The sequence below is a fragment of the Zootoca vivipara genome, chromosome 2 (genome assembly GCF_963506605.1).
Source record: "Zootoca vivipara chromosome 2, rZooViv1.1, whole genome shotgun sequence".
Lineage (NCBI taxonomy): Eukaryota > Metazoa > Chordata > Lepidosauria > Squamata > Lacertidae > Zootoca > Zootoca vivipara.
In genome coordinates this window covers 93133925-93248167 of record NC_083277.1, presented here as the reverse complement: position 1 = coordinate 93248167, position 114243 = coordinate 93133925, and the positions used below count along the sequence as shown (strand labels likewise).

Below are 114243 nucleotides of genomic sequence, written 5' to 3'. Positions count from 1 at the left end.
GATAAAAGGTAGAATCAAGGGGTGAAAATCACATACAAAAGATATAATTGCAGATTAAAATTACCTCAGCTTCCTAGAGGTTGTTGGGACTCCCAACTCCCATCAGCTCAGGAAGCATGGCCCATGGAGAACACAACAAAGGCAGGCCACAGAATTCTCCATCCCTGGGATAGAAGGTTGTTGGAAAGCAGTGGAAACAGGCGGACCGAATAAGGGCACTGGTTTTCCAGGGAGATACCAGGAAATAAGACATCGATTCAGTGTTTTGGTCACTCAGGGGTTTTCAGTTTCATCCAAAGGTTGGGGTTGGTTGGGCCTACTACTGGATGGGCTTCCTGATATATGTACAAGGGTGATAGTCTGATATAGCCATTTCCATGTGGTATGAAAATGGTGTGCTGCTTATGGAAAGGACCAGTGGGGTGTTGATATGTTTTTCCAGCCCAGAGAGATACTGCAGGCAGGAGTGGGGTCCCTCTTCAGTTGCCCATTTCCATGTTGCAAAAGTGCAAAGTGTGTTTGTCAGCCCTCTTCCAGCAGTTTTATTTCCTGTTGGTTAGATTGATACACACACAATTTAATCATTTCCAGTCTCAAATGGTGTTTGTTGGAAGGTTACCTCCACATCCCTCCTTTCTGCTCATTTCCTCCCTTGGCATTTTATTCAGCTTATAGTTTGGGGCCACGATCCAACAGTTAGGGTGCACTTCACTTCATTAAGATCTATGGGTTGGTGAAGTCAGAATAGACCCATTAAAATCACCTCATAGAAATAAGTTTTCTACGTCTGCTTCAGATTGCAGCCTTCATGTAAACAATTAGCATTCTACTGTCGTCTTGATTCTTTGCTGCCTTGGGGGGCGGCAAGTCCTGATTTGTTACTGGGTCAAGTTCAAGATTCTCCTTTTGTTATACAGTATAAAGACTTTTAGGCCTTGGGACCAGTTAACCTAACACCAGTACTTCAGTTGTGAATGAAAACCAGGTTCTGATAAAACAGAGACCGCCAATGCACGATGTTGTTGACTTCCCTTCAGCCCCCTCCAGCATTTTCAACAGTCAGGGGTGATGGAAGTGGTTGTCCAACAATTTCTGGAGGACACCACATTGGCTGCCCCTGTGATACCAAGTAAAGGCATGGTAGGAAAGAAGGGACTTCTAGATTCCTAGGTCTTAAGACATCTGGCCATGGACTGTACTGGCTGGAGCTGATGGGAAATGTTGTGTTGCCCCACAACACCTAGAGGGCACCATGTTGACTATCCCTGGGCTACAGGATCTCTAAAGCTCTCTTGTTTTATGTCCCTGGGCTACAGGATCCCTGGGCTACAGGATCTCTAAGGCTCTCTTGTTTTATGTCCCTGGCACTTCCTCTTTTCCTGTGAACAATTTTACTGTGTTTATCCTTGAGCTTATTTAAATAATCCTTGCTGAGGCAGAATTGCCCCGTCCTTGATCAAGGAGAGTTATATCTGGAAGTCTCTCTGAACCTTTTTATCCCTCACCCATTTTTCCTGAGGATAAATCCAAAAGTATATCTGTACCTGAAGCAGGCTGAACTGGATTCCTTCTTGGTTTCTAAATTGTTGTGATAGCACAATAGTTGCTGAACAGGCCTCATAAGTTACCTTATGTTTGAGCTGCAGTAAGGAATCCTGATATACGTTGGGCAACTGAAGTTGAATGAATTCTCAGTGAGGCTGTAAAATTATATCTGGACCGTTAGGCTTCAGCCAAGGGCTCACATGATTTAAGACTCACAATACAAAATAATGATAATAAAGATACCCTGCACCTCTCTCTGCTTATCAGTGGGTTCGGTTGATTCAAAAATGTATATTATTCCCCTTTAAGATTCATCCCACACATGACACAGTAATAGGTTTTATTTTATTCTATGTTTAAAAGTATACTCAGCCTTCTATTTTTATTGTGCCTGTCGGGTGTGTATTTTTGTTGAGGATGATGTTAGCCCAATGACGCATTTTCTTTAAGTCACTTTCCTTGCATAATAATAATAATAATAATAATAATAATAATAAACATACACACACACATACACACACACACACACACAGTATATATATATATTCTGCATAAAGAAAGCCAGGGAGAAGACTAAGCTAGAAATGTTTCCCCCAACATAGTTTTCTATGAGAAGAGTTGTGGGTTATTTTGTCTGGAGGAACATTCTGTCACGTGAAGCCTTGCTTTGCAGTCTGTACAGACACAGGGTTACAACCTCACTGAAAAATGAAGCCAAGAATCTCAAACATATTTTGATCGTGCTGCAGGTATGGCACAGCTTGGATCATAAAGTAGGAGGCCAGCTCTGAGGAGTGGGTGTTCCTTTTTTTTTGTAGACAGAAGACAAAGAACCACATCTCGAACTGTACTTGTTCGATCAAACAGTGGATACTGGGAGAGCTCCCTACAAATGACACATTATGAATTGAGAAGTCAAAAATTAATTGATTACACATTATGAATTAATGAACTGTGAATTATGAATTAAGTAAATTATTCAGTGTCAGTCACAGTTCATTGAAGTTTTCAGAGGCTATGATTTGGAGCCTTCCAAAGAGCTCTCAAAGGAAATGAATGCTCAGATCTGACCGACAGATTAAAAATGCTGTGTTGGCTTCTGTGTTTTTATGGCACTTCAGGCCATGAGCCTGGGCTTGCTATTGTGTTGGTTCTGTTTGCCAAGGCTCTACACAGCTTAACCAAAATCTTCAAATCATAGGCTAGTGTACAGAAGATACCCAGGTATGGTAAGACAGTGAGACATCTACGGCAATGAGCTCCAAATGAACTAAACCAGACTACAGTCGTACCTCGGTTTATGAACTTAATCCGTTCTGGAAGTCCATTCTTAATCCGAAACTGTTCTTAAACCGAGGCGCGCTTTCCCTAATGAACCCTCCTGCCGCTGGTGCCCTTCCACCATTCGGATTCTGTTCTTAGACTGAGGTAAAGTTCGCAAACCAGGACACTACTTCCAGTTTTGCGGAGTTCGTAAACCAAATTGTTCGTAAAGAGGACTGTTCTTAAACCAAGGTACCACTGTTCAGAGAGCTGGTGTAGCATTGGGGCTAAGGCTGCAGCCCTATACCCATACCTGGGACTAAACCCCATTAAGCATGTCTTACTTCTGAGAAGATGCAGTGAGGATTGTGGCCTAAGACACAGGCTGACTTCGATATCAGAGATCTACTCTGCATGGAACTCAGTGCAATCCTATGCATTTCTGCTCAGGTGTAAGTTGCACTGAGTTCAGCAGGGATTCCTCTCAGGTATATTATGATTGCAGCATAAACTGCTTTAATGCACGGTGCCTCAGTCTCCCATCTGCAATATGGGAATAAAAACACAGAATCTACTTTACAAGGTTGCAAGATAATATATGTGAAGTGTTTGAGCACTCTCCAAAGCACAATGCAAATGCAAAACGTCATTACTGTATCGTTATCGTTTATGTCATTTTAGCCTGCAAGGAAAAAACAGGCAGAACTCTTTGAGCAAGGCCCGCATCCTTTGGCTGCTATATCTTTAGAAGCCAACTTTTCCGCATTCCTTACAGAGGCAGACTTTTGACCATTATTTCTTTGTCAAGTGCTGACCTAGCACCCTGCCCCAGCATCAGATGCACATGAACAGTGGGTGGCAAGGCTATTATTAGATGTAATGTACTAAAGAGGGTCAGCAGTCAGGCTGGAGGAGATGGACAGATATTGGGGGGGGTATTGCCAGGGAGTTGAAGGGGTCATGAAAGAGGAATTGCAGCTGGAGGTGTAAGAAATATTTATGTATACTCCTTAGGAAGCAATTCTTCTTTCATACCACTCTCTTAAAATCTACAGTCTGTCTTCAGACTAAGTGCTTTATATAATGATGAATCACTGGTTGCAAGTACTTTTGTTTGCCTGAAGCTTTGTGTTAAAACAGCCTTTCAGCAACACTGGTTTTGCACAGTGTTGTTTTCATTTTTAATCTCTTCTTGAGTTGGAAGAGGTCTTGTAGGTCATCTATTCCAAGCCCCCTGCTGGAAACCCAGGTCTGGAGCACTCCCATGAGATAGTACTGTACAGTATAGCCCTGCCTTTGCAAAAGGCCTCTTGCAAGGAAGAGCACACAACAACCTATCTCGGTAATTGGTTCCATTGTCAAATTGCCCTTTGCATTATGAGGTTTCTCTTAAGGCCCAACCAAAATCTACCCCCTCTAACTAAAACCCATTAGACCTAGGGCCCCTCCAAACAACCTATGTATTATGCATTCCTGATGATTTGCACTTATCTGTGCTATCAAGGTGATTCTACTTCCAGTACTATTTGCACCTTCAGAAGCTTTGAGCCTGTCATACGGATTCGTTTCCAATTGATGCATATCCCATAACTTCCTGCTGAAAACCCACAACTCTTTTAGATACCACAAATGTTCTGGTTTTGTTTTTGTTAAATAAGAGCAAGGGGAAGCATTGCGGAACAAACAAGAGCAGCAAAAAATCCACTTCTAACACTTCTGACGTGGGTTGCGCTGTTAAACCACAGAGCCTAGGGCTTGCTGATCAGAAGGTCGGCGGTTCGAATCCCCGCGACGGGGTAAGCTCCCGTTGCTTGGTCCCAGCTCCTGCCAACCTAGCAGTTTGAAAGCACATCAAAGTGCAATTAGATAAATAGGTAACACTACAGCGGGAAGGTAAATGGCGTTTCCGTGTGCTGCTATGGTTCGCCGGAAGCGGCTTTGTCATACTGGTCACATGACCTGGGAGCTGTACGCCAGCTCCCTCGGCCAATAATGCGAGATGAGTGCCACAACCCCAGAGTCGGTCACGACTGGACCTAATGGTCAGGGGTCCCTTTACCTTTACCTAACACACTGTTGCGTCAAGAGAAAGTTGCAGAGTCTACCCACAATAAAACACCAGTCTGGAGGCGCCCCTAGTTTTTCCCATTGGGGCAGCAGAGGACAACTCTTGGTTCTCTAACATGTAAGGTCGCTTCAGGTATTTGAAGAGTGCTATCATGTCTCCATTCATGAGGCTGTCAGGACTCACAAGGAGTACCAAACTCCGTGTGACACTGGCAGCACAGCATGGCTCTAATGCTCGGGTCCCTCGGCGCCCAATGCTATCAGATTCTGCCAGGCAGCTTGTCTCCATAGGCAATTAATGGTTAGAGATGGTTTGTGAGGATGGAATTAACACCAGCCCACCAACCTTGGCTGCAGGCCAGCAGGTAAAGCAGGTCTGGAAGACAGTAGGACATGGAACTTCCATATACTTACTGGCAGGTCAGGTATGGAGACTCTCTGAATTCCTACCCTGGTCTAGGGTCACAATATCCACCATCCTTTCCGCTGCCTCTCTGACTTTAACCCTAGATTAGAAGTTGTTCTTAGGATTGCTCTGCCCAGCCCCACCATGTAGACACCTATACATTATGTCCAGCTTTTCTTGTGTCTGATCATACTGCAGGGATGCCAGCTGGCTCCGAGCAGTGTGATATCTCACAGTGTCAAAGCTGAATATGCCACTTTGGCTTCCTCTACCACACTCACTCACTCAACTAGTCACAAAAGGAGGCACTGTAGCTCAGTGTTAGAGCCCCTGCATTGCATGAAAAATGTCCTGGTTTCAACCTCCAGCTCCGTGTAGGGATAGGGCTGCCCCGTCTCTGAAAGTCTGGAGAGCCACTGCCAGTCAGTGAAGAAGATACTGAGCTGGATAGATCACTTGGTCTAAGGCAGCTTCTTACATTAAGCAGAATATCCTCCAGAGGTTTAATGTACAAAAAAATTATATAGGTTTTCAGGTTTGTTTACACCGGGTTTCCATTCTGTTATAATCAAGATTACATAAAGCAACAAGGCCTCTGGCATTGTTCCCTTTGCAGTTTAATGGCCTGTAAACAGCAAAACAGGAGTATATATATATAGATTCAAGATACAGTTTTGTTTGCAGAACTCCCTTGTTGGAATTAATATGAACAAATTCCTCTTTGGGTTCACCTGAACGTTCAAGAGTCCCATGCAGTGAATCAAATAAAACCAGGGCCAGGTGCTCAGGGGGAAATGTCTAACAAGGTACCAATTGCTATAATGCGTTGCAAGATTGCAATGGTTTTTCTGTTTGTTGCAGACAAAAAATGGCTGCTGCTCAACACTTTTGTGGCATTCCATGAGGCTGGGCTGGATGACCTGAGTGGCGGACGCCAAAGAACCCTTGCAATGTGACAGAGGATGTTGGATGTTATTAACTCTTGCCACACGATTCTTGCACATTCTTCTGGAACCAGAAAACCACACAGTTGAAGGTGGCCTGGTAAGGATCTAGTTCAGCTAGAGCTACAGCATTCCCAATAAATGGCCTTCTTGTTTTCCCCATCAATTAAATAAAACCCTTCATAAAGTTTAAGAATGAATATAGTTATTCGTTCTTCTAATAACAGCTAGAGCTATTAGCTTTTCTACCTGCTCATTCTGGTATTTTGCTAGTTCTATAGAAACTTTCTGCCCCCACCCACCCTCATGTCCAATCAGAGTTTTATTTTACCTTGCTCGTGTACTGCTATTTATTTTTTAATAACTCACTCCAGGACCCTTCCCTGTACTTTCTGCCACACACTTTATGTTTCAAAAGCAACTTGGGGATTCTGTTCCGGCATAAATAAATCTAATATGACATTACTGTTTTCAGAACTCCAAATAACAACCTCCAACCAAACCACTGTAGCACATACAAAATGGCTCTGAAAGATTCGGTGTCCCAGTTCCTTAAATCACTTACACTAGTATCATGGTTCTTGCTGGGATTTCACTGGGATGGCTCGTACGTTAATTTATCATTCACTTATTAGAAATATGTATATCCCCTCTTTAGCTTCACCAGCTTCTGAAGCAGTATGCAGAATGGTTCAGACGTGAGGGACAAGGCTGGATAATTCCAGCAGTGGTGCCTAAGCAATAGTGGTTGCCCTTGTGAGAGGCCAGGGGGAGAGGTCTGGACACGGCCATTCTGCTGAGGCAGCAGTGATAACCAGAAAAGCAAGGCAGGTTGAAGGAAGGCAAGGCAAAGGAGGACTTTGGGTAGCTTCCAGTGGGCCTTAAGGGCTAATGAATATGTTGTCTCAGGAAAGGACTAGAGCTCCTGAAGACATGAGAAGGCTGGCAGGGCTTTCCCTTCCAATGACACCATCCCAATGGTTTCATGAAGATGTTAAACAAGATGAGGGACAAGATGAAACTCTGTGGAACTCACCAAGCCAAAGGCCATGGTGTCAAACAGTAAGCCGCCATCACCAACTGAAACCTACTCTCTGAGGTGGATTGGAACCACTATAAAACAATGCCTTCAAATCCTGTCTCTGCAGGTTCATAGCATGCAGTGGCCAATGGTATTGAAAGTTGGTAAGAGAGTCAGCAGAAGCAACAGTGATGCTCCTACTCCTGTCCAGCTTCTGGGATACCCTCCAACATTTTTCCAATGGAAATAGGGACATCCTATTCAACAACAACAATTTTATTATTTATACACCACCCATCTGACTGGGTTGCTCCAGCCACTCTGGGTGGCTTCCAACATATATATAAAAAATACAACAAAACATTAAATATCAATGTTTAATGTCTTCTAAAGGTTGTATAGTTACTTATCTCTTTGGCTCGGGCATCACATAACTCCATACCCGCCAACATTTCTCCCATGAAAATAGGGACGTCCTGAGGAAAAGCGGGATATTCCAGGATCAAATCTGAAATTGATATGGCTTCTGTAAATCCAGGACTGTCCTTGGAAAATAGGGACACTTGGAGGGTCTGGGGTAGACTATCCATAAGGACAGTCTTAGATCCCCAAACCAGTCAGAAACCATATTGAAACAGATCGAGATGATCAGTATCAGGCTGAAGAAATACCTGGAATTGAATCACTCTCACTTCTGAGGTATGCTTTGGGGTATGTAAAACAAAGGCCTAATCATAGTAGTGGTTTATGACATCACTCACTCCGAGCTCAGGAACAATGAGTCCTCATGGACCACCAGGTGTTGGCTGAAATATCTGTCTTCCATCAATTTCTGAAGTGATCAAAGCCAGGCTTGCAGTAAAAAGGCACAAAAATGGGTGGGACAAAAATGCTCCCAGAGAACACTTGCGGCATCAAAGTGCCTCGAAAGTTATCATGGAGCTCCATGATTGAGATAATACAGGACAACGGTGAGTTAGAACTTCAGGAAATAATGTGATGTTGATGATATCCTTTATTATTGTGTGAACTGGTAGCTGCTAGACCCAGGCTTCAGGACAGATTCTTCCCTTCAAGTGTGGGTCCCTTTCCTCCTCGCCAGCACTCCAGGGCTGGATTTAGATGAAGAGAGGCCCTAGGCTACTCCACTTGTGAGGCCCCTCCCCACCCACACCCACCCTCACGACTAGAAGAAAATGGAAGAGTGTTATAAACAAAATTGAGTGAAGCCAAGGATGATGACGGGGATTTAAAATTTTGCAATTCAATATTTCTCCTCTAAAGGACATATGTTATTGTTAAATACCATGGTGATTCTAAAAAATGCATAAAATTAACACTGAAAAACTTTTGCAATAGCTGAACTTTGTAAACCTTTTGTGGAACAAGCATTATTTTTTTAGGAAAATGAAGTTGTGATGTTATTCTTAAAAAAAAACACTTTGAGTTTACAAATTATATGGCCTGGGAAGTGTAAATACAGTGGTACCTCTAGTTACGAACTTAATTCGTTCCAGAGGTCCGTTCTTAACCTGAAACTGTTCTTAACTAGAAGTGTCCCTTCGCTAATGGAGCCTCCTGCTGCCGCTGTGCCGCTGGCACATGCATTCTGTTCTCATCCTGGGGCAAAGTTCTCAACTCGAGGTAACTCTTCCAGGTTAGCGGAGTTTGCAACCTGGGGCGTTTGTAGCTCGAGGTGCCACTGTAGTTCAGTAAGGCTCATTTTTGCCCACAACTCATACCAAGCAACAGTTATCCACAAACTTTTCAGATTTGTAAAGTTCCTGAATGGAATCGACATGGGCTTGAAAGTTTTGTTACCCCCCCAGCCCCATGGAATTTTCTCTCACCCTCTGTACAAGTTTCTCTCCCACTCTTGCCCTTATAGCAGAACTGGCAAAAACATGTTTCATAAGCACATGATTCAAGTTTGGCCCTAAGTGGACATAGGATTTCTGCCTTAGCCAGAAGGGTGTTTATTGTAGGATATCTGCTTCTCTAGGTACATTGTTTTTGCAGAGCCCACACAACAGTGCATGTCCTGTAACTTTTAACACCATTTAATGTTCATTTTGTTTTGCTTTGTCCTGTAACATGTTAAACAGATAAAAAGTTGGTGTTAAACAGATAAAAAGTTGACTACCAACAAAATAGCATCCTTCTCTGCCTAGTGACGGGCTTTCCTCTGCTTTCCTCCTTTTAGGAACTGGGAAGCCTGTCCGGTCCACGGTGCCAAGAAGCTCCGTCCACCAGGTCATAGCTGGAGCCCAATGATCCTTATAAGTAAAAGCCATTTTGTTATATCCTTTCCAACCCTTGGCATGAAGTGGCTCCAAGGGTGGAGCTATGCTGATGAAGGGGTGGGGCTATGTAAATAAGACAGACAGCCCCCCCTTCTGTTCTCAGTGGCTCTTGTGTTCTGCGCTGAACAAAGTAGACAGGCTGAAAATCTTACCCTCAGCCTAGACACCAGGGATTTTGACTGCTTTGGAACAATCACAGCAGCTTTTTACTTCCCTCCATGAAAGCAGATGGCTATCAATTTCTCCTGGGGAGGGAGGCGGGGAATAAAGCATTGCACTTGGAAGCAACCTGGTTCCAATCCTGGTTCTGAATACCCTACCTTCCTATGTGCATGTATGGAATACATAGTAATTCTAGCTGTGCCTGCAATCATGTCCAAGAATTATTTTCCTGCGATAGGCACACGCTTGCTAACCCATCTACTGCCTCCCCGCTTGCATCAAGCCTTGCCTGTTTTAAGAAACCAGAGGACTGGTTGGTATTCTGTACCGTTTCCAGCCTGCTTTGTTTTAAGCTTCTTTGGCTTCTACCAGCTTGATTTGTATTTATATCCAGGCATGGTAGTCACCGCATGAATGCGTATTAATTATACACAAATGACAAATGCTCTTTATACATTGTCCCTCTTTTCTGCTGCTGCACCTTGTCCCATCCCAGAACCTTGAAGGAACTCTGGGCGCTGCTGTTCTTCAGAAATCATGTGCCACATAGGAAGACATACTCACCGGCAATATTTACAGTTTTCCTCCACACATACCCTCCCCATCCAAATAATGAATGCCGCTTTCTAAAAAAAAATAAACAGAAGTGAGTTCTGCAACATGCGGCAAAACATCGCACAAGGATAGCAGAGGCATATTTTCATTTTTTAAGTATGGCTGGCTCTACTGAATGACTCGGGTCTCAGTGAAGAATTTGTGTGTTGCTGTTGAAGAATGCCCAGTTTGGAGCTTACGGAACCACAGATTCAAGCAGGGCGAGTAAGGAAAAGCTTACCATTCTGAAATATTTACAGCGCTGGAGTTAGGGCCATGCAGGCAGTTCCCTTGAACAGAGTGCCAAACCAAGGGACCACAAAAAATAATAGTAATAAAAGCCTATATTTATACGGGTACCTACTCAAAGTTAGGGGGGCACCAAATTTTGTCTTTTCTCAGGGCGCCATATTACCAAAGTCCGCCCTTGTATATTTGTTAGAAGGGGGGAAATGCCAATGAGTGGTCTTGTACTTTGGTATAAGGATTCTGAGGCGTGTGGCCATAGCAAAGGCTAAGGCTGTGTACACACTATAACTTTAAAGCACATTAAAGAACACCTTCTTTCCCTCAAAGAATTCTGGGCACTGTAGTTTGCCCTTCAAAGAGTTAAACTCAGCAACCCTTAACAGACCAGAGACCCCAGAATTCTTTGAGGGAAAGAAGGCGCTTCCAATGTGGTTGTGTGTGGGGAACACGATCTGCTTGTGCGATGGGACTGAAGCCATCCACACCCCCTCGATCTTCTCTGAAAGGATGGGGGAACCTCCAGAACAGAAGGGGGGACGGAAGTCTCAATGTGTGCATGCATACACCACTTAGGGCTACACTGAATTCTTCCCATAAGTGTGTTTCCCAGACATGTGTCTAATTAAGGGAAATCTGTTTCTGACAATAAAATCGCTTTGCTTCTTTCCTGTGGTAGTCTTAAGTGTTTTAATATTTTTCGTCCCCAGATTCCTCGTGTAACTTACCCGTGTTCTCCTTCAGAGTGGAGAACGTTCATGCCTGTGGTCACCTTTGTCCAGCCCAGAATAGTTGAGCAGCCTGATGCACCTAGCTTGAAGAAGCAATGCCCGTATCGGAAGAAGCTGGAAAAGCAGAAGAAAAAGGCCTTGAAGAAAAGGTAAAATATAGGACACTGAGTTTCTAAGTAATAAATGAATACTCCTTTAAGCTAAATCTCCAAGCTTTGCTGATTGGAGCGCAAAGGATTCAGGCTATTCTATGCTGGTGCTAACACTGGTGTTAAACTGCCTGCTGGCTTGCAAGGACTATATAGGGTTGCCTGGTCCAAACGAACACAAAGCAGATCAAACAATACTGCAAATTCAAGCAAGAGCGCAAATGCGGAAACAATGCAAAATACACAATATAAAGTACCACCACCACATTTTCTGGCCCTTTTGTAGTCTTCAGGAAAGATACTTGAGTAAAGATATCCAGTAAATATATTTGCAATATATTGGCAAAACAAAATGGAAGTTCTCTCTTAGACCAACTTGTTTGTCTTATAAATATAAGTTAATAGAATAATGAAAGGAACAAGCCCACAAAAGAAAATAATCTTAACTTCTTTGGACAGGGAGTTTCACATACACCCGTGTTTGTCTGCTTCCTCCAGTATCCAGTAGGTGGTAATAGCATATCACAGATTGTTCATCTTTGGATCTACCGAGTCAATCAGAGACTTTTTAGGTGCTTATATTGCCCTTTAGCGGAGCAAATTGAACTGTCTGTGTGGGACTCACCTCACTGATTTCATCTGTCTTTTGGATTCAGCTGGCCTCTCAGACATGAATAGCAATGGAACAAAATTTTATTATTTAATGCACCAAAAATTTATTATTTAATGCACCAAAATTTTATTATTTAATGCACCAAAATTTTATTATTTAATGCACCAAAAATTTATTATTTAATGCACCAAAAATTTATTATTTAATGCACCAAAATTTTATTATTTAATGCACCAAATACACCGGTGTGTGTGTGTGTGATTCACATACAACTATATTGTATGTGTTTTTCAGAGTTAAATTTCCTATGTTCAGTATTGCCCAGGTGTTTGCAAGCCACTTGTGTTTTTGTTTTTGTTTGTTTTTACAATCTCTCATGTCTCATCAGCTTGGGAAATCAACAGCTACATACCAGACCTTCCAAGTGTCCCTATTTTCCAGGGACGTCCCTGATTTAGAGAAGCCATCCCCGTTTCTGATTTCATCCTGGAATGTCCCACTTTTACTTAGGATGTCCCTATTTTCATTGGTGAAATGGAAAATAGGGACACTTGGAGGGTCTGCAGTTATTACAGCACCTACTTGCCTTTAGGGCTAATTGGCGTGGTGGTTTGCATGTGCTGGCATGCAGTGGTTGCCACCAAATGCAACAGGGCTTGCTTAGTTGTTAATTTATTCACTACATTTTGAAATAATAATAATAATTTTTATTATTTATACCCCGCCCATCTGGTTGGGTTTCCCTAGCCACTCTGGGTGGCTTCCAGCACATATAAAAACACAGTGCTTTTTTTAAAAAAGAAATGTTTAGGTGTACTCTCTTTTTCTTACTCATATTGAAATACTGCCCCTCAATGAGGCCAAACTTAGAGTCACAACATGTTTAGGGGTATATGTGTAACACTGCATACCCCCCAGAAAAAGCACTGTAAAAACATAATAAAATGTTGAACATTGAAAACACCCCAACACAGGGCTGCCTTCAGATGTTTTCTAAAAGTTGTGCAGATCTTTATCTCCTTGACATCTCATGGGAGGGTGTTCCACATGGAGGGTGCCACTGCCAAGAAGGCCCTCTGGCTGGTTAATACAGCCTCTTTCCTCTTCCAGGGATATATGTCTTTCCCATGTACAGTTTGCATGACAAGAACATCAGAGTTATCCCACATTTTGAGAATCTTCTGCCTTCGTAGTACAATCGAAGTAATGAAAAAACTGCATCTCCCCAGCTTAATTAAAGGACTTTCTTGTACAGTGTGGATTTGTATTGCACTAGATTCCTTTGCTTGTTTTTATGCCTGCAGTGCTAACGCTCTCAGCAATTGCATTAACCAAAATTTAAACAGTGGTGTCTTTTCTCTTGCTCAGGTCTGACTTTTCCCTCTCGAAGTATATCAAGTTTGCGAGGATTAAAGAGAAAGAGAGCTTCACTGAGAAGGAAAATTTGAATCCAGAAAGGCTCAAGGTCAGAAGCCAAAGGTTATGATTTGCAACATGGCATCTGCCATGAACAGATTTAAGAATTATTTTAGATTAATTGTTGCATGCAGAGCCGTCTTTCCCACAGGGCTTAGTGGTGTGTTGCGTCAGGGTGCCGGCCTCTCAGGGGCACCCCAGCTGAGCTCACTACTGTCAGTGGGACTTTACTACCTATCACTAAGACAGCCCTTTTATTTATTTTCTACCATCGCAACAATCCTATGCATTATGAATTGTCACTATTATTTCCATTTTACAGGTGCGGGACTGAGGCAAAGAGGCAATGGTTAATGTCACACAATCCATGACAGAGGTGTACTCACTCACTCTTTATCTCCCTAATTGGCACTAGAAGATAATAAATTTAAACTCACTGCCCTTAGTGGGACTTAACAGTGTGGCTAGCCAGGCAAAGCAAGCTGGCAAAAGCTTTTCAGCACCATTTACAAGAGAGCTGTAATACATCATAGGAATTTTAACGCTTTTAATACAGCTGTGTGTGTTTGTGTATTATTTTTATTTTGTGTGCTTGCAGGCTCTCATAAACTATTTAGATTCTCCTTTGGAACTTCAGCAACTCTATGCAGCTCAGGTAAAGTTAAGACTTCTTATCTGTTTCTTTTGAACTCGGCAAAGCCTTTCAAAAGGCTTGTGGTTGTTGTTGTTCTCCCCTTCCAGATTTCCTTTAATATATGAGATATATCTGCTTTTAAAAGAAGCACAACAAAAAGGAAAAAGCTATGATTATCAGAATTTTAAAAGCATGCCAAGATTCCAGGTCAGAGACTATATTGCAGATTAAGTCCTTTTACTGGTTAAACTCACTGATGATGGCCACCAGCTTGGATGACTTTAAAAGAGAATTAGATAAATTTGTGCAGGATAAGGCAACCAAGGGCTGCTAGCTATCATGGCTGTGCTTTGTCTCCCCAGTCAGACACAGTATGCTTCTGAGTATCAGTTGCTGGGAGATTGCTCATGTGCTCAATCATGAGGATGTGTATGGCCTCTTTGAGAACAGGATGCTGGACAAGATGGGTTATTGGCCTGATCCAGCAGACTCTTCCTTTTTACATTAGAGGTAAGGAATTACAGTGGTACCTCGGTTCTCGAACGTAATCCATTCCGGAAGACCGTTCGACTTCCGAAACGTTCGAAAACCGAGGTGCAAAGGGCTGGTTGTAAGTTCAGTTGGAAAAAATTGGAAAACACACAGCGGAAGCTATTCGACTTCCGAGGCTCGTTTGGAAACGGAAGCAATTACTTCTGGGTTTTCGGCATTCGAAAACCGAAACGTTCGGCTTCTGAGACGCTCGAAAACCAAGGTACCACTGTATTTCCCATGGAAAGACGCTACGGTCCCATATAAGGATTCAGATCCATGTGCCTATCAAATGCATAGACCTTCTAGGGAAGGGCCATTGCTCATTGACAACGAATCTGCAGAAGCTCCCAAGTTCAGTCCTTCTCATCTCCAGGAAAGACTCAGAATGTCTCCTCTTTGCATAGCTGCCAAGTTTTCCCTTTTCTCGCGAGGAAGCCTATTCAGCATAAGGGAAAATCCCTTTAAAAAAGGGATAACTTGGCAGCTATGCCTCTTTGAAACCCCAGAAAACTGCTACTGATCAGTATAGAAAATACTGAGCTAGATGGACCAATGGTCCAACTTAGTATAACGCAGATTCCTATTAACCTTTTTCCTGCTATATAGAGGTTTGCGTACCTTAGGGATGCTTATTTATTTTTTAAATTCTGGGCCATGTTCGGAAAACCGATTTGGAGGAATACAGAAGTGGCAAAGACCATTATTGGGGAAGCAAGGACCTTCATCTATTGGCCATGTTTTGCGTGTTACACTCAACCGTCGATGTGGGCGTGGTAACATCTGGTAAAGCCACTGTTAATTGTGTGTTTGCTTCTTTAAACTCTGTTAAGTTATAGAAGTGAGGCAGCAGAAACAGAGAAAAGGTTTTGCTGGCCTCTCAACTCGCTGCCCATGTTGTGCTTCCCCAGAAGTCCTTTCAGCTAAAGCAGGAAACGTCGAAGTGGCAACTTGTCTTACCTTGTACTTGTTCCAGGTGGATGGGAACAGCTCAACTTGTTCAAAGATGTGGTGGACCAAAGAAAGCAATTGAGTGCGGGTCAGCTGTGTGCCTTTTCAAAGCCTCTTCAGAAAGCAGTCTTGTAGTTTGTAGTGCATTTATATTTTTCAAGACAGAAACAAATCTCTCTGCAGTTTCCGGCAGAAATTGGGAGAGGCCGCCCTAGTGATTATTCTGATTTCTCTGCCTGTCTTTCTAGGCCCTTGGACACCTTGGGATTGCTGAGGAATCTGTCAAATCTGCACTTTTTAATACTGTAAGTAGAATCCCCATGGACTGTTGCCATCTTGTGATGGGCATTTGCAGATTTTTCAGTTTCTAACTGCTGTATATTCCGGCGTATAAGACGACTGGGCGTATAAGATGACCCCCAACTTTTCCAGTTAAAATATAGAGTTTGGGATATACTCGCCGTATAAGAAATGCGACCCGGCATATAAGACGACCCCCGACTTTTGAGAAGATTTTCCTGGGTTAAAAAGTAGTCTTATACACAGGAATATACATACATAGATACTAAATGGGGCATTTGGCTAGTGCTGGTGTGAATCTCCCTCATACTCAGTAGCATCTGGGAGGGAGAGGTGTGATGGGAATGTAATTGTGTGACACACACACACACCATGCCAGTTCACAAACTGCTACATGTAGGTAGGAGCAGGGAACTCTTGAATGTGGGCATCTGTTTCTGGGGATACACATGGGGAGATGTGGGTCAGTGGCAGCCCTACATCTCCTGTTACACCCTAACATCTAGTTAGGCCCTGCTAATTCATCATATCTAACCATTGGCAATGACATAGCCCACAAAGGAAATGGGTATGTGTGTGACTCTTCTGAGGTTAAATATAGAGCCCCTTGTAACTGTAGACTGGAGCAAGACTCACCATAGTTATTACTAGGGAAAATTTTCCTACCATATTAAGAACTTGTTGGAGCTGGAGGGAATTTGCAGCATATGACTTTTCACAATTAATTTATAGGTATTTGCTTTTCACGTGCCTCCTCTGTGCTTATGGTATATATACAATCTTGGATTGAGCGGTGGCCTGGTGAGTCGACAGGCAGGGTGCTTGGCTTTGGTCTTTCGAACCTTTCCAAGGTTCTGTGCACCTGTGATATGGTTAGATGTCCATGCATGTATAAGTGGTTTCCAGCTGGCCTGCCATTAGTACTTATTCTCTCAGTTGCAGGAATGCAACAGCCTGCCTATGCAGTATGAAGCAGCACGGTCGCTGGCTTTGCTAGGTGAGTGACATTTCGCCTCTGATCATTATCTACACAACACAAGATCGTTCAGCACAGCTTGAAGCCAACTTGTTTGGACAGCCATGGTTAGCGTTGACCGTGCCCCGGTTTGGACAGAAAAACAAACCAGAGTGAGCTCTTTTCTTCCTTCTTCCTTCTGGTGTGGCTAATCTTCTGTTATTACTCACAGAGGAATGTTCTTTGGTGCATTTATAGCAATCCTCGTGTATCACGCTTGTGGCAGAATTGTAAAAGGTGACTTCCGGTCCACTCTGTTACAGGGGTATAGCCATTTGAGATTCCTGTGTGAGCTGATGTTTCAGATGACTTTCTGTTGAATTTGAATGTTTTGATAGCTTAGAATGCCAGGCCAATTTTTTAGACACACGTGGACTTTGATTGAATTGGAGACTTCTATTTCCTGATGGACTTCAGAGTGAAATTACGGAAAGAATCTTTGGACTGGAAGCAAGTCCAACTGAAATTAGTAGAATTTGTTTTCAGATAAACACACAGGCTGCAAATTGCCCAGTGATCTTTTTTAGAATGCCTTTGAAGACTGAAATCACATCTGTAAGCAAGATTTGAGCCAAGGCTCAGCCTTACAAACTTCTTTTGGATACCGCAGCTCAGCCTGGAATATCTGAAGTATTAATAACCAATAATAATAATACTGTAATAATAATAAGCAGCTTACTTTCACTTTTTGTTTGCTAAAGAGATCAACATCCATCCTCTCAAGCTGGCAAGCAGGTGTCGGTTTGGTATTTCTGCTTTTAAAGGGGGGGGGATATTCTGTCTATAATATATCCTCAGAATTGTTTTGCCTTGTAATGTGCTTACCCTCCATTGTCACTGAACTCTTGTGCTTGAATTTATTTGTTTATCTTTGCTCTAATTGTATTTTTATTGCTTTGCATTTTATTTTGAATATGTTTATGTATGCCCGCAGAGAACTTCAGTTAAGGGGTGGCAAATACTGCCGGTAATTAAATAAAAATTCCTAGGAGTTTTGCTTTCCCCTTTGATCACTGCCTCTTGATTCTCTGGAGCAGGTTGCCTAGATACCTCTGTAGTGAAAATGCTAATTAGACACCTAAAGGATGCGAGTCTGAATCGGAGAGAAGATACACTGAGTGCGTTGAAGGTAGCCCTGCAGGCTTGGTCAATGACACCTGAACTTGAGGTAATATGGGGGGGGGGCTGTATTACTGATAGACATGTGCTCTACCAGTTTCTTCTCTTTCTGGGCCTATTTAAACAGCTTTCAGGTCACTGTTGCACCTAATGTAGCTGCTCTCTTTCCCTAGTGGTATTGGATAGGTGCCCGGTCCAGTTTAATCCGAAATCTGCGACGGTTGGTGAACCTACAAGATCCCTTGGACAGCGTATCATTTGATGCAGCCCTTTGCTTAGGGTACCTGGACAAGTACAATCAAATCGCACAAGAGGCTATGTTTATGTGCTTGTCCCAGGACGACTGTAAGAGAAAAATTCAGGTGGGGCTGTTACATAAATGGACCGAGAGATCTGAGTTGTGCTTTGTGGTCCGAATATCTCTGTGAAGTGAGTCCCCGAGAAATATTTGCCCCAGGTCTCACAGGGGAAAGGAGAAACAAAACTTGTTATGCTTTCTGCCTTCTCACAGGGCAAAGGGCAAAGTTGCAGTTGTTGCTCATTCCCCCTATTTAAGAGAATATAAAAATGCACATTTATCAGCCACCTTCCCCAGTTTGCTTCCCTTTTCCTTAGCTAGTCATGGCCCTAAGATGGGAGGAATCTGCCATGCACAGGAATAGCCATAATCAAGAACATTTAGCTCAGGTCTGTACTGTGGCTGCACCCAATAGTGGACGAAGACCTTTGCGTAAACTGAACGAGTCAAGGCATTGGGAGACGCGGGGCTCGATCTTCCTTAAACTACAACAACAGAGATAAAAGCAGCTGTGGCACAGGAGTCAGTGCGAGAGGAGGGAATCAGATTTAGGCTGTAGAGCAGTGTTTCCTAGACTTGGGTCTCCAATTGTTTGTGGACTACCATCCACCATCCCTACCAAGCAAGACCAGTGGTCAGGGATGATGGGAATTGTAGACTGAAAACAGCTGGAGACCCAAGTTTGGAAAACACTGCTATAGAGCTATGGCGATGGGGTGCTTAGCTTTTTCTAATACCTCATTGACCATTTATCATTTTTTGTACATTTGCATATTCTCCATGGAGGCTAGAAGCTCATTTTTTAAAAACCTGGTTTGTTTGTTTTCTAAAGAAAAGGCAAGAAGAAAAAGACACAACTTTAGGATTCAGTTGAAACTGAAGAAGATCAGATTCCTAATACGCTGTTGGGAGATGAGTTGGGCAATTGCATAAAGTCGTTTTGGGATCTCCTTTCCTACAGTTTGTCAGGAGTGGTTCAGGAACTGTTGTATTATTTCAATGCTACCTTTAATATTATCTAGTTAAACGAGACTTCTTGGCATGAAGCCCAAATTGTCTTCGTCTCCCCACACCTTACCCCACTTTGAACACATGCACTCTCTCCATCCATGTCTTCCTCTTCTAGGCTTTGGTCATGCTGGTAAAGCAAATGGCCATAGTGGACCCTGTAGTTATCAAAACTGTTATTGACCAGCTTCAGCGTTCTCCTTTGTACAAGGTGAGCAAATTTTGTTCTTTAGAACCCTTTCTGTGGTGTATTGAGCCAGTATCTCAATTTTGGCTGAATTTCTCTCCCACTATCTTGCTCGTCCATGGATCCAAAAGTTTGCTTACTATTTTCTCTCTACATGCTTTTTCATGGATGAATTTGGCTGAATAGGTCCTTTGCTAGGATATAGTTTTGTCTGAGCTTCTCTCTCTCTCTGTTTAGCTATTTTACAGAATGATTTTATTTATCTATATCTACTCAGAAATAAGTTCCTGTGGGTTCAATGGCACCCCTTCCCAAGGGTCTGTGCTTCAGGGATTGTTTTTCCTGCTCAGTTCTGGATCATTTGAAATAATAATCTCAATGGAATGGCCTCAGAAATGTGTGTGTTATCTCTACTGAAATGTCAGGAGATAGGGGCAATGCTGCTGCTATCACAAAAGCAACAAGGAGACTTGTAGCCCCTCAAAGCTAACAAATATATCATGGCACAAGCTTTTCTGGGCTAGAGTCTACTTCATCCATAACACATGTGTTAGTTTTTAAGTTAAGTTACAAGACCTTATGGTTTTTGCTACAACATACTAACATCGCTAGTGGCAATGCTGTTAGAATGTCAGTCTGAGGCAGATTTAAACCAGGGATGGGAAACGGTTGGCCCTCCAGATGTTCAGCTCGCATCAACCTCAACAGCATGGCCAATGGTCAAGGATTATGGCAGCTGTAGTCTAACAACATCTGGAGGGACCCCACAGATTTCTCAACCCTGCTTTAGGCTGAAACGCCATGCTTCTATTTTTCCAGAAACTGCTCAGTTCAGTTCTACATCTAGAAGTCTTGGTGCTGGTGTTATAATTGGATCTGTGCAACTTCACTTGCTGTTAGTACATGAGGATTTTTCCAGGGCACCAAGCATCTTTGCATTCTCCAGATCTTTAGGCTAGTGCTTCTCCAAGAACTCCTTGAACATGATTTCCTTTTTAAACAACAACAACGGGGCATATTTAGTCTAATAGAATCCCTGCTGAACTTGAAATCACCTTCTTAGAATGTTGTGGGAAGAGCCCAAGATACATTACTGAATCAAGGGTTTGCATTTGATTCCGCAAGAATTGTGATCTATGCAAAGTGCAGAAAGAGCTAAGACCACCATCTTTATGCACCCTCAATTAGAGATTTGTTTCTGAGAACAATCAGGTTTGTTTCTTAGAACAATATGCATGGGATTGAGATACAAGTATTGTATTATTATTTTTTCAAGGACTTCCTGCCACTGGATTTCCCGTCTTCCATTGTTCCATTCGTTCATGTTCTCAGCAGTTTAAAAGTTTTGTCCGTGTTGTGGATGCAGCTTGAGAAGATGAGATGGTGTGGGGAAACTGTCTTTGGAGTTGGAAGGAAAAAATAAATAAGAAAGCAGATTTTTATTTCTTATATGAGCACAAAATAACATGGATCTTGCCTGCCTTTGACGATGCGTGCCTTTGGAGCAGTATTCTGGACAAAAGCTTTTAGCTTTTCCTGTATCCTATGAAGTTTCTTTTGTTTACCTCTTTAAGTTTCTGCTTCTTTGTGTTGTAACAGCTTTTGTAAGCTTTGAAAATCAGTAAAACATAATTAGAAAAGAAGTGATGGGGAGTGGTGAATAGTGGAAGAAAGAGTGGCAGTCCTACTGGGGCAGGATGAAGAGCAGGTTGAAGGGACAGCTTGTTGAAATACCACAAGCACATGATGTTTGTTAAATGGATAGCTCATGTTCTCTTTTTTGCCTCTTTACCCTCAGCATCGCGTTGATGCTGCAAATCTGCTGGCCACCATAGGGCTCGAAATCATCCAAGAGGAAGGCTTGGAGGAGGAGGTGTTCAATGTGCTTCTGGAGAAGTTGTCCGAGGAACCTTTTCTGGTGATGTTGAACTTTTCAAAGCTGTTCCTTTGGTTTTTCAGTTTTGCGAACTAGGCTTTATAATACAGTTCTGCCTTGCCTTTTAAAATGCCCAAATTCTCTAGTTCTCCATCATGTCCTATTCAGCTCAGATGCCATCTGCGCCTAAGCAACGGATGTCAAAAATGTACACACCTCAGCTTAGCCGCAGCTTATGTTTTTTAATCATATGGAAGCTAGTTTGAGGGCAAGTGCATCACGCACAAGTATTTCTCAAGAAACTACAGGATACATATGGATCTTGGCTAATACAATGTGCACTCTGCTTCAAATGCCAGTGGTGGGAGCAGGAGCACACTGGGGTAGAAGTAAACAGCAATGTGTACACAGCCTGAGTTATCCACAGAATTCAAACTGAGAAACTATGGTTAATGGTGTTGGTTCAAGGAAACAATAGGTATAAAAGCAGAATTCCTAGATGCCAATATCAGGTTTGTGTCTCATCCTTCACCCAGGTTGTGAGGCAGGCTGTTGCCACAACTGTTGAAGAACTGAACATAAAGAAGCGAGTCTGGGAAATAGTGGAGAAGTAAGCTGCAAGATAAGGCAACAATTCAATGTATATTCCATTTTTTCCTTCAAAGGTGCAAATTTCATACTTCTCAACTGCAGGGGTCAAACCACAGAAAGTGCCACCTGGTGTGAGGCTGTGTACACCCTGTAGAAGCACATTTCCCCCCTCCCCAAAAACCTGGGAACTGGATTTTTGTTAAGGGTTCTGGAAATTGTAGCTCTCCGTGTGCTAATCTACAGTCCCAGGATTCTGGAAGTGGATGCTTTAATTGCATAATGTGTATGCAGTCTGGGTGCAAAAGGAGCTATGGGGCTTCACCTGCCCACACATGTTACAGAACCCAGCATTTGAACCGTAATTTCATGGACTAGAATCCACATTCTTAAGGGTCATGAAATCTCAAATTGTCTTAAGCTGCATACAGATAATTATTAGAGAGTTTTTAAAAAAATATTATAAGAAAGTTACTGCAGGACTTATACACCTTTAAAGGCAATTCCTAGTGGGAAGGAGCAGCAGTGGAGCAAGCCGAACGGGTGCGTGGGGTGCCCAGGGGCCAGCTGTGGGGCCAGCCGAGCCGGGGCAGGACAGTCTGCAGGGCCTCTGAGGAGTCTGCCTGCCTCCTCCCACTCAGCCGCCCTACTACTGAGGGGGAGGCGGTGAGCGGACTGTTTGGGGCAGCGTGGAGCCTGCGGGCACCTAAGCCACCGCGTTACTCCCAGGAGAGAAGTGTGGCTCGGGCGCGCTGCAGGCCCCGCGGTGAGTGCCGCCTGGCATTTTGTCACCCCCCTCAGTGGTGACACCCGGGGTGGACCGCCCCCCCACCCCCTCCTTCCTCCGCCCTTGGGAAGGAAAGGTAGACGCTGAGTCTCATTCAGAGTCAGAGGAGGAATCTCCCTGGAGGAGGAGAGGCATGGGTTGTGAGGACCACTGGGCTTTTCTGGAAAACAAAAATCCTTGGCTGGAATAGCTGCTGGAATAGGCCACAAAGTGGCTTAAACAGGGGTCCCAAACTAAGGCCCGGGGGCCGGATGCAGCCCAATCACCTCCTTAATCCGTCCTGCGGACGTTCCGGCAATCAGCATGTTTTTACATGAGTAGAATGTGTCCTTTTATTTAAAATGCATCTCTAGTCCGGCCCCCTACAAGGTCTGAGGGACAGTGGACCGGCCCCCTGCTGAAAAGGTTTGCTGACCCCTGTTGTAGAGCTATCGTTTCTTCAGTACACACACACACACACACACACACACACACACACACACACACACACTTATTTATTTATTTATTTTAAAAATAATCTTGACTCACTGTGGTCTCTGCTCAAACTAGTTTAGCAGCTTTTTGTAGTGCTTTAATCTAGGGGGGGGAGCCAAAGCTACCCTACTGAAGCATGATCTGAATATTGGTGGTGGTAATAATAAAAATTCTGTAATAATAATAATAATAATAATAATAATAATAATAATAATAATAATACCATGCCCATCCAGCTGGGTTTCCCCAGCCACTCTGGGCAGCTCCCAACAGAATATTAAAAACAGAATAAAACTTCAAACATTAAAAACTTCCCTAAACAGGGCTGCCTTCAGATGCCTTCTAAATGTCAGGTAGTTGTTTATTCTCTTGACATCTGATGGGAGAGCGTATCACAGGGCAGGTGCCACTACTGAGAAGGCCACCTGCCTGGTTCCATGTAACTTCGCTTCTTGCAGTAAGGGAACCACCATAAGGTACCTCAGTGTCTGGGCTGAACAAGGGGGGTGGAGACGCTCCTTCAGGTATACATCTTTTCATATGACTGAAAACCTCTTGTGTTAACCATGCGCCACAGCAGACTCCTAGAGCACATTTATTAAACAGAAAACAAGTAGGACTGGTCCTGAGGCTTGCTTGCACAGAACTGAAGTGATGGAGGGGAACCTGACGGCTACATTCAACTTCCTTTCAACCCATGACACATGAAATTTGGCAAGACATTGGTGTGAACCCGCACTCTAGTTATATTCCGGATTGGAGTCCCATGGCCGCTTTATCAGCTCAAACATGCTTTAAAGAAAATATGTTTATTGCAATGGGTGATTTTGCCATATAGTCAAGCTATGTGAAAGGATGGGTGGTTTGCCACATATGTGCTCCTGAAGCAAAATAAAAATAGAGGAGGGGAAGTACCAATTTTTCTGTAAGGGGTTGAAATATACTAGGCCAGAGGAATTAGGGGGAAAAACAAAACAGATCAAACAGGACTCTTTAGGCCAGCAACAAGGCTCTGCCCCCATCCATTATATTTGGAGAGTTACTGGGGTTCCAGTCTTAACCCCACATATTTAGGACTAAGCCACATTGAATTCAATAGGATTTACATCTGAGAAGGCACGTGGGTTATCCACACTGCCTCTTGTGTCTCAGCTGCTCCTCCCCCAGGGGAAGCTGCTTTTTAGCACTCAACTGGAGCAGGCAGCAATTTGGGTTTCCCCCAGATTCCCATTTGTTCCCACCTACTGCTAAAGAGTGGGGTTTTCCTGGGAAAGGAGCAGGGCAAGGGGGAAACTGCTTGGAACCCATGCTTTCTAGGCATGACACAAGCAGAAGTGTGAACAAGCCCTTGGCGAGCATTGCACTGTAAACTACTGCTGTTCACAAGATCAGAATCATAGAGCTGGAAGGGACCATGAGGGTCATCTAGTCCAACACCCTACAATGCGGGAATCTTTTTGCCCAACATGGGACTTGAACCCAAGACCCTGAGATTAAGTTGATTCAAGGCTAGTGCAAAGGAAACCATGAAATAGGACACTTGTTGCTGTTGTCCCCCCCCAACCCCCCAAAAAACATCCATCTGTACACAGCCTTGTAACCTGATCCTATGCATGTTTACTGAGAACTAAACCTCACTAATTCATTCCCAAATAAGTCTTATTCTCTGGCATCTCTCATTCAGGTATGGGCAGTTTGTAAATATGCATCAGGGGGATATCACTTTGGTTGAACTGAGAAGGGCATATTTGAAAAGGGTTCTTTCAGATTGTTGAGAAATAATATCACAGTGGAACCAATATCTCTTTTTAGGGGGAGGGGGGAATCTCATGGATATGAACATTTTTCTTCTCCTCCTCTGAAATGTCAGTAAATGCTTCCTTTTTGTCCATAGGCAGCTAAGGGATGACAAAGATGAGATCCGAAAGAAGGCTGTGATTGCATTAGTAAGTCGCACTTCATGTTTAATCACATAGCCTTGGAGCTGTCAGCTTGCAATCACCAAATGGACATGATGATGATGATGATGATGATGATGCAAGCAGTGCTTTTTTCAGGGGGCACTCAAGGGTACGCAATACTGGCGCCTCTTTTTGTTGTTAAAAAGTGTGTCACTTATTGTAACAACTTCATGGTGAGCACTGGCACCTATTTTTCTAGGGGGGAAAGCACTGTATGCAAGGATACACAGATTGGTGCTCAACTGGAGAAACTCGGCTGATGGAAGATATCCATCAGCTGAATAAGAAGGAAGGCTGTTTCCAGCAATTTCTCCTCTCCCCCATTGCATCCCCCATGTGCAGCAGAGGATTTGGAACCTTCCAGGGGAATTGCCAAAAATCACCTCCCCCTCCCCACTCTGCTGACGTCCTTCAGCAAAGAGACACAAATCAGATATTGCCCATAGTAAGTTGCATGCTTACTAGTGATGTATGGAAGTGAGAGCTGGACCATAAAGAAGGCTGATTGTCAAAGAATTGATGCTTTTGAATTATGGTGCTGGAGGAGACTCTTGAGAGTCCCATGGACTGCAAGAAGATCAAACCTATCCATTCTTAAGGAAATCAGCCCTGAGTACTCACTGGAAGGACAGATCCTGAAGCTGAGGCTCCAATACTTTGGCCACCTCATGAGAAGAGAAGACTCCCTGGAAAAGACCCTGATGTTGGGAAAGATGGAGGACACAAGGAGAAGGGGACGACAGAGGACGAGATGGTTGGATAGTGTTCTCGAAGCTACCAACATGAGACTGACCAAACTGCAGGAGGCAGTGGAAGACGGGAGAGCCTGGCGTGCTCTGGTCCATAGGGTCACAAAGAGTCGGACACGACTAAACCACTAAACAAGCTGCATGCTTGCCCTTGGGATTAAACTGTTATGATAATCCCAGAGCCCCAGAATGTCTTCACCTGAAGGTCAAGGGAAAAGAAACTGGCTGGACTTCCCAAGGGAGGGAAGCCTATAACCATCACATTCCTAAGCCCCACATGCCCCAGACAGCCAAGTCTCTGGATCACCTTTCGCCAACCTGGTGCCATCCAACTGGTTTGCACTGCAATTCTCACCACTCCTGACTATTGGCTGGAGCTGATGGGAGTCGTATGTAGCCCAGAAACCTGGAAGGTGCCAGGCTGGGGAAGGCTGCTCCGAAGGCAAAGGGGCGCAGAACATGGTCTCCAGTGGCGAACATGTGCAAACTCAGAGATTCCTGGTCCCAAGCTATTTGGGGCTTTGTTGTTAATAACCAGAACTTCGAATGAGAAGCTGGAGCAACTCACATAACACCAGAGTGTGATATACTCCGCAAAACTGATGCCAGCCAACCTTCTTGACAGCTACATTTTGCACCAGCTGAGGTTTCCGAACACTTTTCATGGGCAGGAACTCAGAGCATTTTGAAGTTGTCTAATTTGGAAGTGAGCTGTATGACCAAGGCATGAGTGGATGTGGCTGGTTCTGCCTTTCCCAATAAATTATTGGGCCTAAAGCTCTGGAGAACCTTCAGAAATACTTACAAGGCACATAGGCACTTCCAGACTGTCACTCTTTTTGGTATTCAGTCACATAGCAACAAATTCAGGCTGCACAATTAGAATCAGCCAGTCTGACTGTACTAGGAATGAGCATCACTGGAGCACCGGCTGAAGGTGGACAAAACACTATTGGGCCAAAGTATCTTATAATAGGGCCTGGTCCAGGAATACTCCCAAGCTTTTAGGTCGACATCCTATCCAATGGAATGGTAGGCTTCCTGACCAATAGCAGTTCTGTCTTGTCCATATTTAATTCTGTTTGTTTACCCTTAACACTTCCTGTACCCTTAACACTACACTACATTTGTGTGTAGATTCGCTTAGGGAAACGAAGCTCCTCAGATACATGTGGCACTGAGACCTCTGGGTATGGGGCAGTACAGTGGTACCTCGGGTTACAGATGCTTCAGGTTACAGACGCATCAGGTTACAGACGCTTCAGGTTACAGACTCTGCTAACCCAGAAATAGTACCTCGGGTTAAGAACTTTGCTTCAGGATGAGAACAGAAACCGTGTGGCGGCGGGAGGCCCCATTAGCTAAAGTGGTACCTCAGGTTAAGAACAGTTTCAGGTTAAGAGCGGACCTCCAGAACGAATTAAGTTCTTAACCTGAGGTACCACTGTATATAATTTTTTTTTAAAAAAAAATACATGTCCATCTATTATTGTGAGAAGAAAAGTGCTCTCTGATCATGAAATGATGGCCAGATTAAATATTGTGGCACACCATTAAGAATAAAATATATATTTAAAGAAGATAAATAAATGAGTAAGTTAAGTTAATTTGGATATGCAGAACATATTAAAAATAAATTAAAGGAACCGCAGAAAGAGGGGGAAGGAAGTCAAGTTTTAAAATGTCAAGATGATTGTAAAATCAGTGAAATGTATATATGTGAAAAGTATAAATATTTTTTTAAAAAAGAATAAAATGCCAATTTGAAAATGGGAACCTTTCTGCATCTTGTTTTGCTTTATATAAGTGACACTTCGCTCCTCTGCCTCTTACTAGGGTGCCCTTGGCATTCGCAATAAGAATTTGTTCTTTGCCCTGTTGGAAATGCTGGAGCTAGACACCTGTGAGGATGTCCGCATCCAGGTTGGTACCAGAGCACTTCAGTGTAGGATGGAACCTTCTGTGCTGCTTGCCTGTGTCTCTTTCGCTGATCAGTAAATTGGGTGTCTCCCCACAACCTCCTCGCAGGTTGTCAGGACATTTTCCACTCTGGGGATGGACAACGCGTATGTACGGAAGAGCCTTCTGAAGAAAGCACAGACAAAAGGGATTCTCGCCAGGTACGATGCGCATTAAGGGATGCACAATAAGGTAAAGCCATGTCTGATGAATCTCCCTGGGAGCAGAAGGTCTGTTGGAAGGCTGTATCAGAGCAGCAATCTCCTAAGAGGCAGGGACAAGGGAATAAGTGGTGAGGGGTAAAAATCCCAGAAGCAGCCCTGTAAAGCTGAAGTTGAAGCAGAGGCAGTCTGTGACCAGCTAGAGTAGGTTTCTTAGTTGCTCAGAACCTTCGGCAAGCTTGATCAGGGAGCTTCTTATAAGCCAGGAAGCATCCTTAGCTGTCTGTACATCTCGCTGAACGGAGATTTCCTTGTCTGGTCCTTCCTGCAGTTTCCTCCTTTGGCTTGAGCTGACTGGTGGTAGACCTCAGGCTGCCAGTTCAATGCCCATTGCAAGCTGGAGTCACAGCTGGTTTGAAAGCGACTTAGCTTATAGAGAATTTGTATGTGTGGATGTGGCGGACATAACAAGGAGTCACAGGTGCAAATGGAGTGTGCTGAAAATATGTCTCTTGGGGTCCTGGAACTGGGCACTTGAATTTCTGACATGGGGATTCCTAGTTCAGCATCAGGTTTCCCATGCAAAATGCTACAACGGCAAGTGAACATTGCAGGGGGGGGGAGTGTTCTCTGGGGGTAGGTAATTTACCAACTGGCAGGATAATCCTATTAACGGATTCAAAAATATGTGTCCCCCCCCAAAAGAGAGTCTTGGTTCACCTTCCTTTTCTTTTGCTTTCTCCCTGGCTCTCCCTCCTCCTCCGCAGAGAATGTTCCAGAGCCTTGGAGTCATTTGATAAGGTCTCTAGTACCCAGAAAGAGTATATGCTCCACTCCTTCAAAATCTACTGAGATGACTTCTTTCTTTTCGGATTGCGGGAGCAGAATCAAGGCGAGGCAGATGGAATAAAACATCGCCTTTGGTTTTCCAGTGGCAAAGTGTGTGAGAATATATCTGAGCAGGCCTATTCACAAGAGCGCAGTTCTTCAGCAGTCGCGGGCATCTCACAAGTTAAGTTGATGGCAGATTTTCAGACCATCTGGTTACCTATCACCCAACTGGACTTCCTATAATATTTTCCTTTTGACTACCAGAACTCCTGCCCAGGGTCCTTTGTTGATTTCCAAGCTTCTCCGTATCAGACTTTGCTGTGTAGCCACAAGAAGCAGAAATGCGTTTCTTTTTAAATGGGAGAGCCTATAATTAATGCTGCAGATTCAAGTTCTAGGATACAGATTATAATTGTTTTATTCTCAGTTTTCTGAACAGCTGATCTATCCATGTCCTCTGGGTGGCGTACAGAAAGCAATCAAATACACAAACACATTTGGGTCAGTTAAATGACTCAGAAACTGACATAAAACTACCAAAAACAGTATAGAATAAATATAAACACTAGCTGGAAAACAACACCACACCCAGCAAAGAGTAATCAAATTGGGGCCAGATCTAAATACACTACTAAAGCATATAATTGAAATTAAAAGGCCTGGGATAAAAGGCACCTGGTGCCCAAATTGCTGCAGCAGGCAAATCTTTCTGGGGAAGGTATTCTACAAATAAAAAGCAGATAGCCATGCATTAAGGTACATTAAAACATCCCTCCGTGCTCAAATTATATTTACCTCTCTGGGATATGCTTTTTCACTGTATGTGGGTTGCAGCTAATGCAGATCCATCATTTTCCTTTTACTGTAGAAGTAGGATCGGCTGTCACTTTGCAGTTCCCCAGCAGCTGGTTTTGTTGAAGCAGAGCAGTGATATATATATACAGTATATATATATTTAATGGTCAGGCTTCACCTCTGTATAAAAGACCTCCTGAGCAGGTGTCTCTGGGTGGGCTGGCCTGGAGAGATTTATGTTGTCGTAGATGTGATGATGATGATGATGATCTGAAATATCCAGTCTGGCATAAGACACCTCATCTTGCTCCTCTGAAGTCTGAAAGAGAATTAGATTTGAAATGCTAACAAGCATAGAACAAGCCTCAGGCAGCCTGTAGGTAAGATGGCATAAGTGCCCTGCTGAATGAGACCGAAGACCCATACTGGCGCAAACAGATGGCAGTGGCTAATAAGGATGCTGGTTACAGCATTCATTTTCTTCCTACCTTTTCCTGGGAGTGAATCTCTTCATAGTCATTTTCAGGAAGGACCTTAACAATCCTGTAGAGTCCTGCTCCATTATGATCTGGGGACTGGTCAGAAATAGTGTTCTCATGAGTATCTTCAGTATTGTGGGTAGGCGTCTGTGAGAGGGCAAGTAAATGCAGTTTTGAAAACAAGTCACAGAAAGGGAGCTTTGTACTCATCTGAAATGGCCCTAACTTGGTACTCAATAAGATTTCTGCCGGCCAGCCAGATTGCAAACATGCCACAAAGAACAAACTTTTAAAGACTGAGGCCTAATGTATGCTGAAATCTTGGCTGTATTAGCAGATGCACTGTTGCTGGTGGTCAAGGAAAAAGAGGTATATAACGGAGAATTCCTGAGTGCCAGCAGAGAGTTTATATCACAAAATGTGCAGCATGGAAATATAAATGGTTAGACCTTTAAAATATGCCCTTGTGCGTTCCCTCTTCCCCCAGCATAGGAAAAGACCACATGTTTGGTAAGTTAAAACATTTGCTTACTTACAAACTGTTCAAAGATCTGATTCATGTGCTTACCCATACAGCGTTCAGAAAAAGTTGTGCCGGCTACATTTAGTTTAGTTCCAAAGTGGTGAAAGTTATCAGGAATGGCTGGTGAGAGCCATGCGGTTGGAGCTGGAGCAACCAGCTTAGAACCTCTTCACATATTGAGGTTCTCAGGTAGACCGGGGAGGGAACAAAGACTTCCAGTTCCTCCCAAGGTGAGGGGGACTTGGCTAAGGCTGGCAGGACAGCTTTCTTGTTCTATAACAGAGCTTTCAAAACTTTTCATGTGGGTGACACACTTTTTAGACATGCATCATTTTGCAACACAGTAATTCAGTTTCACTAGCAAACCGGAGGTTAGACTCACCCCTTTCCAGCCCTGGGAGGAGCATGGGGAGTATTCACATGATACACTGCTGCCTACGCGACACACAGGTTGGAAAGCTCTGCTCTATGCTATTAACCCCTTCATGCATTAAGTAGACTTAAGCATGTTTGGTATATGAGGCTGGTTAACCCACAGCTGTGATATCACATTGTGGTATTTTAAGACTGACTTTCACCACATCTGAAGATCTTCCTCATTGCTCCTCAGTACTACTATTCCACTTCTCAGAAATGATCATTTTAGACTGTTCTGGTGCTACTTATTGTGATTGCACTAATGTGCCTTGTATTTTGCGGCAAACCACTTTCATGTATTTCCCCATTACATAGTGGTATATAAATATTTATTTTATAAATAATATTAATAAAAATCTTATCATGGAGTGATGTGAGATTTTGCCTTACCCTTTCTGGTAGATTTAGCTCCTCATTTCTCTGAAAATGTGATTCTGAAATGGATGCATCAATTGGAAATCAGGTAGGTCAAACTAAGCAACTCCAACAACAGGTTAGGTGGTAAGAAAGATCTGCTTGACTGAAATTCCACACTGGAATTACTCCTACTGGAGATAATACTGAATATTTATTCTGTGCTTTTATCTTGTGTTTTTTTATTTTATGAACCTCCCTGAGATATTTGGATGAAGGGTGGTATATAAATAATAAACAAACAAACAAATAACCCTAGGCCTATTTACTCAGAAGCAATTCCCATTGAGTTCAGTGGGCTTATTCCAAGGTAAGTGTGCATAGATTTGCAGCCCTAAGACCACAGAGCCTGATATATTGCTAATCAATACTGCCAGCCTTGCGGCTTCTCAGGCCCCTCTTAAGATTCCAATAAGCTTGGGGCTTAATATTTGTTTTAGTCTCTCCTTTCTCCATATTGCACCCTCTCAATGGGTTGTATCTAAGCTAGCTATAAGGAGAATGCTCCGTCAGTAAAAGTATTTATCTTTGTGCAACAGAACATTCTCTCCCTGCACATGTCCTAAATCTGCTCTGGGGCTTCCCCCTATTCTTCCAGAACAGATTTTGGGGCAGCTTGGGCACGTGCAAGGGGACCAGCGGTGGAAGAGGAGTCCCATGTCCCCAGCATGAAAATTAGTTGAATACCTCCCTCTGCCATGTGTTGTTTTTTCCCCAGTTGGAGGCTTTGCATGTTTACTTGGAAGCAAGTTCTCCTATGCCAATGAAGCTTACTCCTAAGTACCATATTTTTCCATGTATAAGACGCTTCCATGTATAAGACGCCCCCTATTTTGGGGGACTCCGATTTAAGAAAATGGGGGGATCTATCCGTGTATAAGACACCCCCAAATTTTGGACATTGTTTTTTAGGGAAAAAACCCACAGAAAACTACAGTATGTGTGCAGAGGATTGTTGCCTCTTAGTTTTGCAAACAGGTGATATTCAGAGATGAATTGTTTAACAGAGCTCGTGTGTTAGGTTTATGCGGAATAAAATTCAGGTAGGAAGGAAGCGTGCTCAGCAACACACAAAGAATACAGCAGCGCTCTGACCTGTTTTCTTCTTCCTTGACGCCACAAGCAGCACCACAGTTGCAAGTAAGACAAGAATAAATAGTGGAATGATACTATATATCAAGATGTAGAGCTTTGATTCTGACGGGGTCCTGGCAAAAGAAAAAAGAATAGAATATCAAATTCCACATATTTCCATTAGCCATTTCAACAATGGCCATTTCATTTAAACAATACAGTACATCCTTCTTACATAATATGCAACTTTGTTCCACTTGTTTATTTTATTGATTCTTCAAGATATCTACTTGGGAGTCAGTCTCACTGAACTCAATCCAACCTCCGGTCAGACATGCACAGGATTGCGCTGTTAATTTCTGATTCTTCCTCCCTCCCCAAAAATGATACATAGGGAAGGGTTTGGGTTTGTTTTTTTTGCAAGAATCCAAGCAAATATTTTGATGTGATTGAAACCCCTTCAAAACTACCATCATCATCCGGGCTGGCCCAGATTGTCGTGTTGACCCAGCCCAATTTTCTGGTGATGAAAACAGAAGATGATATGGATAATGTGCACAGAGGTCCGCACTGCTCTTTTTCAAAGATGTTAAAATGGGAGCAACCCCCCCAAAAGTCAATCAGATTGGAGAGTCTAACATTATATACATGATTCCCCAACATATACAGCTTGTTTAAGTCATGTACCTTATGATGTAATTTGTTACTGATCATCATTATCATTAACAGTAATACTGTAATTAATTTATGAATTGCTTTGGTTGTAATTAATGGCCCTGGAAAGGAGTTTGTGGCGGGTGGTTCCCACCCCTTTGACATCACAGCAATTGATGATAAGACGGAAAGTTTTGGAAACAAATTTCTAGCTAACCAAACCTTTTGCATTTTCATGATTTACGTTTTTTACGTGGGCTCTTGGGTTATAGACATACACATATTTGTGCCTTTTGTTGTTGCTCAGTCATAATTATTGCAAACATAACCCTGCAAGAGCAGATTCTGAAGGGACTGTCAAGAGACACCAGATCATTCAGATTAAGCATTGCCCGTCCCAGTTTCTAAGTTTCACGGGGCTGCAAAAATGCTCTATTCCATCCGTCTGCAAGTCATAGAAGTGTTCCCAACCCTGCAAGCATGGAATAGTAAAAACCATAGCCAAATTATGTTCAAACACAGGGCATCAACATGAAAATCAAAGAGTTGTAGCAGTTTCCTCAGCCCTGGTATTCTCAAAAGTGTCCAGTACCACAGCTCCTTCTATGGAAAGCACCTGCTGTCCATTACATCAGTATAAATACCATATTTCAGACAGATATTCACAGGCATCTATTCCCCAGTTAACCTGGGAGAGATTAGCTGCAGGGATCGTAGATTTCTGTGGGCAGCGAAAAAAGGGGGAGATTGAAAGTCCCTCACATGGTTATAGAAAAGGAACCCAAATACTCACTCTGTAGGATCTGGGCTGTGGCTGGAATGTACTACGGAGGTGATAAATTCTGATATTTCTGTAGGTGATAATCTTTCTTCTGGATTGGGGAGGCGGGGGAGGACAAAAAACAAAAAGGAATAAACACAAATTGTGGTCATAGTTCCTCTGCTATATCAACAACATTCTGTATTTTAGCGCATGAAGAGAATGATTTCATCTATTCCTTCATGCTCTGGAGATTTTTTTCTTTCTCCAATTCCTCATTCCTGCATTTCTATCATTGCAAACAAGGAGAGGAGGAGAAGCATTTACCTGGAGAAACTGTCACATTCACCCTGTGTTTGATATTGAGAAAGATTAAACGATCTATAACACAGTAATAAACACCGGAATCATCCAAATTCAAATTGTCCATCGTCACTTGAAAGTAGTGCTCTTCCTTATTCTCTCTGAGGGAGACTCTGCCCACGTTCGCCTTTCCGTCTGATGTTATTAAACTTTCGCATGAAAATGAAAAGAAGCCTTTTTTAATTTTGCACCAAATCTTAGTGTTATCTTCAAAGGTTTGTTGATAATGGCAGCAAAAAGAGAGAGATTTTCCTTCATATCCATGCACTTCAACTGGACCAGTCAGTTGCCATGCCTCTGGGGGAAAGAAAGAGATCATTCATTGGAGTCAATAGGGTTAACACCATGCTGCTGGTGCTGTCCAGCTTCAGGAAATCCGATCCCCCTCCCTCACGTCTGGCAGCCAGAAATGGGAAAAACAAGAAATTCTTACCAAGGTAATATATTTAATATTCACAGAGAGAGAGAGAGATGCATACTGCTGCCTCTTGGATAATGGCATTGCTCCGAGTAAAGTCCCAACCCCTCTGTCTCTCCTATTAAATGTCATCCCTACGTTGGCTTTCTGCCTCTGAGCTTTCTGTTCTCCTACTCTCAGTGCCTGCCTGGACCTGGGGGAGGGGGGGTCTGGCATGCTTTCCAAAGACATTGAGTCTGTCAGCTGTCTCTCCCCTGGTGCTTCTTCCTCCTCCTGCTCCTCTCCCAATATTTCCCAGCTTCTCCCCTCTGTAGCCTCTCAACTGTGACCTTCTGCAAACTACTGTTCAGGGAGGCTTTTAATGTTTAATAGATTATTATGTTTTATTTTTCTGTGGGAAGCCGCCCAGAGTGTCTGGGGAAACCCAGCCAGATGGGCGGGGTATAAATAATAAATAATAAATGATTATTATTATTACTAAATCTATACTGTCTCCCTTTTATCTGGGAAGTGCAGGAGGAGGGGAGGGGACGGTCTCCACTATTCCTCCTCAGTCCAGTCCTTGACAGGTGTGCAGCATTGCAGTCAAGCCAGGCCATTCATTACAAGACAAGTCTTTCCACGTCTCTGCAACAAGCATTCACAAAATTGTTCTCCCCATACACACACACTTTGCATCCATGGATATTTACCGGTATATTTTCCCAAGGTGTGGAAACTTCAGAATTGTCATAGTGTAATGTTTGTTTTGAAGTTGGGCAATGTTTGTCTTGCAATGCGCAACTGTATTCTGAGGTGAGCTTCTTTGTCCCTAAGCATGTCACCAAACAGTTTTTCAAATTCACCAGGAAAAACAAGGAATTTGAACATGGGCATGCCAACCAATTCAGCAACTTGTGCCAGCAGCCAACCCCAAATCAGGGCATCATGTCATATGGTCATATGCTTACATACACACAGTAAGATTCCAAAGCAGTTATTTGGGTATATGCACGTGCAAAAGATTGCTTTGCCAGTTTGCGACAGAAATAGCATGTTTGCGACAGAAATAGCATGTTTACCTTTCGCTTTCTGCTGTTTGTCTCCCAAGTCTTCTATCTCTGGACTTTCAGTAGTGCCATCCCATGCATTTTGGCAGACTTCCTCCTTATGCTTCAAGATCTGTGGCCTTGACGGAGCATTTTTCTCTTCCTTACCTGAAATTAGCACCCAGCCTAGGAGAGACAACATCCTCAACGGTCTCATGATTCTGCTTCTCTTCTCTGCTGAAGTTGGAGGGAGGTAAAGGGTAGCCAATCTCTCCCAGAGACTTCAAGATACTCTCACAAGTTTTTGGCAGGGAAGAGAAACTTCAAACCTCACTGGCGATAACCCCCGCCCCTGAAAGCAGAAGTGCTCAGCCTTCTTTAGAAATAGAGGACAGATTCTCTTCTGCAATCCTTAGTATGCATGTGGCTGTGGTTAGTGTATTTTCCCCCCTTTATATTAAGAAACACACATGCTAGATGAGGAGAATAATGTAAATGAATTTCAGTGGACTTCGGGATGACATTAACCAATACTATGACCTAGTATCACAACTGGGTTGTGATAAGCAAGGCAAGATGCACAGTATTTTCCCATAAGGACATTAAAATAGCCCTGCTGAATCAGGATTCCAGTGGCCCATCTGGTCATAGAATTGTAGAGTTGGAAGGGACCCTGAGGATCATCTAGTCCAGCTCCCTGCAGTGCAGGAATATGGGGATCGAACCTGCATCCTTGGCAGTACCAGCACCACACTCTAACCAACTGAACTATTCAGGTCCAGCGTCCTGTCCTCACAGTGGACAGTTTGATGCAGTAGCTGAAGTTCTCTTATGATGGTATCACCTCATTAGAGAGCTTTCTACTCCCGGTCCCCCACCATCATACGGTTTACTTCCCTGCGACACACAAAGAGACCGGGTGGCTACAACTGAGTTGTGCGGCAGCAGGAAGTGTGGGAGCTGAAGCTCCCTTCTGGTTGTGTCTCCTATGCATCCAGATAACTGCAAAAACCAGAAACAGGAAGCTGGGCGTTTTCAAGCTGATTGGAAGCAGGAAGGACCTATAAATAAGATATCTGCAGCACAGCAACAGAAGAGGAGATAGAAGGAAACAAAGCTATTCCCCACCATTCACTAATGAAAAAGTCTCGCATACGCAATGACCGTTTCCCCAACATAAAAGGGGAGGCGCATTTTGCGCAGTCGCGTGCAGCCCCCCCCCCCGGGATCCCTGAGGCAGTTCTGGAAGTTTGGAAGCTGGCACTGCCTACCTGAGGCTGGAGTCGCCGCCCACTCAGTTAGCCGACCAATCCAGCCAAGGGGAGGCGTGCCAGGGGGATTGGCCAGGTAGGATCAGGTAGGCTTACCTGCACACAAAGAAGAGGATGCAGGCCTTGGGCAGAATCCTTTAGTCATTTACATAAAGGGGAGGGGCGTGGGGGCGGTGACCCCCCCCACCCTATTGCGGCGGCGATAACAGGGTTCCCGTAAACGGGGCACCAGTGGGGGCATTTGGCAATGCCAATTGGCTATTATTGCCCTCCCCTTCCAGCGGCGGCGATCGAGGGGGGGCGGGCTATCTGCTTGAACATATGTTCTCCAGAGTTAGCCCAACCCCCACACATGCTGGACAACCCTGAAGATCACCCCAGCTGGGGGCTGGGAGGGATATACGCCCAATGCCTGCGCCAAGGTCTTCCTACATCTGAATTTTAATAAAGTTGTGGCCAATTTTAATCCCATAAAACGTGGTCTTGTGTCATTATTCCGCTTGGGGCTGCCCTGGGGACTGGGGGGGGACTCCGCCTGACTGCGCAAAGATTATGTGGCGGCGGCTTGGCTGCAGTTTTAAAGCAATGATAAAGCACCCAGGTAAAAAATATGTAGGATGCGTTTCAGATGTGTGAGAGAGAAATCACTTCTGGGACCCCAATGAATTTAATATATAACTGAAGGGAGGCCAGACTTGACGATATTGAGCAGCAAAAAAATTATTATCCCTTTAATGAAGAACGGAAGATCATGAAAAAGATATTGGAAATTGCAGCTTATTTAAGAAAGCTTGTGTGGAGAAGGCTCAGTGTGCATGACCTATGTAGGGAGAGACATGGAGATGAGGACTGTGCTAGAATGTGCAGGATATTGGCCAACAAAAGCCCCATTAAGCACCCTCTTTTCTCAGCAACTGGACTCTTTTCTCAGCAACTGGACTACTACTACTATAGTACTACTACTACTGTTACTATACCCTGCCCATCTGACTGGGTTTCCTCACTTTGGCTTCAGCCATGAGGACTAGGAGCTTTACTTCTCTAAAATAGAAACAATGTGTTTTCAAGCGCAATCAGACACATCAATTTTCTACATTCCCCAAAATGGTATAATTGGAAATGACTCCGACTGTCAGCACACAGCAAGGTGCTCATGTAGTTACAAACAGGGAGTCGCAATGCTCACTTGTGCTTTGCCAGTCATATTTATAGAGGGAGCAAGGTCTGGTTGTTCAGTTGTTGCTAATTCTTTTTCTATATCTAAAGGGGGGGGGGCTAAAAATAATAGATGAATAGTGTCAGCTGTTGCAGGTGAGCTGGTTGCACTTTCCAAAATGGCAGACGTATTTAGCACAAGAACTGAGGTAATTGATGGTGATGAGCTCTTGAGCAATAAGATGAGATTTCTCCTCGCACAGTGCTTTGTCATCCTGTGGAAACTCATGGCCATGAGGAGGTCAAGTCATTGAGAAACTGGAAATGGAGAATAAGTGTTCCATAGTTCATACCCCCAAATGCAGTGCCCTTTCAGGGCATAAAACTGTGATCTACTTTCAAGAAGTATCCTCAGGCCTGCCCATCCATGCCTTGAGGCTGGGGGGCAAAGACAGGAGCCCTGCTTGAAAGCTGGCCTGCCTAACCTCTCAACAACACCTTAAGGCTGGAGGAGGAGGCCAGAAGTCCCTCAGTGGCTGGTGAGGAAGGGCTAAGAGTAGGGGGTTAACTTCTCTGAGGCCCAGAGACAAGGAAAATTGTTCAGGTTATGGAGCCATGTGGTTTGGGTTTATAGGAGCCTGCACTGGTTTTTGACCCTGCTCTATTAGCAGTATTGTTTAGATATAGTTATTGTTGCCACAACAATACAAAAATTCCCTGCAGGACCTAAAGGTCTTTTGCATTGTTTCAGGGAATAGTACAACCCTGTAAAAGGTTCAGAGCCATCTTGAGCGCAACATGTAAATGATTTTTAAAATTAACCCCCCATAGGGACATTAGTCCTTGCGATTGAGAACTGTGAGTATTCTGAAATAAAGCGCAGAAGAAGAAAAATGTAGTTTACTGAAGTACTGGTGTCAGTTTGCAGCTTTGTTATTGTTCCATTTGAAGGAAAGAGACACTGAATAGGAAATTCGTTGGCCAAGAGATGACAATATGACGTCCATGAATATGAAATCCAACTCTTTTGTTCTTGTTTTTTAAAAAGGAACTTTGTTGACATTTGCCTTCCCTGCAAACGATGATAAATGTTGGGTTCAAAATAAACAAACCAAGACCAAATTCCCATGGAGATTGCAACATCCTTTAGGGACTCGGTGCTAATCTGAAACTTGTGAATGCGTTTTAAAGGGTTAGATGCAGAGGATCTTGCTTTGCATCAGTTTGCAGAGGTCAATGAATTGTCATTTGTTGTATTGGTCACAGGTAATTTGCCAGAAAACATCCCCCACCCCTCCCCCAGTTTCCAATAAACATTACAAAAAGTGGCACCTGCCCATGAAAATTAGCTCTCGTTGTAATTTGCTGCAGAAGGGTTGTCCAAGTTACAGATAAATGATTGAGATTGCAAATCTAGTAGATTGGCCACATCTTTTAAAACACACTTAAAAGGAAAGCATCTAAATAACCTGTGGCATACCTTTTACTGTTCTTTTTTTGTTAGGGTAGATCAAGCCTATTAAGACACAAATAGTTTAAATACTGGAGTTATAACAGCATTAGCTAAAACACAATACAATGGTACCCTCTGGTTAAGAACTTAATTCATTCTGGAGGTCCGTTCTTAACCTGAAACTGTTCTTAACCTGAGGTACCACTTCAGCTAATGGGGCCTCGTGCCGCCACCGCGCGATTTCTGTCCTCATCCTGAGGTAAAGTTCTTAACCCGAGGTACTACTTCCGGGTTAGCAGAGTCTGTAACCTGAAGCGTTTGTAACCTGAAGCATTTGTAATGCGAAGCACCACTGTATATAATGTAAAGAAGCATAATAGCAGTTACATTGGTCACTATGAGATTACTGTGCAGCATTTTCTTGCTGTGTGGGAGCTGACGGTCTCTTCTGATTGTATCTTCTATGCATCCAGATAATTGCAATGCCCAGACACAGTAAGATAAGGGTTTTCAAGGCGTAAGGCACATAAATCAGGTATCTGTATAAATGAAACAGAATCATAATCATAATAATACGCCACCCATTCGACTGGGTTGCCCCAGCCACTCTGAGCAGATGTCATATAATTGCTGATAGAAGAAAACAGGACTATTTCCCACCATTCTCTAATATAGAAGCTTTGTGGATTAACACACCACAGCCGGTGTTCCCATGAGCCTTTCTGAGGGGATCATCTCAAATGGCACTCAAGGGTGACATCTGAGTGCTTCAACCGCCTCCCTGCCTCCTGCCCCTGCCCCAGGGACACTGACTTCAGGAGTACAGGAAAACTAGGAGGAATGGCAGCTAAAAATGATGGAATATGCAGGCCTAACCAGTAGGGTAAAAGAACAAGGAGATCAAGTTTATAAAGAGGAATGGAAAAATTTTGTGGAGCATTTGGATATCATTGTGAGAAAGTGAAAACGCTTGCAGGATTAATGTACATTCAACAGTCTAATTTTGATTGCGGTAATATGAAAAGGGGGACCCCGGTGGCACTGTGGGTTAAACCACAGAGCCTAGGGCTTGCTGATCAGAAGGTTGGCGGTTCGAATCCCTGCAATGGGGTGAGCTCCCGTTGCTCGGTCCCAACTCCTGCCCACCTAGCAGTTCGAAAGCACGCCAAAATGCAAGTAGATAAATAGGAACCGCTACAGCGGGAAGGTAAACGGCGTTTCCATGTGCTGCTCTGGTTTGCCAGAAGCGGCTTTGTCATGCTGGCCACATGACCTGGAAGCTGTACGCCGGCTCCCTCGGCCAATAATGCGAGATGAGCGCGCAACCCCAGAGTCGGTCACGACTGGACCTAATGGTCAGGGGTCCCTTTACCTTTAATATGAAAAGGAGGAGAAATTGGTTGGTTGGAATACAATAGGCAGCAAGAATGGGAAACCCAAAAGACCCATGGAAGGAGAAGAAGGGAAGTTGATGTATTATGTTATGGGTGGATGTTTATTTGTGGAAACTGTATAATTGAAAACTTTATTTAAAAAAATTAATTACAATTAAAGGAATACAGAAAAACAGGCCTTGCTAGCCACCAGGAGGTGGCAGCATGAAAACCTTTTAGAAGTTGCTGAGCCAAAATATCAGTGATCTGACATGTTTACACAAAGGAAATCTCAATACTTACTCTGTTGGAGTAGGACTGAAGCCTGATTGTTCAGTTGTTTGTTCTTGTTTGCTAGTTATTAGAAGGCGATCAGGTTCTGTCTGCCTGCTAATTGCTGTTGTTTCTTCTGAATCTTAGGAGGAAGCTGAACAAAGATGAAGAAGTGGACAGTTTCAGCAGCAGTTGCAGAAGAGACACTGAAGCATAGCTGCCAAGTTTTCCCTTTTCTTGCGAGGAAGCCTATTCAGCATAAGGGAAAATCCCTTAAAATAAGGGATAACTTGGCAGCTATGCACTGAAGAGACCAAGAACTTCAGAAAATGTGAAGAGGGACTGGCAAATAAGGGAGAGTTCCAGTGAAACAAAACAAGTGCCATGGTCAGATCACTCCCTGGTGATCACTCCCTGGCTTCTCCACAACCTTTCCCATCTGCAGGGAGGTGAGACCAATTTGAATGGTCTGCCTCCGCCACTTAATGGATCCAAATGGCTTCCAAAGAGTGGTAGGGGCAGTGCTTTTTTTCTTAAAAAATGTTTAGGGGTACTCTCATTTTGACTGAAGAAAATCACCATTTTGTAGTTAAAATCAGGGGAAATAAATACAGTCGCTAAATGGACAAAAGTGCAAAGATTCACAACATGTTTAGGAGTATGTGTACCCCTGCGTCCCCCCAGAAAAAAACCACTGGGTAGGGGATACGTTATCCCATGTAGATGACCTCTCAGCTGATCCTCTGGTGGCCCACTGGAATGTGTAGTTAACCAGGGTTATAGACTGTTAGCTCTGAAGTGCCCTCTCCAATTGCATGGAGCTAGAATGACTATATGGTTTTCCCCAGGGCTGGAGGTGATGAAACGATCACTGAGAGGACTAGGGCGCTGGTGGGGGGCGGAAATGTCCTAAATTGGACTGAACATAGGTTAGAGCTCAATGTAGAGCCTACCAAGTCGCAATAGCGATGGCAAAGAAGACCTTTTTCACCGCCTCTATGGCATCTGTGGAAAGCAGTTCCAGGAGACTCTTAGGTGGTTTGTAGTCTAACCTTTGCAATTGGGGTCCAAGGAGGACTCCAAAATGTCCAGCAATGATTTTGCAAAGCTTTTTGCAGATAAAATCGCTCAGATTCAGAAAGAGGTAGACGCCACCGTGGTAGCAGGGCTGGGGTGGGAGAGTTTCAGCGCTCTGTCTAGTCAAATTGTATAGGATCAATTTCAACCTGATTACCTCTGAGGATCTGGACAGTCTGTCTGGACTAGTGCAACTGACTACTTGTCTCCTTGACCCTTGCCTATTCTGGCTCATAAAAGTGAGCCAGGCTGACTGAGACCCTACCTGCCTGCAGACTGTCTTGCCAGAGTGGTGCATGCTTTGGTTATCTCCTGCTTGGACTACTGCAATGCACTATATGTGGGGTCACCTTTGAAGGTGACTCAGAAACTACAATTAATTCAGACTGTGGCTGCCAGACTGGTGACTGGGAGCAGCTGCAGGGACTATACTGTATAACACCTATCCTGGAAGCTCTACATTGGCTCCCAGTATGTTTCTGAGCACAATTCAAAGTGTTGGTTTAAAGCCCTTAACGGTTTTGGCCCTGTATACCTGAAGGAGTGTCTCCTTCCCCATTGTTCAGCCCAGACACTGAGGTCTAGATCCGAGGACCTTATGGGAATTTCCTCATTGTGAGATGTTAAGTTACAGGGAACCAGGCAGAGGGCCTTCTCAGTAGTGGCACCCACCCTGTGGAACGCCCTCCAGTAAGATGTCAAAGAGATAAATAATTATATGATCTTCTGTAAACATCTGAAGGCAGACCTGTATCAGGGTGCTTTAAATGTGTAATGTTCTATTCTGTTGCTGTTGTTGTTACTGTTGTTTCATCTATTCCTTGATGTTCTGGAGATTTTTTTCTTTCTCCAATTCCTCATCGCTGCATTTCTCTCATTGCAAACAAGGAGAGGAGGAGAAGCATTTACCTGGAGAAACTGTCACATTCACCCTGTGTCTGATATTGAGCGAGATTAAACGATCTATAACACAGTAATAAACACCGGAATCATCCGGATTCAAATTGTCCATCGTCACTTGAAAGTAGTGCTCTTCCTTATTCTCTCTGAGGGAGACTCTGCCCACGTTCGCCTTTCCATCTGATGTTACTAAACTTTCGCATGAAGACGAAAAGAAGCCTTTTTTAGTTTTGCAAATCTTAGTGTTATCTTCAAAGGTTTGTTGATAATGGCAGCAAAAAGAGAGAGATTTTCCTTCATATCCATGCACTTCAACTGGACCAGTCAGTTGCCATGCCTCTGGGGGAAAGAAAGAGATCATTCATTGGAGTCAATAGGGTTAACACCATGCTCCTGGTGCTGTCCAGCTTCAGGAAATCCGATCCCCCTCCCTCACGTCTGGCAGCCAGAAATGGGAAAAACAAGAAGTTCTTACCAAGGTAATATATTTAATATTCACAGAGAGAGAGAGAGATGCATACTGCTGCCTCTTGGATAATGGCATTGCTCCGAGTAAATTCCCAACCCATCCGTCTCGCCTATTTAACAGTCGTTAACAGTCATCAACAGGTTTACCACTCATATCAGCCAATCACCCATTCCCACCACCCTTCTGAGTAATACCCCTCCCCACCCTCTGACTATACATAAGGGTCTGGTGACTTCTGTTTCAGTGTATCTGAAGAAGTGTGCATGCACACGAAAGCTCATACCTATGACAAATTGGTCTCTAAGGTGGGACGCAGGTGGTGCTGTGGGTTAAACCACAGAGCCTAGGGCTTGCCAATCAGAAGGTAAGCGGTTCGAATCCCCGCGACGGGGTGAGCTCCCATTGCTCGGTCCCTGCTCCTGCCAACCTAGCAGTTTGAAAGCATGCCAAAGTACAAGTAGATAAATAGGTACTGCTACAGCAGGAAGGTAAACGGCGTTTCTGTGTGCTGCTCTGGTTCACCAGAAGCGGCTTTGTCATGCTGGCCACATGACCTGGAAGCTGTATGCCGGCTCCCTCAGCCAATAACGCGAGATGAGCGCCGCAACCCCAGAGTCGGTCACGACTGGACCTAATGGTCAGGGGTCCCTTTACCTTTACCTTTAAGGTGCTACTGGAATGATTTTTTTATTTTGTTTTCACTGCGTCAGACCAACACGGCTACCTACCTGTAATGAATAAATTTGAATAAATCAATCCTTGTTTGGAAAGCAGAGTATTTAGGAGTTGGAACAAAGCCTAAACCTAAATTGAGTACACAGGTTTCCTCAGGTGTAAGTGTTTTATGAGATAAGTTAACCACTAATGAAGAACTGGAGTTATCTCATCCTATTTCCGGTATGGGCGTCTGATACGTTGCCGGGGAAAAGAACCATAGGTAAGTCCTGATCTGAGTCTAGGTTCCCTATCTTCATCTGTTCCACTCCTACTAGAAAAACTAGAGTTATCATAATCTGCAGGAGTGGTCAAAGATTGCTGATTAGAAGGCCTATTGGACTTTTTTTCAACCTGTCCAGTGGGGGTAAGCCATAGAATAGTCATTGCGATCTTTACTAAGTTTCTTCTTTTTCAAATTAATGAGTTCATTAGAGAAGTTCTTAATATCCTGTTCCCTCTTTTGTATGAGTTTGTCATAATCAAGCTTGTTTAGCTTGGCTTTAGTACATTATTTTGCCTCCTCTATACCCTTATTAATCTTATCCAAACTAACTACAGATTGTTCTATAATTAACAACATTAAATCATTTGAACATTGAATTTTTCCACAAATGCCTTATCCTCTTTAAATAGAGTAGGTGCCTTCGGGATGCGTAACCCTCAAAGAATCAGATTATTCTTGACATACTCTGTAAGTGAGGCTGCATGCATCTCTAAACACACTTTTTGCTTTGACAAACTCAAAACGTTCGTGTCATCATTGAACACCTGGTCATTTTCACTATGGAAGAAGGTAAACATACTTAATAACTTGTCTTTTCCCACATCAGTGTACCCAATTATTTTTAGTATAATCAGCCATGGCAAAATCCAAAGTCAAGACCACTAGAATGCCTATATTACGCAAATCCAATTGAAAAAACATGCAAACATAATAGGCTGTATAATAACAATTGTAAAGTACATGCTGGACTTGGTGGTCAACTGAATAAGCTACATTTTAATATGTTATGTCACGATGTTGATTTTGACATTATGAGAAGCTGTATTTAATTTTGAGAAGTAAGGTAAAGGTAAAGGGACCCCTGACCATTAGGTCCAGTCGTGACCGACTGCGATGCTCATCTTGCGTTACTGGCCGAGGGAGCCGGCGTACAGCTTCCAGGTCATGTGGCCAGCATGACTACGCCGCTTCTGGCGAACCAGAGCAGCACATGGAAACGCCGTTTACCTTCCCGCTGTAGCGGTACCTATTTATCTACTTGCACTGGGTGCTTTCGAACTGCTAGGTGGGCAGGAACAGGGACCGAGCAACGGGAGCTCACTCGTTGCGGGGATTCAAACCGCCCACCTTCTGATCAGCAAGCCCTAGGCTCTGTGGTTTAACCCACAGCGCCACCCACGTCCGCTAATGTTGAGTAGTTCCAAGTAAATAACTTTACAATTGTTATTATACAGCCTATTATGTTTATGTGTTTTTGCAACATGAAACAAGCCTTGTCTCATTTAACCATTAGTTACCTGCTTAACAGGCAACATAATATCCTTTTAGAAAGAGAAAAATTATCACAATATTCACTTCCTCTGTCCCCCCCCCCAAGTAAATTAGAAGCAATTCTCCTTATCTTTGCAAGTCTGTGTACACACTTACCCAGCAGTAAGCACCTTTGGGGTTAATTGCATAAGGTCACATTTATTCCCTCTTTTGAGTTTCCTGTAGAACTTGGAAACAGGACTCACCTGGGAGAACAGTAATATTTACAGGGAATCCATAATCAGAGCCAGTTCTTTCTATGGCACACCAGTAAATCCCAGCATCTTGCTCTTTGAGGTTCTCCAGTCTGACTGTGAATTCCAAACGAGTTTGATTATCCTTGATAAAAATTCTGCTAGCCATCTTTTCTTCTTCAGATCCTGTCGTCCGAACAACTATTGTACAATCTTTCCAACTTCCTTTGCACCAATATTTCACATGTTTCTTAAACCCAACATCGTATTTGCATATCACAGAGAGTGACCTGCCCAGAAATCCACTCAGTGCTTCAGGACCATTCAGATCAGACATGCAACCTGAAAAGCAGAATAAACCTGGAGTGAGGTATTAGCTCTCCAACTAGTATGCCTCTTGTATCATGGAAAAATATAAAATTACACATCCCCATGTTGCTTGTTAATTCATAGGTTACTGCATCCATATAGCCCACATTCCCAGCACCAAGGGCCGCTTTGTCGACTTCAAAGACCCTGCCACTGAATTCTAACTCCCAGGAGCCCCTGTTGAAGCATGGTCAGATCTGGAAGAGATCAGGGAGTGACTCTCCAAACTGATAACACGATGGCATGGGCAGAGCTGGGTGCTCCGGTACCCAGAGCGGCACACATGCCATGCACCTGGGGGTGGGGTAATCTGCCCAAGGGGCGGGGCAATCCACCCACAGGGCCGATCAGCGCGACTGCGTGATCCTCCCCAGGGGCTGATCTCAGCACGCCACCATGATCCTCCCCTACAGCGAGCAGGGGGGAGGGGGAGACCCGCGGCTTTGTCACTCACTGCTTTGCCACTTGCCGGGCTTGGGGGAGTCGCAGGCGGGCGGGCGCACCGAATGCCACCCCCTTCAGGATGACACCCCGGGGCACCCCGTGCCCCTGCAAACCATAGCCATATGAAATGGCCACGGACCACCCAAGGACAGATATAGCAACAATCTGGGGTTGGGAAACAAAGCACCAACACTGTAGCGCCCTTTAGGGTCAGGGGCCCATTGGGGAAGCGAGAGCTGTTTGCATCTGTGCAAGCATGGACCCTAATAAAAAGTGAATAAGGTACCAAATCCATCTCTCAACTGAGAGGTTTAAATATTGGAACAAGCCTGCTCTTAAGTCCTCATAGTTTGGGCAAATCAGTAAGCAGTGGGGTAGCTCTTGAGGAACACTGAAGATTATGTGCATATGGGAAAACTCTCTTCCTAAGGAATCTGGTGATAGCATTCTTCAACTATGGCAGTGTGCATTGACTGGAACTGCAGAGAAGCCATGCTCTCTCCTACCTCCGATCCTACCTTCTCTTGCCACACACAGCTCATGTCCCTTTATGAAGTCTTTTTTTTTTTTTGCAATTCACTACCATCTTTCTCTATTCCTTACCTGGAAGCAGCACCCAGGTGAGGAGCATCCAATTCCTCCAGAGGCTCATGGTGCTGTTGCCTTCCCTGCTCAAGGGACCTGGAGGGTAGCCAAAGTCTCCCAGGAAGCTCACGGGGGGAAAGAGGGGCACTGCAATGTGTTGGAATCCAAGTGCCAGAATAAGCTCCGGCTAAATGAAACAGAGCTTCAGAAAGTAAAAGTAGGAAGGCTTCTATGTTACATGTTTGATGGGCAAGACTGTGGTTAGTGTTGTTCTGCTTTTATGTCCTGCACAAGCAGAATGGGAAAAGAAAGGGCAGCTTCAATGGGTCGGGCGAAGTGTCCATCAAGTCCGCTCACCCCCAATCTGAAGAAGTGTGCATGCACACGAAAGCTCATACCAATGACAAACTATTGGAAGGTGCTATTGGAAGGATTTTTTTTTTATTTTGTTCCCTCTTGGTGTGGCAGCATTGCAGGATGGCAAGGCTCCACTGGGGCCCTGGAAGGGGGAACTGGAACTGCCTTGCCCTTCCTGATGGAGTTATCCCCCCCCCTCCACTATCAGGAACTGGATCCTAGCCTGCACCCTGCTTTGGTGATTGGGGATGCAGGCTGGGACTTGGGCTGTGCCAGGGGGCAGAGCGAACAGGGCAGGAAGGCTTCCCTCGGTTCCACCCACTTGCCCATTTAAGCATCTCACACCTGGGGTTCCTTCATTGGGTTTCCCCACCCGCCTAACCTCAGTTTAAGCTGATAGCCAAGGACTTTGCTGTGGCTACAGTGGTCACCGTCCTTTAAAGGGCCGGATTAGCCCACCGGGCTAATTGGTTCTGACCCGGTGGATTTGCCTACCTCATAGCAATTGTCACAACTGGTTGGGCATTGGGCCAATCCTTTGTCTTGGATGGAGGGGAGGTTGTAGTCTCCGCCTGCACCTCAAAACGCTGGGGTATCCCATTAAAGGGATCTGGGGTGAGTGGCCATGTTTGCGTGCCCAGGCAGGGCTAGGGCTGAAGGTACAGTCCCTTGGGGGTCACCTTATCTGATGTAAGTCTTAGGAACCCCCACCTGGACTGACCACGTGTCACTTCCGGCAGACGGGCCGGAAGTATTTCGATTGCCCCATGCCCAAGCCAAACCTCTTTCATCTGTATTCAATAAAGTTGTGGCCTGTTTTGACCCAAAACCAGTCTTATAGGTCTCTTAGGTATATGGGTTTGGGTATGGGGAGCATCATGCTTGGACCTGCAAGTTCACCGTTCTCTTTCAGGTCAATTCTGTGTCCAGGGCAGCGAAGAGCAGGGGGTCACAGGGGGGTGGCACTGGGGTTTTTTTGCCTCTAGTGCAGCAGAACATCCCGCACTGGACATGAGTTGTACAATTATAACACCCCATAAGCAAATCACAAGAACCTGCAGTATGAATGTTTATTTATTTATTTTACAAAAAATATGTACTGTATTGTTGATTGTAAGAAAATCCAAGTGGTTTTCCAAAATATAAAACAGAACATTTAAGTTATTGATAAAACCTAGTTAAAAACAACTTTCCCAAACTCCCTTCTCAAACCTTATTTTAAACTGCTACTTCGCCTCAGTGTCAACTCCTGTTCTCTGCCCAAACCTCTGCCATGTTTTGCAATTCCCACTTTTTTAAAAATAAACACCCTAGTCATAGGGAATAATGTCCCGAGGGAAACTTTGAGTATCTTGAAAGAAAGTGCAGAAGGAGAAAAAGGTACTATACTGAAGTGTTGGTGTCAGTTGCCAACTTTATTATTTTAAGTTTGAGGGACAGAGAAACTGAAAAGAAAATTGGTTTGCCAAGTGATGGCAATATGACGTTCATGAATATGAACGGTTACAGGTAGGTAGCCGTGTTGGTCTGGGTTGAAGTAAAATAAAAAAATTCCTTCAGTAGCACCTTAAAGACCAACTAACTTAGTTGGTCTTTAAGGTGCTACTGAAGGAATTTTTTTATGAATATGAACAGCACTCTCTTTCTTTTTTAAGGAAGTTTGTTCACATTTGCCTTCCCTTCAAATGATGATAAATGTTGGGTTCAAAATAAACATAAAGGTAAAGGGACCCCTGACCATTAGGTCCAGTTGTGACCGACTCTGGGGTTGCGGCGCTCATCTCGCGTTATTGGCCGAGGGAGCCGGCGTACAGCTTCCAGGTCATGTAGCCAGCATGACAAAGCCGTTTCTGGTGAACCAGAGCAGCACATGGAAACACTGTTTACACCCCCGCTGTAGCGGTACCTATTTATCTACTTGCACTTTGATGTGCTTTCGAACTGCTAGGTTGGCAGGAGGAGCTGGGACTGAGCAACGGAAGCTCACCCCGTCGCGGGGATTCGAACCGCCGACCTGATCGGCAAGCCCTAGGCTCTGTGGTTTAACCCACAGCGCCACCCAAGGCCAAATTCCCATGGAGACTGCACCTTCCCACAAGGAATTCTCACTTGTTATATTGATCACAGGTAATTTGCCAGAAAGCTCACCCCACTCCCACAGTTTCCAATAAGCATTACAATAAGTCACACTTGTCTATGAAAAGTAGTTCTCTGAATCTTGCTGCAAATGGACTATCCAAGTTACAGATAAATTATTGAGAATTCAAATCCAGTAGATTGGCCACATCTTTTAAAACACTGTTAAAAGGAAAGCATCTAAACTACCTGTAGCATACTTTTATTGTTCTTTTTTGGGGGGCGGGAGATGAAGCCAGTTGGTACACAAATAGTTTAATGTCAACTAGAGTTACAACAGTGTTAGCTAAAACACAATATATTATGTAAAGAAACTTAACAACAGTTACATTGGTCACTATGGAATTGCTGTGCACGATTTTCTTGCTGCGTGGCAGCTGAAGATCTCTTCTGATTGTCTTCTATGCATCCAGATAATTGCAGTGCCCAGACCCAGGAGGATAAGGGTTTTCAAGGTGAAAAGCACAAAAATTGGGTATCTGTATCAAAGAAACAGAATTATTATTATTATTATATCCTGCCCATCTGATGGGGAAAGTTCTGCTACTCATCACTTGGGTGTCCGAGCCATGATGCCTCTGCCAGCCCCTGAGATGGGTTGCCAAGTGTTACTGCTGACAGACACAGCATGCCAATAGCAGACAGCAGGCCTTGCTGGCCTTACCTTTGGTAAGGGCACCATACAGGGTCTGCCAGCCAATGCACATAGCACTCCATCTCACAGCTCATTTTTCCATTGGGCAATGAATTTTTAAAGAGATCCTGGACTCAGCTACACAGCTGCAAATAAAATGTTTTCATGTGTTGCAATTTGCCATATGCAAATGTGACACTAGGTGGCGAGAGCAAGCTATGCAAAATTCAATGTATTTTTCAAAATGTTGTTTTTTAAAAAACATTTTCACAGCGGTTTTTTAATATGTATGTAGATTAAACCCCTGTTCCCATTGCATTTGACATCTCAACCACAGGAGGGTAGTTCCAGAGATATTGCCGGGAGGTGGGTTGTACTTGCAGGGCGAAAAGCTTTTAGAGGTTGCTGAGCCCACAGATCAATAATCTCACGTGTTTACACAGAGGGAATCTTAAGACTTACCTGTTGTCAGTAGTGTTTAGAGAGGGATCAAGGTCTGGTTGCCTGCTAATTGCTGTTGTTCCTTCTGGATCTGAGGAGGGGACTAGAGAGAGAGCAAGAAATGGACAGTTGTGGAGGAGACACTGAAGAGACTGAGAACTTCAGAAAATGAGAAGAGAGAGCTGGCGAATAAGTTCATGCTCCCAAATGCATGAAGGCAGCTTCAGTAAACAAGCTGTGATCTGCTTTTAAGAAATTTGCCAAAGAAGTTTATCCAGCCCACGGCAGGGCATTGGCCAGGCCCATCTGGATCCACCCAGACCTGTTGGTCCTGATGACACTCAGCTCTCCTGCTGCCCTCCAAACAGCCCCACAACACCTAGGAACATGGGAGAGGTGGTGGAAGCAGCATCTGCTGCCTGTCTCTGGAGTCATCCCTGTGACCAGCATCCCTGTGGGCTTGTTCTGTGGTGTTTGGAACGGTATGTTTGTGTTTCTTGGCTGCTCATGGCCTCTGCTCTGCTTCTGGCTATGTGTATCTTGTAGGGTATATTCAATAACACGCCCTTTGGCATATCCCCATGTATGCTGCGGCGGCTGTGTGAGTGTTTGTGTACTGGAAGAAGCAAAGATCACCAGTGTCGAAGCAATGATTCTTCAACATCAACTTCGTTGGACTGGTCATGTTGTGCAGATGCCTGATGATCGTCTTCCAGAGCAACTACTGTACTCTATTCCGAACTTTAAAATGGAAAGCGTAATGCTGGTGGTCAACAAAAGAGGTTTAAAGATTCTCTCAAGGCAAATCTAAAAAAAAAAAATGTAGTACAGTCAACCCTTGGTTTAAGTACGCTTCGGTTTGAGTACTTTCAGTTTAAGTACTCTGTGGACCTGTCTGGAACGGATTAATCCACTTCCCATTACTTTCAATGAGAAAGTTCGCTTCAGGTTACGTACACTTCAAGTTAAGTACTCTGTGGACCCGTCTGGAATGGATTAATCCACTTTCCATTACTTTCAATGGGAAAGTTCACTTCAGGTTAAGTACGCTTCAGGTTAAGTACGCTTCAGGTTAAGCACAGACTTCCGGAACCAATTGTGTACTTAAACCGAGGTACCACTGTTTAAACACCAACAACTGGGAAACTGGCCTGCGAACGCTCCAGTTGGGGAACAGCCTCTACCAAAGGTGTCATGGGCTTTGAAGACACTCAAACGCAGGACAAAAGGGAGAAATGTGCTAAGAGGAAACCCTCACCGTGATTGACTCCTGCCCGGAAACCTATGTCCCCACTGTGGAAGGACGTGTGGATCCAGAATTGGCCTCCACAGTCACTTGCGGACTCACTGTTAAAACCGTGTTTATGGAAGACAATCTTACTTGGCTACGAGTGATCGCCAAAGAAGAGAGTTTGGGGTGCTTGTGGGGTGTGCGGTGTGGATGTGCTGTGAGGTATGGGGTGTTCTGGGTATGTTCAAGAAAGTATACAGCTGAACCAATGTTATCGAACAAAAACAAGAAGGTGCGGACATATTTGTGAGAGGCTAGTGATGAAGCACACCTCAAGAGAAACAAAATGTTTGCTGCAGTACGACAGAGATTTTATGAGGTTTGTTGGGATCACACAGTTGAGTTTGGTTTTGTGTTTTAAATGTCTTTGTTTTGAACTTGCCAATTGCCTCAATCCATGGCAAGCAGGGCCAGTCAAGGGTGTCTTGCCACTTGAGGCAAAAGGCCTCATTGCCTCCCCCCCTCCAACCACCACTCTTCCCAGATCCGGGCCCCTGCTGTGATTCCTTAGCTGCACCACCCATCCCAGGTGTGGTGAGCACGCTGTGGCAGCAATGTGAGCATAGAGTGGACAGAGAGGGTACAATAGCAGTGGAGGCAGTGAATTCCTTAGGCACCTGAGGTACTGGCCTCACCTTGCCTCATAGGCAGGCTGGCCATGTACAAAACCCCACAGTTTGCTTCAGAGGCACCCTTAGAACATGCCAGTGACATGAAACAACTTCTTGGGCAGGTAATTCCAGTGGGAGATCTGTTTCCCTGCCTGCAAGCACAACAATTCCTCTCAAGTCAACACTTTTGCTTGGGATGGGACAAATCCTTAGCTTGGCATTGGTTTCCTCATGTGCTGACATGGGGCTACTGCAAAGTCAACCTGGGGATCTGCTGTATTGCAGGCATGTCCTTTGGGATCTTGAACTCTATCCCAGTCCATTCAGGCAACCATGCTGGCAGGGGAATCTGTGGCAGGAGACAATTCTGCAAACATAGGTTTCCCTAATGTCAATTTTACATCTGCATCATGAAGCAACAAAAAGCAAGCCTTGTTTCATTTACTATTATTTATTATTATTTACCTGCGGGTGGCGCTGTGGGTTAAACCACAGAGCCTAGGGCTTGCCGATCAGAAGGTCGGCGGTTCGAATCCCCGTGACAGGGTGAGCTCCCATTGCTTGGTCCCAGCTCCTGCCAACCTAGCAGTTTGAAAGCACGTCAAAGTGCAAGTAGATAAATAGGTACCACTTCGGCGGGAAGGTAAACGGCATTTCTGTGTGCTGCTCTGGTTCGTCAGAAGTGGCTTTGTCATGCTGGCCACGTGACCTGGAAGCTGTATGGCGGCTCCCTCAGCCAATAACGCGAGATGAGTGCCGCAACCCCAGAGTCGGTCACGACTGGACCTAATGGTCAGGGGTCCCTTTACCTTTACCTGCTTAATGGGCAATATAATATCCTTTTGGAAAGAGAAAAATTATCAAAATATTCACTTCCCATATATATATATATATATATATATATATATATATATATATATATATATATATATAGAAGTAGCACCTCTCCTAATCTTTGCAAGCCTTTGCACACTTACCTGCGAGTAAGCCCCTTTTGGGTTAATGTGCATAGGGTCCTGCTTATTCCCTCTCTGATGTTTTCTTCCCGTTTTAGCTGTATTTGGCTTTCGATTTCCCTGTAGAGCTTGGAAATGGGACTCACCTGGAAGAACAGTAATATGTATACGGAATCCAGGATCAGAGCCTCTTTTCTCTATGCCACACCAGTAAACCCCAGCATCTTGCTGTGTGAGGTTCTCCATTCGGACTGTGAATTCCAAACCAGCATGATTGTCCTTGATAGACATTGTGCCAGCTTTCACTTCTTCCTCAGATCCTGTAGTCTGAACAACTATACTACATCTCTTCCATGAGCTTCCTTTGCACCAATATTTTTTATATCTCTGATACCAATATTCATATTTGCACATCACAGAGAGTGACCTGCCTAGAAATCCACCCAGTGCTTCAGGACCAGTCAGAGCAGACATGCAACCTGGAAAACAGAATGAACCTGGAATGAGGCACTAGCTCTCCAACTAGTATCCCTCTCGTATTGCAGAAAAGTATAAAATTACACAACCCCGACGTGTCCGGATGAGAACTGTGGCCTTGGCAATAAGGATGCATGGGTAGAGATTTCTTTATGGCTGTTTGTGTGACCAACACGCAGAGAAGAAAAGAGACACTCTTAATAACGCTGTTGCTCAACCAGTTCTGCATGGAGTGGCACACCCTCTGAAGGATACTTTTGGGAGTACTCCCTTGAATCCATTCCTGTCCCTGGAAGCCAGGACTGCCATCAGCAGGCACCCCAGACTTTCATTGAAAAAGCTTTTTAATTAATTTTTTTAAAAGTACAGTGGTGCCTCGCTAGACGAAATTAATTCATTCCACGGGTCTTTTCTTATAGCGAAAAAATTCGTATAGCAAATTCCATAGGAATGCATTGAATTTTTTTTTGAATTTTTTTTTTTTGCCCATAGGAACGCATTAATTGAATTTCAATGCATTCCTATGGGAAACCGCAATTCGCTAGACGGATTTTTTGTAAAACGCATTCGTCTAGCGAGGCAACCTCCGCTCGAAAAATCCTTTCGTTAAGCGGAAATTTCGTTAAGCAGGGCATTCGTTAAGCGAGGCACCACTGTACAGGCAACCACCAATTTTGCACGATGGAAGGGCGTGCACCAGCTTGCTCCACCCCATTATGCCCTGTTCCACCACCCATACCGCCCCATTTCCAGCCACTTCTGGGTAACTGTGATTTTTGTCCAATTGTTGCGCATAAATCTGTTGTTTCCTGTATACCAGACAGCCATAAAGAAAATTAGAAATCACAATGTGGAGGCAATAGCTAAGGCATAGTAGGCAGATACAGAGATGCTGCTGGTGCAGCTTAATCATTTTGGGGGAAATCCTATAGCTAGATCTGCCGGGATGTGCAGCGTAGGATTCAATGGAATCCAGTCCTGGCACAGTCACCAGCTACCCCCTGCACCTGGCACAGCCAAGCCAGGTGCACTTAAAGCTGGAGCAAGCCCTGAAAGTTGGGCACGGAAGGTGACTTTGTGCTCAGCGCTCTGGGGAAAGGCACTTTGGATTTCCTGCTGCAGGACTGACAGTTCTGGCAGGGATATGGGTGGTGTGTGTGTGTGTGTGTGTGTGTGTGTGTGTGTGTGTGTGTGTCTGACTGTGACTGTCCAAAGTGAGAAAAGGTGGCAAAGCACATCTGTATGAAATGGCCGCTGAACACCCAGGGACACAAACAGCAACCATCTGGGGTTGAGAAACAAAGCACCAACGCTGTAGCACACTTTAGGGTCAGAGGGCCATTGGGGAAGTGACAGCTGTTTGCATCTGTGCAAGCATGGACCCTAATAAAAAGTGAATAAGGGAATAAGTTAAAAGTCAATAAGGTGCCTAATCCATCTCTCAACTGAGAAGTTTAAATATTTGAATATTTGCTCTTAAGTTCTCATAGATTGGGCAAACCAGTAAGCAGTGGGGCAAATCTTCAGGCACATTACACATTACTTCCACAAACTCTCTTCCTAAGGAATCTGCCAACAGCATCCTTCAACTATGGCAGCGTGCATAGACTGGAGCTGCAGGGAAGCTATGCCTTCCCCTGTCTCTGATCCCACCTTTTATTGCCATACACAGCTCACGTCCCTTTTTGGAGTCTTGCTTCACAATGACCACCTTTCTCTGTTCCTTACCTGGAAGCAGTCCCCAGATCAGGAGCGTCAAAGTCCTCCAGAGCCTCATGGTCCTGCTGTCTTCTCTGTTCAAGCTAGAGGGAGCTGGAGAGTAGCCAAGGAAGCTCGCGGTGGAGGAAGAGGGGCACCACAATGTGTTGGAATCCAACTGCTTTAATCTCTGGCTGAATGAAGCGGATCATGAAGCAGAGCTTCAAAAAGTGGAAATGGGAAGGCTTCTTTGTTGTATGTTTGATGCGCAAGACTGTGGTTAGTGTAGTTCTGCTTTTATGGCATGCGCAGGCGGAATGGGAAAAGCAAGAGCAGCTTCGATGGACCGGGCCAAGTGTCCCTCAAGCTCTCTTTCCAAGAGTGGCCAATCAGATGCCTCTGGAAAGTTCACAAGTACGCATGTTTCTAATAATACCAGATGCTCCGCCTGGTTAGATGGTACTGGATCAGGCCAAGGGTTTCCAGGAGCAGGCAGCTAGATGCCTCTTGAAAGTTCACAAGGAGGAATGAAAGTTATATTCATTGTTCAGCGTCAGGTACACAATGGTTAGTAGGTATTGAAGAGGCTTATCCTACATTAAAATATCTGATCCTTTAAACAAAAATCTGTTCCAGTCTGATCACCTTGAATTGCCCTTTGAATTATAGGAGGAAGTAGGACTGTGACAGTTTCTACAGAATATTACAACATGTTGTGAGCCCCAACGGAGTGTCAGAATCTGGGGGTCGAAAGGCCAGCTGGCTCAGCCCCAGCTGGAGTGTCTCCCTCTCAGCCTTCTTGCTGCAGAGATCCATCGACCTCTGCTCTAACGTGATCAGTGACTCAAGCTTGCAGACTTGAGCACACTTTACTTAGCAGTGTAAACTGCACAACAGAAGAGGCCTGAGGCTATAGATACATACTAAACTACAGATATATTATACATAAATCAGGACAAAGAAACATGTCGTCTCTCCTTGCTGTCTTCTCGGAGAGTCAAAGCAAAATCAACACAGCGGAAGTTCCCCTCACGCCAGCAAACTGTGCTGGAATGTAAACAGACATGTGACACATAACAATCCCATGTCTGCAGCAAAGGGTGGAATGGAATTCCAACATGGATGACTGAAACGTTCCTGTTTCCAACTAAAGGAAGGCTCTGTTAGCTCATTCCATGCTCTTACTGTCTGAAAGTTCTTCCTGGTTCCTGGTGTTTAGTCAGAATCTTCTTTTCTGTAGCATGAAGCCATTGGTTTGAGTCCTATGAGTCCTATCCTTCGGAGCAGGAGAAAACAAGCTTGCTCCATCTTCCATGTGACAGCCCTAAAGATAAGATGGCTATCATATCTCCTCTCAGTCTCCAGACCCTTGATCATTTTGGTTGCCCTCCTCTGCACCCATTCCAGCTTATCAATATCCTTCTTAAATTTGTGGCATCCAGAACTGAACACAGTACTCTAGGGGTGGATTGGATGTGCCATTGGTCCAATCCCAGTAGGGCTTTACTTTTGTTCATGTGCCCTCATGACAACCTCACATATTCTTTCCAACTATGAGGGGTTTTTCTGAACTCCCCTCTTGTTTGTCTTCTCCAGGGTTGTGATGACAGCTGAGGAAATGTACCTCCTCCTTTTTGCCAGCACAACTGAAGACAATCCCTGCGGTGGGCTCACCACCCGATCTGATCGAGGCGCATTGCCCCACTGGGAATAAGTGCAAATGTGCATAGAAGGACTGTAATCATCACCACAGTTTATATATGTAGCAATAGCAGTTTTTTATATATGCATGGGGGGATGTGGCCACAGCAGTGGAAGACTAGGAGGAGGAGTCGAGCATCTAGCAGTGGCAGCGAAGAGTAGGGGGGTCACAGGGGTTGGCACTGGGTTTTTAGCCTCACTGCAAAAACATCCCGCACTGGACATGAACTGTACAATAATAAACACCCCATAAGCAAATCACAAGAACTTGCAGGATGAATGTTTATTTACTTATTTTACAAATATACATATATGTTTGATTGTGAGAAAACCTAAGTGGTTTTTGAAAATATAAAATAAAACATTAAAATTATCAAGAAAACCCAGTTAAAAATAGCCTTACTATACTCCCTTCTCTCTGTACTCAAACCTTGTTTTAAACTGCCACTTTCCCTCAGTGTCTTCCCATTCACCCTACCCAAACCTCTGCCATTACTTATAATTGCCACTCTCTCCCTCTCAGTATGCCTCCATCCCTGCTTTGCTCAAACTTATGCCATTGATTTAAAGCAGGCACCCCCAAACTTGGCCCTCCAGCTGTTTTGGGGCTACAATTCTTGACCACTGGACCTGTTAGATAGGGATGATGGGAGTTGTAGTCCCAAAACATCTGGAGGGCCGAGTTTGGGGATGCCTGATTTAAAGCATAATTTTTCATCTCTGTGTCTCTCCCTTCTCATTCCCATTCCATGGCCACTGTTGTGTAACCTGCCTTCATTTTGCTCTCTTCCTCCACCCTGATTTCGTGAAAATCCGGGATTGTGATATAGTATTACAAATCCTCCAATGGGGCTGCATGATAACATTCTTACATTTTTATTATATAGAGAGACTACTAGAATATAAATGACACCAGCACGCACACTCAAACAAACACATGTAATAAAATTTCCAAGTGAAACTGATAAAATGCAAATGAATGTCAGCAAAAGGGGGGGGGGAATCAAGACTGTGACTGATCACTGTTTCAGAGTAGACAAATGCACAGTGACTTTGAGGCTGGACGACTTCTTTGGATCCTGGTACTTGAAGATGCAGAAGTTGAGGACACAGCAGAGTGACAACGGAACCAGCTGAGAAAAATGCCTTCTTGCATAGTTTGTTTCCTCTTTTCTTGTTGGGTTGAGTCATTGTCCAGATAGGAAGTTGTGATGGTTCTCACAGGGGTCCTTCTGACGTCACCTCTTCGGAGGGCTATGTCTTCTTGTTGCGCATCCAGATAATTGCAAGGACTGTACCCAGGAAGATGGGGGCTTTCAAGGCAATTGAAACCAGGAAGGACATGTACAGCAGGTATCTGCATTGGAGTAACAGAATAATATCCTCACTGGAGTAGATCACAAAGCAATACCCCCACCATTCTCTAACAAGATGCTTGGTGGCTCTGAATAGCATACGCTAAGATCCCAGAAGCTACAAAGCATAGCTTACAGAGTTGGGGGCTTATTGTGGGAACTCTGCCCCTTACTTTATGCCTTCAAGATCCACACAAAGTAAGGATTGATGATCAGTGTGGTGGAGAGCCAGTGTGGTGTTAAGAGCAGAGTTAAGAGCAGTAGACTCATAATCTGGTGAACCAGGTTTGCTTCCCTGGTCCTACACATGCAGCTGCTGGGTGACCTTGAGCTAGTCACACTTCTCTGAAGTCTCTCAGCCCCACCCACCTCACAGGGTGTCTGTTGTGGGGGAGGAGGGGAAAGGAGATTGTTAGCCGCTTTGAGACTCCTTCGGTTAGTGATAAAGCGGAATATCAAATCCAAACTCTTCTTCATCATCATCATTAACAATAAAAAGGTATTTGTACAGAATGACAATAAGGAGACTGACTGCTGACTGGCCACCGCTAATCTCCCTTGACCTACAGAACCCAAATAATCTATAGGAGCCTCCTGGAGGCTAAGAAATTCCTCCTTCCTGTACCTCATCTCATTTTACAAATTTTATTATTTCCTGAAAAACCCTTTTTAGCTAGTCCAAAATAGAGAGACCCTTCTCTTGGAGAAGATGCTCTGGGGCTATTTCAGGGTCCTGACTACTCAGGAAAACAAAAACAGGCATGGCTTGTAGGGAAGGAAATAAGGAGAGGGGGAGGCAAGGGAGGACTCTAAATAAAGCCTAAGTAGAGCATCACTGTGGGTAGAGCATCATGAAGTAGAATGGTATGGAATTTTTTGTTTTTATTGAGAGTTTTCAACATAAAATACAACAAAAACCAAACTAACCCAAAGAAGATAAATAGGAAAGAAGCAAGAATATGCCAAAGGAATGAAAACATTAGCAGGATGATATAAACCTGTGTAGTAAGAAATAATCAAATAGGAAGATAAGAGAAATTTAGTCAACAGATTCAAATTGGATATGCAGTAACAAAAAGATACACATTAAGTAACCGCAGAGGGAAGGGGAGGGGAGGGAAATGTAAATTGAATTTGTAAGAATTTTGTTTCTCATCTTAAAATGTTGGCAAATTGTGAAAATGAAAAATATTTTTTTTAAAAAAGTAAAGGAAGAAAAAAAAGAGAGGAAGAGAGAAAGAAGAGAGAAAGAAGAGAAAATAAACACAAGGCCCTCTATCACAATTATATCTTAATCCATATTCCACACACAGAAGAGTGAACCCTCCCATCTCTCACCTGGGAGCTTCCCCCTCTCCCCCCAGCCTCCCACCCTGGGAGATCCCCTCTGTTCTGCCCTTCATCTCCCACCCATCACCTTCCTGTGTGCATCTTCATTAATCCAAGACAGGAGACTTCAAAAAGCAATGCATAAATATAGATTGAATTAACAGGGAGAAAACAAATATTAAAGATCATTAGAAAAGCAAGATAAGAAGAGAAATAACAGAGAAGAAAAAGGTCTTCTGATTTTCTCTCTGCCTATTATGTATATAACAGTTATCCAAAATATTTAAAAACATGCGCTCTAAGTTCCTGGGATATCTTAAGCTGCATGAATTAATTATCATGTCATAGTATAGATTACCAGGCAGTGGAGCATCTACAGCCACACAGATTTATTTTTCAGCTAGGTGCTATTTTGCTGAAAAGGACTGAACTCTGAATTTCTCAGGAAATGCAAGAAGGAATAACGACCTAATTAACCTGGTTTATTAGTAACATGTGAGGTATACCTGATTTGAATGAGTAGGTTGAATAAATATTGTAAGTCCATTTAGTTAATTATAAGTTGAACAATTCACCCTAATCTTAGGTTTCTCTTAGGTGTCTCCCATCTACCTGAAGAGACTCAGTAAAAACTACATGAAGGTGGGAAAGATTTCAGATAGGAAAATGTTTTGTCTTTCTTTGGATATGTCAGTTTATTTTGTGTGTGTTACACTAAATTAACTATTTTAAGATTTGCCACCTTGTACCGATTTGTGGGACACAGGTGGCGCTGTGGGTTAAACCACAGAGCCTAGGGCTTGCTGATCAGAAGGTCGGCGGTTCGAATCCCTGCAATGGGGTGAGCTCCCGTTGCTCGGTCCCAGCTCCTGCCCACCTAACAGTTCGAAAGAACATCAAAGTGCAAGTAGATAAATAGGTACTGCTCTGGCGGGAAAGTAAACGGCGTTTCCGTGCGCTGCTCTAGTTCGCCAGAAGCAGCTTTGCCATGCTGGCCACATGATCCGGAAGCTGTCTGCGGACAAACGCCGGCTCCCTCGGCCTATAGAGCGAGATGAGCGCCGCAACCCCAGAGTCGGACACGACTGGACCTGATGGTCAGGGGCCCCTTTACCTTTACCTTTACTGATTTGTTAGCAGGGCTCCACCACGTGTCAGCAATCTCCTGCTACAATTTTTTTTGTAGCAGGAGATTGCAGACATTCAATTGCAGCCTTTAAATTGGATATCTTTCACCCTGTCCGCATCTGTATTGGGTTTGCTTTGTTACATATAGAATTGTTCTTTATTGTTTTTATTGCTGTTGTTTTTACTGTGAAATTGCTATTAGATATTTTTTGGGAAGAGGTTCATAAATGGAATCTCATTCACGATTAAAGAAATTCTTCTGTTCCTCTGGGAAGCAGAATATATAGACAAGTCAGAAGGAAATTCTTCTGTTCCTCTGGGAAGCAGAACAATAGACAAGTCAGTGTGGCTCAAACCAGGACCTGCTGTGAAGGAAGTTCACGCACCTGATAGAACTGATATCCTTGTGAAAGGCATCTTCTGGTCCTCTGGTAGTTTCTAATACAGAAAGAAGAATGGAAGATAAAGGTGTGAAATTGGGATGCTCCACAGTAAATCTATGAGTGACATAAACTTGACCTCAGCCTGAATAGATTAATCTTGGCGTCACTCAAATGGTAATCAATGGACCAAGTTTCCCTCTACATTCAGTCTTTCCAGATCAATCCATTCTCCAATCTCTATCTTGCATGGCCTACAGTTCATACAGGAGTGGCGAACACATATAGGATTTGATTGAAGCCAACATGACTCCTAGGGCTGCGGGTGGCGCTGTGGTCTAAACCACAGAGCCTAGGGCTTGCCGATCAGAAGGTCGGTGGTTTGAATCCCTGTGATGGGGTGAGCTCCCGTTGCTTGGTCCCAGCTCCTGCCCACCTAGCAGTTCTGGCGGGAAGGTAAACGGCGTTTCCATGTGCTGCTCTGGTTCACCAGAAGTGGCTTAGTCATGCTGGCCACATGACCCGGAAGGTGTACACCAGCTCCCTCGGCCTATAGAGAGAGATGAGCGCTGCAACCCCAGAGTCGTCCGTGACTGGACCTTTACCTTTACCTTAACATGACTCCTAGCATGGGCGTACCCAATATCAAAACTAGGGGGGGCAAGGGGAGGGGCCAAGGCACGGAAGGGGAGGGGCCACAAAGTGGGCGGGAACGGCGAACTCGCGCTCCGCCGGGCTGTGCCCCTCCCTAGAAGCAGGGCTGGTGGGCGGAGGCGGAGCCCAGCCCAGCGGAGTGCGAGTTCAGCGTTCCCGCCCGCCGCGCCGCGCTCTCTGGTTCCCCGCCGCGCTTGGCCTTGCCAGAGGGCGCGACGGGGAGCTGGAGGGAGGGCGCAGCGCGGCGGGCGGGAACGGCGAACTCGCGCTCCGCCGGGCTGTGCCCCTCCCTAGCAGCAGGGCTGGTGGGCGGAGGCGGAGCCCAGCCCAGCGGAGCGCGAGTTCGGCGTTCCCGCCCACCGCGCCGCGCTCCCTGGTTCCCCGCCGCGCTTGGCCTTGCCTGAGGGCGCGCCGGGGAGCTGGAGGGAGGGTGCGGCGCGGTGCGGCGGGAATGGCGAACTCGCGCTCCGCCGGGCTGTGCTCCGCCTCTGCCCACCAGCCCTGCTTCTAGAGTAGGGCAGCTGCCCTAACTTGCTGCATGGTGGGTACGCCCTTGACTCCTAGTTAAGGAAGCTGTAGACAAGGAACATGTGTTTGATCTGGTGAAAAACAATATAAGGAAGGTATTAACTGGAAAGAAGAGAGCTTTAATGGGATGAAGATAGGATACCCCATGGGCCACTCATATTTTCCCCAGAAATTGTGAGCATGAAAGCATAAACAAGAAGAAGCTACAAAGGAAATTGGATGGAGGTATGGGAAGAAACTCTTCGTAACACTTTCATTTTTAACTTCAAAAGAAGCCTTGAGACTTTCATTTTTTAAAAAAAATGGTGTAAGGAGAAACACAGAATCTTGAAATCTTGTGACCTGCTTTGATGGTGACATTTGGCTTAATGCAACTTTAGCCAAAGCTTAATATTTCCATATGTTCTGATGTTGCATTAAAAGGTTGGATCCCTTGGACAACCCTAATGCTCCCATCATACATGGGTCCCCTGATGTTGTTGGACAATGACCTGCATAATCTCCAGCCAGGTCAGGGATTGGAGCATTGTAGTCCATCCATCTCTGGAGACTGAAAACCAAGGAAGGCTGCTGAAGAACAATCAAACAAATTGGATAATAGGGCTGGAGAAGGCTGTCCTACAGCAATTAGTCCAACGGGGGAAAGCAGTCCTCTCCTTCCTCTATTCTCGCCATCCCTCCAGCTGTGATTCAACTTCCTGGGCTAAAATCAGAGCAGGGGGACTCATTAACCTACCTGTCACATTAACTGGAACCATCAGATCCAAACCTCCCTGCACAATCACACCACATTTGTACATGCCGGTATCACTGCTGGTCAGCTCATCAATTGTCACGGTGAATTGGTTTAATGAATGGTTGTCTCTGATGGAGACTCTGCCTTTCCTCACTGGCTCTTCTGAACCTGAAGTCTCGACAATTTTGTCACATGATGTTTTGCTCATTTCTTTGCACCAGTATTTCGGGTTTCCCTTATACCATTCATCGTATTTGCATTCCACAGACACCAGTCCTCCCAGGATTGCACGCATCTTGAGGACGGTCAAGTCAGAGAAACATCCTGAAGAACAAAAAGAAGCAGGCTAGGTTACAATCTTTCTTCTCCCCAGCAACAGTGTGTGTGTGTGTGTGTGTGTGTGTGTGTAAATTCCAAAGCTGGTCGGGGTGGGGGGCCCCAGTGCAGAGGCTTCATCATCACCCCTCCTTTTTCCTATATTCCATTGTTTTCGTCTCATACACCCTGAATTCTGACATAGTCACATTTATTTGGCAGAACAATAGCCCCCCACCAAAGGTCTGTGCACAGGGCCCCACAGACCATAAAGCTGCCACTATTCATTAAGATTAGTTAAAGGAGTTAAAGGTAAAGGGACCCCTGACCATTAGGTCCAGTTGCGGATGACGCTGGGGTTGCAGCACTCATCTCGCGTTATTGGCCGAGGTGTGCAGCTTCCGGGTCATGTGGCCAGCATGACAAAGCCGCTTCTGGCGAACCAGAGCAGCACACAGAAATGCCCTTTACCTTCCCACCGGAGTGGTACCTATTTATCTACTTGCACTTTGACGTGCTTTCGAACTGCTAGGTGGGCAGGAGCTGGGACCGAACAACGGGAGCTCACCCCATTGTGTGGATTCGAACTGCCAACCTTCTGATCGGCAAGTCCTAGGCGCTGTGGTTTAACCCACAGTGTCACCCGCATGGCTTAATTGTGACTGTTCAAGCTTTTGTCATCCTCTCTGCACCCACCCCTTTCCCGCTTCTAATATGACACTAGAGTCTACAGCAAGGGTCAGCAAACTTTTTCAGCAGGGGGCTGGTCCACTGTCCCTCAGACCTTGGGGGGGCAGACTAAATGGGGGGTGGATGAATAAATGAACAAGCCCCAGTGGCTGCTTACCTGTGTCTTGCAAGCGGCAGGGGCTGGTGGAGGTGGGACGATGAGCAGCGCACGAAAGGGCTCTGGAGAGGGGCTGGCAGCAACAAACCCTGAATTCAGCCTGCTTACAATGGCGGTCGCTCTAACAAAGCCCCGCCCCCTTGCTCTCAGCTCTAGGCAGGGCAGGGAGAAGCTAGGAGGAGGGAGGGAGGAGGCGCCACCATGGTGGGGGGGGCGGGGATGGCGCAGCCCGAACAATCAGATCCACGCCGAACCACGCAGCAATTCCCAGACCATCCACGGGCCGGATCCAGAAGGCAACTGGGCTGGATCCGGCCCGGGGGGGGGGGGCTTAGTTTGCCGACCCATGGTCTAGTGTTGTCCTGCAATAACAGACAGCGTTCATTATGAAAGCTGTACTGTAATTAGTTGTAGCTAGCAACTCTCATCCACAGGCAAATTAACCTTTGATTAAATTTGGAAGCGGTAAAATAAAAACAACCGTCTTACCTGGCAGGAGGAATACCAGGCCAAGCAAGGACAGCGGCTGCATCGTCTGGTCTAGACAGCTGCTCCCTTCCTACATCTCACTCCTCTTTGGGACACTTAAAAACAATTATCTGCAAATATTGCCTGTCATGGAGGCAAACAATTCTTGCTTCTTCTTTCTTCACATTGCTTCATCACTTCCTTTGGCTTCCTCCCATGGCCTTTTCCCACATTGTTGTTTTTCTATAACCAACATAGTGTAATGACATCCAGGCGGGTGGAGATAGTTCTCTGTCTCAAGACAATTTACGATAGAACATCCTAGCTATGAGAGTGAGGGGGGAGGAGAAAAAAAACATTGCCTCTGCCTAATTGCCTTTACTAGGGCTAGACTGAGCAATTTCCTTAGCCTAGTTTCTAGAAACAGCCCCCAACATAACTAAACTCTTTACTGTGTTCTTTGAATATGCTCCACTTCAGCACAATATTGTTCTCCTTTGTCATCTTTCTCTCTCCGACATGCACATTTTCTTTCTGTCTTGCATTCATCTGTTTACCTTACTTCCTGTGAGTGCCGTTTTAAGAATTATGACAACGCTCTTGCATCATCTGCATTGATACTCACCTTCTCTTCTGCTGTCAGTATAAATACCTTTCCGGGTGCTTCCAGGTGTCTGTTCATTATGGGATCTGTACTCCTGATGCAAGGGATGCAGGTGGCGCTGTGGGTTAAACCACAGAGCCTAGGGCTTGCCGAGCAGAAGGTTGGCGGTTTGAATCCCTGCAACGGGTTGAGCTCCTGTTGTTCGGTCCCTCCTCCTGCCAACCTAGCAGTTTGAAAGCACGTCAAAGTGCAAGTAGATAAATAGGTACCACTACAGCGGGAAGGTAAACGGCATTTCCATGCGCTGCTCTGGTTCGCCAGAACGGCTTTGTCATGCTGGCCACATGACTTGGAAGCTGTATGCCGGCTCCCTCGGCCAATAACATGAGATGAGTGCGCAACCCCAGAGTCGGTCACGACTGGACCTAATGGTCAGGGGTCCCTTTACCCTTTTTACTCCTGATGCAGGCATAAAGCACCCACACAACATTGTTGGCATATAAATGCCAACCATATTATTTCCCTGGCTTTTTACATTCTTGGGGAAATCTGAAAATTTCCTTTATGTTTTAAGCTCTGCCATGGAAGCATCATTGTTAACATTTAGAACGTGACGTCCTCTTCTGTCTTTCCCCAGTGGGGTAGCCATTTTAGGTTATTTGCAGCAAAACCAAGGAAGTTGTCTTGTGACAACTTAAAAAGACTAAGGGTTGTATTCAAAGTAGTCCTAAGGAGATCATTCCATTTGTGCATGTGTTTCTGCTTGCCTGATGGAACCACCTCCCCTTCTCCTCCCACCGTGTGCTGTTCTGGGGGTTCTCTTGAACCTCTGGAGCAGTTTTGGGGAGGCTGTGAGGGAGGAGAGTGGAAGTATGCCCCATTGTGCTAAGGGGCAGTGGCATAGCATGCGTTGCCAGTGCCCAGGCTCTCATGGTGGGGTGGGTGGGAGGGAAACAGAGCATGTATGTGCATTCAACTACCTAACGGGGTCCACGTCACCCAGAGATAAGAAGAGTTACATAGTTCACATGGAGAAGTAGTTTGCAACGGAGCCCAGCGACGGAAGCGCACAGCTGTATTGAGGCAGCACCAGATGTTGAAAGTTTGCACCCCATACAATTTTGCACCTGGGCCAGCTGCCCCTGTGGCTCCCCCATGCGACACCATTGCTAAGGGGAATCATTGCACTGGTTTCTGCTAGTGCAACGATTTAGCTTAATACTAAATTTTTCTTGGGCTCCTTGATCACTGCAGATGGTGACAGCAGTCAAGAAATTAAAAGACGCCTGCTTCTTGGGAGAAAAGCAATGACAAACCTAGACAGCATCTTAAAAAGCAGAGACATCACCTTGCCGACAAAGGTCCGTATAGTTAAAGCTATGGTTTTCCCAGTAGTGATGTATGGAAGTGAGAACTGGATCATAAAGAAGGCTGATCGCCGAAGAATTGATGCTTTTGAATTATGGTGCTGGAGGAGACTCTTGAGAGTCCCATGGACTGCAAGAAGATCAAACCTATCCATTCTTAAGGAAATCAGCCCTGAGTGCTCCCTGGAAGGACAGATCGTGAAGCTGAGGCTCCAATACTTTGGCCACCTCATGAGAAGAGAAGAATCCTTGGAAAAGACTCTGATGTTGGGAAAGATTGAGGGCACTAGGAGAAGGGGACGACAGAGGACGAGATGGTTGGACAGTGTTCTCGAAGCTACGAACATGAGTTTGACCAAACTACGGGAGGCAGTGCAAGACAGGAGTGCCTGGCGTGCTATGGTCCATGGGGTCACGAAGAGTCGGACACGACTAAACGACTAAACAACAACAACAAACCAATTTACCACAGTGCAAGCTTCTGTGGACTGCAGTTGACCTCACCAGATGCATGAAGATGTAAGTAAATAGACTCATCTGCAAGTATATATGCATATGGGAACTGTAAATAGTGAGGTCAGAAGTAAATAAGATACAGAAAAGTACATATATGATAATCACACAATTCACTGTTAGCTTTTAAGGTGCCACAAGACCCTTTGTTATTCTTCCTCTCTCTCCCCCCCAACCCCCTTTGTATCTGTACTAACCTTTTACCAAATTTCCTATCTCTTTTCTATTCTTTGCAGGGCTTCTTCAGACATGCTGTTCATCCATCAGTCATCCAGATTTGCATGCACAAAGCTTATCTGGTAGTTAGATAATGTTCAGTCTTAACAGACTGTTCTTTCTGATTTATATACAGGGTGGTTATTACACAATAATGAGTGTCCACCCTGAGTTTACATACACCCCTCCCTTTAATCATTTGTTCATCCCACACTTCTCAGTGTCTAGAATTTACCCTTCAGTCCATGTTAGCTTTGATTGCAAACCTATTATACCACCACTAGACGGCTCTGTACGCTTCTAACTACACCAGTTTAGTGCCGAGTGTGTGATTTCTGCTGAACAAGAAAGTGCAATCTGGATTTTTTCAACCTTTGTGGCTATAAGAATCTTCTCTTTCAGAAACATCTCTGAGCTCACCTGTCCTTTCATGTGCTCCAGGAAGATCTTAAAGCAGGCCTCCAGATGTTGATGGACTACAACTCCCATCATCCCTGACCAGTGGCCATGCTGGTTGGTGCTGATGGGAGTTGGAGTCCAACAACTTCTGGAGGTAACTAGGTTGGCTATTCTTGGCTTAGAGGTTAAGCACACATAGCTAAAAAAAACCCAGCAATCTTCAGCTTTTTATATGCATTTGTTCTGTTGTGTCTGAATGTCCAAATACTTTATTTTTTTCTTAAAGTATTAGTAATACAAATACAAATGTGCCCACACCCCCGAGACCATTTATCATAATTATCCAACTTTCCAAAAATTCAACACTTCTTGAGATGGTTTGACCCCTTTCTGTTTTAACAATTCAAATTCCACAAGTATTTTCCATATTTCCTCAACATCATTTCTCTTCCATATTCCCCTTCTTACTTTAATAAAGGTAAAGGTAAAGGGACTCCTGACCATTAGGTCCAGTCGTGACCGACTCTGGGGTTGCGGCGCTCATCTCGCGTTATCGGCCAAGGGAGCTGGCGTACAACTTCCAGGTCATGTGGCCAGCATGACTAAGCTGCTTCTGGCGAACCAGAGCAGCACACGGAAACACCGTTTACCTTCCTGCTGGAGCTGTACCTATTTATCTACTTGCACTTTGATGTGCTTTCGAACTGTGCTTACTTTAATAGCACACGTCAATTTATCATTAATTGCCACATTCCACACTTGCCTGCCATTTCATGTTCAGCTTGCCCCTTCCACTTCCTAGCTATGATAACTCTTGCCGCTGTCAACAAATGTCCAGGTGTTTCTGTCTGATGTGAGTTGCAAAGTTCAAGCTCCTTCAGCAAGAAGATTTCCCCAGTCTAAAGTGGCCGTGCCTGTCTATAGCTTTGAATCACTGATACCGCATGACATTGCAGAAATTGCACTTCTTTATTTTGGCCTCCCACACACCTCATGGCAAGTTCCCTTTTATGCACTTTCACTGCAAGAAACACCATTCCATAGATATTTTTTTAATGAGTAAGGCATTAGTCACTGGGAATATGCCAAGTTTTGCTAATTTGCACCTCTTTCAAAACTCCATTTACGTCTCTCTCCCCCTCCTTCCAACTATCCCAGCAGCAAACAAGGACCAGACATCTCTTTGCATGGTGCCCCATATGCATACAGGTATGGATCCTGTTCTGTATAAATGATAGTCCATAGACCTCTGGGCCAATAGCTGAAGAAAGGAAAGCTGTCTGGGGACTTTTGGTGGAATGTGTCTGTTTTAAATCCATACACATTTATTAAAGAAACCCATCACACCATTTTTGGAAGGAACACCAGAAGGCAAAAGAGCTCCAGGATCATCCTTGATATTGCAGAATATCTTTTTCAAATCAGTTGATGCTTTGATAGGCTAGCAAGGATTTAGTGTGGACAAAGAAGAACAGGCAAATAAATACTGTTAATGCAGCAGCAAAGGGCCTTCCTGGATTGGTAATGCTAAAATGCATTGGCAATGTTTCTTTAAAGGCTGCTGTAAATTCACAGGAGGGCCCTCTGCCTGAGCAGCAGCTCACCAAGGGGGTGGGGCAGGGAGGGGCAGCTGCCCCCCCATCAATAAAAATCCATTTAAAAATACATAGCAAAATGAGGTTCTGCCCGCCCCACCTGACAAAAATCCTGGCTATACCCATGTCCAGGTGAGGGCAATTTGCAGGGCCCCGAGGAGCTGGGTCTGGGTGTATCAACGGCGCATATCCATCCTCTTCTGATTGGGCAGAAACTGTTGGAAGTTGGCCTGGTTAAACCCAGCTCTGCCCTACAGATCAGCGCTTGCGGTTCTCAGCTAAGCCAAGCCATGCACGCTTTTTTATATGTATTCCTTCCCCGGCTTCTCGGGTATTTGTTTGGGCCAGGAAGGAATTTTAATGCATCTCTCTCTGTTTGGCTAATTTGTCAGTTCACAACTTGGTAAGTTGACCAGTAGCGCAGGAAAAAAATCATTCCAAAAGAAGATAGAGGAGTTACATCATGAGACACTGGGGAAGAGTGTTAGGGCAGCCAGATGATCTGGCTTGACTCTCAGAACCAAGTAAGGAGTGCCAGCTGGATGGCAAGCTGGGAGGCAGCTGTGTGGCTGGCACAGCTTCATTGAGCAAAAAGGCAGGCTTGCCTAAAACAGGGACAGCTTAGAGCTGAGCTGGCCCCGCGGTCAATCAGTAGGCCAGCCATCTATTCAATATTTTAGTATGCTTTTGCCCATGTTTGATGAAGGAGAATTACGATGAGCTGAGACTTTGCTTTCCTCTCGTATTATTCTGATTTCTTTGGTTTATTACTTGCCCCTCATGCTAAGGTCCTAGGGAGGGTCTCAGTTTAAAGCACAACCTTGAAGACAGTTAAAAACAAATTGCAAGAATTGGGTGGGTCCTAAAAAACAGACACGTCAAGTATCAAAGTCCTGGGTAAAGAGGTGCAACCTCAGCGTTCGGTGGAAACTCTACAGTGAAGGCACAAGACACAGCTGTGGGAAGGGAGTTCAACAATGATGGGACTGTGGTAGAGAGTGCTGTCTCCTGCTCCACCACCGCACAAGTTTCTGAGGGTTCTGAAACCACCAAGAGGTCACAGTTCCATAGTGGGTTTTAGGTCAAAGCCTTCTGCTTTGTAAGTCAGCAAGTGAGAAGAAAGCTTCCTCCTGCAGGTGGTCGCTGAATTTCTGTGCATGGAACCGGGAGGATGGTGCTCATGTCTTGATCGACTCCAAGGCTAAGAAAGAAATCATTCATCAGCTACTGAAAAGCAACAAGAAAAGATTCCACTTTAAAGTAGCAGCACCTGAGCTGTGGTATTTGGTTGGGTTCCTCTTTCTTATCTTGGACTTTGTGTCATTGCTTATTCCAAGAAAAACCTCTTGTTCGTACCTAGGGTTGCCAGACTCAATAGAGGACAGGACTTCTGTGCCTTTAATTGCCCTGCTCTCTTTTGAGTCTGGAAACCTTAAAGAGAAACCAGAAGACCCTTTGTTTAATTTCCAAGCAAAGGGTCTCCTGGTTTCTCTTTAAGGTTTCCAGACTCAAAAGAGAGCAGGGCAATTAAAGGCACAGAAGTCCTGTCCTCTATTGAGTCTGGCAACCCTATTCGTACTGAAAAATCAGGGGCTAAAGTTAGTTTGAAAGAGGAACAACATACAAGTTATTTGTAGGACTACTACTATCTGGATTTGACTCTGGATAATTAGGTAGGTAATAATATCAGAATCAAGCAGAGCTTGGTGGTATAAAACCACCCAACGCTCCAGGCTGTTTCATACATTTTTCAGGCAAAATGCAAAACATTTTACATGTGCTTTGCATAGCTGCCAAGTTTTCCCTTTTCTCGCGAGGAAGCCTATTCAGCATAATGGAATATCCCTTAAAAAAGGGGATAACTTGGCAGCTATGGTGCTTTGTAAACCCGTCACATCTGCACATGCTTGTCTAACACATGTGTGTTGTGCTAGTAATTTGCCAGGGATCTACAATCAGTAACATTTCTCTGCAACATCAGAAAAACATGGATTTGGGCTGTGCAATAATTTGTGAAAGAGGCCTTTGGAGTGTGAGTAACCTGACTTGATTTAGGATAAAAAACCCACATTGGCCAAGTACTGAGAGGAAGAAAAGGGAAAAATAAATTTTGTTAACTGCAGCAGCAAAGGCCTTACTAGTTTCTTAATAGGACCCTGGATTGTCTATACTTGGCATGTGAATTATCTCTTGGGTATCAGTGTTGGCAGAGCCAAAGTGTGCAACTATCTGGTAGACCTCCCACTTTCTCACAACATCCCTGGAAATCTGGAAATTAATGACACAGCTGAGTCATGAGTGAAAGAGTTGGTTACCCTTAGATGGGATACCTTAACGCTCTTCTTCAGTCTCTGGAGCCTTGGGGTTGGAGCTTCGTCTTGTCCTCCTATACCATACATGCACCCAAACCACGGCAGCCATCATAGCTAGGAAGACTGGGATTTTCCACATGACCAGGAAATCGGTGTTGCTAGGCTGGGTTCTAAAGAGAGAAGTGTTCCACTAGTTTCTTTCTTTCTTTCTTTCTCTTTCTTTCCTTCTTTCTTTCTTTTGAATTCACTGACATATGCAAGCAGTATGAGCATGAATTAAATGTGCATTTATTTTACTTCTATCCTGCCTTGAGGATTTTTTGTTGTCGTAGAAAGGTAGATTAGAAGCAGAATGAATGAATATACAGTAACATTTTTCCCATGGGTGGGAAAGATGGCCCCTGGCTCTTCACTACAATTAGACTTGGCATTCAGCTGGACTTGGCACCCAGCTATTATAATAGGCTACATTGGGAGCCCTCCCTGGAACATATGGGGTGTAAAGGGTTATGGCACCTTTCAGGATCTATGGGAGATACAGCTGGCTCTTCTGATGCTTCCTCCATGCTTCCAAAATGGGTTGAAGGATCAGAATCTGCAGGGGGGTGGGAAACATGCACAGTCAAATCCTAACCTGGGAAATTTATTCATCTTCTCATTATTATTTTTTAACAGGAGATTTTGGTATGGGTTCAATTGGTCCGCAAGTTGATGCTACTCAGAGCCAGCCATGCAATATGAAATAAAAGGAAAACATTAAACGAAGAGGCAGCTGAATGCTAGACCTGTGCCCTGATCCATCAGAGCTTGTGGCAAACCTACAAAAGTTGCATGTGTGTCATTTAAAGATTCATATACTGCTTTCCTACTATAAAATAGTATTCGAAGCAGTTTACAAATCCCAGTAATATTGAAAGCTGTTTACAAATCAATAAACCCTTTCCATTTAAAAGCTTGCCAGCAGTAAAACCAAGCCTTAGGGTGAAGCTCAAAGCAGAGCTTAAGGCAGGCATCCCCAAACTGCGGCCCTCCAGTTGTTTTGGCCTACAACTCCCATGATCCCTAGCTAACAGGACCAGTGGTTGGGGAAGATGGGAACTGTAGTCGTAAACATCTGGAGGGCCGAAGTTTGGGGATGCCTGGCTTAAGGAGATTGATACACCATTGCAAGCACGTCTGCTTGACTGATGGGGTGACCCACCCTCTACTGACCCCAGAGGTGATGTGGAGGGGGTCATGGAGGAGGGTGGCATGGGTAGGGGAGGGAGGAAAGCCCTGTTGTAGTAGTGGGACTTGTTGTGCTGGCTCCCACTAGCACAGCTATTCAGCTGAATCCAACCCTCAGATTACACAAAACCGGAAAGAGCAGTCGATAAAAACAAGCACCTATCAAAAGTCTTCAAAAATAAAAAAAGGCTTGGCCTGTTGCCTAAGTGATCAAAACATTGACATACTTGGTAGGATTGACTTTGCTTTTGCTAGTCAAGCTGATAGTCCTAGATGCCTATGGATTCTTCCAAGGCCTGCTAGCCTTCCCACTTCTGAGATGTCACCACCAACCATTACCCACACACCTTAAAACGTATCCCTGTAGCTCTCAAGCGCCAGAAGAATGCTTTCTTTTAAAAAGAAAGGTGCCATTCTCAAGGTTCTGAGTGCAACGCGTATCAAACCATCACACAATCTCAGCTTTAGGAAGCTAGAGTCTGGAGTGGCCCAAGCCATTTTGCCGCCCGAGGTGAAGGACAAGATGGCGCATTCCATATTCTATTCACAAAATCTGACCAGACTTGTAGCCCTGGTGATGGAACAGAGTCTTCCACTGCATCCTAGGGCGCCAAGCTGGCACACAGTTCTAGCCACTTCCCACCCCTCAGAATTTGCAGCCTGAGGCAGATGCCTCCCCCTGCCTCATGGAAGGAATGGCTCTGCTGGAGTGCATTAGCTTCTTGTGTAGACACAATGGCCCTCTCCCTATAAGAGTAAATGCAGCAGTGGGGAAATGTACCTGTAATGATAACTTCCACTGGGTGCCAGATGTTATATGCTCTCTCTACCCCACAGATATAGGTCCCGGCATCTTCCTTAGTGAGGTTTTCCATGGTCACAGTGAATTTATGGAATGTGTGGTTGTCTTTAATGGACATCCTGTCATTCATCCCCTCGGCCTCCATCCTAGTTGTACGGACAGTGTGGCTACTAGAACAGAGGGTCAAACTTGCTTCTTTGCACCAGTATTTGACAGATTTTTCATCCTCCTTTCCATATTTACACTGGACAGACAGTGAGCCACCGAGAGGCCCAGTGACTGTTTCAGGGCCTTCCAGTGCCCAACAAACTGTGAAAAAGAGAAAGAGAAAGGAAATACTTTTCACTCAGAACAAATCAGACGTTAAGCATATCCAGAGCTATTACACACAAAAACGTCTCGATGGAGCCATATTGCTTGCCTCAAAATCTGTTGCTTTAACGGTTATGCTTTAGGGGGAAACATCCAGAATATTGCTAAGACTTCAATCACATTGACCACACCTTTACATAACACTCTTCTCATGGAGAACCCTGGGAACTATAGTTTGCTAAGGGTGCTGGGAATTGTAGGTATGTGAGGTCAGCACCCTTAACAAACCACATTTCCTGGCATTCTCCATAACTCATCAAGTGGTATAAGAGTGCTGTAAATATATGGTATGGATGTGACTGAACACAATAAGCTGGAGACTATATTCTTTTATGATTTTATACAGTGGTACCTTGGTTTTCAAACGTCTCCGTTGACGAACGTTTAATGCTGTAAACCTGGAAGTAAGTGCTTCGGTTTTCAAACAAGCCTCAGAAGTCGAATATGAAATGTGGCTTCCATATTGAGTTTTCTGTTTTGAGGCTTCTGTACTGAGTTTTCGGTTTTGAACGTTTCGGAACTTGAACTGTCCTCCAGAACGGATTACGTTCGAAAACCGAGGTACCACTGTATATTGAATTTATATGCCTCCCTTCATCTGAGGACAACAGGGTGGTTTTACAGCATAAAAGCAGAGAAATACATAACATGTTAACAAACAAAGCAACCCACCCATGCGTCCACACAGTTTAAAAGGTCATACAGTGGGACGTTGATTTACAAATTTAATCCGTTCCGAATGCACACTCGTAGGTCCAAAACTTCGTAAGTCGAGTTTCCCATAGGAAAAGCAGTTTCCCATAGGAATGCATTGGAAACGGAAAAATTCGTAAGTCGAGGAAACCGCATCTAAAAACTCGTAAGTCGAGGAAACCGCATCTAGCCGCGAACAGGTTTTCCGTTCGGATGTCAAGAAAATCGTAAGCACGCGGCCACTTTTTCCGCTCGTAAGTCGAAAACGTCGGATGTCGAGGAGCTCGTAAGTCGAGGTCCCACTGTAGATGGATTAATTAGCCAAAGGCCTGGGAGAAGCTTTCTTCTGGTGCTTAAAGATATGCAATGAGGATGCCAGACAAACTCCTGGGGAGAGCATTCCACAAAGGGGGAGCCACCACAGAACTGGCCCGTTCTCATGCTCAAATTCCCATTCAGCCATGAAGCTCACTGGATGACCTTGGACCAGTCATTGCCTCTGAGCCTAGCCTACCTCATTTGGTCTCATAAGGTTGTTGTGATGATTAAATGAGGGGAGGGAGAACCATCTACGCCACACTGAGCTCCTTGGAGAAAAAAGCTGGGATATAAATGCATTAAACAAACAAACATTTAAAATCCCCATACTAATCACTTTTTTCTTTATACAAATATCTCTGATTGCTTCCCTCTTGGGGGGGGGGGGAGCTCAAGCACAAGCATTTTAGATCTGCAGGTTTCTGCGCAAGCCTTGATTTCAAGATTTTTTATCATTGACCAAAAGAATGAAAGGGAGAACAAAGGAAAGATTGGGATTCCTCAGCCTGCATCTTCTCCAGCAGAATGCACCCAGTGGAAAGCCCAACTTATTCCACACCTCTAGTTCTCACCTTGGAAAAGAGTCCAAATCAGACCACGAAACAGTTTCATTGTCCTTGTCCTCTGTTCAGGTAAGTTACTTTTCAGGGAGAAAATTAGTTTTTCAGCTTCTGGGAGCTTGTTTTAATTGCATCTCTCAATGCCAATCTGTGGCATTTCTCTCCTGCCTTGTCAAAGACGGTGGTTTTTCACCAAGGGGAGGAGAACTCACCAGGTCTTGCTCAATTTATGAAAATACATGATGATTAATCTCCTATGAAGGAGAGACGTGAGGCCCTGCAATGTCATAGTAAGAATAGAGAAGTACCCAGATTTTTAAATGCTCAGAGGGGTAGTAGCCATAACCGTCTGCTGCAACAAACCCAATAAACCGCTGCAAGATTTTGTGGACCACGATCCACTTTATCAGATGCACGAAGCGTCATTTTGGGTTACTGTAATATCCTTTCTCAAGAACTTAGGACTAAGTAGACATCTTTGAAAAAGTCTTAACGGCCAAATCAAATCTATAGTTCATTGTCCTTTTTGTATTATTGCTGATTGTCCTTTTCAGTATGTTTGTTCTTTGGAGTACTTTATATTTTCATATATGTGGGTCTTACAGCTTATTGTGACTCAGTCTAAGGCAGCTTCCCATGTTTCAGGATGCTTGCATTATCAACAGGAACTCTTAGCCAACAAGCTGTATCTGCAGGATGTCTTGGTTTTGCTCATGCTACTTGCATGTACCACAGCACTTCACATTTGTTGAAGCTTGGAGGTCCACCAGCACATCTCCAGACCATAGGTGCCAAGTTCCGGATTGAAAAATCCGGGGAAAGTCGCTTCTACGCACTTCCGGACATGCGTAGAAGCGACTTCCAATGCCGCTGTGCCCATTTCCAAAATGTCTGCAGCGCGAGGAAGTCACTCCTACACACTTCTGGACATGCGTAGAAGCGACTTCTGGCGCTGCGGCACCAGAAGAACATGGCCACCGACAGGAGCTCTGTAATCCGGGGGAATACGGGGTATTTTGCCATTCGGGACACCTGCGGGAAACGGTAAGAAAATATGGGGGTTTCCCGGGGGAAACGGGGTACTTGTCAGCTATGCTCCAGACTAAACGGAGCCAGCAACTGGACCATACCACGGAAGCCTAAAAAGGCTGGGCAGGCCAGCATCATCAGAAGGCAGCCCTGTTCGCTGCTGCAGAGTCAGGGACAAACTATGGTTCTCCCAGAATGCCTCCAACCCAAGTATCCCTCTAGCAAGCTGGACCATTGATACCTTGTGGGGCAGTGCTATTTCTCTCTTAAAAAGAGATGCCAGAGCTCCTATGAACACCTCTTATAATGGCAATGGAACCCACCTGACAGATGCTGGAACTGAGTTCAGTTCCAACTGAAAAAAAAAAGCCCTGGCGTGGGAACTTCCCTATCCTTCAGGTGAGCAGGAGCAGCCTGAGGCTTGCCCAGAATCTCCCCTTTCTCTCTTGTTTCAACCAGATGCCTATAGAATGTATGCCAGCAAGACTTGAACACAACAGCACTCTTTCTGCTTGTGATTCCCAGCCCACTGGTCTTCAGGGATATACTGCCTGTGACAGTGGAGGTGGAACATAACCATCATGGCTAGGAGCCATTGACAGTCTTATCCTCCATGCATTTGCTTAATTCTCTCTTAAAGCCACCCACTGGTGGCCACCGCTGCTTCTTCCTGGAGCAAATTGAATATTTTAACTATGCTGGGTGAAAAGAAATGCTTTCTTTTATTTGCCCTGCGTCTGCCAGATTCAGATTCACCAAGTGACCCTGGGTTCTAGTAGTATATGAGAGGGAGAAAAATCTCCTCTCTATCTGCTTCCTTCACACCATGCATCATGTTATATACCTATATAATAACCTCTTTACTTAAATTCAGTTCTCCACATTTCTGCAGCAAGTCACTTTTTTAAAAAAAGAAAACTTCATGAAAATTCATCCTTTCAGTGCGAGTTTCTCCCAATAAAAATTTTGTATGCAATTTTAACTAACATGCAGATGCTTTCAAGCAATTTCCCCTAATAGAATATATTTACTGTGCTCTTTTCACTAATCTTTTCATTTTTCCGCACATTTTCCCTTAATATATGCACTTTGGTAAACATTGTTTGATCTGAGAACTGCATTGCAACATTCACAGATGTGTGAATTTTGAAGGATACCTGCATATGGGAACTTACATTATTTCGGGAAAGTGCAAATTTGATAGATTTGCCTTTAAACATGAACTGAATTAAACTTATTCCCTGATTTCCTTTTTAAAAAGCTTAACAAGTTTGGGTGACCCCTCAACAAAAATCCTGGCTATGCCCATGTCTCCTATCAGCCCCCATCAATGGGGTCCATGGTGTGGGGTGATGGACATTGAAATCCAGCAGTATCCTGTGTGACTCAGATTAGCCACCCCTGCCTTAATTTACAGCCTGAGTATGATGCCTGCTGGTTCCCTTCTGCCTCTGCTTTATGGAATCATATTATACAGTCAAAACAGCTGTAAACTAATGTTTTCTTCATTGTTGAACCCTGCTCAATGTCACCGAAGGACACATGTCTTAACCACCATGAATTGCAGTCTGGGGTTTTCATTTTTTTCTTTTCTTTTGGAGAAAAGGAATCTTTAGATTGGGGGGGGGGGCGCTCCTGCTTAAGCATCATGTAAATCACTGAAATGGCTGTTCATCTGGTGGAAATAAAATGCGTAAAACTATTTGGGTCAGTGCTCAGAACGTTGCTTGAAGGCGATGCAATTAGACTTCATGCAGAAATTTGGAAGGACGTTAAGGAAATATCTCCGAGCACACGCATGCATGGACATGCATCCTTTGTGATACTACTGGATAGGAGCTCTCAAGTGCAATAAGAATTGTGGGAAGATAAAGGGATGGACAGCAGAGCAGAGTGTGTAATACGAGGAGCCACATTTTTAAAAATAAAGGAAACCAAGGCTCATGCAAATACGTCTCATGCCTGCTGAGAAGCATTATGGTTTTGAACCAAATTGCAATTTGCAAAGAAATAATGTAGGAAATATCATTAGGGCTTCTGCTTAGCCCATTTGCCATTATTAGATTGGATATGGCAACAGTCAAATGCATTTAAGCGCATTTATTTAAAATGGGAGAGTGGAATGTGTGCTGCAATTCCTCCTCTTGAGATCAATGGGGTTTTAAAATCCCGCTATTTGTTTCTAGAGCACTGGCTGTACTTCACGGAGCATAAGCACAAATGATAGTTCCCTGACCCAAGGAGGTTACAATCAGCAGTTTGGCACTCAAGCAAGAACAGAGAGGCAAGACAAATAAAGGATGGAGGTGAGCCCCCATAATAAAATGCAACTTTATTTGCAGTTGCCTTTGCAGGCAGAAAACCTTGAAGAACAGTTTACCAGGTTAAGAGCTTCTCAGCAGCATGCATAGCTGCCAAGTTTTCCCTTTTCTCGCGAGGAAGCCTATTCAGCATAAGGGAAAATCCCTTTAAAAAAGGGATAACTTGGCAGCTATGAGCATGCTGTATGATAACAGTTCATAACGAAGTTATTAGAATGCATTTGTCAATTAACACACTTAATTATTCTCCAGGCACACCAAAGCTGCAAATTTGTTCCCTTTCTTTCCCATTGTTCTTATATTTATAAAAGTGCTTAACGTGCCTGTATCTACACCCAATATATTATGCACTGGGGAGTGGGCAGGCTGCTGAGGCCCCCTAGATGTAGAGGCCCTAGGCTTCAGCCTACTTAGTCTATACATAAACCCAGCACTGCCCCCACCCCAAGTAAAACAACCCCCAACCCCATTAAACACTAAATTAAAGCAATTAAAAACAATTTACAAACAGTTTAAAAGACTCCCAGCCACTGGTCTCAGGCCAGAACAAGGTGGGTTCCCACCAGGCATAGGCAGCAGCGGGAGGGACACACCAGGAGGCTGAGGCAGGCAAGGGTTCACAGCTCAGGTGGGGCTCCATCGCTTGGGGAGGAGGTGTGAGATTCCTCAGCTGGAGTGGGCTCAGGACAGGTGAGGGTCATGCGCCTCATCAAGCCCAGGTGCTGCAATCAACATGCCAAGCATAAAAGGGAAGCAGAGCTGAGGCGCTGGGTCTGCTCCAGTTGCCCATGTTGATGGACCTTCGGGTGCATGTTCCAGGATCTCTGCAGGACTGTGCTTTGGTTTTGATTCTAGTCTGTGTTTCCTGTCTGCTAGACTTTGGACTAGACATACTGTACACACCAGTCGGATTTGCCACCAGGTAAGACAATTATTAGCTTTTTTTGCTGCCGCTTCATATTGTTGACTCATGTTAAGCTTGTGGTCTTTTAAGACCCCTTGATCCTTTTCGCTTGTACTATGGGCAATACAGATGTCCCCTACCCCCAAACTTATATTTGTGCAGCTAGTTATTCCTATTTAAGGGTAGGAACCTTGCTTTTGTCTCTCTTGAAGTTCATTTTGTTAGTTTGGGCCCAGTTCTCCTGTCTGTTAAGGGTCATCTTGAATTCTGTCCTCTGTGGTATTAGCTACCCCTCTCAGTTGCCGTCTTCAGATAATAATAATAATAATAATAATAATAATAATAATAATAAATAATTTATTATTTATACCCCGCCCATCTGGCCGGGTTCCCCCAGCCACTCTGGGCGGCTTCCAACAAGATATTAAAATACAGAAATCCATCAAACATTAAAAGCTTCCCTAAACAGGGCTGCCTTAAGATGCCTTCTAAAGGTCTGGTAATTGTTGTTCTCTTTGACCTCTGGTAGGAGGGCATTCCACAGGGTGGGTGCCACTACCGAGAAGGCCCTCTGCCTGGTTCCCTGTAACTTGGCTTCTCGTAGTGAGGGAACCGCCAGAAGGCCCTCGGCGCTGGATCTCAGTGTCCGGGCAGAACGATGGGGGAGGAGACGCTCCTTCAGGTATACTGGACCGAGGCCGTTTAGGGCTTTAAAGGTCAGCACCAACACTTTGAATTGTGCTCGGAAACGTACTGGGAGCCAATGTAGGTCTTAGATTAGATGAGCTTCCCCTCAATTCCTTCATCATCATTTTATTTGTACGTCGCCTTTCCATAGTTAAAACAATGCTCAAGGCAGCTTACAACGTGACAAGATTTACATAATTACCAACCTAACAAAAGTCGTAAGCAATAAATAAAACACATCAAAAAGTACACAACCAAATGGGAAACAATTTCCACATAAATCATAAAATCTAAAACTAAAAATAGAGCATTAGCAATCACGATTTAAAATGACATAGATAAAAAATAAAAGCAAATTTAAAAACAAAAATGGACCCCTCTCTGCCCAGCAGTTCTTTATGGAGCCTGCCAGGCCCAGGCCCAGGCGGAGAGAAGCAGGGCAGGGCCCTTCAGGCTCCCAGCAGGCCTGACCTTCATCCAAGTCATTGATGAAGATATCAAACAACAATGGGCCCAGGACAGATTCTTACAGCTCTCTGCTTGGCTTAAGTTACCTCTCAGGGTTAGAATCATAGACTCATAGAATCATAGAGTTGGAAGAGACCACAAGGGCCATCCAGTCCAACCCCCCCTGCCAAGCAGGAAACGCCATCAAAGCATTCTTGACATATGCTTGTCAAGCCTCTGCTTAAAGACCTCCAAAGGAGACTCCACCACACTCCTTGGTAGCAAATTCCACTGCCGAACAGCTCTTACTGTCAGGAAGTTCTTCCTAATGTTTAGGTGGAATCTTCTTTCTTGTAGTTTGAATCCATTGCTCCGTGTCCGCTTCTCTGGAGCAGCAGAAAACAATCTTTCTCCCTCCTCCATATGACATTCTTTAATATATTTGAACATGGCTATCATATCACCCCTTAACCTTCTCTTCTCCAGGCTAAACATACCCAGCTCCCTAAGCCGTTTCTCATAAGGCATCGTTTCCAGGCCTTTGACCATTTTGGTTGCCCTCTTCTGGACACGTTCCAGCTTGTTGAGGGATGATAAAATAGGATGACCTACCCTGAGCTCCCTGGAGGACATGTGGACTATAAATGTGATCAAAGTTTGATGGCTGTCAGAAATTGCTGGTGGGATGAGGTGTGTGGCACAAGATTTTATTAACTTGGGTCAGTTCAAGCTGCCTCATATATCTGTATTTGGAAAAGGGGTCAGTTTAAAAAAAAACACCTTTGCCAAACTATATTATAAAGGAGCATGTTCACCTCACGGTCTTCAGATCATGTTGGAACAATATGGTTATAAACCCACTTGCAACTAAGTCCACCCACAACGGTTTATCCTAGGCCTGGCTGTTGAGCTTGCTGGTTTAGTTTTAAACCACGGAAATACAGGCAGGCTTGTATGCTGCACCCTTGGCTGGTCCAAAATGGCATGTCCCAGCTTCGAGAGGGAGGCAGGAAGGGAGGAGGCTTGTCAGAGGCTTGGAGCCTACTTTCCAAAGCCCAGGAAGCTTCTGCTTGGCTTGGGGAGGGAGGCACGAAGATTCATGTACTGTACGAGGAGCTGGTATTTTAACTCCCCTGGCCTCAAACTTTTAAGGAATTTAAAGGTGACAACCAGCACTTTGAACTGAGCCCCCAAAGAACTGGGGAGCCAGCACAGCTAATGTAATACTGTTGTTGTATGGACAAAAGACCAGGCTTCCATTAGCAGTGTTGTTTTGCCCCAGTGTTTCTGAACATTTCTCAAAGGCAATCTCCTGGAAAGTATGTTGTAATTAATCTAATTTTGAAGCACCTAGAGCATGCATAAAGATGGCAAGATCAGTCATATCCAGAAATGGCTGCAGCTGACCCGCAAGATAAAGAATTGTATTAAATCATTTGTATCCTCCCCCCCGTGAGAACTCTAAATATTCCCTGCTATTCTTGCTCCTGCCAACCTAGCAGTTCGAAAGCACGTCAAAATGCAAGTAGATAAATAGGAACCGCTAGAGCGGGAAGGTAAACGGCGTTTCCGTGTGCTGCTCTGGTTTGCCAGAAGCGGCTTTGTCATGCTGGCCACATGACCTGGAAGCTATACGCCGGCTCCCTCGGCCAATAATGCGAGATGAGCGCGCAACCCCAGAGTCGGTCACGACTGGACCTAATGGTCAGGGGTCCCTTTACCTTTACCTTTTATTCTTGTTAATGGCCTTTTTCTTAGGCCTGTTAGTGGTTTTGTAACACTCTTGGAGATTTTTAAACACAGGTTGTATGTCTGATACTTGTTAGATACTTTTTTAAAAAATAAAAAAATAAAGATTTTCCATATGAAAACCCCAGGGTTGTTGTGAGGATAAAATGAGGAGGAAGAGAACCATGTAAGCCACATTGATCTCCTTAGCAGAAAGGTATACAAATGCAATAAATCAATCACAAAATAATAGAATGGTAGAGCTGGATGGGACCCTGAGGATCATCTAGTCCAACCCCCTGTGATGCAGGAATATGCAGCTGTCCCATACAGGGATCGAACCTGCAACCTTGGCATTATCAGCACCACGCTCTAACCAACTGAGCTATGGCACAGAAGAATGAATGAGTTATACAGGTTTTTCTTCAGGGCATTGGACTAGATGATCACCCCCTTCAAAACCCTATAATTTTACAATTCTCCTTGTACCAAATGAACCTCCTGAATGCCGCCCAAACTCAGGACAGAGGAAGTCCAATTCCCCCAGTCGCTCACACACTGCTCTTTCACACTTCTGGAAGACAAACCTCTTTAGTAGCTAGAAACAAGATCACACAGTTGCTGTTGCTGACAAATGAGATCATTGGCACTTCAAAGAAGCATCCAGCTAAGGATTGCTTATACCCCCCCCCCGAACTTTTTCTGCTGCTGCTCAAGAAAACTGACCTGATTTCAGCAATTGCACAATAGCAGCAAGAATGAGTGAGTGAAATGCTATTGCCCTTTCCTCCTCTCAGGGTTCCTTCTGTCTGGCAAACACCCTCCATGCTGCCTACCAGTACTCTAAGTCAAGGCTGCGGGATCCGTGACGCAATGGCTGCAGATGATGGTTGCTGGAGTCCCATAACATATGGAGGGCCACAGGCTTCTCAGCTTCCTATGTTCCTAAGGAACAAACTGGGGGGGGGGGGGCACCTCAGAAGGAGCTTACTAGATGTGCAATGTCTATGAGGCATCCCAATGCAGACTTCAAGAAGCTCTAGCTGCAGATGGAACTTTGCTTGGCTTTTGCATTTTCTGTCTCAAAAGTGCTGCTCGCTGGCTCTGACAGTTTACAGCACTACCTGCATATTTACACAAAAGTAGTGGTGTGGTTTTTCCCCCCTTTCAGAATTGAATCTGTGCTCTTAAGTCATCAAAGAGGGTGTAGTTTCCTTCTATGCATTAGTCACAGGGTCACCAACTATCCAAGCCACTGCTATTGATGTGCCTGTTGCAGGAGTGCCAGCTTGGCCCCGCAACCATGGGTGCCCAGGGCTGTGGGTGCCATGCAGCATGCATGGCCCTGGCACTGAAATTTGTGGGTGCCCGGACCCTTCATGGGGAATTTTATGGTTACTCAGGCACCCAGGGCCCCAGGGAATTGGCACCTGTGGCCTGTTGTGCAGACATTGTTTGTCTTGTCAGTGTGAAAAGCTTCACTTGCTGGTTTTTGCAGATCAGGTTTGCTGTGGAAGGCCCTGGACAGCTCCCACCTAAAGGTAAAGGGACCCCTGACCATTAGGTCCAGTCGTGACCGACTCTGGGGTTGTGGCACTCATCTCGCATTATTGGCTGAGGGAGCCGGCATACAGCTTCTGGGTCATGTGGCCAGCATGACTAAGCTGCTTCTGGCGAACCAGAGCAGCACACAGAAATGCCGTTTACCTTCCCGCTGTAGCAGTACCTATTTATCTACTTGCACTTTGTGCTTTCAAACTGCTAGGTTTGCAAGAGCTGGGACCGAGTAATGGGAGCTCACTCCGTCGCGGGGATTCGAACCGCCGACCTTCTGATCGGCAAGCCCTAGTTTAACCCACAGTGCCACCCGCGTCCCTAGCTCCCACCTACTCCCATTCATTAGGCAGTCCTAGAAACGCCATTTTGCCAGTAACCTATCAGGCTGCTGTTGTTAACATTACACTTTAATGTACAGGAGAATTCTCAGGATCTAGAACCAGGAGGCTAGTGAATGAGTTCATGGGTCCTGTTCTCTCATGCCAAGGAACCAAACAGAAACTAATCTGCCATATCAAGCAGGAGCCATAGGAAACAGCTGAAATTCCTTCTTCTGCACAGCTGATGAAGACATAAGGGCACCACCTTCCTTCCAAGTAGACCCCCTTTCCTATCCAGTGAGGATCAACGCATGCTGCCTTTTAGCTTGACTGCATCTAGGGCTCCTCCACGAAACCTGTTTATTGGCAATTTGTCCTGATATGCTTGCATAAAGCTTACATTCGGGTTGGTGCCTGCCCAGTCTTTATTGAGTATTTGTTCTGATTTGTTTGCAGGGACTTTACATGACAGAGCGCACAGTGTTGATATATCTTCCTGTTAATAATTCTTTCAGCCCACAGTTTCCATTGCATCTCCTTGTTGCTTTGTAACCACAAAAAGGAAATGCCATGGGAGGGGCTGGGGGGTGGTTTTAAAGCAGGTTTGCTGCACCAGGGCAACAGAGCACTTAAAGCCAATTTAATTGACTGAGCAAACCTAAATTTCCCTCTATGCTCTTGAATTCCTTGTGCAAAGTACTGACTATGTACGCTATGTATGGCCATAGCGAACTTCTGCTGCATGGCTGACCTCTAGTGGTCATTTGGGAAATCGGCTTCCCTTGTTACTGACTGCTCTGATGGTAAAGGTATCCCTGACTGTTAGGTCCAGTCGCGGACGACTCTGGGGTTGCGGCGCTCATCTCTCTCTATAGGCTGAGAGAGCCAGCGTTTGTCTGCAGACAGCTTCTGGGTTGTGTGGCCAGCATGACTAAGCCGCTTCTGGCGAACCAGAGCAGTGCATGGAAAACCCCGTTTACCTTCCCGCCGGAGCAGTACCTCTTTATCTACTTGCACTTGATGTGCTTTCGAACTGCTAGGTGGGCAGGAGCAAGGACCGAGCAACGGGAGCTCACTCGTCGCGGGGATTTGAACTGCCTACCTTCTGATCGGCAAGCCCTAGGCTCTGTGGTTTAGACCACAGCGCCACCCGCGTACAGAGACCTAATAAGCAGAGTGCTTTGAGTTTGACCTGCTGTTTTGTGGGCAATAGCAACCTGTCTCCATCCTGAGCTTCCCAGTTCCTAGCTAATTCAAAGCATGCCCTGTTCTGCCATCACAACTCCTGTAAAACAGAATTGGTATTGTCTATTAATTGCCCTTCATTGTTTTTAGATGCCGAGTTGTCCAATATAAGCTGATAAATAGTTAAATGCTTTTGTGTATATGTTTGTTGACCAATGAAAACAATGGTAGGCACAGTAAGCATTGCTTGTTCATCCATACTCAAAGGAAAGGCATTGTGCTGGGAAGGGATGCTACTTGTCATTGATTTCAGCTGTGTAGCATTTATTTAGCTAACTGGATTAGTTCATAAGGACCTCGGCGCCAGTGAGAAATCTCAGGTGATGGAGAGACTACAGAGACCCAGGAACGGCCTGTGCTCAATGGGTCTCCAACAGAGATTGTATCTGTTGCATTTTCCTATTAGTCAAAGGTTGCCTAAATTTAACAAGATTGTTGCATTTCAGCCAGCTCCTCAGATGGTGCAAATACACGACGTTTCATTACTTTCAAAGCAGTTGCGCCGACATGATACAAACTAATTACTTGTTTTATTGCCAAGTCCTGTTTGCTTCGTCTGTCCTTCCCTAACTGAATTACAGCCTCATAATAATGACATGTGCATTCTTCCATTTTATTCTCAACTGTTGTTAATGCTACTGGGCCAAATATATCCTTGGGGTTGTGGGCACCTCTCCTTCCCTTCCCTTTTAGGCACCCTCTCCTTTGAGCCAGAAGGCACACTCCTGATCAATTTGTTTTAGTGTAAAACACAGGAAAATGCACTCAGGAACCTTAGAATGAAGGGAAACTTTCTGTACCAAGTCTTCCCCAAGCCTTAATAGGAAAACAATAAAGAGACAATGAATTTCTTGTCTAGATTAACAGCTGATGTGCTGTCTTAGTTTGCGGTGGCCTGGGGCTCCCCAGAGACTGGGCTCCATCTCCCATTAGCCCCAGCCAGCATGGCCAATGGTCAAAGCTGAGGGGGGCTGTTGTCCAACTAAACTTGAAGGACCACAGATTAGCCACTCCTGACCTTAAGCCTTCACTCACGGGGGGAAACATAATGTAGTGTCAACCATTGCTGAACTTGAAGATATCCAGACTGTACTCTCAGATGCGTGTGCATTGATTTTGTAGCTCTTAATGCAGGCCGTAATATACAGCCATCTTCTGTTTTAAATAAGGAATCATCGTGTGCCGTACCTTTTGCTATGCGTCTGATTTCGCATTTTACTCTGTTGGAGTTTGCATGCGTAGAAATAAATGAATATTTCAGTGCAGTTCTGAGGTGTTTTCTATAAATAGCCAAACATGAATGCTCATGACAAGAGTGAGAGTCCAGGGATTTCAAACGGTTTCTTAAAATTCATAATGAGGTCACTTTAAAGTTATTGCCACCCACATAACGCTCTCTTGATCTGCCAAACACAAGGTCCCCTGAGTGAAGATTTAAACGACGTTTACTATCGGCCAACATGATGCAAGATGGATGTCACAGCGTGCTGGTGGGAGGGTGCTGGAGGGAGCTGGTGGCTGAGTTTCCTTGAAAATCAGGGTGCAAGTTGAAGTCGGTTTCAGATGTTATGGAGCAGGCATCCCCAAACTTCAGCCCTCCAGATGTTTTGGACTACAATTCCCATCATCCCTTACCACTGGTCCTGTTAGCTAGGGATCATGTGAGTTGTTGTAGGCCAAAACATCTGGAGGGCTGCAGTTTGGGGATGCCTGTTATGGAGAGACAGACTGCTCAGGTGACTCTGGAAGTGGTAGATGAAGGGATACCACATGCATCTCACTAAGTCTGGGGGGAGGAGCTGGGAGGTGCATGAGTTGCCTTTCAGACTTTAAAAAGTAATGGGGGAAAGAGAGGCCTGATTTAAAGGTAGCAGAACATTTTAAAAAAATGCCACCACTCACCTGCAGTCTGAAATGGCATAGTCCATTCTACTTCACCACCCTTTGACTTGCTGCTTTGTGGTGGACCCAGGTCACCAGGATAGATGTATCTGCTCCTGCAAATCATGCCATAAGCCACTGGCCTGTCATCCAATCATTTCTTGCTTGGGTTTACTTATTCTATACATCAGAATGCAGACACAGAGAGGGTCTGATTGAAAGTCAGGACTCTCTCAGTAAGACAACTTGCTGATCCAATAAATTTGCTTACTGTAGAACAGACCTCACAAACTTTGGCAGCAGGGTGGAAAATAAACCAAGACAAGGTTTCAGGTTCTCAGGTGTAAATGGCTCACTCTTCCAGACATTTGAAAAAAGAAAAGAAAAACAGACTTGTTTCTACCAATTCTGGAAAGTTTGCTGTGGAATGGTGGATTGTCTGTATTTTATCATAGTGATGGGATTCTGACTGTACCACTTCATAATGCGCATGTGTGTGTGAGGGTGTTTTGAACATTAGCTGTGTCATAAGCTCACACATGGACGTAGCCAGGATTTTTGTTGGGGTGGGGTGCAGAACCTCAGATTTGTATTGATTTGGGGGTGCAGCTGCCCCCTGCCACCCCTTGACTACACCCATGAGATCACAGCACATAGTAAACTGGCAAATAAAGGAGAGGACTTTGCAAGATCTTCCCTGAGGTTCTGGCTTGCATTGTGCACAGAATTTCATTTGGTGTATTCTGAAAAATAATTTTAAGAAACCTTCAGCTGAAGTGGCCCAGCCCAAAATGCTACCTTCTCCTTCTATATAATGCATAGGATGGCTCTCGGTGTGCCTGTTTATTTTTTTGGTGTCAATCAAATCTATGTTTAAACGGAAATGTCAAGGCTGGTTATTAATTGGTTAGGCCCTCCTAGCCTTGCATTTTACGGGACTTCCAAGTTCTTAATTCTCATTTCCGGTTGCTGGTTGTTAGGTTTCTGCTGCTTGTCATCTCCATACATCTTCTCCTGATAGAAGGAGAGTTTTACAGCTGACTCGTAACATAGCAGCTCAATCTTGGGAAATGATAGAGCCTTTCTTCTTCCCTGCTTGCTACCATCCTTTCACTACTTTGTGCTACGTTCACCGCTGAGACCACTCGTCTGATCCAAGCAGTTATGCCATTGGAGAGAGAAAGCGAAGAAAAAAGGCAGACATAATTAACTTGGCCAGGAACAGTCATTGAGCTAGAAGTTCACGGATGTAGAAATGGTTCTCGGAATTGGCATGCATGAGGATGGGGGGAGGTGACTTAGAAAAGAGCCCTGTGTATAAATAAAATATAAACCTAAGCCTTGCCTTATAGTACAGTGCGATTTAATTTTTTAAAAAGATCAATTCATGCTAAGGTAATCTATAACTTTTTAAAAAAAGAAACCACTCGTAAACATAATTTGCCCTGATCCAGTAAGGGAGATTTCCTTGTCGGATTTGGAATTGTGCATGCAGGCTGCATTATCAATGGTGCATTGTGAAGCCCATTTTGCCAGGAGGCTTTCAAAGGCACTTCCATGCAGACTACACAGTATAGTGTGTGTGTGTGTGTGTGTCTGTGTCTGTGTCTGTGTCTGTGTCTGTGTCTGTGTGTGTGTGTCTGTGTTCCGCTTCCCATCTCATGCCAATGAGAACACACAAGCTGCCATTTCAGCTGCCATTGTCATGTGGATATACCCCAATGTTGTACACCACCCTGGGATCTTTTGGTAAAAGGCAGTATATAAATCATTATTAGACCATGCTGAAATTATTGGACTATGCCGGCTCTACAATTAGGCAGAGTAAGGGGGTGGCCTCAGGTGGCAAATATTGGAAAGTGTGTGTGAGAGCAGCAGCAGCAGCAGCTTTCCTATCATCCCCCTCAAAACCCTTTGCTTTCCGCTCTGTTGGTTGACAGGGCTGCCCTGCCCTGCCCATGCTGTCTGGCCTGGGCCTATCAAAGTTAGCCTGCCACCCTCTGGTGTGGTTGGGGGCACTGTGTAAGAAAGCTGGGTTGGCTTCACATGAGTAAAAGGCTCCAAACTCCATAACTGGTTTTTACAGAGTTTTATTATATACATATGTACAAGGCAGAGCAAAAATGTCCATGACCGTTCAGTCCGAGTCGGAATCCGGAAGTGGCGTGCGTCGGGACCACCTCCAACATAGGAATTTTAGCGCCCCAGCCTCTTCTGCTCCTGGTGTTTGTCCCCCCCTCTGGACCTGGGGTGAAGGGGCAGGAACATTCCTCTGACGCCTCCCCTTCCACGGTGCTCAGGTCTGACACTTCTGACCTTCCCCAGTGCTCCTGTGAGCCGTCAGCATCCCCAGACTCCTTCTCCACTGAGAGAGACTCAACACCACCTTCGGAGCGATGCTCTGAAATGACTTCCTCCTGGACCCCTGGCACCGTTCCGCTGGGCTCCCTGCTGATCCCTGGTGGTCCCCTGACACACTGTTCCATCAACTCTGTTGAAGTAAAAATCAGCTTCCAGGCATTGACTTTCAGGTGCAAAATGAATTTGGGGGTACCTGCCATCTTGCTCTTCATCCTGGACAGCAATATATTTTGGGCTGACACATTACTGACTTAAAACACAGCTACGTTGCTCTTTGTTTCAATTCAGAGCAAAGCTAGTGGGGGAGGGGCACATCAAAATGCAGTATTTTTTTTAAAAAAAAACAGGCAGCAGGGCAGATGCGAATTATGGTTAACACCAGCATTGCACCACTTCCCACAGCAGCAGTCAAAGCACCCTATGCAGAGTAAGCAGGACGTGTGTACACACCCCGAGACTGTTAATTGCCATACGAAAGAAGTGCTGAAAAGGAAAGCCTCTTTCCATTTTAGACAGGTTTGTCTTTTGATATAGCACAGGGGTCTGCAACCTTTAAGACAAAAAGAGCCACTTGGACCCGTTTCCGAAGAAAAAAAATAAACCGGGAGCCGCAAAACAGGGACGTAATTAGAAATCAGAAGGCCCCATAGCAAAATTTGCTATGCCCAATAATCAATGCCCCAAAATGCCATAGAAAATTAATCAGGGCCCCAGTGTACCATAAATCATAATCAGTGCCTGATGTAAATAATAATAATGAGGGCCCAATGTCATTCTCGTCATTATAAAAATAACTCTGAGTTTGGGCTGCCTTGATTACTGGGAACATAGCTGCCAAGTTCTCCCTTTTTTAAAGGGAAATTCCCTTATGCTGAATAGGCTTCCTCGTGAGAAAAGGGAAAACTTGGCAGCTATGACTGGGAATGGGCACCAGCAACCACTGCCTTATGAGTTTGGGCTGCCTTGATTACTGGGAATGGGCAAAACTCTGACTCCCTTATTAGGACACCTGTATGGTTTCATGTGTGTTGCTCCCATCAAGTGAATTTATAAAATTTCCTCATATTGAATCAACCCATTGATTAATACATCTACCTCAATCTCCTGACCAGGCCGGCAGGAGGCCACAGGCAGGCCGCAGGCAGGAGCAGCAGCAGCAAACACGCGCTCCGAGCCCGCAAGCCTTTTCTGCTGCTGGGCGGGAAGAAGCGCGCCAGTTTAAAAAAATAAATAACTCCGCCCCCACCCCGTGAGCCTATTGGCTGCAGAAATGCGGCAGGGAGGGGCTGATGCAGGGAGGGGGCCGACCACGCTCCCCGGGCTGCTAACGTCACCTTGCGTCCTTTTTGCACAGCGCACATGCACAGCGGAGTTGTGGACTCCGGCGGGCGCCATGCGGGGCGCAGGCGCACAGCGTGCCGCCACAGCTGTGTGCTCCGGCGGTGGTGGGCACCGCGCGAGTGTCTGGCGGGCATGGCGGGCGCCGCTGCATGGTTCAGGCGGCGCATGGCTCGGACGCCTCCTCCCCTCGTATCCGCTCCGGAGCCGCAGCAAAGGTGTAAAAGAGCCACATGCGGCTCCGGAGCTGCAGGTTGCAGACCCCTGGTATAGCATAACTTCTTTGATTCTCAGTAGCCTCAATCCTATAGGAAGGGCAACCTTCACCCGCACAACTAAAGCTGTGCTCTAGATAGGGCAAGTGGAAATGATCTGTTTTCTTATGTTGCCTGCAATCATCCTAATAGTAGCTATTGCAAAGTACCAGAGTCAGCTACACGAGCAAGAAAGTGCAATGAAGTCCTGTCCCTTCAGAAAAATGGCATGTCTTATGTAATGGAAAAATAAGTGTGATTGAGGAGCTAATTTCACGTGGCCTCGGTTGTACTCGGTTGGCTCATTTGCCATCCCACTTTTAAGTCCTAGTTCATGAAAACAAATTAGAAACTGAAGAGTTTGTATTTTGTCACAAGATAACTGGTTTTAAAAGAGGATGTGGGAAACTGCACTCATGATTTGTACAGATGCCTGACTAGCTAAGCAGGATATGTAGGTCTGTGTCAATAAGCAACTGAAATAATTCTACATCCTCAAGTAAGACAGTAAGGTCTTTGGCTGCCTAATCTGTTTCCCAGAAGCAGAATGCAGAACAGAAGTACAGGACATTTTCACAAGGAGATGTTTTGAGCAAAGACTATTGCATCAAATCAGCCTTCGCCAACTGGCCCTATGGATATTTTGGACCATAAGTAGAAGAGGAGTTTGGATTTGGTATCCCGTTTTATCAGTAGCCTAAGGAGTCTCAAAGTGGCTAACATTCTCCTTTCCCTTCCTCCCCTACAACAAACACTCTGTGAGGTGAGTGGGGCTGAGAGACTTCAGAGAAGTGTGACTAGCCCAAGGTCACCCAGCAGCTGCATGTGGAGGAGCAGAGACGCGAACCGGGTTCCCCAGATTACGAGTCTACCGCTCTTAACCACTACACCACACTGGCTCTCAGTATTGGGCTAGTGGGAGATGTCGTCCAAAATATCTGTAGGGCATCAAGTTGAGACAACACACACTAGTTCCAACACCCAGTTCATTGGATTGCCTGTTTTTAAAAGAAATCTGACAGGCAGAAATTTAGCAGTTGATGCTTTTTGCAGATGAGGTGATGGGAACAGCTTCACTGACTTAATTTCAGCATGCTGGATCACTAGTGAAGACACAGGAGCAAGGTCAGTTTAAAGTTGGCAGTCTTGGAATGTGATCTATTATAATATGCTTACTAAACTGGTCCAGGTGATAGAAACTAGAGGTTGAATGGAAGAAGCACCAGCTATAGAGTTGGAGAGTACACAGAAGTGGTCACGCCTACCTCTGCAATGTTTTTTATACATATTTGCATGCATACATAATTTTATTTGTATGCTGGCTTTCCACAGTTCAAGCAAAGCTGAAGGCAGCTTGCAATATGAAAAACATAACTACAACATAACAAAAGTAGTCACAAAGCATTAAAAATACACAACTAAACTGAACAACTTCCACATAAATAACAAGATCTAAAATAACAGCAACAAAAAAACAACAGCAACAACCCCCCCCCTCAAATAGCACGCCAGCCCAAGAGTGTTCAGCAGTCTCAGCTTTTGTAGCTGGAGTCAGTCCAGACCCACCCTCCTAGTCCAGGTGGGAAATTTTTTACTCCTTTAGTATTCTGATAAAATTGTCCCTGCTGCCTTTTGAAACAAAACAGTAAGATACTGTGGGCATTTTTTTTAACTCCTTGGTCTCAACCTGTCAAATGCTACAGCATCATAGCTGGAAAGCTGACTTAACTAGCTACCAAAAGGGAGCCCTTGGGGGCACACAGTTGGCTAAAAATATCCTTTCAGTGCACTTCATTGGTCTGAAGGTCAAGCAATGCTAACAACGATTAAGAAAGTGATCAGTTCCATGAGTGCCCTAATAGAAAACTGTGTGTGTCCATACCTTGAGTAGGACATGATAGTTCTAGATGCTCTACAGTAGAGCTAATAAAAAGCCAGAGCATTTCTTCCATAGTTTCACAGGCCATATAAAACCAGAGGGGTGCAGCCTGACCAAAATGAAGGCTATCATTCACTGTTACCTACACACTTCCAGGTTTGGCAAGATTTCAGGCCAGGGTTACTTTTCAGCAGGCCTTTACCTCATCGTTGTCCTTTGGGGCTCGCTATTGTTGGCTCCTTTCCCTGAGACAGCTAATCCATGCTTATCCTGGCTGTGCTACCAAATCTATGGCACAAAGGATGGTCCCATTTTGTTTCACTCTTTTGGGTAGCATAATGAAATCCTGAAGAGCTGGAGATGACTGCCAGAGAGAAACTTTGTTCTCAAACACATTCACCCCCTTGATTTCCTCTGAAATCCGCAGTGGTAAGTTTGAAAGTTGCTGGTAGTGCCGGAAAAGGAACCAGGGGGCAGTGTGATGTAAGAGGCAAATTGGAGTGTTTATTCAAGTTTGGACACTTAAAGGGACGACGTCAAAAACCTTTATTACAATGCATTAAAATCTGTTGGGTGGGGCTTGCCGTGGATGCAGCTGACGGCTTAGTCCCCCAGGTGTTGCGGGTGCTGTCCTTAGTGCCGAACTGTGACATGAAAGCAGCGCTTAGAGCGGGTGCGGTGAAGAGGTCTCCGCGGTGCTCCTTGGCCGAGGAGTTTCCGGTCTCCTGGTGCCGACGGAGCTGGCCTTGGTGCTGAAACCCTGTCCAGGCGCTGCAGCTTTATGGATCAGTAAAAGCTGCAAGGTTCTCGCTTGCTCAGCACTTTGCAGTCCCAGGAAACCCAGATCAACAACCGCCCCCCTTCCTCCCTCCCTACCGCACGCCGACGCCTCCCGTACTTCTAACCTAGCTTCACTTCAGGGCGAGCTCTCTTTAGATGCGTTTCTTTAGCACCTTTTCCTTCTCCAGGAGAGGAGGAAAATGTAGCAGGCTTGAGTCCGGAGAACTGCTGCGCTCGCTTGCTGCATTGAGGTCTGGCCCGGAGCCGCGCTTTTAGCATTGACGCAATAAAATTAGTCTGGAGAAGAGAAATGGAGACGTACTGGGGATATCAGAGCGGGGCTGGCAGCCCTTATGACTACTCGGGGATGGGTGCCAATGGGACTGGCATTCAAAGCAGCACTTACTACAATGAGGACCTTCTGCACAAGGTACAGATGTGTTCTGTGAGGGAGGGTAGTTGTGGGACGTGGGGCAGAGCAGAGAGATGAACAGGAGTTAAAATTAGAAGCACGGCATGAAACAACATCAAGGAGACAGAACGCTATGGTACAAGAGAGAAGGATGGAGGCTTATTCAACGTGATCTTTGTCGTTTATGCATGGTGCTTTAGAAGTTGAATGTATGGGACAGGAAGTGTTTCACTTGTGAGCTTCCCAGAGGCACCTAGTTGGCAACTGTGGGAAAATAATGTTGGGCAAGATGGGTCTTTGGTCTGATCCATCAGCGATCTTCTATGGTTAACCCCCCCCCCAAAAAAACGGTAGAGTTCTTAAGGAGAGCAAGTAAAAGAGACTGGAGAGGGGATGGAGAATTTGGTGCTGCATGTAAATTCATTGCAATTGCATACACTTTTATAGGGGAGGGGAGAGAAGTTTAAACCAGATTCATCAAATGGAAATCAGCTGTAGAAACTAAATTATGATTTTTGCACTGCCTTTTTTTTTAAGTGACTCTGGTCCTAAACCTGCATATTTTCATATGGCAGCTCCTCCAAGCTCCCTCTTGAACTAACCATTTAAATATCTGCAATGTTTGGAGAGCCCAAAAGATGGCGAGAAAGAGTCCTGAACGTGATGGGACATTAATGCCAGGCTGTGGCTTATTTATAGAACCCCATGAAGAACAGCACTGCAAGAAACTTCCAATTTGCTGGCAAATTACAGGGAATGGATCTGTTTTTGTCTACTGTGTCGTTGACATAACACAGCTGTTGAACAACAACTGTTAGATAGGCCCCTTGTTTATTTCCAAGCACTAATTAGGATAATTTGAAGAGGAGATACAAACAATCATTGAATTGAAAGAGAAATAGTGTGTGTTGTCTAAAACGGACCCTAAGGGGTGTTTTTGGAAACCTGTCATGTGAACTATGTGGTTCCACCCTGCAATCAGAGTCTTTTGGGTGGAAGCCCGCTCTTATAGTGCCTGGGCAGCTTCTATTCTGGATAACAGGGTTGCTGTGTCTCTGTCATCCTTGTGTTCTGTATCTTTCCGTAGTCTCTCTCTCTCGAGCAATAATAGCCTGCAGTCCTCAAGCCACTTATTCCATATGACTCTAATAGTTCCTGAATTTAATAAGGCCTCACCTCTATTAACTCAGCTTAATGGGTTTGATGGCTGCATATTTCAGCCATGCAGGGTTATTGGTCAGTACAGTCATACCTCGGTTTAAGTGCGCCTTGGTTTGAGTACTTTCAGTTTAAGTACTCCACGGACCCGTCTGGAACGGATTAATCCACTTTCCATTACTTTTGATGGGAAAGTTCGCTTCAGGTTAAGTACGCTTCAGGTTAAGTACAGATTTCCGGAACCAATTGTGTACTTAAACTGAGGTACCACTGTATTAAGTTCTTGCTTCCAAATGCATCCTTTTGCACCTACAGTATTCCTATCATCCAATCCTATGTATCTGGGGTGTGTGGCTGTTGCTTCCATAAGATTTGCTCTTGGGATGGATTGATACTGGGGGTTGAATCTTTAAATGCTCTCTGTGGTTTGGGTGTTTGTGAGCCAGATGGATTGCCAGGCTGCCTAGTTTCCCTTGCCCCAGGTGGTGATAAAAATAAATCAAAATTCTAGGCAAGCAAACTTGCAGCTTCTAATAAGATTGCCATGGATGTTGGGGAGGCTATTGCAGCTGATGTAGGGATTTGTCGCCACATCAGCATCATAGTTCCTGGTTCTAAGAGTGATACTGCTACAGTGCCTGACTCAACAGCCAATTTGGAGGGCCCTTTGGTGGAGCTGTTTTTGCATGCATCACGCTCCATGGCGATATCCCTGTTGACTTCAGTTTCCTTGGATTTTCATTAGCATTGACTGATGGCTTATGGCAGGGTGGGGGCACCTGTACCCTTCCAGCTCTCATCAGCCCCAGGCAGCCAGAATGACAGGGGATATACAGGTGAAACTCAGAAAATTAGAATATTGTCGAAAAGTGCATTTATTTCAGTAATGCAACTTCATATTTTATTTTAATTTTTGCGAATGCTTTCTTTTGGAAATTCCACAGTAATAAAACAAATAGTTACAATAATACAGAAATAAACATCGGTATTACATTTCATTAATTACATTCCATTTATAATTGACCCACCCAATGACAAATAATTACAATTACAACAAATAAAGGCTTGACATATCTTGCTTTGCATGTCATGCATCTATCTCATATATTGGTTTCACCTTTTGAGTTGCATTACTGAAATAAATGCACTTTTCAACGATATTTTAATTTTCCGAGTTACAGGTAGGTAGCCTTGAAACAGAAGCATTGTTGTTGTTTGTTGTTTAGTCATTTAGTCGTGTCCGACTCTTCGTGACCCCATGGACCATATGGACCATAGCACACCAGGCACTCCTGTCTTGCACTGCCTCCCGCCTTGTTTTCCCCCCGTAGGACCTATTGCAGTAATCAGCAGTCGTTAACAGCCATCAACAGGTTTACCACTCTTACAGCCCATCACCCATTCCCATCACCCCCCACCCTCTGTGTGTGTGTGTGTGTGTGTGTGTGTGTGTGTGTGTGTGTGTATATATATATATATATATATATATATATATATATATATATATGGGTCTGGTTGCTTCTGTTTCAAGTGTATCTGAAGAAGTGTGCATGCACACAAAAGCTCATACCAAAATAAAAACTTAGTTGGTCTTTAAGGTGCTACTAAAGGATTTTTTTTCTTTTTTTTCTATTTTAATTTTTCGAGTTTCACCTGTATATGTGTATAATATTTTAGAGTTTTAGATATTTAAAATATTGGCTCATGAAGTTCAGTGTTGGGGAAGTTCTGTGATGTGTGAAAATACTGGGTTGTATCTCATGTTAGTCCTACTCAGAATACTGTAAACCCATTGAAATAATGAACATGACTATCTTAGGTCTATTAATTTCACTGGGTCTATGCTAAGAAAAAACTTAATGGGATACAACCCCCTATTAATATGTGTGTACCTGGGGTGTTGTCTGCTTCCCCCCCATCGGTTTCCTTGACAGTTACATGGTTTAAAATTTAGGTGATAACTTGTTTGCTGTGTGACATGTTCTTTCGTTGAGTTGGTCTGCCTCTAGGATAGAGGCATCAGTTCAGTTCAATCCTTTGTTTGAAAGAAATAGAAGCAAGGTTTAGACACTTTTTAATTATTCCTTTGGAGAGCTTTTCAGGGTTATTACAATCAAGGAGATGCTAGGGCTCTTGTATACCACCTGAAGTCAAACCCCAGTGCACATGTGTATGTTTAATGACCTGGACTTCTCTGAAAACTGGTTCTTGTCTTGAAACTCAATCGCTTCCTTTCATTGTCTGGCTCATCTTCCCTCTTATGGCTACATCAGCCCTATAAGTCTTGATATAAATGGGTTATTGAAGCCTGCACCTTGTCAGAAGCTTGTCAGACCAATTACAGGAGAACCAAACTTTTAAGGCTTCGTTTATCGTGCCCCCTGCGTTCTGATGAAGTCGGAGGAGCACCGGCAGTCTAGCTGTCAGCTCATTGTAATGTTGGCCTAGTTCTCTGGGCCAACTAGAGGTGACATTGGGAAACCCATGATCAAATCTCCTGTGATATTTTTTTTTAATGCTAAATGAAGCCACCTGAGTGGTATTTAGACTAGGACTACTTTCCCCCCTTTTCACTGATTTCCCATCTTGACTCATTAACACCCCCCTGCTCCAATTTGCTGATAGGGGAGGTAGAATCACAGATCATCCTCCCACCCCGGCATGGAGCAAATATTAGTTCTGGGGGCAGGCAATTCATATCAGGGAAATGGCATGGGGGAGAGAGAGAATGGTTAAAAATGTTCACCCAGTGCTACAATCCACAGCCCCAGTACAAATCTAGTTCTCCTGCAGCTGAATTTATCAGTTAAAAAACACGAGAGATACAGTCACAGATGTCATATGCCTGGGATCGGACCCTCACAGAGAAGGTAAGCATGTGTCCGGACTGTACCACTTCAAATTGCAGGTGGAGGCCCACATGATTTGAATGTTCCATTCTAGATACAAAAATGAGCAAAGATTGCCGTCCACATATTAACATAAGTATGGCAATGATGTTAGGGAGAGTGCTAGACTATAATTCTTCCTGACATCATTTCCTGTGTGGAGGATGTTGCTGTTGTTTTGTATGGAAGAGTCTTCAGTCATGTTGTAAGCCTGTAGTGGTGCAGCCCAGTTGTAGGTGGGAACTATGCTGCTGGTTGTTTTCTTTATAATTGTCATGTCTCCAAATTGTCTTCTGGGTGACCCAAAATGTTAGTCACATTGGGAACCACTGGTAGGTGAGTGGTTTTGTATTTGGATCTCACTCAAGTAGAAGGCACTACCCAAACCGGTAGGGTTGCCTGAAGGCTCCCATATGACTTGTGCAAGTGGTAACAGTTGCTTGTGAAAGAAAAATGCTACCACCGCCATGGAAAGAGTTAAACTAGAAGTCACTCCTATAACTGGAATATAAAGGGGCACTTTGGGAGAATGGCAATAGCTACTTTGGTATGTTTATAACTACCCAATGTCTTTTGAAGACAAGCAAGGTGGAAATAAGGAAGCATGGGGCCTCCTTGCAGGAATGAGGAATCCATGGCCCTTCCAGATATTATCAGACTCCAGCTTCCATCAGCCCCAACCAGGATAGCCACTGGTCAGGAATGATGGGAGCTGTAGTCCATCAATATCTGGAAGCCCACAGGTTGCCCACCCTGGATTATGTTCATCCACTCAACTTGTGCCAGAGTCAGAGCAGAAGAAATCAGGATAGACCAGCATAGAGGTGGCTTTAGGTGAGCAGGAGGAGACTTTTAGAAAAATTAACAAAGCAAGCAAACTCTGTTTCATGCTCTGCAGGCAAATGAAATGTTGAAAAATCCTGAGTCATCAGCAAATCCTTCATAATACTCAATTTGGTAAACAGATTATGAACTGCAAGAACCTGGTTTCAATTGCTTTACTCCTAGGGATATTTCCATAGTATTTGGCACCAGTTCATTGTCCCTTCAATAGTGGTGGCTGCCCCTGGGACCCTATTAAGGGGAGGAGGGAAGGTTTCAAACTGTGAGTGAAGGAAAATATGAGATGGGAAAGCCTTGTAAGTTTCTCTGTCCTCTCCACCCTCTTCAAATTGCTTTCACATTTGATAATGAATGGGGTATTCCTTTTTTAAACTGATGCAGCCTTGATGTGGGGTGCAGCTTCTGCTCCTGACTTAACTAGCTCCTGTGCTGAGGAGTGCTTTGTAAAAAAGGAGCTGTAAAAAAGGAGAAACTTGATGTGGATATGCTGTAGGCTGCTTGTTAACATTTTTGCATTTCTGCAAAGCCCGCAAAACAGCTGAGTGAAATGCCCCATTTCGGAGAGCAAATGGGACTTGACACACTTTCAGAAGGCAAGTTTCTCCAGCAGTGGCAATGCCCAAACAGGAAACTGAACAGGAGGTACCTACCAAGAGATTGTTGCCACTATTTCTGTCCTGTGGCAGCTTAAGGCTCACAGGGGGAGCCTAGAAGTGTCTGTTCTATGTTGTCAGGAATTCAAGGTACGTGCAGGACCTTGGAGAGCTCACAAAGTCCTATACTCCTGTCTATACAAATTATTGTCTTTGAAGCTGTGCAAACTGTTATCTCTGCAAGCACCTAGATGTAGCTGGAGCCTTATATGAGTTGACTGGATTTCTCATGTAGTGAGCCCCACCTCCTCTGGAGGTGTTGGCTATTAAAGGGCCCTCATCTTATTTTGCAGTCTTCAGGTTTTCTGGGCCTGGGGAGATGGGCACTGTGGGAGATTCACCCTCTGAATTAGAGGTGGGTGGTAGAGTTGTGTCCTCCAGCCAGATGATCCTGAAGAAGGTCTTAGTAGTTCTTAGTAGTTCTTCCCCACAAACAGATCTAGAGCCTCATCTTCCTCTGTGTGGTCCATTGCACAATGCATGGTTCCCAGGTGGTAGGTCAGTGGTATAACTCTTGCACTAATATAGCTAGCCAACTTGAACAAGCAGTGTTCCCTATGGGGATCAATGCAGTGACTGTCAGGAGCACAACTGAATCTGCCTGCCACTTGCACGTTCTTCAGTATGGAGGCCCCATTAACCTGCATTGGATCTGCCATTTTTATGTGCTTCATGTATTTGTTGTAAATGGGTAAATGTATTTGTTGTAAATTCTAGTGTCTTGGTACCAGCGAGGAAAGTGCTCAGATTGGAGCATAACTGGGAAAGGAATACTGCAGTGAAACTGCCAATGCACCTCCCAGGACTAAAAAATTAAGGTCCAGCAGCTTTATATGCAGTGCCAAAGAAACTCTACGATTAAAAGAACACTCTTGTCCTCTGGGAATTGGCCTAATGGAAATACTGCTTGTGACAAATTGACGCAGTTTTGAAATGTTTATTCCTACCTGGCTGGCAAAGAGTTAATCCACCTCCAGCCTGACTGACATAGAATTCCGATGGGGGCGGGACTGTTCCCAGTTCAAAAGGAGGGAGTGTCGGTTTGGTCAGTTAGGGAGAGGGAGGAGGGTGTGGTGTGATATGAAGAAAGTGGAGAGGTCAGGAGACTGTAAATTTAGATAAGATTTAGGAAAACTTGAAGTTAAATGTTTGAGTTTTTTTTTTGTACAACTGAAACAAGGCAGATAAATACATGACACGTTAAAGAAACACTTATGCTTTTAAGACAATAAAACTTCATCTCTGTTTTGCCAAAAAGGTTCGTCTTTATTATTCCAGCGAGGTATCAGGACTCACAGCCGTGGGGGCTCAAGAGAGGGCAAAACTCACCTCAGGCAGGGAGGTGGCAGTTTGTGTCCTGGAGTTACACGGAGGAGGCTTAGTAGGGTAACCTGAGGCGCCAAGAAGTTGCCAGAGTGAAAAGGGCAAACTTTTACAGTGGGGAATCAAACTGAGGGAGACCCTTTACTGTAGCCAAGAGGTTATTCCGTCGGACAGCCTAGAGTTTCTTAAGGTACCAGGCCACATAAGCTGGAAGGCTCTCCTTACTAAGAAACCCACAAGTAAAAGGGGTTTATTTTTGAGGCGGCAGGAGAAGAGGGTGGGTGTTTTCCCCTCTGAATTCCTGTGTCGCATTGATAGTAATAGAGAGTGGGACCCATCGTCACACTGCTGCTAGGTTCCACTGTATGCTATATATTCTGGTGCATGCATTTTGTTTAAGTGCAAGTTCCTGCTCAATTTCCAGCAACTTTTCCTTCACTTCTTTTTTTTGTGTGTGTAAAACATGCAGTTGGGTGGGATACCTTCAATGGATTGCATCGTTTGGTCTGGAGAATCACATTCATGGCTATGATCAACACAAAAGGTTGATGGATCCTCAGTGCAAATGCTCAGGGGCAACTGATGTTAAGCTCATGCCTATTACAGTGCAAATGAGCTTGCAAGAACGGTAGGTAAGCAGAGCACACTGAAGGACTTATGTTTCACGAGCAAACTGGGAACAAACTCTAAGCATGTGGCCCAATCAAATGGGAACTTCTGATGCCAACTTCATCTGGCGGGACTTAATGTTAGGATTTTGGGCCCTGTGCAGCAGGAAACCAGGAATGAATGCTTCCAGGGTAGCACTCTTTTTATATAGATCAGGTGAGATGAGATGGGGTATCTCACTGTGTTGTCACCTACATGGATGTTATTGTGTAGAATGGAGAAGAATGGGACTATGGCTCTGCTCAGTTTTATTGAATCTGGTGATTTTATTTGGTGCTGCATTAACTGTTGTGTCATTTGTGTTGCATTTGAGTTTTATTGTATTTTGTTATAATAATAATAATAATAATAATAATAATAATAATAATAATAATAATAATATAATTTATTTATACCCCGCCCATCTGGCTGAGTTTCCCCAGCCACTCTGGGCGGCTTCCAACAGAAGTATTAAAATACAATAATTTATTAAAGATTAAAAGCTTCCCTAAACAGGGATGCCTTCAGATGTCCTCTAAAAGTCTGGTAGTTGTTTTTCTCTTTGACATCTGGTGGGAGGGCATTCCACAGGGCGGGTGCCACTACCAAGAAGGCCCTCTGCCTGGTTCCCTGTAACTTGGCTTCTCGCAGTGAAGGAACCATCCAGAAGGCCCTTGGCACTGGACCTCAGTGTCCGGACAGAACGATGGAGGTGGAGACGCTCCTTCAGGTATACTGGACCGAGGCCGTTTAGGGCTTTAAAGGTCAGCACCAACACTTTGAATTGTGCTTGGAAACGTACTGGGAGCTAATGCAGGTATTTCAAGACCGGTGTTAAGTGGTCTCGGCGGCTGCTCCCTGTCACCAGTCTAGCTGCCGCATTCTGGATTTCAGAGTCACCTTCAAAGGTAGCCCCACATAGAGCGTATTGCAGTCGTCCATGCTCTAAGTCAGATACTGCCTTGCAAGTTCATACTGAAGGGTGGCCTATATAGTTACTGAATAAATACATAAATGCCTAACCATTAGTCCCGTGGTTCCCAACATGGGGCATCTGCCCCACAGGGGGGGGAATTTGATTTTTAAGGGGTGCAGTTCCAGAATGAGTTATTGACAGGCTTCCTCCACATGAATATGAGTTCACTTTTTTAACCACTGCATTGTTGTTGTTGTTGTTGTTTAGTCGTTTAGTCGTGTCCGACTCTTTGTGACCCCATGGACCATAGCACGCCAGGCACTCCTGTCTTGCACTGCCTCCCGCAGTTTGGTCAAACTCATGTTCGTAGCTTCGAGAACACTGTCCAACCATCTCGTCCTCTGTCGTCCCCTTCTCCTAGTGCCCTCAATCTTTCCCAACATCAGGGTCTTTTCCAGGGAATCTTCTCTTCTCATGAGGTGGCCAAAGTATTGGAGCCTCAGCTTCAGGATCTGTCCTTCCAGTGAGCACTCAGGGCTGATTTCCTTCAGAATGGATAGGTCTGATCTTCTTGCAGTCCATGGGACTCTCAAGAGTCTCCTCCAGCACCATAATTCAAAAGCATCAATTCTTCGGCGATCAGCCTTCTTTATAGTCGAAGTAAATCAGAACATATACCAAGCTGGAATAACTGGTGGTCAATATCTTCTCTACTGCAGAGCAACAGTCCTTTCCAATTAAAAGATACCTTAATATTGATCAGCTCTTCTCTCCCTTGCAACATCTCCCCTAGCATTTTAAAAGATGGCTGTAAAACTGTGTCAACACCTATGTAAAGTTAGAACGTTATTTTGTGCCCTTTTAGTTCATTGTGGGTTTTTCTTTTTTCTTTTCCATTTTAAATGCATTCTTCATTTTGTAAACCACCTTGAGAATATGAGGAAGTGGATATGTCTTAGGACATTTGAACAACTGCAGGTTAGATTAGATGTTTCCTCCTAGCATTTCCCTTTCTCACTTTTTCTGGAGAAACTGCAGTTTGCAGCTGAAAAACCTGACTGGACCGCATGAATCGGTGCTAAAAATAAAATTCTGAATAATATAAAGAAGTTCAACCAAAGGTTGTGGTTAGCACTGTATGTTACTTTCTGCTTACCAAAGGTGGCTTCATGTGTTCAATGTTACAACTCTGTATTCTTGTAGTGGGAGAAGTCAAAGTTACCGAGAGAGCTATACTGCATGTAATAATGAAACTGTGTGGAAATGTTTGTGTATTTGTCCTGCAGGGAGACTGTGACAGTGCCACAATCCTACATGAGTCTGTGTGCAATGACCTGGATTTTTCTATCTTGGGCTTGGTGTCATTCCTAAGAAGGGCTGGGATTCTGCACCAGCGCTGCCCAGAAAAAAAGGAGAAGGATTTTAATTTATCACCCACCCTAAGGTTCCAGGGCAGGTTACAACAATTTAAAATACAGTTTAAAGCAGTTTAAAAAACTTAAAATTAAAAAATATTTACAAGCACACAAATTTTTTTGTGTGTGCATTTCTACTATGATTAATGTGGAGATTCCAGAAGGGGAGGCAACATATACCATGATTTGGATTTCTATGAGTTTATTTACAAATACTGTATGCAGGTTGAGCATAGGCAAATGCAGACAGATGAACACTCCAGCAACAAATTCTCTTCAGAGAGAGGCAGCAACACTTCATTCCTATATCCTGTTACCTTACAGAACCCCTAAATCAGCTCACCCTCTCTGTGTATCTCTCCCAGTTTAACTTGGCCTCAAAACTGCAGTTTCTCTTCTGTTCCCTTACCATACCCTCCAGCATTTCTCCAATGAAAATAGGAATGTCCAATTCAATAACAACAACTTTATTATTTATACCTTGTCCATCTGGCTGGATTGCCCCAGCCACTCTGGGCAGCTTCCAATATATAGTGCAGGGGGGGGGAAGTATTTGATCCCCTGCTAAATTTGCCCGTTTGCGCTCTGACGGAGAAATGACCAGCCCATAATTTTAATGGTAGGTTTATTGTAGCTGTGAGAGACAGAGTAACAACAGGAAAAACCCCAGAAACCCAGAAGACAAAAGTCAGAGGTGGGTGTGCATTATAATGAGTGAAATAAGTATTTGATCCCCTATCAACCAGCCAGATGTCAGGCTACCTGGTACAGTATCTTCACTGTATGTAACGAGCTGAGATTAGAAGCACCTGCTGTAAGGGAGAGGTCTTACCTGTAATCCCGGCTCGTTACAGTACCAGTACTTTAAATCTGGAAAATAGGGACTCTTGGAGGGTCTGCCTCACATCTGCATGCACAAATTTCACACATGCACACAATTAGCCTTTACTGGGTAGGTGAGTATGTCACCTCCCAGAATCTCAGATTCATCCTGTAATTCAGGATGCTCCTAGCTCTCTGTACCAAGAAACAATTGTCTAACAATTAGCTCCTACAGAGAGACTCTCCTGGGTTATTAGCATTCCTTTGTCAAGTGCAAGACTCTGGACAGGCATTGCCTTAAGCCACCCACTACTGATTCAATCCTGCTGACAGGTTAACCTTGAGGCAATGCAGCTCTGGGCAGAAGAAAAAGGTTTCTTGCCTTAATGCAAACCCAGAATGCTAGGCCTATTCATAGCAACCACATGGGAAACCCATAACAATGCTGTCCCCAAATACAGGGTTTCCCGGGATTTGGTAGCAATGTAAAATGTGCATGTTGACACTGGATGATTATGTCAAAATGGGAATTTATGAAGCTGAGAACAAGGAAAACTGAACTGACATCCATGACTGGATATCAAATAATCTATAGTCCAATTAAGATGGAGAATTTGGGAATTATCAGTGCAGTTCTGTCCTTGAGTTACATCAGGCACCCCCAAACTGCGGCCCTCCAGATGTTTTGGCCTACAACTCCCATGATCCCTAGCTAAGAGGGACCAGTGGTCAGCGATGATGGGAATTGTAGTCCAAAACATCTGGAGGGCTGAAGTTTGGGGATGCCTGAGTTACATGAACTGAATGAGGATAGGATTGCTACTAAATCTTTTACATGGGCATAATTTTAATATGCGGAAACTGCTACACCCACATGGTAATGGAATAAAAGAGGGTGGTGGAGGCAGATATTGGGACATGCTGGGGGTACGGGGTGAGAAGTAGCTAGCTTTCTCTTTAGGGGAAAGTTTGTATCTCAGTGGCAGAACATCTGCCTTCCACGCAGAAGTCCAAGTTCAATGTACCGCATCTCCAGGTAAGACTGGGAGAGATTTTGTCTGAAACCTTGGTATTTAGGGATGATAGATGTTTCAGTCCTAGCAACAGGTGGAGGGCCACAGGTCCCCCATCCCTGCATGAGTGGCTAAAATGAGCCATTATTGACTCAACCATCCATGTATGTAGATAAAACTGGCCTACATTTCAGGGCTTTGTGAGCTTGTCTCATATAATGCCTGTGGAGCACTTGGGAGTAATGTACCCTGTTGGCAGTCTACAGGCAGGGATGGTTATGATGGCAACATTCTGCAGATGTCTTCCAAAACAGAGGCAGAAAAACCTAATTGCTCCAATTTGCATCAGAAGCTGTTTGCAGGCCTGAGTCACACAACCTCTATGTTCTGTCTTTGGCCATGGTCAGTTTCCCAGCCCCAGTTTCCCAAGGATGAAATTTATACCTTTTGGGGAACACACTGTTAGAGGTGGCAATTCTTAGACATGTAAACTCTGAATTTGCCGGGGTTACTTTGTCAGAAGTACAGGAGAAAACCTGAAACCCAGAATTGACTCATACAAATCCCTGGTGGGGTTTATGCCGGTTGCTTGCTGTCGAGCCAAACAAGGATGTGAGTAGCAGTTAATCCACTGCAATATATTTGGGAACTGCCATCTGCCTACCTATCTTTTCTGTTCAGAGGAATTATATTGGATGCTGTTTTAATGCTAGTACAATAAGCCGCCTACTATTAAGTCATTATGCCGGCTAATAGTATATGCATGGGCCAAATATAAATATACTATTGATGTCTAGTTTCCCATCTCTTCCAAAGAACTTATGAGCCCTGCATGCATGCAATTTCCATTCATTTGAGAGCTAATGGTTTTGATTAATATTTAAGGAACAGAATATTGAAAGCCAAACTGGTGACAGAGCGATCCAGATCGTTTAAGTGAACCATGATGGGATATTGAACCCCACACCATTCAGAGTAGTTGCGGAATATTTTCCATCTCTTATCAATATAGCTGGAGAGCAGCCTGTTGATTTTAATCAGTCCTCTTGAAAGTGCAATGTGTTGCACAGAGGAACACGCAAATATCAAGTCCCCCCCTGTCACCTGATCCCTTTCTTCTTGGCTGAAAAATCACCACACACTTGGGTAGATGTGGGGGAGAACAAAGAGCCAACTGTAGTTCTTCTCTTCCTCTTTTCTTGGACGCCTTGGCACCAATGAATGACAGCCCACACACAAACACTGGCTATGTGCACATTATACTGTTTAAAGAACATCTGAAGCACACAATTTCCCTCAAAGAATTCTGGGCATTGTATTTCGTTAAGGGTTGCTGGGAATTCTAACTCTGTGAGGGGTGAACTACAGTGCCCAGAATTCTTTGAGGGAAAGGCTGTGTTTTGAATGTGCTTTGAAGGTATAGGGTGCATGCAACCATTGCCTGTATCATCCTGCTACCATGCATTGTATACCCAGAGGTCTTTACTTCTTTCAGTGGTGGGGAACCTGTGGCACTCCAGATGTTGCTATACTACAATTCCCATCAGCCAGTATGGCTCAGGGATTATGCCCAGCAACATCTGGAGGGGTACAGGTTCCCCATCTCTGGCCTAGTTCTCCTCATTAGCAGTTCAATACTGCACTCCTTGTCCTGTCTGCCTTCTCCAATCAGCTTGAAGTACTAAGCATTCTCCCAGCTTGTACACAAGAATGTTCCTGTGCCATTTCCAGACTGTCACTATCTTGTGGGCCTGGTTCAGTTTTGTACCAACAAATTTTAGTTGTGCAATGAAAGTGGATCTGGTGCTCTTCTGTGGAAAACCTGCTTCAAACAAGCAAACAAACATCCAGAGTTTTCGCACCAAGAAAATGATGGGAAAGTACACTGAAAAGTACGGTAACAATTACTTGAAATGATGCCATCTCATGTCTGCCATCAAAACGAAAGCCCAATAAACAGTGGATCTATCATCCTCCCACAAACTTTGTGAAAACAAATTGGGGTGCATGATCAATAAATAGGTAATCTGGAGGAGCCCCTGGAATAGAAAAATGGCCCAATGGAGTTTTCTTTTTTGTAGAAAACAAGGACTGAGGAAAGAATCTGGTGTAATGCTTTTTTAATTATTAAAAAATATTTCTATTGATTTTTACAAATACAATTTTGCAACAAATTTATATAATCCTTTCGTGAGATTCTCTGAATCTCTTGACTCCCCCCCCCCCATCCCTTACATGGATCCTAATAACTATTTTTCCAAGTCTACACATCAATGCAGTTTCCATAATTTTCATTTTCCTTAATGTTTTAATTCGTCTACAATGGTTTCCTAGATAGGTTATAAATTTTTCCGATTTTTAAAAAAGTCTTTACCTCCTTGATTCCTGAGTCTCCCAGTTAGCCATTTCGGAATAATCCAGCAGTTTGGCTTGCCATTCTTCCCTAGTGGGGATTGTTGCTTTTTTCCACCTTTGAAGCCGATGTAATGCTTCTAATGCATTTGAGGGCTCAGAATTTAGTTTTCACCTCTGGCTGAAATAGGCAACTGGGGCAATCTTAGGCAGGGCAATCTTAGACATGTCTACTAAGATGTTAAGCCACACTGAGTTAAATAACACATTCCCAGGTAAGTGTGTAATAGCCTTAATTTTGTTTTTCTCTGTGATCATTAGACAAATGGGAGTGTGAGTTCAATACTGTAGGGCAGGCTACAGGACCACGTGGAGCGAGTTCTGAAGGTCCAAAGCCCAGCTTTTCATTGGTAGCAGCAGCCTCCCAGAATCAGACTGCAACCCTAACTCACAGGTGCCCTCCAGATGTTGGACTACAAATTCCCATAAGCCTCAGGCAGCATAGTCAATGGAGAGGGATGATGGGAGTTGTAGTCCAACAAAATATATGGAGGGTACCACATTGGCTTCCCCTGTACTAGAGGGTGAAGACTATAGGACTTATTTCTGGGTGCATACGCATAAAAGATTGCACCATTTGTGTCTCCTATGTTAAGTAGCAAGAGGCATGTTTTAAGGAAGCGAAGTATGGAAATGCAATATGCTTTTAGAATGATACGCCCAAGGAAGGGGCTTGTTAGAAAGAGCATCCATAAAATTGCCTGAGCAGGGAGACCTGGCTCTTTAAGAATTCAGTACAGTATTCTGCTGATTCAGTTTTGCCTGCTTTAATGAGAACTCCTGGGGCCATTCACAAAATCCAGCATCCTCTTCAAGTAAGGAGCGACTTAACAGAGTATCTGTTCCCAATTTTGGATATTTCCAAACAGCCTCGTGGGCAATAGTGCCTGGATACTTCCACTTTCTCTGCAGACAGGCCAATCCCCCACCCAACAAGCACCCACCAATGAAGAACTGTTCTGAGCCTCCAGGCTGAGCATATCCTCTTCTCCTCCCCACCCGACTTTAGCTTTTGATTGGTTCGTATCGCCACCAGAAACCACTTGTGTCCTGTTTCTTAATTACACCCATCCCAGGAAAATGTCCCAACAGAAGTTAAGTTTCTAATAAGCACTGCAGTAACAATCATGCAGCAATGCACACAGCTTATGATACTTCATTGGCTCTTGATATCAAAGGTACCTTACAGATAGCAATGGACTCACAGGAAAGCACACAGCAGCGGTCATACAATATTATGGCAGAACGTAAAACTCATTGATGTAAGACAGGGGTTCCCAACAAAATTTTCTCGAGGACCCCTCATCGAGCCGCTATTGTGACAAGGACCCCTATTAATTCCTAATCCCTAATCCAGGGAGGAGGGAGGGGAATGGAGAAGACAGGGTACCTGCGTAGTAGCGCACAAATGAAGCCGACGCGTGCAAAGCATCTTGGGGAGGTGAGCGTTAGTAGAATGCGCGCGCTGCCTCTTTGCAAAACAGTAGTGTTTGTAAAGCGCCACCTAACGGCATACAGCAGAACTACTGCCTCTATCTAATTCTAGTTTTGCGCTAGACTCTGCTCATGCAGGAAGTGGCCAAAACAAAAAATCTGTTATCATATGAAATATATTTAATATATTTTTTATTCTAATAGCATCTTGCGGACCCCTCTGGCATAGCTCGCGGACCCCTGGGGGTCCGCGGACCTCCTGTTGGGAACCACTGATGTAAGAGAAACGGCGTGGAGAGCAAGGAATGTTTGAGAAGTCTGATTTATGCTGATTCTAATGCAATTTGATCTGATCTGTCCCATCCAGATTGCCCCATAGATTTTGCACTTCTTCAAATTTTGCAATCCGGTTCTTGGTTTATAGATACTTTAAAATAATAATAATAATAATAATAATAATAATAATAATAATAATAAATAATGCATAGGCTTTTTAAATGTATACTTTAGGATTCCAAATGTTTGCAACGGTGTGCAATGAAACTGAATATGTGTTTAAATATTATCTTGTGATGAAATATTTAAATGATTTTCTGTAGTTTTTTAAAAAAGCACAAAAATGGAATGGACTTAGGAAAGAACTTGAGCAAAGCAAGCATGAGCTTGTTCCATCCCTGTCAGGGACCTATGAAAACATCACAGGTTATTAGATTGCTCCTTCGATGCAGGTAGGCAGGCAGCCTGGCTTAGTTTAACATGGCTTCTTGCCTGTAGCTTTCTTCTGATGTTCCTGCAGTGGTAAGGATCAGCAACAACTCATCCCAGGCCACTGCCTATAGGTGGAGATCAAGTGTGTGGAGTCCAGTCATACCACTATAAGTGACAAGGTGTTGCAACAGTCCTTTATTGGAAGAGGAGAGGAGCAGAAAGGGAAAGTGTCCCACGGGGAAGGTCCCAACTATTTTTCCTTTTCAGTCCACAGTACTCGATAGTTATCAGGATTTGGACTGGGTGCCTATTACACATTGGCATACGTAGCTTCTTCAACTGGATCTTGAAAACTCAAGGAAGCATAAGAAACCTGTTCTGTAGCTGTAGGAACCTAGAAAGTAGAAGAAGAAAAAACAGCACTGGTCAAGGAGGCGGGGACTATTGCAAGAAGAGAAAGCATTGCAGGGTGTGGGGAGGCAGCATTGTGTAGTACAGGGGTGGAGAACCTCAGCCCCAGGGGCCAAATATGGCCCTCCACACCTCTTTTTGGCCCTTGGGACTGTCCCCAGGCTACACCACTTACTGGCTAAGCTTTGCATTCTCATTGAGTGTTTTTGCCTGGCTGGAATATGTCCATGAACTCCGATTATGCCTCTTGCTTGCCTGGTTGGAGGTGTGCAAGGGGTGTGCATAGAAACAAGGTAAAATTTGCAAGTAGTTTGTGCAGAAGGGAATGTGGCCCTCCAGCTAAAACAGGTTCTCCATCCCTGTTATAATGGGCAGTGTGTTCAATTTGGACTGGGGAGAGTCAGACCCAAACCCCAGAAAACTGGGGGGGGTGTCTAATTTCTCTAAGCATAGCCTATCTGATAGGGAGCCCCAAGTCTCAAACATGGAGGAGGAGTCTATTCCAATGGAAAGAGCAGGGAGGCAGGCTCTCAAACAACAGTCAGCACACAAGCCTCTCAGAGCCTGTCGAAGACCCTGCTCCTTGGAGGAAGGGCAGGATAATCCCATAATAATATGCAACACAAGTGCACACATTATTGGTTTGCGTAACATATTGCAAGATTGTACTTTGCTAGTTGTGGCTTGGAGACTCTCGACCAGGCATCCCCAAACTGCGGCCCTCCAGATGTTTTGGCCTACAACTCCCATGATCCCTAGCTAAGAGGACCAGTGGTCGGGGAAGATGGGAATTGTAGTCCAAAACATCTGGAGGGCCGAAGTTTGGGGATGCCTGCTCTAGACATCACTGCTGTAGCACAGAGAGTAAACATGCAGGCTCTCCCTGCCACAAGGGAGTGCTATTGCCATGGAAGTTAATTCCACCCAGCATCCCATTTCTAGCTTTGGCCAACAGCAATGCTTCAGAAGAAGGAAGACCCAAAGGGATGGTGGGGAATGCCTGGTGTTGCAACAAACACCCACCCAAATTTGCTTTGGCCCACAGTTTTGGGAGTCTGTTGCATTATGGAAAAACCTCTGTCGACTGCAGCACCCTATTGTGACTTAAGGACAACAGAATGTGCCTTTACAGTCCAATATAAGCAGTGACAGGCACACTTTGGGGCACATGCATAGTAACTGACATGCTCCCATGCTGGACCTAAGAGAGCTTGTCTGCATCTTGCCCATTATTTATGCAGTCCTGGCATTGCCAGGCTTAATGCAGACCAAAATGAACTAAGACCCATGTTGCACTACTAACTGAGGCTTGTATTTTGAGAAGCCTATTACTAGGTGGGGGGTCTGGGCTGCAATTTAGGGTGCATGTATTTCCTCAGGGTTCTTTGTGAATTGCTAAGTCGGGAAATCGGTTGCATGAAGCAAGAGGGGTCTTTCCAAAACTACCTCCTTTGTGATGTGCTCAAAAACGATGCAAGTTTTTAGGCGCTGCCCCCTTAACATGCATGGAAATCAACGATGGGATATAAAAAGAGCAAAAAGCATTGGCAAGGGAAGAACCTCTGGCTGAGAAGCAGAAGTCGAAGCTTTCATCACGGTTGCATATTCCACTTCTTCTGTGTGGTTTGTTGCTTGGTGGGAGCTGGGCGGAGCTGTCTTGTGGTGAGGTCTCTGCTGTAGCTTCACAGTTCTACCAGAAGTATTGCCTTCTGCATGATTAGGAGCCTGAAATTAATCCAAAAACAACTCTGTGTCCCATTTGGTATCTTTGAGCAGACCCCCATACCCCTTTGTATCTGTAGCATTAT

At 44.6% G+C, this 114243-nt stretch overlaps 6 protein-coding genes and 1 non-coding gene across 8 annotated transcripts in view; 1 reads left to right on the top strand and 6 right to left on the bottom strand.

The window, feature by feature from the left end:
• Nucleotides 1–8120: 8120 nt before the first annotated feature.
• On the top strand, nucleotides 8121–28998 carry HEATR9 (HEAT repeat containing 9). The gene is made up of 16 exons (XM_035099030.2): nucleotides 8121–8217; nucleotides 9450–9499; nucleotides 11262–11431; nucleotides 13413–13509; nucleotides 14059–14115; nucleotides 15825–15881; nucleotides 16813–16873; nucleotides 17929–18059; nucleotides 18184–18372; nucleotides 19435–19527; nucleotides 21302–21421; nucleotides 21916–21989; nucleotides 25123–25174; nucleotides 27775–27861; nucleotides 27967–28058; nucleotides 28826–28998. Exons 1-16 carry the CDS (start codon nucleotides 8121–8123, stop codon nucleotides 28908–28910), a joined length of 1512 nt encoding a protein of 503 aa, XP_034954921.2. The 3' UTR covers nucleotides 28911–28998.
• Nucleotides 28999–29298: 300 nt separating this feature from the next.
• Nucleotides 29299–36159, bottom strand: LOC118081471 (CMRF35-like molecule 9). The gene is made up of 7 exons (XM_060270979.1): nucleotides 35848–36159; nucleotides 34333–34665; nucleotides 34039–34117; nucleotides 32613–32725; nucleotides 31494–31537; nucleotides 30173–30310; nucleotides 29299–30003 (listed from the first exon to the last, which is right to left on the bottom strand). The coding sequence occupies exons 1-7, from the start codon at nucleotides 36029–36031 to the stop codon at nucleotides 29845–29847; spliced, it is 1050 nt and encodes a 349-aa protein (XP_060126962.1). The 5' UTR covers nucleotides 36032–36159; the 3' UTR covers nucleotides 29299–29844.
• Nucleotides 36160–39928: 3769 nt separating this feature from the next.
• LOC132591653 (CMRF35-like molecule 7) lies at nucleotides 39929–54345 on the bottom strand. The gene is made up of 8 exons (XM_060271053.1): nucleotides 54201–54345; nucleotides 47647–47775; nucleotides 46243–46572; nucleotides 46154–46167; nucleotides 43965–44001; nucleotides 43326–43472; nucleotides 41370–41493; nucleotides 39929–40232 (listed from the first exon to the last, which is right to left on the bottom strand). The coding sequence occupies exons 1-7, from the start codon at nucleotides 54343–54345 to the stop codon at nucleotides 41483–41485; spliced, it is 813 nt and encodes a 270-aa protein (XP_060127036.1). The 3' UTR covers nucleotides 39929–40232; nucleotides 41370–41482.
• Nucleotides 54346–58460: 4115 nt separating this feature from the next.
• On the bottom strand, nucleotides 58461–64352 carry LOC118081472 (CMRF35-like molecule 5). The gene is made up of 3 exons (XM_035107955.2): nucleotides 64041–64352; nucleotides 62129–62180; nucleotides 58461–59287 (listed from the first exon to the last, which is right to left on the bottom strand). The coding sequence occupies exons 1-3, from the start codon at nucleotides 64333–64335 to the stop codon at nucleotides 59185–59187; spliced, it is 450 nt and encodes a 149-aa protein (XP_034963846.2). The 5' UTR covers nucleotides 64336–64352; the 3' UTR covers nucleotides 58461–59184.
• Nucleotides 64353–72695: 8343 nt separating this feature from the next.
• On the bottom strand, nucleotides 72696–76700 carry LOC118076352 (CMRF35-like molecule 6). Its single transcript, XM_035099044.2, has 4 exons — nucleotides 76661–76700; nucleotides 74685–75014; nucleotides 73193–73271; nucleotides 72696–72846 (listed from the first exon to the last, which is right to left on the bottom strand). Exons 1-4 carry the CDS (start codon nucleotides 76698–76700, stop codon nucleotides 72696–72698), a joined length of 600 nt encoding a protein of 199 aa, XP_034954935.1.
• A 7384-nt stretch (nucleotides 76701–84084) lies between these two features.
• Nucleotides 84085–84159, bottom strand: TRNAI-GAU (transfer RNA isoleucine (anticodon GAU)). Its single transcript has one exon. It is a non-coding gene; the product is annotated as a tRNA-Ile (tRNA).
• Nucleotides 84160–111755: 27596 nt separating this feature from the next.
• CD300LF (CD300 molecule like family member f) overlaps nucleotides 111756–114243 on the bottom strand; it is a 16838-nt gene continuing 14350 nt past the window's right edge. Inside the window, exons 7-8 of one of the 2 annotated variants that reach the window (XM_035104391.2) lie at nucleotides 113996–114160; nucleotides 111756–112418 (exon numbers count right to left, since the gene is read on the bottom strand). In XM_035104391.2, coding sequence (XP_034960282.1) covers nucleotides 112335–112418; nucleotides 113996–114160 — 249 coding nt within the window. In that variant the 3' untranslated portion in view covers nucleotides 111756–112334. The remainder of the gene's footprint in view (nucleotides 112419–113995; nucleotides 114161–114243) is intronic. The other variant, XM_035104392.2, reaches the window with a different exon arrangement.

Coding starts and splice junctions, on each gene's coding strand:
- HEATR9 (XM_035099030.2), top strand. CDS start 8,121: ATGGGTGGGACAAAAATGCTCCCAGAGAACACTTGCGGCATCAAAGTG. Junction 8,218..9,449: donor TGAGATAATACAGGACAACG/GTGAGTTAGAAC, acceptor TCCTCCTTTTAG/GAACTGGGAAGCCTGTCCGG. Junction 28,059..28,825: donor ACAAAAGGGATTCTCGCCAG/GTACGATGCGCA, acceptor CCTCCTCCGCAG/AGAATGTTCCAGAGCCTTGG.
- LOC118081471 (XM_060270979.1), bottom strand. CDS start 36,031: ATGAGACCGTTGAGGATGTTGTCTCTCCTAGGCTGGGTGCTAATTTCA. Junction 32,726..34,038: donor CACAGCCCAGATCCTACAGA/GTGAGTATTTGG, acceptor TTCTTTTGCCAG/GACCCCGTCAGAATCAAAGC. Junction 30,004..30,172: donor AGATTCACTCCCAGGAAAAG/GTAGGAAGAAAA, acceptor ATTCTCTTTCAG/ACTTCAGAGGAGCAAGATGA.
- LOC132591653 (XM_060271053.1), bottom strand. CDS start 54,345: ATGTCTATCAAGGACAATCATGCTGGTTTGGAATTCACAGTCCGAATG. Junction 47,776..54,200: donor ACATATTACTGTTCTTCCAG/GTGAGTCCCATT, acceptor AACACATTGCAG/TGCCCCTCTTTCCCCCCGTG. Junction 43,473..43,964: donor GAGGGGTATTACTCAGAAGG/GTGGTGGGAATG, acceptor ACGTGGGCAGAG/TCTCCCTCAGAGAGAATAAG.
- LOC118081472 (XM_035107955.2), bottom strand. CDS start 64,335: ATGCGTGCAATCCTGGGAGGACTGGTGTCTGTGGAATGCAAATACGAT. Junction 62,181..64,040: donor GGTTCCAGTTAATGTGACAG/GTAGGTTAATGA, acceptor TTTCTGTATTAG/AAACTACCAGAGGACCAGAA. Junction 59,288..62,128: donor AAGGATATCAGTTCTATCAG/GTGCGTGAACTT, acceptor ACTCCAATGCAG/ATACCTGCTGTACATGTCCT.
- LOC118076352 (XM_035099044.2), bottom strand. CDS start 76,700: ATGAAACTGTTTCGTGGTCTGATTTGGACTCTTTTCCAAG. Junction 75,015..76,660: donor GATTTGGACTCTTTTCCAAG/GTGAGAACTAGA, acceptor TCTTTTTCACAG/TTTGTTGGGCACTGGAAGGC. Junction 73,272..74,684: donor AGTGGAAGTTATCATTACAG/GTACATTTCCCC, acceptor ACCCCCCTGCAG/ATTCTGATCCTTCAACCCAT.